The following is a 144,179-nucleotide window of genomic DNA, read 5'->3' on the forward strand; positions in this document are numbered from 1 at the left end:
GCCACAGGATTTCATCTGGAGAGAGAGGGGAGAAGGCATAGGGTAGTTCTGTGGCAGTGTAACCAGGGAGGAAGAGGCAGAATCAGGAAGGAAGGCGGGTTTAGCAGAAGGGAGAGATGATAGGATAGAAGAGGAGAGAGTAGTGGGAGAGAGAGAACAAAGATTGCGACAGCGCATGACCGTCTGGGTAGGGGCTGAGTGGCTAGGGTTGTAGGAAAGGGAGACAGAAAAGGAAACTAAGTAGTGATCAGAGACCTGGAGGGGGGTTGCAGTGAGATTAGTAGGCGAGCAGCCTCTAGTAAAGATGAGGTCAAGCGTATTGCCTGCCTTGTGATTTGGAGGGGATTGGGAAAGTGTGAGGTCAAAAGAGGCAAGGAGAGTTAAGAGAGAGTTGGAAATAAATTAATCGAAGGCAGACGTCATGATGAGCTCTCCAAGGGCACCTGGTGGGTGATAGATGACAACAATGTTAAGCTTGAGTGGATAAGTGACAGGGACAGCATGGAATTGAAAGGAGGAGATGGACAAGGTGAGAGAGGGAGAAAAGAGAAGAAGGTAAAATCTCCAGTTAGGAGAAATGAGTAGCCCTGTGCCACCACCACAACGACCAGATGCTCTTGGACTATGAGAGAAAACGTAGTCAGATGAGGAGAGCAGCTGGAGTAGCAGTGTTCTCTGTAGTGATCCATGTTTCCTTCAGGGCCAACAATTCCAGGGACTGAAGGGCAGCATAGGCTGATTGCAGATTGGCAGTTGCAAACGTTGCCAGAGACCCGAAATTCCACATGGGTTGTGCGTGCAGGGTACACTAAATTAGAAGGGTTGCAGCTAAGGGGTGGGGAGCATCTGTAAAGCCTACTGGAGAGGAAACACAGAGTTGCCAAAGCTACAAAAGAGTAAATGATATCATCAGAACATAACTAGGTAAGATACTTCAGTGAAAGAGTCGTGTGGAGCTTTGTTTTGGCAACGGTCTTGGTTTTGCCGACAAGACTGACACGTCCGCCGCTTACAGCTGCTGCTGAGAAACCAGGGGAGATTGAAGTACTAACACTAATTACCTAGCAGAGGTGAGGAGCACGCCGCCTTCTACTAATTGCTGATTGCCTAGGAGAGGAGAAACCACTCCCCCTCCAATACTGCCACTGATTATCAAAACTAGTTACAAATTGCCCTGCCCTTTAATCCTAGTTGATGTGTCAACAATCATCTGCAAATGATGAGCAGTCAACAGTTCACACACCAAGTAGGCTAATGGGAAGACAGGCAACACTTAAAGTAGATGGCCCTAGTGTAACCGATGTGAAATGGCTAGCTAGTTAGCGGTGGTGCGCGCTAATAGCGTTTCAATCGGTGACGCCACTCGCTTTGAGACCTTGAAGTAGTGGTTCCCCTTGGGCCAAGGGCCGTGGCTTTTGTGGAGCGATGGGTAACGATGCTTCGTGGGTGACTGTTGTTGATGTGTGCAGAGGGTCCCTGGTTCGCGCCCGGGTCGGGGCGAGGGGACGGACTAAAGTGATACTGTTACACTAGCGAGCAAAAAGACAGTACCAGACAACAGATAAAAACAAAAATGATACTTATCACTCTTGGAGATACCAGGAGTCCTCTAGCTATAGAATGAAGCACACGTTCTCCATCTCCTCGTCCACGTGGTGCTCGATACATCACCGGTGATGACTTCACTAGTCAATGTGTCGGTCCCAAATGGCATCCTATTCCCTACATAGTTTTGACCAGTGCCATGTGGGCCCTAGTTTGCCCATAGTGATTAAATATCTAGTTTGCACAATAGTCATTCATGTCCCCTTACTTTTTCTCCTGTCTGATATGACAGTTTCCTGTCTTTAGAAGGGTTAAAAAAACACACACAGAGCTGTACATCAGTGTAGAGAAACACACTGTAACACATATGACAGTGTTTGTCAGTGCAGGGGATTCTGAAATCCATGAGATTGAAACAAACCTTTCTGAGGAATGTAGGTCAATATGAAGTCCAACACGGCAAAAAACCTACATTGTCGTCCAAAAATCTGGTAAGAGAGAAGATTGTATTATGAACATTTCTGTATGTTAAGATTAAATATCCAATACACTGGTGTTGTGTTTTTTGTGAAGAACTGCTTATTCTGTATCCGGGAAACAAGACAGTTTTTGAAGTCATTAACTGCAATCCAGCCATGTTCAGTGGTTCTGGGGCTGTGCCGCAAATGGCACTGTAACGGCTGTCGTCTTCCTCCTCGTCTGAGGAGGAGAAGTTTGAAGGATCGGAGGACCAATGCGCAGCGTGGTAATTGTTCATCTTATTTAATGAAAGTGAACAGCTCAAAATACAAAAAACAACAAAGTGAAAACCGAAACAGTTCTATCTGGTGCAGACACACAAAGACTGAAAACAACCACCCACAAAACCCAACAGAAAACAGGCTACCTAAATATGGTTCCCAATCAGGGACAACGATTGACAGCTGCCTCTGATTGAGAACCATATCAGGCCAAACGCAGAAAACCAACACAGAAATAGAAAACATAGATTACCCACCCAACTCACGCCCTGACCACACTAAAACAAAGAAAATACAAAAGAACTATGGTCAGAACGTGACAGGCACACTATTCCCTATGTACTGCACTACTTTTGACCAGAGCCCTAGGGAATAGGGTGCCATTTGGGGCACAAGAGAGTAATGTGTAATGTGTGTGTTGTTCCTCAGGTCCTAAAGGTAGAAGACTCTACAGACTGGTGGCTCTCTGCTTTGGACTGCTGTGTGTTCACCAAGTCACTCTCGACACCTCCCTGCAAGTCTAAGGACTTCTATGTGTAGTGTGGTTTTTGAATTATACGTACCGTATAGCTAGGCAGCAAAATGAAGACAAATCTCTGGCACAAGGAAGAAAAATTATTAGTTAAAAGTGAAATAAACAACTTTTCTTTTTGAGGTTCTTAAATGATAAGCATGTTTTTCTTTCTGGTGGTGAGATAACCGACGAGCTTTAACCCCATTGGATAGCAGCACCAGGCCTATTGCAATCAACAGGACAGTTTGTGAGTTTTTAAAATAGGTTTTCATCACCTTTCTCTCATTTTAGTCTTGTCACATTCCACCCAATGTAGGCAGCATTTGATCATTATTGTTTAGGTATCGTCATGAGAAATCAGGTCATCGATGACAACTTTCTTCATAGTTATGGTTGACGAACTTTCTCAGCTGATCCACGGCTTCCTATCTTCTTCTGGACTACATTTTTGACGTTCTCAACTGATGTTTGTCTGTCCATCACTCCTCTGATATCAATGCAGTCAACGTCAGCTATTGCTGAATTAATCAACGGCGTCAGCTTGAGCAAGTACCATTACTTTAGAAGCGTTGGTGCTTTGTGGTGCCGAATTGAATTAAAATCAAATCAAATTGTATTTGTCACATGCGCCGAGTACAACAGGAACTTGCAAGCTCTTTCCCAACGATGCAGAGTTAAACAAGAAGATAAAATACAAGACAAATAAAACACACACGAATGAAGCTGTATACAGGGAGTACCAATACCATGTCAATTGAATTGAATATCTCAACCCAGGTAGTCTGGTCTCTTATAAGGCACTGACCAGAAGGGAGGTGAGCGAAGCCACATAACCAGGTTTGAGAGGGTAACTCTAGTGATGTCATAACCCAGGATTGAGTGGGTAACTCTAGTGATGTCATAACCAAGGATTGAGAGGGTAACTCTAGTGATGTCATAACCCAGGTTTGAGTGGGTAAGTCTAGTGATGTCATAACCCATGATTGAGTGGGTAACTCTAGTGATGTCATAACCCAGGATTGAGTGGGTAACTCTAGTGATGTCATAACCCGGGTTTGAGAGGGTAACTCTAGTGATGTCATAACCAAGGATTGAGTGGGTAACTCTAGTGATGTCATAACCCAGGATTGAGTGGGTAACTCTAGTGATGTCATAACCCAGGATTGAGTGGGTAACTCTAGTGATGTCATAACCCAGGATTGAGTGGGTAACTCTAGTGATGTCATAACCCGGGTTTGAGAGGGTAACTCTAGTGATGTCATAACCAAGGATTGAGTGGGTAACTCTAGTGATGTCATAACCCAGGGTTGAGTGGGTAACTCTAGTGATGTCATAACCCAGGTTTGAGAGGGTAACTCTAGTGATGTCATAACCAAGGGTTGAGTGGGTAACTCTAGTGATGTCATAACCCAGGATTGAGTGGGTAACTCTAGTGATGTCATAACCCAGGTTTGAGTGTGTAACTCTAGTGATGTCATAACCAAGAATTGAGTGGGTAACTCTAGTGATGTCATAACCCAGGTTTGAGAGGGTAACTCTAGTGATGTCATAACCAAGGATTGAGTGGGTAACTCTAGTGATGTCATAACCCAGGCTTGAGTGGGTAACTCTAGTGATGTCATAACCAAGGATTGAGTGGGTAACTCTAGTGATGTCATAACCCAGGTTTGAGAGGGTAACTCTAGTGATGTCATAACCAAGGGTTGAGTGGGTAACTCTAGTGATGTCATAACCCAGGTTTGAGTGGGTAACTCTAGTGATGTCATAACCCAGGTTTGAGTGTGTAACTCTAGTGATGTCATAACCAAGAATTGAGTGGGTAACTCTAGTGATGTCATAACCCAGGTTTGAGAGGGTAACTCTAGTGATGTCATAACCAAGGTTTGAGTGGGTAACTCTAGTGATGTCATAACCCAGGCTAGAGTGGGTAACTCTAGTGATGTCATAACCCAGGTTTGAGAGGGTAACTCTAGTGATGTCATAACCAAGGCTTGAGTGGGTAACTCTAGTGATGTCATAACCCAGGTTTGAGAGGGTAACTCTAGTGATGTCATAACCAAGGCTTGAGTGGGTAACTCTAGTGATGTCATAACCCAGGTTTGAGAGGGTAACTCTAGTGATGTCATAACCAAGGATTGAGTGGGTAACTCTAGTTATGTCATAACCCAGGTTTGAGAGGGTAACTCTAGTGATGTCATAACCAAGGATTGAGTGGGTAACTCTAGTGATGTCATAACCCAGGCTTGAGTGGGTAACTCTAGTGATGTCATAACCAAGGATTGAGTGGGTAACTCTAGTGATGTCATAACCCAGGTTTGAGAGGGTAACTCTAGTGATGTCATAACCAAGGGTTGAGTGGGTAACTCTAGTGATGTCATAACCCAGGTTTGAGTGGGTAACTCTAGTGATGTCATAACCCAGGTTTGAGTGTGTAACTCTAGTGATGTCATAACCAAGAATTGAGTGGGTAACTCTAGTGATGTCATAACCCAGGTTTGAGAGGGTAACTCTAGTGATGTCATAACCAAGGTTTGAGTGGGTAACTCTAGTGATGTCATAACCCAGGCTAGAGTGGGTAACTCTAGTGATGTCATAACCCAGGTTTGAGAGGGTAACTCTAGTGATGTCATAACCAAGGCTTGAGTGGGTAACTCTAGTGATGTCATAACCCAGGTTTGAGAGGGTAACTCTAGTGATGTCATAACCAAGGCTTGAGTGGGTAACTCTAGTGATGTCATAACCCAGGTTTGAGAGGGTAACTCTAGTGATGTCATAACCAAGGATTGAGTGGGTAACTCTAGTTATGTCATAACCCAGGTTTGAGAGGGTAACTCTAGTGATGTCATAACCAAGGATTGCGTGGGTAACTCTAGTGATGTCATAACCCAGGATTGAGTGGGTAACTCTAGTGATGTCATAACCCAGGATTGAGTGGGTAACTCTAGTGATGTCATAACCCAGGATTGAGTGGGTAAGTCTAGTGATGTCATAACCAAGGTTTGAGTGGGTAACTCTAGTGATGTCATAACCCAGGTTTGAGTGGGTAAGTCTAGTGATGTCATAACCCATGATTGAGTGGGTAACTCTAGTGATGTCATAACCCAGGATTGAGTGGGTAACTCTAGTGATGTCATAACCCAGGCTTGAGTGGGTAACTCTAGTGATGTCATAACCCAGGGTTAAGTGGGTAACTCTAGTGATGTCATAACCCAGGTTTGAGTGGGTAAGTCTAGTGATGTCATAACCCAGGATTGAGTGGGTAACTCTAGTGATGTCATAACCCAGGATTGAGTGGGTAACTCTAGTGATGTCATAACCCAGGGTTGAGTGGGTAACTCTAGTGATGTCATAACCCAGGATTGAGTGGGTAAGTCTAGTGATGTTTGGGCCGTCTGAAAGCTACAGTGTCCTGTGTGTGTTGACCCCTGGAGCTCCTTCCATCTGGTCAGACAACCTAACAGCTGCTGACCCCTACAGTACCTGTGTGTGCGTGTGCGTGTGCTTGCCCCGTCCCAGAGCAAGGTGCTGATCCATTCTGTTTTAAAATGCAGGGGAGATACAGATTTTTCACCTTGGGCTACCTTGAAGACGGGGCCATTCAACCATTCCATAACCACAACATGACGCCACATCCCTGATACGGAACCAGAGACTTAACCTTTACAGTACGTTTCTATTACATAGAAACAGTATTCCCGCAACACGGCTATAGGAGCCTGTGGCCTAACTGACGACTGCTCGAATATCCCCTTTCGATCTAAAGCGAAAAAAGGGGATATCCCCTTTAAAGTCATAAAGGGTTATTTTAAGAACATTTATGTAACGTCTCAAGCCGATCAACTGTCGTTATATCACCCTGGGGTGGTTACATGAAGCACACCTAGTATTGTTTGTGGTTATTGTGTTTCATTGTGTTATTGTGTGAATATAACTGTTTTTGTATTCCAACTGGCTCAACATATTATATCTAATGAGAGACAGAATAGTTGTATGTACTTTTGGAATCATTACATAGTACCAGCAGCAAGAGCTGAATTACTTTATTCAATTAACCATTTTCTGATTAAAAAGACAATGTTAGTTGCTCTCTTCAGTTAGAGGGCGCCCTCTATAGACTGGAGGACTGCATGCGGAAGAATGCCCAATCCCATATCAACCCGTCCCCTACCCCTCAGCATTTGTAGGTCATGATGGAGCATTTACCATATTCCTTATCCAATCCTCTCAGGTCTCCACAAGTGCATGAGAGTAGGGGTAAGGGATAGAAGCTAGTGGCTGTTTTTGGGATGAGCACCACATGAATGTTCAGTTACAATGACATCCCCTATTATATTGTACTCCCAGCTATCCCTGTGTCTAAAGGCCTGTTTGTGGTGCAGTCTTTTCAGTCAGAAAGAGAAATGCAAATGGGAACAGTGGAGCTTTTCGTTAAGATACGCTACTGGAAGCAAGGTGACATCCGACAGAACGAGGGCTTTACTGCGTACTCTACCATTACTCTACCATGAACACATGCAAACACACACACACACACATTCACACACAACAAACACACACCTACTGAAGCCTTTGATTTGATGAAATGAAAGGTTCCTAACAAGACTGAAGGGGACGGCGTGTAGGTGCGTGTGTCACAGGAGGCTGCTGAGGGAGGACGGCTCATAATAATGGCCGGAACGGAGTAAATGGAATAGCATCAAACCATGTGTTTGATGTATTTGATACCATTCCACCTATTCCACTCCATCTATTACCACGAGCCCGTCCTCCCTAATTAAGGTGCCACTGACCTCCTGTGGTGTGTGTGTGTATGCGTGTGTGCGTGCCTGCCTGCCTGCCTGCATTCGTGTGTGTGTATGTGTGTAGGTGTGCATGTGTGTGTGTACGGGTGTTTGGGTTCATGTGTGCGTATGCATGTGTGTGTCGTGTGTGCATGTGTGCGTGTGTGTGTGTGTACGTGCGCACCTGTGTGTGTGTGTGTGTGTGCGTTTACGTGTGTGCTTGCGTGCGAGTGTGTGTGTGTGTGTGGGAGGTTCTGACCAAACCTGATGCTACCCTGTGGTCTTATAAGGCCCGGCAACTTCAATAGTGTTCTTTATGTCCGTATCGACCGAGGTAGACGGTGTGTTTGCGAGCATGCCTGACACGCTCACTGTACACTGTGGCAAAGCTTTGATGTCCCCTTCCAAAAACACATACACACACACACGTGCCTGCTCCCAGCCCCAGCATGCAATACAATGTTGTTTGGTTTAAAGGGGAGAACAGAGGCGATTCTCTGCTTTTGAATGATTAGCTTCCTAAGTCGGACGTAATGATATAGTTTGACTGAAGTGTGCAGTTTATGAACTGCATAAAGACGATGTTATTAGTGCTGGGGAGAAGGCAATCGGCGGGCTTCGCCTTTCAGCTTAGCAGCGGGAGTCTGTGGCTCTTTGATCTGAATCATTGCTAAATGTCTTTGTGCGATAGAGGGAGCCGCTGGAACCAGCACCGGGACCGGGGCCACATCAATTATTCACTCTCCTCTGCTTTTCCTTCCCTTTCTTTCTTTCCCTTTCCCTCTCCCTCCCTTCTTTCCTTCCTTCTTCTCTCTTTCCCCCTCTCTCTCCAAAATGAAAGAGTTGCTTATCTCTTTTCGTGTGTGTTAGTTAGGCTAGTGGGGGACAACTCCTCCTCTTTCTGTGAGGCGGCTGTGTCCTTGTGGGTAGTCAGTGGTGCCCTTGGTCGTTTCCGTGTTATACCAGCTACGGCCAACGATATGAAAACTCAATAATTAGGGCCCTGAGTATTTCCTGGTCAGATCACAACATCCTGGCAGTAGCAGATAGTTAATGATATGGATCAGTCAGTGCCTGTGACTCCTTATAATGCATAGCGGTAAAGGATACATTGCACTGGAAACTGCAGCGCAGAAACTTGCACAGCATGAGAACAAATTCTACATGACTCATGTGAAAGCCACATGAAGGATATGGTCTACTCTCAGTCCTCTGGTTGTGTCTTACATTCGGGTTGCAGAAAGCCGCAGTTCATCTTCACCCTTTGTAAACCCAGTTTCTCCACTGTTGTCTAATGCCTATAGTCATTGTCTGCATTCATTGGTCACCTATTCCAATCAGTATTTTTTATCGTAATTTTGAAACAGTTACGTGACGTGATGTTATTAATATGGTGTGTATGAAATATTGATTCAAATAGACGGAATAACAATGTTAAGTTGCACACAGAAACTATGGTTGTTTACAATGAGTACACTTGTATAGAGATTGTAAGCAGTGTGAGAGTTCACCTCGTAGTGATACATTGGTGGTCCCCTCCAGGCCTGCATTAGTACGAGGTCTGGCCGCTCTAGAGAGTCAGTGTAATTCATATATCTACCACATAGTGGCACTGTTACCCAAATTATCTCCTTATACACGGATGGCAGGTAATATAGACCACTTTTAGCGTTGTAGATATTGAAGACCAGTCATACAACAGCACCTTCTTTACAAAGCTGCCAGAACGAGGGAAGTTCCATCACAATGCAGTCAGTTCAAGAAATGAATTAACATATCAATTATAAATTGAACTCATTGAAATCAATGGACAATTTCTACTTTGAAATTAAATTCCAGTTCATCTAATTAGAATTTAATAAATTCATCCCCAACCTTGAAGTTCTAAAGTCTCATACATTACTTCCATACAGCGAACTACAATGTACCTTGCATTTGGCCATTGGTAGGTGTTTCTGTTGTTTATCTGCTATTTTGTGTGTCTTTGTGGAATGTGTCTTCTCTTCTCACAAAGCCCCTTTTGAACTTGAGCAGTGTGACACATGGGAATTGAAGTATCCCGCGTCTATGTATAACACAGAAAGCAGGTTCACAACTGAAGTGACTGTGTGGGATCATGACAAGACAAAGACACACACACACGCACACATGAACAAACGGACGCACACGTGCACACACACACACACACATCATTAACAGAACACACCAGAGGTGGGACCAATTCACTATTATTCGAGTCACAAGAAAATCTCAAGTCACAAGGTCCGAGTCTTGAGCCGAGTCCCAAGTAGAAAGGGTCGAGAGAGAGCAAGTCGAGTCGAGTCACAAGTTTTTCCAAGTCAAGTCAAGTAAAAAAAAAAATCTATACATGCAATGACTTGTTCAACTACAAATCGAGAGCTTGGGACTATACGGTTCCATCTGACATGTCTATCAGAAATGAGTTAGTCACATTTCATAGATCTTTAGATGGTTCTTCATATGTCAGTGGAGTTAGATTGTAAGTGGGGAAAAAATGAAAAACTACAAAGATCTGCATAAAGCCACTTGAACTTGGCACTATAAGGTTCTATCTGCAGTCCAATCACAAGCCTGAACAATTAGAGATCTCCCAATCAGAACACATGTCTTTACCATCTCCCTCTAAGTATGGTTTAGGCTAGTCTAGACAGCAATAATGGCACCCAAGCAAAAAAAAGTCAATGATGTCACGTCGTTGTTGAGTGATGACAGTAATTCGTCTGATCATCATAATATATTTCTTAATGTATTTGATGATATGTTCTGTCTCTATTTTGGTAAAATAGAGTTATTCTATAATTTATGTCATCAAATAGCTACTCTTCTTAAAAACTGAATGTGTCTAATACGCATGCATACATCATGAACAGAATTCACGGACGCATACACACACACAGACAAATAAACCAATGTACACACACACTAACAAACGCATACACATAAACGTACAAACACACTCAGACCCACTTACTCACAAACACCCAAATAAGCACATGCATATGCAGAAAAACACATTATATACCGTTTGTACACACACACACACACACACACACACACACACACACACACACACACACACACACACACACACACACACACACACACACACACACACACACACACACACACACACACACACACACACACACACACACACACACACACACACACAGACACTCATGTCAATGCACACCTCAAGCACACATACGAGTGTTGTCAAATGAAAGAGCAACTGAGATATTCTTCTCCACCTCCGGTACCACTCCCCCGAGGACTGTGTAGAATCAAATGTTCCACATATAGCTCCTCTGAACAGCACTTCAGTCAAATGATCTACGACACCCTCCAATTGTCAATGGGCCTTGGCTTGCATTAGGAGTACCCAGCTGTAAATCCAGACCTGATACATAATACATAGAATCAAACACCATGTAAACAACATTCAGTTCACACTGACCGCATTTATGCCTCCATAAACGGGGCCAAAGGGATTGTGTGTGTGTGTGTGTGTGTGTGTGTGTGTGTTTGCGTGCATGCGTGCATATGTGTGTATTAGTAACACATTATTTACAATAACCAGACATTTATTGTTCGCCATAATTCTAGAAAAGGGAACAGCATGTCATGAGAACTGTGTCAGGGAAAACGATAGTGACGTTTGCGATGGCTTTATTGCGGTCACCTGCAGCTACCTACACCATGAGACTGAGAGTGCTGCAACCATAACAGGAAGTGAAGCCAGTAGAGTGAAGAATTGGGCGGATTTAGCGGGGTAGGGTGGCGGAGAGAGGTGGGTGGATACAGCCTGGTCTCAGAGTATTTCGTGTTATTCTCTATGTAAATCCAAGAACCTCCATTTAAAATCAAATTTTATTTGCCACATTTGCCGAATACAACAAGTGTAGACCTTACAGTGAAATGCTCACTTACAGGCCCTAACCAACAATGCAGGTTTGAGAAAAATACGTGTTAAGTAAAAAATAGGTACTTAAAAAAAGTATTTTTATTAAAGAGCAGCAGTAAAATAACAATAGTGAGGCTATATACAGGGGGTACCGGTACAGAGTCAATGTGCGGGGACACCGGTTAGTCAGGGTAATTGAGGTAATATGTATATATGTAGGTAGAGTTAAAGTGACTATGCATAGATAATAAACAGAGTAGCAGCAGCGTAAAAGGGGGAACGACAATGCAAATAGTCTGGGTAGCCATTTGATTAGCTGTTCAGGAGTCTTATGGCTTGGGGGTAGAAGCTGTTAAGAAGCCTTTTGGACCTAGACTTGGCGCTCTGGTACCGCTTGTCGTGCAGTAGCAGAGAGAACAGTCTATGACTAGGGTGGCTGGAGTCTTTGACAATTTCTTTGGGCCTTCCTCTGACACCGCCTGGTATAGAGGTCCTGGATGGCAGGAAGCTTGGCCCCAGTGATGTACTGGGCCGTACACACTACCCTCTGTAGTACCTTGTGGTCGGAGGCCGAGCAGTTGCAATACCAGGCAGTGATGGAACCAGTCAGGATGCTCTCGATAGTGCAGCTGTATAACTTTTTGAGGATCTGAGGACCCATGACAAATTTTTTCAGTCTCCTGAGGGGGAATAGGTTTTGTCGTTCCCTCTTCACAACTGTCTTGGTGTGCTTGGACCATGATAGTTTGTTGGTGATGTGGACACCAAGGATCTTGAAGCTCTCAACCTGCTCCACTACAGCCCTGTCGATGAGAATGGGGGCGTGCTCAGTCCTCCTTTTCCTGTAGTCCATAATCATCTCCTTTGTCTTGATCACATTGAGGGAGAGGTTGTTGTCCTGGCACCACACGGCCAGGTCTCTGACCTCCTCCCTATAGGCTGTCTCATCGTTGTCAGTGATCAGGCCTACCCCTATTGTCTCATCGGCAAACTTAATGATGGTGTTGGAGTCGTGCCTGGCCATGCAGTCATGAGTGAACATGGAGTACAGGAGGGACTGAGCATGCACCCCTGAGGGTCCCCCTTGTTGAGGATCAGTGTGGCGGATGTGTTGTTACCTGCCCTTACCACCTTGGGGCTGTCCGTCAGGAAGTCCAGGGTTTAGTATGATATGTTACGTTTCGTATGGTATGTATTAATTTGTGGATGTCCTTCAACCATTTCGTATGATATGTTACGAATTTAAATTTGTATCATAAGTTACTCATTTGCAAAACGTACAATATGTTACGAATTTGCAAAACTTATGCATGTTACGAATTCTAGTTATGTGGCTAGTTGCTCGGCTAGGGGTTAGGGTTAGGGATTAGGGTTAAGTATAGGAATTAGGTTAAAGGGTTAGGGAAAGGGTTAAAGTTAGGGTTAGGGTTAGCTAACATGATAAGTAGTTGCAAAGTAGCTAATTAGCTGAAATGCTAAAGCAGTCCATGATGAGATTTGAACTCACAACCTTTGGGTTGCTAGACATTCGTGTTATATGCCCACCCACCCTACTTTTGTTTTTTGCCTTATGTAACCTTACAAAACGTAATATATTATATTCATTTGAGTGTCCATGCTTTATGTTTACTATGTTACGTCTAGTCTATGAGACCAGGCTGGGGTGTAGGAAGCAAGGGATAGAAGAGTGGTGGTTTTAATCAGGTTTGCATTGTAAAAGTAATTGGTGGTATGGAACAGAGTGGAGATGACCGCTGGCTCATGCGCTGAACTGTCGGTTTATTTGATTTTTGGGGCCTTTTATTTTGGGCCCACCATATTCTAGTTCCGGAGGGTTCTTTCCTGGATTTGGAGTTAGCAGAAATGAGAAATGTACAAGGGGGTTTGTCATCTGACTGAAAGAGCTCAACAAGACGGCATTGTTCGATTTTTTTCTCAGTTGGTGGGGAAAAAATGTGTGAGTTGACTCTATCCTGGTGTAGTACATTGTCCTGGTTAAGGTTGTTGACACCCTTTTCGGAAGGTGGAAGCAAATTTCTGTTTTAACCTAAATAGACGTTACAACTTGAATTTGAACTTGTCCAAACTGAGGTTTGGATATTTATTAAAGGAAGCAACACACCTTTTTGTTGCTCTACAGCAAAGCCCGTTACAACATTATAAACCTCTGTCTACAGCCTTTTTGGACTTTCTGGTTTTGGACTTTGTTTGGGAACCACCACCATGCCTGTAATTGTACTGGAGGCCAGTGATCTGACCAGCCCTCTGTCGCTGGTGCGTATGTGGGCTCTCCTGTCCGGTTGCCTTACCCTCAGCCTGGTAGCCTCCCTGGTTCCCTCGGAGCTGATCTCTGACACCCACCAGCCCTCCTTCAGGATCCTCTGCATGTTCACCTGGTGCCTCTTCTTCATCCTCACCCTCCTAATCCACGTGGTCAACATCATCCAGTTCCACAGCCTGGTCCCCATCTCCTGGAAGAACCTGACAGTGACCGTGGCGGCTCTCGCCACCCTCATGACCCTCAGTGCCACAGTCACCTTCCCCTGGGCGGTCATGTGTCATGAAGGTGCCTGGCTCCGTCCTATCGCCGCCTCCTTGGCGTCGTGTCTCACCTTCCTGGCCTATGGAACCGAGGCCTATCTCATCCGCAACCAGACCCAGGACCAGAAGGGCTACATGGCCAGCGTGCCCGGCCTGCTCAAGGTGCTCCAGCTCTGGGGAGGATGTGAGATGATCGTCCTGGTGGTGGAGCAGGTCCGTGGAGCTTTGGTAAATGTAGGGTTGGCAGCTGTGGGTTGGCAGCTATGGGTGTCTGGGGCGTGGTATGCCATCTGTCTCCTAATGTCCCTGGGTACAGTGATGGTGGTTCTAGGGGACTGTGCTGGGCGATGCCCCCTGCCCTTTGACCGCCTGCTGGCCGGCTTCAGTCTGACAGGGGTGCTTCTCTATGTGGTCGCCACCATACTGTGTTTTACCAGAGTCCTGGAGCTACGGAAACGCGACCAAGACCTGACAGACAGGAAAACTGGGCCCACCCTTGTTGTCATGGAAGCGGTGATGGCCAGCATTACTCTGCTAGCTTACACAGTGGACCTGGCCTTCTCTATCAAACTGCTGCGGGATAGGAGTCATGCCTGAAGAAGACACACCTGGATAGTTGACCTTCAGAACACATAACATGTACATTATGGATATTAACGTAGTCATAGTTAATTATAGGGGAAGGGGACACATTTCCAAAGTCCATGAAATATTAACTTCTGTTGATGTCAATTGTATTTTGATTCTAATTAGGGGCACTGGAGCCTTGAAAAATGAAAAACAAATGTCATAGATATTTTCATGGACGTTATCATGTGCACAGTGTTGGGAAGTAGGTCCAGGACATGTAATTCCACTAGTAATTCAACTACATTTTTCAGTAGCTTGGTGGTAGTTTAACTAAATGCAAGTCTTTGTCGTGTTTTCAGTAGTCAGTGACTTGTTTGCCATGTAGTGGTGTAGCTATTAATACAACTTGGTGGTTCCACCAATTCGGTGCCTTTTGAGATTGTTTCACTTGGTGAAAAAACCCCTGTTTGATTTCAACAAATTGTAACATTCTGTCATAAAGAGCACATGTTCAACTTAATAAAAAACAAGTTTTCCTATCTGAAAAGGTTAAACAAATAGGAACGATTATAGTAAGTGCCTATTAAGTGCCAACTGAAGTAACAGGGTTGACAGTAACAGGGTTCATTTAATCTTAAATCAGCCATGAATCCCATTGTGAAAGGGGGAATAGAAGCTTGTTGTGTGCAACAAGTAGTGCAATTGAACACAACCGTCACTCAAAAAATGTAAGTGTAAAACATTTCTAGTCTATCTATGAGTAACTGGGTTGACGTTTTATGCTCGACCCACTCAGTTTTCCACCACAAAAAAACAGAAAGAGCTAAAAAGTGTAGAACCAGCCCACCTACATTTACAGAGGATTGAATAGGTTACTTTCTAAATGTAATCCGTTAGTTACTAGTTACCTGTGCAAAATTCTAATCAGTAACGTAATTTTTGGATTACCTTAACTTAGTAACATAATTTGATTACTTTCTGTTACTTTTGGATTACTTTCCCCTTAAGACGCATTAGAAGAAGACAAAATGAATCCATCAAATGTATTTTGTGTGTCATCATAGTGGTCTCAGACTTGTGGTCAGACTCAGGTGGAACGAAGTTATGCTGCATTTGCAACCAAGTGGGAAGTGCGAATTTACCACATACGACTGGGAAAAACCCACTTTAACGACCCTCCAACTGGTCATTACTAGAGGGAAACTCGTCTATCATCCCGAGCTGCCACTTCTTTCACATGCTGACTTCTAACATCACCTACTAAAGACATTACCTTGATAGCGGCATTTTTTGCAGTTAAATGCAACAAAACATTATTTATAAAAAGCAGTCTATTGATATGGCTTTGAACACTATAATTACTTTACAAGCATGATAGCTGTACTTTTCGTGTATTAGTATACGCAGCTTGTTGTCCTTTAGCCAATCAGGTCAAACTGGTCAATTCATACCTCCCACTTGGTTAGAAAAGCAGCATTAAACTTGCACCTTTTTTCAATGCTGAATTGAACGTCATTGAAAACACATAAAGGTGTCATAATGTATTTTTTTTCTGTAAACACCCTTTCTGAATTTAAAAGTAATCCAAAAAAGTATAATCTAGTCTTCCAAAAGTATCTGTAATCCGATTACAATGATTTTGCTGCAAGCATAACCGATTACAGTAAAAAAAATAAAAAAAATCAGATTACATGTTACTACCCAACCCTGCTTTACCACTATTATTTGACTGTTAGATGTTCAATGTTTCCTTAGTAAAATATATTTCAGCAGGAATAGTTTGACCATATTAAAACAAGAGTTCAGTTCATGTAACAGGGTTGACCTTAAAACGAGGCACAGATTCCTTAAAACGAATCACTAATAACATGAAATAAATAATCATCTTTAGAAATGACTGTCAAAACAACAAAATAACAAGGCTTTACAATGATGGTGAATAAATACTTGGATATATTTTGGGGTTGGAGTGATATTTGAAAATGCTGGATTTTGGCACTTTAGCAAATCTTTATTCAAATAAAAAAATTGGATTTATTGAATTCTCCATGTGGTCTATATCAAAGGGCACTTCATTGAAAATAAGGGGGTTTTAAAATGTAATATTGGTGCACAATTTCTTCTTAAAATATCAAAAGGGACTCATTTCATGGAACAACCTAACTACCAACTAGATTTCCTACATTAAAAAATATATATAGCAAAAAAAGGAAAAATTAATAACTCAATATTAGGATGGTGGTCCTAATGTTTTGTATACTCAGTGTATATTTGTATACTCAGTGTATATTTGTATACTCTGTATACTCTGTGTATATTTGTATACTCGGTGTAGCTTTACTCTAGCTCAACTTCTTCCAGTGTGAAGTAATTGGTAACTTGGTAAACTATTTTTATATTCTTAGATTTGTAAAATGAAGTTGAAATAATCAATAATTTTCATCTATTGAAACGGACATAATACAAATACATTTGACTGATCCTGAGACATACACATATACATAAGAAAACTACAGTTGAAGAGTGAAGTAATATTTCACTAACAGTGAGTGGGGCTTGACGGACTTGAGAGGCAGTGAGAGCTTATTAAGGGAATAAATAAAAACAAGACAAACATTACATTTATTCTGTGTCACAACTCATTACCATAACCCCACCGGGGGAGTTGGTAGGCAGACAAACGTCATCACACTGCAGATTTCAGATACTGTGCCAATTGCCATGTTTCTTTCTGGGCAGAATTCTCTTTCAGCTTGTCTGCATGCAAGGGGCTTAGTGATTTAATTTAGAACACTTTGAGTTTGTAACTTATCTTGCTTGTGGTTCTGTATTTGAGAGATGAAAGATACAGAGTTAGGAAGAGAGTGATTGAATTGATTAAAGACATCTTGAACAAGCAAGGTATGGTGCAGAGTTGTTTCTCAATTATCATTTTATATTTTTTTGGTATTGCCTAGTATTCTATAAGAGTTTGAATAGAGTCTGGGACTAATCTAAACATAGTCTAAATGTCATTTGTAATAGAGTAAAAATGTGCATTAAATGTAATGTAGCTAGATTCCTGAGATGATTTTCTGTAGTGGATACAAACATGTCCCAAATGTATTGGGAGAGTAGCAACAGTTATAAGTCATTAACACTAGATGGCGATGCTTTCATTACCATACAAGCCTTTATTCCAATCAGTGAAGTCCACTTAAATTGCACTTTTCTCAACCAAGGACAATCTCAAGCTGTGTGAAAGTCATAAAATGGGCACAGCTTTCAGGAGGTGGTGAAAAAAATCCAACTGTGATTTAAATTACATTATGATCTTGATTGTATTCAATACCGTATCAATGTCATGGTCATCAACAAAAAATGTTGAAGATAGAATCCCATTATATTATATGAGAACAAGCAATTCCCAGAAAAAGGTATGTTTATTTTTCCAATGGATTCAATGGCACAAATAATAATCTACTCTTTGAAATCAAGAGACGGACTGATGCATCATTTCAAGTGAATGCTGTGCATTTAGTGTGCGTGTTAGTGTATTTGATGGCTAGATAGTCAAGAACAATTATTTATTATTTGTGGTAGTATTATGAGACAATCCACAGCGGAAAGATCCAGAGACCAAAGTTTCAAAGTGTATCTGTGTGCTCTAACTGTGCTCCATTTATAACCTACAAATGCCTATGTCATTTTCATTTAACATTTTCCTAACCTTTTTAACTTTGACATGTATTTCAAGTCCATTTTATAGTCCTAAAATAAAAATATTGGGAAACAATCCCAACACGTCTGTATAATCAATCCCTGCACGGGTTCGGGTTGATGATCCTTCTTATCGACTTTGATTACTCTTGCCTTGGGAGACGTTATTGTTTTTTTTCACTCAGGAACTCTGTGCTTCCAGCAGTTAGATGTCAACAGGCTGGGCATGAAATGAGGCTCAGACAACGACGCAGTACTTGGAAGTGATAACAATACAACGTTTTGTTGCTGTCCGGTAAACTGTTCATATTAATTCAGTGGATTTTGTAATCCTGTTCGCTCGAGAGATTATGAACTCGGGACACGGTAAGCTCGCGCTTGTTTAAGGCAAAACACACCTCTTTATCGGAGTTTCAGTTTTGACACCTTTGGCTTTGTTGTCGTGAAATGTCACGTAGCCAGCGGTTTACAAAGATTGTTTTTCACAAACGACTTCGTTGTTATTTTGTAAAACAAACCATTTCAATCAGGAGTTTCACAAGAGTGAATGTTGAAATGTAAAAGCGAGAGTTGTTTTGAGACAATTAACGTTTGCTAACTAGCTAGCTACTAGTAACTAGCTAAATTAGCTAGTCATTAGGTTTAGCTGCGTCCAAAACTAAACTAGGGAGTTTGCTAGGGCTTTGTTTCACCCATAGCTAAACGCTAGCGAGCTACTGTTAGCTGTCAAAGCTAGCAGTGTATGCATAGTTTATTCAACATAAGCTTACTAATCGATTAAACATTGCCCGTGTTTCTTTATAGTTCATAACATCAGCAGGAAGTTGCTTTCATATGTTTTAAACTGTTCTTTGAAGCAACTAAAAAGCCAGATAGGTAACGTTAGTCATTGCATATGTACAGTAGCTAGTTATACTGTTGTGGCCAACAGTTATCTCAAATGCAGGCTATGGGCAAATTGGAATACATCTTTGGAAACATTTCTCACCTGAGCAAATGTTTGAGTGATGACATGATGAAAATCACATAGTTACATAACTTTTGACTAAAGGATTTGTGTGGCAAGTCCAATGTGACATTAAGTTAGTGTGTGTGTTGTGCAATTGCACACGTTTGATGTACAAACATCTATATGAATTGTTCTCTCTAGCAGATCATTGAACACTATGGACATGTGAGAGTCGACTCTACATGAATGCAGATGCTGAGACAATGCTGGATTGAATGGCACTGAGGATACGAGGTAAGCGCTTTGCCAGTAAATTTGAACTGACCATTGATCCATTCTCTGTGACACAACTGACCATTGAGAGAGAGAGGGGAAAGAAAATAAAAGATGAGGATAAAGAGACACTAATTTCTGTAACACACAGCTTTTATTCTATTGGAAAAGATTGAGATTGCAGCAGCAGTCAAGGAAAGGTTCTTGGCGAACCATAGTAAGACACACAGGGCTTGTGGTAATGGCTGGAGCAGAATGAGTGCAACGGTATCAAATATGTGTTTGATGCCATTCCATTCGCTCCTTTCCAGCCATTATTATGAGCCGTCCTCCCCTCAGCAGCCTCCACAGATCAGTATGTCTCTTTTCAGCCCAAACAAATACAAGGAGATAAACGTCATCACTGACATTCTCTGCTGCTGAGACGAGGGCAAAATGCCCTCTGCTGTTTATTCTTTTTGAGCAGACCTGATGTATTTGTCAGGTACCTTGAAATGGATTTGACTAATTGGCCAAGTGAAAAGTAAATGGCTGTCTGTGGCTGCCATTCAGCACTGTGATAAAATAAACTAGGCTTGTTTATTTCATATACAACAAGTATTTTTCCCCAGGGTGTTTCCTATAGGCCTATATGTAAGGGCTTATCTGTTTGTGCTATTGATCATTATGCGATGTCCTGATAGTGCGTGCGAAACCTGCTTAATGATCCACTGTTGGTTGCACCCTTTTTACACTGCCCTCTAGCATGAGTCATTTCAATGGGCCTCTTCATGTGTACTCAATACGATATTGTATGACTAGGCAAGCTACCGTTAGGGAAATTCTGAAATCAAATTCTACTAATTCCGTCTCTACGTGCTTTACTTCACTCTCGCAACACATCACCTAGCCTAACACTAAGGCTATTAATATAATTGCTGTGTGTTTTAGTCAAAAGCACTTTTCCTACATCTGAAAATGTCATCCACACAAGAGACATGGCCTTGAGTAGTGTGAAATCCTCTGGATTTGTGTGTCGGGTTAGAGTTAGACCGTGTAAAAGCCAGAGAATGGATAGAGTGCCTTAAGCACCTGTTTAAGACTCACTAAGCTTAGCCTAATTTGTGTAGCAGGTGCATCAGAAAGAGAAGTCACACCTGTCCATCAACAGCAAAACCGGAGGCATAGTGAAATGGATGTCTGCTATACAGTAGAAAGGGAAACAAAGCAAGCCTTCAGTTCCTGTCAGGCAAAAGCTGCCGTGAAACAAATCTGTTTGATTTTCCTCTGGTAGTTGTGGCGACTGTTCACTTTGACCACATTGGCACATGTGGTCGTGAGGTCGAAGTCTTAGAAGGTCTCATGTTCATTTTAGGCCAGATAGTGAGCCCCTACATAGCGAGTTAGCAGAACGCTAACTGATTTGTGTACAAGCTGAAATGTTATGTTTTTTGTTTTTTTTCAAGCCGAACACCTCATGCTTGTCGTTTAACTTTGGCGACTGACGGATCTCCATCTATCCTGTTTTGCAATGTCATAGAACAGGTGTGTGTAGTCTGTTCTCTTCACAGTGCAGAGGCCTCCCTGTAGATTGCTGGTAATACAACACTGCGTTATTGTGCGTGAGAGTGTCGTTAGACTGGGAAAATGTGCTGCTTATCACAGTTTTATGCTGGGCCTACGGATTACACTCTGTTGACTCGGCACCTGTTCATGGCATTGCCCCTGACTCACTACTTGGCTATCTGGCCACCTAAATATTTCGAAGATGTTGGTCTATTTTTATACTCGGGCTCATTTCTCCTCCATCAGTCACCAAATTAGCATTCATACCATTTTGTAATGTCTCTTTTATAGAGCAGAGCACTGAGTTGTTGAGTCAACTGTACTGTTGTGTCTTGTTGCGTCATGGTCCACATCACACGTTAGCCGTTCAGAGGTCGTAACAGGTGTGGCAGAAAGCTGAGCAATTGTGGAGGAACTTTCCCTTTTACACTAAGTCACAGAGGAGAAACTCACCACATTGCCCTGCCACAGCTGATCAAGTCCAACAGGCTCTTCCTATCAACCCGAGCATGTCTATGCAAATACAGGTCAACGCTGGTGACGTTTAACTCCATGGAATGGCATTATTGTTGGTTCTGATCTCGACAGGTTTGACTGGGATTAAGGCAGGAGGGCACACTGGTTCAATAAACAGGCATTTCTTTTGGCCTTGTTACCCATTTCCCTAGTAGTCATGAAATGCACTCTCTTATCAGATCAGACAGACATTTGTAGCATTAGGTGCTTAGGCTAACTGAACCTTCATCTGAAGTGCAACCCAAAAGAAATGATGTAAATCAATCCCCCTCATCAGTTTGTCTCTTATGAGGTAACATACTTATCGATGTTTCACAATGACTCATCGTTGTTGTGATTTGTGCTCTATGGAATGTGCTCTATGGAATGTGCTCTATGCAGTGCCCCATGTGAGAAATGGAGGCAGAAGTGCCAGTGCTTGAGTAATCTGTTTTGAAATATGCTTGATGCTAGTTGTCAGACGTTTCTATCACCATTATTCTCCTCTTGGCAAGACCGACATTCTTCCCGGGAGACTGGGCTTACCCAGATGAAAATGACGGACACGGTCTGGTACATTGACAGAGACGATGATCAACATTTCTCTAAAAGTCAGGCAGCTTATGGTGAACAACAGGGATTTATAGTCCTATTCATTTATTGAGAGGCGGTGAATAGTTGCACAGTTAGGCACACTGTTCTCACACGGGGCACCAATAGCTTCTGGAGGAGCCCCTATACTAAGATCAGTGTGTACCGATGGACGGACAGGCCGGACGGTGGATGTGGTGAGTCTAGAATGTCTCACTGGGGTGTCAAAATATTATTTTATAACAAATACGCTTTCTCCCACGTTGGATAGAGGTCGCTCTCTGCTATTCTGAAACATCAGTGTGCTGTTGAATTGACTTCTTTTCCGAGACCATGTTGCTGTGTGTGTAATAGCAAAGTTAGCCAGCATATTGGTGTTGAGAGCAATGCGGCGGAGGCAGCAGCAGAGTTAGGAGATGAGCAAACAGCCCTTGCCTTATTTGTCTAAGATTAGTGAGGAGAGAGGAAAATGTTCCCACATCTAGTGGAAAGCCTTCCCAGAAGAGTGGAGGATGTTATAGCAGCAAAGGCATGATTTTATTTGAAGAGCAGGTGTCACATACTTTTGGTCATGTAGTGCATGTCTAGCTACAGAAATAAGACAGATCCTGCATGTGTTGCCTGTTTGAGTGTTTGTTTAATAGCCTACTGATTCCGTGAGCACCAAGCCTCACGCAACCACATGTCAGAAACAATTTCACAAATTTGGCTGTTTTTAATATTTGCTGTAATAAAGGCTTTACACTTGTTTTCCGTTAGAACAGCCTCTCTGGTGTTTACACTGTTCCAAATTGTCAAAGAAATTATATTTATTATAATAATAATAGCCTAATAACATTCCTTTTTCTTGATCTCCTTTGTATTGTTATTATTACTATTATGATCATTATAATAAGTAGGCTAATGTCATTATCATTAGTATAGCAGCCTTGTATAACCACCATTGAGCTGTAACTTACTTTAGTTCTTTATTTCAATACTTACAGTGCATTTGGAAAGTATTCAGACCCCTTGACTTTTTCCACGATTTGTTACGTTACAGCCTTATTCTAAAATGGATTCATTCGTTTTTTCCCCCTCATCAATCTACACAATACTTCATAATGACAAAGCAAGAACAGGTTTTTAGACATTTTTGCAAATGTATTAAAATTAAAAAAGGATCACGTTTACATAAGTTTTCAGACCCTTTTCTTTGAGACGCGAAATTGAGCTCAGGTGCTCAACTTGATTGGAGTCCACCTGTGGTAAATTCAATTGATTGGACATGATTTGGAAAGACACACACTCGTCTATGTAGGGTCCCACAGTTTGTTATAACCAATTTATTCATGTGATACACTATATGTCAGGCCCTATTGGTCACGTGCATGCGATGCATTCATGTGTCACGTAACGAGAGCAAGGGTTGAGTGAATAGGGAATGTTTTTACTAAACAAATGACGGATTTCAGTAACAGTCAAAAATGTCTAATTACGTTGCAGCTTCAGCAACATGGACAGCGAGATTAACACGGTCGCTGCAGCACGGAGGAGAGAGAGAGACAAATGGTTTTTTTACACAACGCAGCAAGTCTGAGACTGACCTAGCACAATCAAATCAATTGCGGTCGGACTCCCTTTAGCCTTCTGTGTGTCTTAATTTTTTTATCAAACCGTGCGCTTAAAGCATCAGACAATCTCAGGAGATATAGTTGATTTGATTAAAACACGTCTATATACATCAACTGAAGACACCTGGCTGAGACTTCCAATCACAGCGGATCACATTGTCCATTCTGTTAACAGGCCCCTCCAACACCAATGAAGATTATTTCAATATGGCAGCTATTCATTTTGTCTTCATAGCTCAGTGATTCCTCGTACTCCTGAGAGCGCTCTTGTCTTTTCCGCAGGTCTCTGAAGACAGTTGTTTGTGCAGACAGGGTCAATGCCCTCGGAGTTCCCTCAGAAATAATGACCATTACAGAAACATGTCAACCTGTTAGCTATGAGCGATAACGGAGGTGGGTCAGGCATAGTCTCTGTACCTAGCAACATGCCCGTCCATCATCCCCTGCCTCCAGGATACAATTACTTGTTTACCAGGAGAAACAGTGCTGATACAAGGAGGGTGGGAGGGAAATAAATATAGACAAGCCAATGTCTGTCGCTTTTAAAAATGGAGATGGCGAGGCAAGCTGTGATTAGTTGCGTCAGGGCTTGAGTTCTGGTTCCGAGACGAAAGCAGACAGAAATAGAGATGTCTCATCCCAGAAAGCCGAAGCACAGACGGATGAACTGTCATTTTGGACCCGAGCTGTGCCATTCCAGATCCTCCAGTACACGAGGCCACTACCTAAGTGATTAGTCATGAATATTTCTTGGCAGCTCAGTCCATTTCAGACCACATTAGTCACTTTCACTATTGATCAAAGTACCAGAGATCATCATTAAGTCAGCTTAGAAATGCCTAGCCCCTTTGGTTTCTTCTATATACGGCGTTATTAGCAGTGCAGTATCACAAACTATTGATTGTTCTTCCATGTTGGTTTGTTCCTCATTTTCTACATTCTGTCTAGCTAGGTATCAGTTCTTCAGCACTGTTGTGTGCTGTAGCGTACGGTTGCCTTGGAAGTTGGCTGTTGTGGAACTGTGTCGAAGTGGCAGGAAAACCAAATTACTCCAGACAGATAAGCCAGTTAGGCTTTCACTCTCTTAGATGTGTGTCCGTGTTTGCACACTTTCACTTGTATGCGACTGTGCGTTCATGTGCTTGTGTATCTGGATGACTGAGTGTGTCCGTTAGCCAAGGGGGAGACAAAGTTGGAAGGATTAGAGTCAGTGTTGGTGAACACTGCAGCAGTAGACGGCTGGACAGAAAGGCCAAGAAGATCATCAAGGACCGCAGCCTCCCGAGCCACGGCCTGTTCACTCCGCCACCATCTAGAAGGTGGAGACGGTACAGGTGCATCAAAGCTGCATCTGCCCATACACCTGTTTTTTTGGCACACTGGTGCTCCTAAATTGAAAATTCCAGGTCGCACAGCAAAATATTTTTAGTTGCAAATGCGAGTAAAATGGTCGCACTTTAGAGCCCTGATACTGTGTATACACACCATATGGTAAAATACCAAGTCCATATTGTGGCAAGAACAGCTCAAATAAGAAAAGAGAAACGATAGTCCATCATTACTTTAAAACATGAAGGTCAGTCAATGCGGACAATTTCAAGAACTTTGAAAGTTTCTTCAAGTGCAGTCGCAAAAACCATCAAGCGCTATGATGAAACTGGCTCTCATGAGGACCGCCACAGGAAGGAAGACCCAGAGTTAGATCTGCTGCAGAGGATAAGTTCATTAAAGTTAACTGCACCTCAGATTGCAACCCAAATAAATGCTTCACAGAGTTCAAGTAACAGACATCTCAACATCAACTGTTCAGAGGAGACTGCGTGAATCAGACCTTCATGGTTGAATTGCTGCAAAGAAACCACTACTAAAGGACACCAATAAGAAGAGACTTGCTTGGGCCAAGAAGCACGAGCAATGGACATTAGACCAGTGGAAATCTGTCCTTTGGTCTCATGAGTCCAAATTTGAGATTTTTGGTTCCAACTGCTGTCTTTGTGAAACAGAGTAGGTGAATGGATGATCTCTGCATGTGTGGTTCCCACCGTGAAGCATGGAGGTGTGATGATGTGGGGGTGCTTTGCTGGTGACACGGTCTGTGATTTATTTAGAATTCAAGGCACACTTAACCAGCATGGCTACCACAGCAATACACCATCCCATCTGGTTTGGGCTTAGTGGGACTATCATTTGTTTTTGAATAGGACAAGGACCCAAAACACACCTCCAGGCTGTGTAAGTGCTATTTGACCAAGGAGAGTGATGGAGTGCTGCATCAGGTGACCTGGCCTCCACAATCACCCAACTTCAACCCAGTTGAGATGGTTTGGGATGAGTTGGACCGCAAAGTGAAGGAAGAGTAGCCAACAAGTGCTCAGCATATGTGGGAACTCTCAAGACTGTTGGAAAGTTATACCTCATGAAGCTGGTTGAGAGAATGCCAAGAGTGTGCAAAGCTGTCATCAAGGCAATGGGTGGCTACTTTGAAGAATCTCAAATATATTTTGATTTAACACTTTTTTGTGTTGTTGTTACTACATGATTCCATATGTGTTATTTCATAGTTTTGATGTCTTCACTATTATTCTATTATTATAAATAGAAAAACCCTTGAATTGAGATGGTTTGGGTGTGTCCACATGTTTGACTGGTACTGTGTATATATATTTATATTTCGGACTCTGGTCCGGAAGCTAATTTCCTGCAATTCTATCCATTTTGCAATGGGCTTTTGTACTGTGCATTTAAATACTGTAATGATATTTCTACGACTGTTCATTTCATTTTATTTACACGGTGAGTATAAACAGTTTTTATTTATATACTTGATTCTTGACATAGCTCACTCTAATATATCTACAACTGTACATATCATTCTTAGCATATCTTGTGTAAATTCATCCGGTCTGTGTGTTGTGTACACTGTATACAGTTGAAGTCGGAAGTTTACATACACCTTAGCCAATTACATTTAAACTTAGTTGTTCACAATTCCTGACATTTAATCCTAGTAAAAATTCCCTGTCTCAGGTCAGTTAGTATCACCACCTTATTTTAAGAATGTGAAATGTCAGAATAATAGTAGAGAATGATTTATTTCAGCTTTTATTTCTTTCATCACATTCCCAGTGGGTCAGAAGTTTACATACACTCAATTAATATTTGGTAGCATTGCCTTTAAATTGTTTAACTTGGGTCAAACGTTTCGGGTAGCCTTACACAAGCTTCCCACAATAAGTTGGGTGAATTCTGGCCCATTCCTCCTGACAGAGCTGGTGTAACTGAGTTAGGTTTGTAGGCCTCCTTGCTCGCACACGTTATTTCAGTTCTGCCCACACATTTTCTATAGGATTGAGGTCAGGGCTTTGTGATGGCCACTCCAATACCTTGACTTTGTTGTCCTTAAGCCATTTTGCCACAAATGTGGAAGTATGCTTGGGGTCATTGTCCATTTGGAAGACCCATTTGTGACCAAGCTTTAACTTCCTGACTGATGTCTTGACATGTTGCTTCAATATATCCACATAATTTTCCTGCCTCATAATGCCATCTACTTTGTGAAGTGCACCAGTCCCTCCTGCAACAAAGCACCCCCACGACGCTGCCACCTCCGTGCTTCACGGTTGGGACGATGTTCTTCATCTTGCAAGCCTTCCCTTTTTTCCTCCAAACATAATGATTGTCATTATGGCCAAACAGTTATATTTCTGTTTCATCAGACCAGAGGACATTTCTCCAAAAAGTATGATCTTTGTCCCCATGTGCAGTTGCAAACTGTAGTCTGGTTATTTTGGCCCAGTGGCTTCTTCCTTGCTGAGCGGCCTTTCAGGTTATGTCAATATAGGACTCGTTTTACTGTGGATATAGATAATTTTGTACCTGTTTCCTCCAGCATCTTCACAAGGTCCTTTGATGTTGTTCTGGAATTGATTTGCACTTTTCCCACCAAAGTACGTTCATCTCGAGGAGATAGAACCTTCCTGAGCGGTATGACGGCTGCGTGGTCCCATGGTGTTTATGCTTGTGTGCTATTGTTTGTACAGATGAATGTGGTACCTTCAGGCATTTGGAAATTGCTCCCAAGGATGAACGAGAGTTGTGAAGGTGTACCATTCTTTTTCTGAGGTCTTGACTGATTTATTTTGATTTTTCCATGATGTCAAGCAAAGGGGCACTGAGTTTGAAGGTAGGCCTTGAAAAACATCCACAGTTACACCTCCAATTGACTCAAATGATGTCAATTAGCCTATCAGAAGCTTCTTAAGCCACAACATAATTTTCTGGAATTTTCCAAGCTGTCAATATGGGGGCGCTGTTTCCCCATTGGAAAAAATAGTGCCCAAATTAAACTGCCTCGTACTCAATTCTTGCTCGTACAATATGCATATTATTATTACTATTGGATAGAAAACACTCTCTAGTTTCTAAAACCGTTTGAATTATGTCTGTGAGTGAAACAGAACTGGACTTAGAGCAATTTTCCTATGAGGATTTGAAAATGCTGAAATCTGCTCGCTGTTCCTAGAACAGTTTATTAATTTGCCTGTCCTCTATTGGTTGATATGCACTGCATACGCCTTCCCCTGGGTGTCAGCGAATAGAGGGACTTGAAATGGAGTCTCTAGGCAGATCTGAAAGTTTATAAATTGCTTGGAAACGAGGTGTCCCCTCTTTTGACTCTTCGCTCTGACGCAGGGAGGATCTTGGCATGTCGTGCTAGAAGCTCCTGTTTTAGCTCTTAGATATATCCGGCTCTGTTTTTATTCGATATAGGTGTTAAAGACATCATAATGTTGTTATTTTAAACCGAGTTATATCAGTTTATGTCAGTATATTGCGATTTTCGGGTATTTCATTTCCTGGCGTTCTAGGGGGTTTGGTATCTCTCTCTCATGCTAATGTTTACTGCTAATTGCAACGTGGAAGAGGACGTTCTCCAACCTAGCAACGATTCTTTTGGACAAAGGACACCTTTCCAAAGATTCTGATGAGTTCATCAAAAAGTAAGAACTATTTATGCTGATAATTCGTTGTTCTGTTGAAAAATGTCAAATAATAATTCCGCCATGAATTTCGGTGCGTCTCGCTTTAGCGCACGCTGTATGCTTGAAGTAACGTTAATTTAAAAAATGTAATTCAGCGATTGCATTAAGAACTAATTTGTCTTTCAATTGCTGTCCAACCTGTATTTTTTTAGTCAAGTTTATGAATAGTTTTCGATTAGAATAGGTGCCTCTCCAAGATGGCGCCGGACAGATTGCTTGAGGTTTTGGACACTATTCTCATTGTATAACCACGATTTGTGCCGCTAAATATGCACATTTTCGAACAAACTCTATATGCATTGTGTAATATGATGTTATAGGACTGTCATCTGAAGAATTCTGAGAAGGTTAGTGAAAAAATTAATATATTTTGGTGATTTATACGTTATCGCTATTTTTGCCTTGAATCAATGCTGTTGTGATGTTTGCTATTGTGGTAAGCTAATATAACGCTATATTGTGTTTTCGCTGTAAAACACTTAGAAAATCTGAAATATTGGCTGGATTCACAAGATCTGTGTCTTTCATGTGCTGTACGCTGTGTATTTTTAAGAAATGTTTTATGATGAGTAATTAGGTAATACACGATGGTCTCTGTAGTTATTCTAGTCGCTTTGGTGAGAGTTGTGATGGTGGCTGCAATGGTAAACTATGATTTATACCTGAAATATGCAAATTTTTCTAACAAAACATATGCTATACAATAAATATGTTATCAGACTGTCATCTGATGAAGTTGTTTCTTGGTTAGTGGCTATTTATATCTTTATTTGGTCGAATTTGTGATAGCTACTGATGGAGTAAAAAAGTGGTGTCTTTTGCTAACGTGGTTAGCTAATAGATTTACATATTGTGTCTTCCCTGTAAAACATTTTAAAAATCAGAAATGATGGCTGGATTCACAAGATGTGTATCTTTCATTTGGTGTCTTGGACTTGTGATTTCATGAACATTTTATTATCTGATATCCCTGTGGCTTTAGGCTAGGCTATGCTAGTCAGCTTTTTTGATGGGGGGGATCCCGGATCCGGGTTTGGGAGGTGTTAGAGGTTAAAGTCACAGTCAACTCGGTGTATGTAAACTTCTGACCCACTGGAATTGTGGTACAGTGAATTACAAGTGAAATAATCTGTCTGTAAACAATTGTTAAAAAAATTACTTGCGTCATGCACGAAGTAGATGTCCTAACCTACTTGCCAAAACTATAGTTTGTTAAAAAGAAATTTGTGGAGTGGTTGAAAAACGAGTTTTAATGACTCCAGCCTAAGTGTATGTAAACTTCCGACTTCAACTGTATGCACGTGTAGATTGCATTTCAATTACCGTAATTTCCGGACTATAAGCCGCTACTTTTTTCCCACGCTATGAACCTCGCGGTTTATACAATGACGCGGCTAATTTTTTTTATTTATTTTATTTATTTTTTCTCACAAGATTCACGCTGCCAAAAAACTGAGCACCGTCACATAATGTGATGTAAATCGAGCGCGCTCAAACTTGCCATCATTCTGATTACGGTAGTCATTTTGTCACCCTCATCATGGCAAAGACACGGAGAAATGCATATGATGCAGCTTTCAAGTTGAAGGCGATCGATCTGGCTGTTGGAAAAGGAAATAGAGCTGCTGCACGGGAGCTTGGCCTTAATGAGTCGATGATAAGACGTTGGAACTGTGCAGATCCGACTGAAAGCCAAAACAATCGCCACCGCAATGAAGTTTGACTTTCTTGGTAGGCTACTGTTTACTGCTATTTATTTTTTTTACAAGCCGTGTTTCGTTAAAGCCTCTTTATTTTTGTTACAAGCCGTGTTTCGTTTAAAAGCCTATTTATTTTTGTTACAAGCCGTGTTTCGTTTAAAGGCTGTGTAAAGTTCATTTGTTTCAATGTACCGGTAGGCACTTGCGGCTTATAGACATGTGCGGTTTATTTATGTACAAAATACATATTTGTAAAAAATTCAGTGGGTACGGCTTATATTCAGGTGCGCTTAATAGTCCAGCAATTACGGTACTGTTTCTGTAATTAAAATTTAAAAAAAATATTGTGTACTTGTTGGACATTTTACTGCATTGCTAGGAGCTCGTAGCATAAGCATTTTGCTGCACCCGCTATAACATCTGCTAAACTGTTTACACGACCAATCAACTTTGGTTTGATTTGAGATGGATACCCACAAATCTTAGACAGGAGGACTACTGCCGGAGCTGCTCATTTTAACTCCCCTAAACATAAACAAGGCTTATTATCACAGCCAGAAAGCTTGAAAACTCCTAGGTTTGCTTGAAGTAGACTAGTTGATAATGATCAACTTGAGTAGGTTTTCCTATGTGATACCTGGTGTAACATCTGGTGTCTGCATCCACAGCCAATTAGACACCTTATCAGAATCGAGTTGTTTTGGAATCAGTTTCAGTTAGTATCTGAATAACAGACGTATCAATATGTGTTTTATAACACTCAGGGAGTGATTCGTCCAAGAGTTGTAAAATACATTGTTTTACCGTGCCAAAACGAGTAAATCCAGTCAGTGTTATACGGATGTCTGATGAAGTTCATATTGTTCCACTTGGTTTTTATATGGTTGGATTTGAAACATGTCCACCTTTAATTTATTGCCTTTGCCAACAGTGTCAGAAAAACGCTGTACCCCATAAACTGTTGTACAATACCACTTTTCAGTGCGTAGTTCCCACCCTGGTACAGCAATTAAAACTGCTCCAAGTTTCTAAGTGGAAACGAAGCTCCCATATCACAATAATTAGCCTAGACTATGTAGACCATGCCCCCTCAAAGGAGAACTGCAACTGTTATGTCTGGAATTATGGCTTTAGTTCAAAGGAGCTCACCTGTGAGTGACCTTTTTGTTTTTAATAACAACAGCGTGAACCCTTTGTTCAACTTGGTAGTCCGTAGCAGACCCAAATGGCTCTGGGTGTCGGCTCAGCCATAGGGAGAAGAAATTAACATTGTCGCCTACCTGTAGCCGTAATGGCTGACTGTGCCAACAGCCAAGGTTGTGTAGCTGCGTCGGCCATGTAACCAGAGCAGTGGAACAAGATCCCTGTGTGTCGGGCAGCGTAGCAGTTCTGTCACTGTCAAGGCCGTGTAGCTCATTCAAAGATAATGAGGGCCTGTTTAGGAAGTTGAGTGGTGGTTAAGTGAGGAGTGCATTATTTAACATGGACGGCATGACGGGTCAATGAACCAATATAGCTCACATTGATTCAGCCTATGTTAAATCCTTTCCCCTACACTGGGGCCATGGAATTCTGTAAGTGACTTAGAATGACAATCAGGGTTCCCATTCTCTTTCATTTAATCAAATACATTTTTATTTGTCACATGCGCCGAATACAGCAGGTGTAGACCTTACTGTGAAATGCTTACTTACGAGCCATTAACTCTATTTATTGAACTGCATTGTTGGTTAAGAAAATATTTACTAAAAAAACTAAAGTAAAAAATGTAATTAAAAAGTAACACAATAAAATAAAGAGGCTATATACAGGGTGTAGTTTGTTAAGCCAGGTCAGCGGAGTCAATCACCACCTTCCGGAGACACCTGAAACCCCACCTCTTTAAGGAATACCTAGGATAGGATAAAGTAATCCTTCTAACCCCCCCCCCCCCCCCCTTAAAAGATTTAGATGCACTATTGTAAAGTGGTTGTTCCACTGGATATCATAAGGTGAATGCACCAATTTGTAAGTCGCTCTGGATAAGAGCGTCTGCTAAATTACTTAAATGTAAATGTTAACAAGAAATTGATGCAGTGGTTGAAAAACGAGTTTTAATGACTCCAACGTAAGTGTATGTAAACTTCTGACTTCAAATGTAGGTATTACAGAATCGGTCAGGGAGAGGTTGAAAATGTCAGTGAAGACACTTGCCAGTTGGTCCGCGCATGCTCTGAGTACACGTCCTGGTAATCCGTCTGGCCCCGCGGCCTTGTGAATGTTGACCTGTTTAAAGGTCTTGCTCACATTGGCTATGGAGAGCGTGATCACACCGTCATCCAGAACAGCCGGTGCTCTCATGCATGCTTCAGTATTGCTTGCCTCGAAGCGAGCATAAAAGGCATTTAGGCCGTCTGGTAGGCTTTGTTACTTACATATTGAAACCAATACGCTTGGCTTGCTGTAGAAATGTAGTGCCCTATAAAATCTGTTTTTATTTTTGTCCTCATTCCGTTTTGTTTTTCCAGGTTTAAGTTTTTCACTCTCAAAATAGAAAACTTTTATTTTATGTTTTTAGTCCAAAACAGTACTTAAACCACATCATTAGACTAGTTTTGAGTTCTGGGAAAAATCTATGAAAGTGATATCATTCTGCCAGGAAAGCATAGGCTTCTTTGTAGTTAGCATTTCAATTAGAATTTTTTGGGGAAAGCCTTTCCATCTACCAGCAAGACGGTTTTTGTTTATTTAGTAAAAAGAAAAATTTATACCAAAGAAAACAAGTGAAAGACAAAACAGTACAGATAACCTGTTTTTTTTATCATTAGCATTATCGCTAACGGCTACACAAAGTGTAGACTAGACACACACAACACACACTAACGGGCATTCCTGCGCCGTTGCAGGAAAATACGAAGCTGATGCATTTTGTTCAAGTCCTATGATTAACTTAAGCAAATTCAATGAATTGTCTAATAATTTCAATACATTTAAGGCTCTGTTCAATCAGATCCACTTCAGGCAACGTCTGCATAGCGGATGTTTTGGCGGTGTCGAGGTTGAACTGGATCAGAGCTGTCAAATCCACAAGCGGCTCCTGTCATTAGAGGACATTTGTCTTTGGCTGCACGTAGTCGTGTTATTTGAAATCCCATGCAGCCTTATTTACACGTTAGAACACTGGAATGTGAGATGTAATCTACACCTCCATTAGGCTGATAGAAATCCTCATTTTTTTCGTTCCGCAATTTTTTTCAATTAGAGCGTAATTATTTCTATATAGGCTACATTTTTGCGATTGGGTGATCACCGATTTTGACAGCTTCCATGCAGTTCCGACACCGCCAAAACATCTGCTATGCGGGTTGGTGTCTGCAATCGCCATGTAATGCTTGCCTACTAAGTTCAATAAAAAATATTAAATTGTTGAATTCCCTTTTAATGTCTGGATTCTGTGAATCAGTCTGCGTTTTCCACAATGTGGATTTTTATAGGGCCCTAGAAATGGTCTGAATTCACCTGCAACCTATATCTTTACCTTGAGACTCAGACTTCAGATCTATGTTGTGTTAGTACATATCCAACATTTCTAGATACACTGTGGACTTGGGATGGCAGCGATACGGATGTTTTGGAAGATACATGTGGAGGGACAAGCCAAGAGCATATTTTTGGGGTTGTTAACCTCGAGTGACAGCTTGTTTTATATTAGCATATGGTCAGGGTCGTCACGAAGGACCAGTGAACCGTGCCGGAGGCCGCTGGCGAGCGTGAAGGGACATGGAGGACCACCCTCCAGCTCTCTCTCTCTGTCGCTCTCTGCCGCTCTGCCTCTGTCTCTCTCTGTCGCTCTGCCTCTGTTTCTCTCTCTCTCTGTGTCTCTCTGTCTCGCTGATGGGCACGTCATGAGCACTCTCTCTTTGCCTCTCATAAGTTCTCACATCTGGCATCCTGCACTAGGCTAAGTGTCCTAAGTCTTAGTGGGCACTGGGCATGGTGTCACATATTGTACCCATGCCAGCCAGCCCCTTTCTCACTGAAAATAACAACTGAACCACAACAATACCAGAAATGTTGTTTGGAATGTATCGGAAATCTATTGAACCTTTTTAATCTGTGTTAATAATGTAGCCATTTGCAAAGAAATAGGCTACTGTTATGTAAGTAGCAGCTCAAACATGGGATAGGCTACCGTTAGGCCTGCAGCATGTTTGTTAATGCCTATGGGCTTTTGTATAGACCAGTGGGTAGGTCATATATAGTGTGCACAGTAGTGAATGTACGGTACAGTATCGGGCCTGGGGGAGAAGTATCAGGCCCTCACCCGGACTTTTCCTGTTTAAAGAGAGCAAGAGAGAACATCTCTAAACATCAGGTCAGTTTACATAATTTTTTATACAGACTTCTAACTATTTTGGGCAACTGAGCACGCTCCCCAATCAAGCCCTGGCCCAGAGCATTGCCCCTGGCAGCAGTGACACAGCTTTTCCCTGGAAGATGCCTCAGGAACACAGTCGGCTCCCTGTCTCTTTGAATTGGTAGTGAGGCTTGAAGAAACTTCCCGCAAGACTGCTATACCCCCACCACTACTACATCCTCATTCCAAAAATACTGTTTTAAGCCTGTGCACATGCACTCTTGACGTGGTATTTTCAGTATGAGGGAGTTCTGACTGCATTGACAGGCTGCCCTGTGGTGACCCTGTCTCATTGACTGGGGTATTTTTACCCAGCCTGTTAGCACTGGCCTGTGCATCAGAAAACACGCACACTGGTTTTAAACTGGCTTGTGTGTCAAAACGCTTTCTCTCTCTCTCGCTTTCACTCTCACACAAACATGTTTATTCATGCACACTAGTACACACTTACTGGTAAACACAACATATGCGAACAGTCAGGCCTCCAGCTCTCTGATCCTCTCATCTAGTGTTCTCTGTGGAGAGACATACACACATACACAGCCAGGCCTAAAGCAGGCAGCCAATGGCAGGTGTTTTAGCGTCTGTGTGGGAGTGTGTGTGGGAACTGTCAGGTGGTCTTGAGTTTTCTAAAAGTGTCAAACAACAATGTCCTTAGCGTGTGGGTGGTAGAGCAGCTTGTGTTCTGTCCCCTGTATTTACTGGCTGATGCTGTCATCGTTTTTTTTTTTAAGCAGTGTCCTAGTTTAATAGCTGGCGGTGCTCAAGCATTAGTCAATGAGGCTTTCACTTTTAGAGAAGTGCAATCCAGAGAAATGGAGTTGGAACACCTCTCTGAGTGTCTTATTCCCTTGTCAATCGACGCCGTGTATGTTAACACTGGCACACGGGTTGTACTCTCACAATCAAACACTTCGTATAAGGCAATGAATGTCAAATCAAATTGTATTTGTCACATGTGCCGAATACAACAGGTGTAGACCTTACAGTGAAATGCTTACTTACAAGCCCTTAACCAACAATGCAGGTTTAAGAAAATCCCTAGAAAGAGATAACAGATAATTAACAATAACAGATCATTAGAGAGCAGCAGTAAATAACAATAGCGGGGCTATATACAGGGGGTACCGGTACAATGTGTCAATGTGCGGGGGGCATCGGTGTCGAGGTAATTATGTACATGTAGGTAGAGTTATTAAAGTGGCTATGCTTAGATAATAACAGAGTAGCAGCAGCACGGGGGGCTTTGACAATTTCTTTGGGCCTTCCTCTGACGCCTGGTATAGAGGTCCTGGATGGCATGAAGCTTGGCCCCGGTGACGTACTGGGCCGTACGCTCTACCCTCTGTAGTGCCTTGCGGTCGGAGGCCGAGCAGTTGCCATACCAGGCAGTGATGCAACCCGTCAAGGTGCTCTCGATGGTGCAGCTGTAAAACCTTTTGAGGATCTGAGGACCCATGCCACATCTTTTCAGTCTCCTGAGTAGGTTTTGTCGTGCCCTCTTCACGACTGTCTTGGTATGCTTGGACCATGTTAGTTTGTTGGTGATGAGGACGCCAAGGAACTTGAAGCTCTCAACATGCCCCACTACAGCCATGTCAATGAGAATGGGGGTGTGCTCGGTCCTCCTTTTCCTGTAGTCCACAATCATCTCCTTTTGTCTTGATCCCGTTGAGGGAGAAGTTGTTGTCCTTGCACCACACGGTCAGGTCTCTGACCTCCTCCCTATAGGCTGTCTCATCATTGTCGGTGATCAGGCCTACCCCTGTTGTGTCATCAGCAAACTTAATGATGGTGTTGGAGTCGTGCCCGGCCGTGCAGTCATGAGTGAACAGGGAGTACAGGAGAGCACGCAACCCTGAGGGGCCCCGGTGTTGAGGATCAGCGGGGAAGATGTGTTGTTGCCTACCCTTACCACCTGGGGGCTGTCCGTCAGGAAGTCCAGGATCCAGTTGCAGAGGGAGGTGTTTAGTCCCAGAGTCCTTAGCTTAGTGATAAGCTTTGAGGGCACTATGGTGTTGAACGCTGAGCTGTAGTCAATGAATAACATTCTCACATAGGTGTTCCTTTTGTCCAGGTGGGAAATGGCAGTGTGCAGTGCAATAGAGATTGCATCATCAGTGGATCTGTTGGTGCGGTATGCAAATTGGAGTGGGTCTAGGGTTTCTGGGATAATGGTGTTGATGTGAGCCATGACCAGCCTTTCAAAGCATTTCATGGCTACAGAGGTGAGTGCTACGGGTCGGTAGTCTTTTAGGCAGGTTACCTTAAGTTTTCTTAGGCACAGGGACTATGGTGGTCTGCTTGAAACATGTTGGTATTAGACTCGGACAGGGTGAGGTTGAAAATGTTACTATTGGCACTAAAGAAGTAGCCTATCAGGAGTAGAGTGAAGGGGAGCGTAAGCTGATCCTAGATCTGTGCCAACTTCTACCCAGAGCATAGAAGGTTTCTATACTCCCCTTACTATAGCAAAATACAGACAATTGATAGCCATGATCTCATTTCACTGCCTGGCATTTCTCTCTATCCTTGACCACAGCAAGTCTGTTGGGTGAGGGAGGCTTGCTAGACTAAGATTGTCCAGACTCCAGACAGTGGCCAGGTGTAAGCACACTCACGGGCCTTTCTATCTTCCTTTACCTCACCTGTCTATTCCCCCTCTTCTTTCTCTCCTCTCTCTCCCTTCAACACCCTCCTTCACTATGCTCTCTCTCTCTCTTCGTTTCCCTCCCTCCAATCCCGTCCTCCCTCTCTCTCCCAGGTTCTCACCTTGTACTTCAAGAAGACACACACGTTGCTATCAGCTCAGTCAGTGTTAGCTAAGCTCCAGCATACTGCGCTGCTTACACCTATTCAGCCCGCCTCCCCTCTCTCCCGTAATCCCCTCTTTCTTATCCCCCGCCTGTGCTCTGTGTCAATGGCATTAGCACAAAGGCATTTTCATACCCGGCAGACTCGCACCCACCATTTCAATATAATTGGAAAAATGATTACGCCGTATGCTTTTATTCTACATTCTATCTCCACCCTGGTTGTAGAGGCCCGTCTTGCAGTTTATTGTGATTTTTCTCTGTATGACATCATGTAAGAGCACAAAAGCATCACTGAGAGAGAGCTACAAACATGTTTTTACTTCCCGTTTCCTCGTTTCAACACCTTTTAGGTAGTGTTATCTTAAATACCCTGGTAAATTGCCTTTTCAAAGGCGACGGCAACAGGAATTGTTCAGGACACATGGGGAGAGGATGCTTTCACCATTCACCAATAACCAGAGGCTTTGGCTTTGTGTTGGGTTGTGTGGGTTGTCATTGCTTTGGGGGTTTCAGTAAGGTAGTTTCTGTATTAGCAAAGAGGGGGAGAGGTTGAGTAAGTAAAGAGGGATAGTAGTGTGGGGGGATTATTGCTAAACCCTGCCTAGGAAACATGTGCTGGGATTACACAATCTCTCCAACAGGCCCTAGAAGTTGAGATATGTAGGCTTTATCGTTTTATGTGTGTCTCAAGCAAGTTTGGTTGGTGAGCTACAGTACCCATCAGTCCCTTTGGGATTGATATTGGAAGGTAGGTTTGACTCAAAGAACACTCAAACGCTTTGCTTTGGCCAATAGTGTCTGCCTCTGAGTTGCATATAGATTTCAATTCATTTGAATACATTTCTCAACATATCCTTGAGCCCTAGGATCTTGAGGACAACCGCCAAGCCCCTGTCAAGCCTCTGCAAAACAATGACTGCGCTGCACATTCTGACTTCATCTTGACTCCCCCCCCCCCCCCCCCCCCTCCTTCACACAGACTTATTCTCTCACCACTTTTTCCTAATGTCCCCTGAATGCTAGCTGCCAGAATTATCATGTTTATTCTGGATTGCCATTTGGAACACCAGTGTTTGACATTTGAGAAGGCCTCGGAGGGGGCTGGTGACGTGAGGCTATTGTGACATCCCTCACTCTAGCAGCCTGTTATTTCTGTCACATGGCAGACATAAGATGACTTGCAAAAATACCCCTCTCCTGAGGGTAAAACAAGCTACCATGGAAACAACATTATTTCAGAGGGTTATGGCTGTCAGACCCAAGGCAACATGCTATTAATGCTCAGAAAGGATGAGATTAACTCCTTGTCCATAGCCAGGGCAAATGTTCTATATTTACCCAAAGAGCAGTATCAACAGCCCTGGGCTGTTTTTTAACCCAGGATAATACTACTATCAACATGCAGTGTGAGCCTATAATGCTATCCCTAGTGGTTGAATCACAGGAAAGAACATCAAAATACTGGTGGTATTCCCTGCTCAGTCCCTCCTATGCCATCAAACCAAGTGAACCTTTTTCCCACTAGATACCAGCTCAGAGTGGTTTGATGTGGTTCGGTTTCAAGTGTGAACTAAGAGCAGGGCTGTTGAAATAGTGTCTGGTATTGTATATCGTTACTGACCTGAAATCATGTCTTTTTTCCCCCTTTTTTTTGTTGCATGGAGAATTTTTAGCACCAGCTCCCACACATTGTCAGTCTTGTCTTATTGTCTATCCCTATTTCTTTCTGACTGCAATTAGCAGTCCAGCTAGCATGACCAACAAAGACCTCAAACTCAGCAGGGCCCATTTGTCTTTCTGCTGGGCGAGCTAGCCACTAAATTGATGTGAAAGCTAAGCAGATACTAACATGCTAATTGGATTAAGGCTAACAAATGAGATATTGAGAGCTTGATGGTTTTCCTAATTTTCAAGTTAAAGCATAGACATATTTTTTCCCCCTCTGGTTCCAAGTGTTGTCGTGGTAGAAAACAACAACGTGTCACCTTAAGGTAATTCATTCCAGGAAAGGTTTGTTGGTAGCGGGAGTTGTAAGGAAGTTGTTAGTCGGCATGACGACTGGATATCAGATTTTTTTTTAAAGTAGCTTGATGCTTAAACTGCTGGTTGCGCAATCCTCCGTTAAGGAATATAGGATTATCCGTTGTTCTTGCTCCTTCGACACAGCCTTTCCTGTTGTGCATTATTTTAAGAAAGCATACGAAAGTTGCTATTGTACAGGTTATCGCCTATGCTGGTGAAAGGATGAGTAATATTGATACTATTGACATTACATTACCTTGTATAATTCTGATGGGTTCAAGAGAAGGGTCGTTTTGTTGTGTCAAGGCCAGAGAGAGACTGGATAGAGGTCACTGGTCCTGGAAAGCTTTACCAAGGAGGAAATTAGCTGCAGTAGGAGAGGTCAGTGCACCAGGCAGCTCATTGCCAAGCCTGTTCTGTGAAGTCGGACTAAATCCTCTCGTTTTCTCTCCCTATTGTTGTTTTTCTTAACAGGGGCAAGTTTACATTGTTAGGAAATGTTTTTTTAATACTGTTATCTTGAAAATAATTGCTTTTACCTAGGCCTATTTATGTTTTCCTAGTTTGTGCGCATGTCTGTGCATGTGGTCCATTCTTTGTAATGTGTGCGAGAAAGTGTCCCTGTTAGCAATTAGCTGAGCTTACAGCCTCTTCAGAGAATTATAGTAGGTTGTATACTTTTGTCACTTGTTTGCATTACATTTAATAAGACCTATATGGGCCCCAACTTGTTATAACAATGAACACCATCCTCAGGATATTTGGATAGAATTTCAAGAAAGTGTCCTTCGATTCTGAGAACTCAACTGACGTGTTTATCTGGTGAGTGTGTGACTATGAACACCTATGCCATTCATCACCTTTCCAGATGTCTCTTTAGGCCTGTATGGCAATTATGATGAGTCTCCTGTCATTCCCACTAGTGTTGTCACGATACCAGACTTATGACTTCGATACCAGATTTAGTATCACAATACTCGATACAAAAACGATACTCGATAACCAAAACGATACCACAGCAAAAAATATTGATTTTCCCCAGATTTCTCAGGTTTTCGGTCTTGAATTTTTTTCCCCCTACTGTTATTGACTTGTTTATTGTTTACTCCATGTGTAACTCTGTGTTGTTGTCTGTTCACACTGCTATGCTTTATCTTGGCCAGGTCGCAGTTGTAAATGAGAACTTGTTCTCAACTAGCCTACCTGGTTAAATAAAGTTGAAATAAAAAAAATAAAAACACACTTTTTACTAGAAAAACATTATTGGATGTTCAATCTCTACAAAGATGCTTAAACCACATCAGGGGACCACTTGTCTTGGAAAAATTCTAGAAAAGTAGGTTTTTGAGTGTGGTTACCCTTTCATTCAAGTGTGCAGGCGCTCAGCACTGCTGTTTGGTTAGCTGTTTTTCTGTAGCACACACGTGAGGGAGTTTATAAAACAAATGGCTATTGGATTAATGCGAAAGTGTATGATTCTGCCAGGTAGGCATAGGCTACTTTGTTTTTTGGAAAGCCTTTCCATCTTTTATTTATTTATTTTATTTAACCTTTTATTTAACTAGGCAAGTCCGTTAAGAATTCTTATTTACAATGACGGCCTACACCTACACTGGTGCCAATTGTGCGGACTCCCAATCACGTCCGGTTGTGATAAAGCCTGATTCGAACCAGGGTGTCGATAGTGACGCCTCTAGCACTGAGATGCAGTGCCTTAGACCGCTGCGCTACTCGGGAGCCCGAAGGCGGTCATTCATTAGCATCGTTAACGGCTAGACAAAGTGGCAGATGTATGCGCACCGCACACACCAGATGGGCCGTATCCTCTTCAGGAAGTTGCAGGGAATACGAATCACTGATGCCTTCTGTTCATGTCTTATCATAAACTTGGGCAAATGTAATACATTTAGAATAAGTTGCAAACATTTCATTGATTACCAAACGTGAGCCACGTTTGATAGAAGAACCGAAAGTGACACAATTCTAGTACCAAACCATTTTTCATGTTATAGTTTCAGTGTACCGTACAAACACTACTGCACTGTGTGACTCATCTGTTGGGAGTGAACCTGCGTGAACAGCTGTCTGAGCTCAGAGCCCAGTATCTAATGAGGTCCCGTCACTGCAGTAATTAGCCTCTCCCATTGCCTTGCAGCTGATGACTCCATTGCAGTCATACAGGCCTCCACTGGAACATCAGGGGAGGAGGGATTACTTCAGTGCTTGTATACACATTCACATTAGCACGTGTACAGTACACACACTTGTTGTCACATGTAACCACACAACTATAGGAGGGACTACTTCAGTTCACACACACACCAACACACAACGACACACACGCACACACAACCACTTGTTGTTTTATGTTGTCTAGTCATGATGATTTATGTCAGTAATATGGAACAAAGTAGTTCTGTGTTCATGAGTGAGAGAGAAATGGGGACAATTGAGGAAGAGACTGAGGACAAGTAACCTGTACAAGTGTGTGTGGTGTGAAATGGAAATGTTTTATTTGTATATCCCACTCCCCCTGAGACACCCCTGTGATTTCAAGAGAATAAGACCTAGTGGTGGAGAAAGGAAAATGGATTAAGGGCAGGTATTTAGACCGGCTTTAGTCTGATTTCTATGTCCCAAGTGGCACCCTATTTCTTATTTATTTTATTATTTAATATATATATATTTTTTACCTTTTATTTAACTAGGCAAGTCAGTTAAGAACAAATTCTTATTTTCAATGACGGCCTAGGAACAGTGGGTTAACTGCCTTGTTCAGGGGCATAACGACAGATTTTTACCTTGTCAGCTTGGGGATTCGATCTTGCAACCTTTCAGTTACTAGTCCAACGCTCTAACCACTAGGCTACCAGCCGCCCCATATATAGTGCACTACTTTTGATCAGAGCCATATGGGCGCTATATAGGGAATAAGGTGCCATTGGGATGCATCCCATGTGTTATAATTAAGCAATAAAGCCGAAGTGTGGTATATGGCCAATATACCACGGCTAAGGGCTGTTAACTTCTTGCCACTAGGGGGGTGCCATTTCGACATAGTACAAATTCGTTTCCAAATTAAACTGCCTCGTACTCAATTCTTGCTCGTACAATATGCATATTATTATTACTATTGGATAGAAAACACTCTCTAGTTTCTAAAACCGTTTGAATTATGTCTGTGGGTGAAACAGAACTGGACTTAGAGCAATTTCCCTATGTGGAGTTGAGAATGCAGAATTTTCCAACCTGTTCTCAGACCTGTTTATAAATCTGCCTGTCTTCTATTGGTTGAGATGCACTGCATACGCCTTCCTCTGGGTGTCAGCGAATAGAGGGCCTTGAAATGGAGTCTCTAGGCAGAGCTGAAAGTCTATAAATTGATTGGAAACGAGGTGTATCTTTCTTTTCCCCTTCGCTCTGACGCACTGAGGACCTTGGAACGTTCTTTTGGAAACATCGGTTATAGATCTTAGACATTTCCGGCTGTGTTTTTATTCGATATAGGCTTTAAAGACATCATAATCTTGTTATTTTGAACCGAATTATATCAGTTTATGTCAGTATATTGCGATTTTCGGATATTTATTTTCTTGGCGCTGTAGGAAGTTGGGTATCTCTCTCTCTCAAGCTAATGTTTACTGCTAATTGCAACGTGGAAGACGACGTTCTCCAACCTAGCAACGATTCTTTTGGACAAAGGACACCTATCCCAAGATTCTGATGAGAGTTCATCGAAAAGTAAGAACTATTTATGCTGATAATTCATTGTTCTGTTGAAAAATGTCAAATGCATAAGACGCCATTTCTTGCAGTGTAGCCTTGCGTTATCGCACCCTGTATTGCGCAGTAACGTTAATTTTAAAAATGTAATTCAGCGATTGCATTAAGAACTAATTTGTCTTTCAATTGCTGTCCAACCTGTATTTTTTTAGTCAAGTTTATGAATAGTTTTCGATAAGAATAGGTGTCTTTCCAAGATGGCGCCGGACAGATTGCTTGAGTATTTGGACACTATTTTCATTGTATAAGCACGATTTGTGCCGCTAAATATGCACATTTTCGAACAAACTCTATATCCATTGTGTAATATGATGTTACGGGACTGTCATCTGAAGAATTCTGAGAAGGTTAGTGAAAAAATTTATATATTTTGGTGGTTTATACGTTATCGCTCTTTTTGCCTTGAATCAATGCTGGGGTGATGTTTGCACATGTGGCAAGCTAATATAAAGCTATATTGTGTTTTCGCTGTAAAACACTTAGAAAATCTGAAAAATTGTCTGGATTCACAAGATCTGTGTCTTTCAATTGCTGTACGCTGTGTATTTTTAAGAAATGTTTTATGATGAGTAATTAGGTAATACACGTTGCTCTCTGTAGTTATTCTAGTCACTTTGGTGAGATTTGTGATGGTGGCTGCAATGGTAAACTATGATTTATACCTGAAATATGCAAATTTTTCTAACAAAACATATGCTATACAATAAATATGTTATCAGACTGTCATCTGATGAAGTTGTTTCTTGGTTAGTGGCTATTTATATCTTTATTTGGTCGAATTTGTGATAGCTACTGATGGAGTAAAAACCTTTGGAGTAAAAAAAGTGGTGTCTTTTGCTAACGTGGTTAGCTAATAGATTTACATATTGTGTCTTCCCTGTAAAACATTTTAAAAATCAGAAATGATGTCTGGATTCACAAGATGTGTATCTTTCATCTGGTGTCTTGGACTTGTGATTTAATGATATTTAGATGCTAGTATTTACTTGTGACGCTAGGCTATGCTAGTAGCTTTTCTACTGATGGGGGTGCTCCCGGATCCGGGTTTGGGAGGTGTTAGAGGTTTTTAAGTACGACGCAATGCAGAATACCTGGATATAGCCATTAGCCGTGGTATATTGGCCATATACCACAAACTTCCGTATTGCTATTATAAACTGGTTACCAACGAAATTAGAACAGCAAAAAGTACTTTTTTGTCACACCCGTGGTATACTGTCTGATATACCACGTCTTTTAGCCAATAAGCATTCATGGCTCGAACCATCCGGTTTATAATGACATCTGTTACTGTGGTTTACAGCAACACGGCTGTTGAATGTCCTCATTGTGCTGCTGCCTGCTGCTGACCCCGAGACCAGGCAGGGACGGGGGTGGTAAATGACTTGGCTTGGCTGGCTCACCCCTAACATGTGACTGTTGTCCAGTCTGAGTCTGCCCTGCTGTGTCTAGGTGAACCGGCTGGGGACTGACATCACTTCATTGTCCCCATGGCAAAGAAAGTATTTTTGGCAGCTCTTATTATCATCATTTTTTTAATGAATTGGTTATTATTGATCACGCTAAAAAAGTCAGTGGTACACTTTAGATTGCAAATATTTTTGGGGGGGTTTACAAGGTGGTTTGATTTTGACCAACTTTTTCTATAGAAAATCCCAAGTGTAACATCTACATTTTACATTTTGGTCATTTAGCAGACACTCATATCCAGAGCCACTTACAGTAAGTAGTGAGTGACATTTTCTTTCAACAGTTTTCCTACGTTTCCCCCGTGGGAATCGAACCGACCACCCTGGCGCTTGTGCCATGCTCTACCAACTGAGCTACACGGGGCTACATCTCCATGAAATAAAATGCAGTAGCCTCCATGGACAGACACAAGACACTGATTTACCGCTGTGCACTGACATGATGCAGCTGTTTCCTGATGGGAAAACTGTTAAAAAAAGATGACCCCTTTTGAAATGTCACAGCAGTAGGTGCCACATGTTGTCATTACTTAGGCTAGGGGACAACTTGGGGTCAGTATGGAGTCAAGGAATAGAAGTAGTTGGACATTCCTCCATTCTTTTCCATCATTAAACCACATTCTCCTGCAGAGGCACAGAGGCACAGAGAACAGCTTTTAGCAGCCAAGACCAATCCATAGCAATCTGGCAGTCTGCTGAAATCATGCATTATTTATTGAGGGAAGGAAGCTGATCTCAGATCAGCAGCTCTCTGTTTGTAACTGTGAGCGAGGGAACAACAGGGTAGAAATGATACTGACCTAAGAGCAGCACTTTGACCACACCTTGTGTGTAGCCGTCAGGTATATGCATGTTTGCCTGTGTCTGTGCTTGTATGTGTATTGTTAACTTGTGCGCATACAGTTGAAGTCGGCAGTTTGCATACACTTAGGTTGGAGTCATTAAAACTAGTTTTTCAGCCACTCCACAAATTTCTTGTAAACAAACTATAGTTTTGGCAAGTCGGTTAGGACATCTACTTTGTGCATGACACAAGTCATTTTTCCAACAATTGTTTAAAGACAGACTATTTCATTGTATCACATTTCCAGTGGGTCAGAAGTTTACATACACTAAGTTGACTGTGCCTTTAAACAGCTTGGAAAATTCCAGTAAATTGTGTCATGGCTTTAGAAGCTTCTGATAGGCTAATTGACATCATTTGAGTCAATTGGATGTGTACCTGTGGATGTATTTCAAGGCTTACCTTCAAAAATCAAAAGAGATCAGCCAAGACCTCAGAAATTTAATTGTAGACCTCCACAAGTCTGGTTCATCCTTGGGAGCAATATCCAAACGCCTGAAGGTACCATGTTCATCTGTACAAACAATAGTACGCAAGTATAAACACCTTGGACCACGCAGCCGTCATACCGCTCAGGAAGGAGACGCGTTCTGTCTCCTAGAGATGAATGTACTTTGGTGCGAAAAGTGCAAATCAATCCCAGAACAACAGCAAAGGACCTTGTGAAGATGCTGGAGGAAACGGGTACAAAAGTATCTATATCCACAGTAAAACGAGTCATATATCAACATAACCTGAAAGGCCACTCAGCAAGGAAGAAGCCACTGCTCAAAACTGCCATAAAAAAAGCCAGACTACTTTTTGCTACTGCACAAAGATCATACTTTTTGGAGAAATGGCCTCTGGTCTGAGGAAACAAAAATAGAACTGTTTGGCCATAATGACCATCGTTATGTTTGGAGGAAAAAGGGGGACGCTTGCAAGCCGAAGAACACCATCCCAACCATGAAGCACGGGGGTGAAAGCATCATGTTGTGGCGGGGCTTTGCTGCAGGAGGGACTGGTGCACTTCACAAAATAGATGCCATCATGAGGAAGGAACAATATGTGGATATATTGAAGCAACATCTCAAGACATCAGTCAGGAAGTTAAAGCTTGGTCGCAAATGGGTCTTCCAAATGGACAATGACCCCAAGCATACTTCCAAAGTTGTGGCAAAATGGCTTAAGGACAACAAATTCAAGTTATTGGAGTGGCCATCAAAAAGCCCCGACCTCAATCCTATAGAAAATTTGTTGGCAGAACTGAAAAAGCTTGTGCGAGCAAGGAGGCCTACAAACCTGACTCAGTTACACCAGCTCTGTCAGGAGGAATGGGCCAGAATTCACCCAACTTATTGTGGGAAGCTTGTGGAAGGCTACCCAAAACGTTTGACCCAAGTTAAACAATTTAAAGGCAATGCTACCGAATACGAATTGAGTGTATGTAAACTTCTGACCCACTGGGAATGTGATGAAAGAAATACAAGCTGAAATACATAATTCTCTACTATTATTCTGACATTTTACATTCTTAAAATAAAGTGGGGATCCTAACTGACCTAAGATAGGTAATTGTTACTATGATTGAATGTCAGGAATTGTGAAAAACTGAGTTTAAATGTATTTGGCTAAGATGTATGTAAACCTCCGACTTCAACTGTACACTGCATTCAGAAAATTCTCAGACCCCTTGACTTTTTCCACATTTTGTTAAGTTACAGCCTTATTCAAAAATGGATTAAATAGTTTTTTCCCCCTCACCAATCTACACACAATACCCTCATAATGACAAAGCAAAAACAGGTTTTTAGAAATTGTTGCTAATTTAAAAAATGGAAATTTCACATTTACATAAGTATTCAGACCCTTTACTTTGTTGAAGCAGCGATTTACAGCCTCGAGTCTTCTTGGGTATGACGCTACAAGGTTGGCACACCTGTATTTGGGGAGTTTCTCCCATTCTTCTCTGTAGATCCTCTCAAACTCTGTCAGTTTGGATGGAGAGCATCACTGCACAGCTATTTTCAAGTCTCTCCAGAGATGTTCGACCGGGTTCATGTCCGGGCTCTGGCTGGGCCACTCAAGGACATTCAGGGACTTGGCCCAAAGCCACTCCTGCGTTGTCTTGGCTGTGTGCTATGGGTCGTTGTCCTGTTGGAAGGTGAACCTTGGACCCAGTCTGAGGTCCTGAGTGCTAAGGAAGAAGGTTTTTTATCAAGGATCTCTCTCTACATTGCTCGGTTCATCTTTCCCTCGATCCTGACTAGTCTCACAGTACCTGCCACTGAAAAACATCCCCACAGCATGATGCCGCCACCACCATGCTTCACCGTAGAGATGGTGCCAGGTTTCCGCCAGACGTGACGCTTGGCATTTAGGCCAAATAGTTCAATCTTGGTTTCATCAGACCAAAGAATCTTGTTTCTCATGGTCTGAGAGTCTTTAGGTGCCCTTTGGCAAACTCCAAGCGGGCTGTCATGTGCCTTTTTACTGAGCAGTGGCTTCCGTCTGGCCGCTCTACCATAAAGGCCTGATTGGTGGAGTGCTGCAGAGATGGTTTTCCTTTTGGAAGGTTCTCCCGTCTCCACAGAGAAGCTCTGGAGCTCGTTCAGTGACCATCAGGTTCTTGGTCACTTCCAAGGCCCTTCTCCCCCGAATTCTCAGTTTGGCCGGACGGCCAGCTCTAAGAAGAGTCTTGGTGGTTCCAAACTTCTTCCATTTAAGAATGATGGAGGCCACTGTGTTCTTGGGGACCTGCAGAACTTGTTTGATACCCTTTCCCCAGATCTGTGCCTCAACACAATCCTGTCTGGGAGCTCTACGGACAATTCCATCGACCTCATGGCTTGGTGTTTTCTCTGACATGCAACGTCAACTGTGGGACCTTTTATAGACAGGTGTGTGCCTTTCCAAATCATGTCCAATCAGTTGAATTTACCACAGGTGGACTCCAATCCAGTTGTCATCTCAAGGATGATCAATGGAAACAGGATGAACCTGAGCTCAATTTTGAGTCTCATAGCAAAGGGTCTGAATAATGTAAATAAGGTATTTCTGTTTTTTTATCAATTAGAAAAAATGTCTATAACCTGTTTTCACTTTGTCATTATGGGGTATTGTGATTGATGAGGAAAATGTTTTATTTAATCCATTTTAGAATAAGGCTGTAATTTAACAAAATTATACTAATGAGCTAATGAAGAGGAATTTATCTTTCACGCAAACGCACACACAGCCAAGAGGATCAAGGTTGGATGGACCACACACACACACACACACACACACACACACACACACACACACACACACACACACACAATGATGATACAAATTTTGGGTTGCACCTCAACTCACACTGTGCCCTCCACTTCTTTCCTAATTACTTTTAGCAACATTTAATTTAAAGTGCTTTATTGGTGTGTGTGTGTGTTGCTTTTTATACAGTTCTAACGAAGAATAATGTACGACATCTGACCTCGTAAGAATATAGTTGAATAGACCTCCTAAATCTACAGGTTATTAAAGAAGTTTAAGAAAAGTTCCGATTGTCTCCCCTTCTTTCAAAACCAAATACAAATGTTCATTTTGGGTCAGTAACCGAGCCGACAAGGTGAAAAATCTGTCAATGTGCCCTTCTGACTAGTAACCGGAAGGTTGCAAAAACGAATCCCCGAGCTGACAAGGTAAAAATCTGTCGTTCTGCCCCTGAACAAGACAGTTAACCCACTGTTCCTAGGCCGTCATTGAAAATAAGAATGTGTTCTTAACTGACTTGCCTAGTTAAATAAAGGTGAAAAAATAAAAAATAAATAAAAACGATTGTTATGAAAACTTGAAATCGGCCCTAATTAATCGGCCATTCCGATTAATCGGTCGACCTCTAATCCTAACTGATCTCAGACAGGGCATTTTTACTAGGATAAATGTCAGGAATTGTGAAACTGAGTTTAAATGTATTTGGCTGAGGTGTATGTAAACTTCTGACTACAACTTTATATGTGCATGATAGTGCTGCACAATATGGGAAAATAATCAAATTGCAATGTTTTTGTTATCTAAATTTTGAGATTTGTGAATTTAGTTGCGATTTAGATCGATACACTTTGAGCTGTTGGAATCATAGAAATAAAATTAGTTTTCCGGTTCTATGGTTGGTGTTTGGCATGACAACTAATGAAAATAAAACAAGTATGGTAAAATTTGTGACAGGGTAGTAACCAAAGTGTTGATCAGTTTCTCAGGGGACCCTTACTACATTTGAATGTTTAAATTAATGGCGTAATAAAAAAAATTATTGTCAATATTGCAATTTTTAAAAGAATTAGATGAATTGTGTAGCCCTAGTGCACGGTATGCATGCAACGGTTAAACTGTGCTTGTGTGTGCACGCTGGAGGGTCAAGGTAGGTGTCCATTTCAATTGCAGAAGACTTGCTGTCTCCAAAATCATTGCTCGATGTCTGGAGGTGTCTAAATATGGCGCTTGCTCTGCACTGAACACTCTATCATGCACCCCCACTTCTCTATTTTTGAAACACTGGTTTTTAAATGTAAATCCAAATTTGCATTGATCCTAATGGCAAGGCTTTCCACCATCGTTGAAAAATGTTAATCAAGCGTTACACGAGAACAGATCCATTATGTCGCCTAGGCTACTGTCAGACAACCACTTTTGTAGTCAATTACAGTCGTAATGTAATCGTCAAACGGGTTTGAAGTGGTAATGGATTTCACTGTCATGTGGTAAAGGTCATGTTTCAACCGTGTCACTGTCTTATGGTTGAGTATTGAGGGTGTTGGGTTGGTTGCAGTTCTAGACTATCTCTTATACAGAATAAGTTAAACCGTGTTTTTGTCCTAGGCTCTGAGATAGGCCTATATCTTTAGGCTTAATACCCTTCTTCCCATAAGTGAGGCCTTAGGCCTACTACATCATCATTGTGCGACGTGTGATTGAGCTGCCCCTGCTCATCGACCCACTGGCTTCATTGGAGTAGGACCATTTGCCCCAAGGCCTACAGTATATGCTGACATGACGTCCGTTTTGCTTTCTCCCTCCTAAATGGTTAAGGCAATGAATAGAGGAGGGTAGGTTGATCTTAGATCTGTGTTTACACGTGACTTCTACTTTATTTGTATTTTTTATTTCACCTTTATTTAACCAGGTAGGCTAGTTGAGAACAAGTTCTCATTTGCAAATGTGACCTGGCCAAGATAAAGCATAGCAATTCGACACATACAACAACACTGAGTTACAAATGGAATAAACAAAACATACAGGCAATAATACAGTAGAAAAAAAGAACCAAAAAAGTATATTTACAGTGAGTGCGGTAAGATAAGGGAGTTAACTTCTCTGGGATATGTGGGACGCTAACGTCCCACTTGGCCAAAAGCCAGTAAAAATGCAGTGCGCCAAATTCAAATAAATTACTATAAAAATCTAACTTTCATTAAATCACACATGAAAGATACCAAATTAAAGCTACACTGGTTGTGAATCCAGCCAACATGTCAGAATTCAAATAGGCTTTTCGGCGAAAGCAAACGATGCTACTATCTGAGGATAGCACCATAGTAAAAAAGAGAGAAGCATATTTCAAGCCTGCAGGCGCGACACAACGCAGAAATAAAAATATAATTAATGCCTTACCTTTGACGAGCTTCTGTTGTTGGCACTCTAATATGTCCCATAAACATCACACATGGTCCTTTTGGTCGATTAATTTTGTCGATATATATCCAAAATGTCCATTTTTATTTGGCGCATTTGATCCAGAAAAACACCGGTTCCAATTTGTGAAACGTGACTACAAAATATCTCAAAAGTTACTTATAAACTTTGCCAAAACATTTCAAACTACTTTTGTATTTTTTTACGTAAATAATCGATAAAATTGAAGACGGGATGATCTGTGTTCAATACAGGATTAAAACAAACTGTAGCTAGCTTTCTGGTCACGCGCCTCTAACAAACAGTACACAACAAGTTACCCTCGTTCAAAATGGCCGTACTTCTTCATTACACAAAGGAAAAAACCTCAACCAATTTCTAAAGACTATTGACATCCCGTGGAAGCGGTAGGAACTGCAAGAAGGTAAATTAGAAATCTGGATTCCCAATGAAAATCCATTGAAAGAGTGACCTCAACAACAACAAAAAATCTGAATGGTTTGTCCTCGGGGTTTCGCCTGCTAAATAAGTTCTGTTATACTCACAGACATGATTTTAACAGTTTTAGAAACTTCAGAGTTTTCTATCCAAATCTACTAACAATATGCATATCTTATCTTCTGGGGATGAGTAGCTGGCAGTTGATTTTGGGTATGCTTTTCATCCAAACGTGAAAATGCTGCCCCCTATCCTAGAGAAGTTAAGGCAATAAATAGGCCATGGTGGCGAAGTAATTACAATATAGCAATTAAACACTGGAATGGTAGATATGCAGAAGATGAATGTGCAAGTAGAGATACTGTGGTGCAAAGGAGCAAGATAAATAAATACAGTATAGGGATGAGGTAGACAGCCCATCTATGTACAGGTGCAGTGATCTGTGAGCTGCTCTGACAGCTGGTGCTTAAAACCTCTCTAGGCTAGATGGGACGCTACCGTCCCACCTGATCAACATCCGTTGAAATGGCAGTGCGCCAAATTCAAATTAAATTACTATAAATATTAAACTTTCATGAAATCACACATGCAATACACCAAATTAAAGCTACACTTGTTGTTAATCCAGCCGCTGTGTCAGATTTCAAAAAGGCTTTACGGCGAAAGCAAACCATGCTATTATCTGAGGACAGCACCCCATCAAACAAACACAGACAATCATAATTCAACCCGCCAGGCGCGACACAAAATGCAGAAATAAAGATATAATTCATGCCTTACCTTTGAGCTTCTTCTGTTGGCACTCCAATATGTCCCATAAACATCACAAATGGTCCTTTTTGTTCGATTTAATTCCGTCGTTAAATATCCATTTATTTGGCGCATTTGATCCAGAAAAACACCGGTTCCAACTCGCGCAACATGACTACAAAAGTTACCTGTAATCTTTGTCCAAACATTTCAAACAACTTTCCTAATACAACTTTAGTTTTTCTTTTTTGTGGTAAATCATGGATAAAATTTAAGATGGGATAAACTGCGTTCAATACCAGAGGAACACAAAGTGTAGCGAGCTTTCAGGTCACGGGCCTCTATTAAACAATACACTTCCCTCGACCCTTTTCTTCATTTCTCAAAGGAAAAACATCAACCAATTTCTAAAGAGTGTTGACATCCAGTGGAAGCGATAGGAACTGCAAGCAACTGCCTTAGAATTCTAGATTCTCATTGAAAACCCATTGAAAAGAGTGACCTCAATTTTTTTTACCCCTGGATGGTTTGTCCTCGGGGCTTCGCCTGCCAAATAAGTTCTGTGAAACTCAGACATCATTCAGAGTGTTTTCTATCCAAATCTACTAATAATATGCATATCCTAGCTTCTGGGCCTGAGCAGCAGGCAGTTTACTTTGGGCACGCTTTTCATCCGGACGTGAAAATACTGCCCCCTATCCCAAAGAAGTTAAAGCTAGTGAGGGAGATATGAGTCTCCAGCTTCAGTGATTTTTTTTTTTTTGCAGTTCGTTCCAGTCATTGGCAGCAGAGAACTGGAAGGAAAGGCGACCAAAGGAGGAATTGGCTTTGGGGGTGACCAGTGAGATATACCTGCTGGAGCGCGTGCTACGAGTGGGTGTTGCGATGGTGACCAGTGAGCTGAGATAAGGCGGGGCTTTACCTAACAGAGACTTATAGATAACCTGTAGCCAGTGGGTTTGGTGACGAATTAGAAGCGAGGGCCAACCAACGAGAGTGTACAGGTCGCAGTGGTGGGTAGTGTATGGGGCTTTGGTGACAAAACGGATGGCACCGTGATAGACTGCATCCAATTTGTTGAGTAGAGTGTTGGAGGCTATTTTATAGATGACATCGCCGAAGTCGAGGATCGGTAGGATGGTCAGTTTTACGAGGGTATGTTTGGCAGCATGAGTGAAGGATGCTTTGTTGCGATATAGGAAGCCGATTCTAGATTTAATTTGGGATTGGAGATGCTTAATGTGAGTCTGGGAGGAGAATTTACAGTCTAACCAGACACCTAGATATTTGTAGTTGTCCACATATTCTAAGTCAGAACCGTCCAGAGAAGTGATGCTGGACGGCCGGGCAGGTGCAGGCAGTGATCGATTGAATGGCATGCATTTAGTTTTACTTGCATTTAAGAGCAGTTGGAGGCCACGGAAGGAGAGTTGTATGGCATTGAAGCTCGTCTGGAGGTTTGTTAACACAGTGTCCAAAGAGGGGCCAGAAGTATACAGAATGGTGTCGTCTGCGTAGAGGTGGATCACAGAATCACCAGCAGCAAGAGCGACATCATTGATGTTCCGTTGGTCACTTCCAGTCTCTCTAGTGAAACCAGAGATATCACCTGACAACTAGGGCAAAAAAGTGCAAGTGTCTAAACGGTACCTTGTTAATTAACCTAACTGCTTCCAAAGCCATTTCAATCCGTTTACTTTGTACCATAGACAAAACCCAGTCTAGTCTTATTAATTGGATGAGCAGTCTCTCTGACTTCTCTTCCACGCAGTCGTGGTGTCTTAACCCAGTGGAAACATCACCATTCGCCTTGTTACATCACTCGGAGACCATTGCCCAGGGTCACTTGCTATAATAATGGTTACATGATCATTGAACCACATAAAGGTATACAGTTAAATGATAAAGCCTAGGAAGCTTGAGATAAGGACGGACTATATTTGTTAAAGGATGGCATAAACAACAGTTATGTTTGTATGCCAAAGGTATGGTTGTCATTCCAGTATGACTATCCTACCTATAGGCAAAAGTAGCCTGTGTTTGGTCCATTCTACACAGTTGAATTCCCAGTATGCCTACCCCATCCATTGTTTTTATCACTTGCTTGCCATTTTTTCCTGAACAAAGTCTCTTGTTTACGGTCAATGACACAAGCAATCATAAGACAAGCCTGTATTGTGCGTTGTCATGTGTGGGCTGGATGATGACCTCACTGTTTGCTCTCTATCGCCATCCAGACCAAGGGTCATATGATGAACCAACAAGACATCAGTCCCAAATGTCACTCTGTTCCACACTGTTCAATCCATTCCTAGAATTACTGCTAGGGAATTAGGCCTAGATGGGACAATCTCATTATGTGGATATTTTGGTCCCTCATAGCTTGTTGTGAAGGTGTTTGTTCCCATTCTGTGGCAATCACAGAGAGTACAATCCATCCCACTTTGTTTCTATTTCCGTCCCCACGTCAACAAGCTTCAAACAAGCTCCACTTTCTCCTTTTTATAAAGGATTTATCTTCAAATAATTAGTCTGGCATTTTATGTATTGCTCTGAGGGGTGTGTGAGTGCATGTGAGAGAAAGACACAGAAAAGGAGGGAGAGTGTCAGACACAGTTTGAATGCTTGCATATGACGTGGGTTCTTAAATCAAGTGTGTGTGTGTGTGTGTGTACGTATGTGTATGCGTGCGCTCCTGCGTGCGTGCTAGTTGGGTGTTTGTCTGTGTCTCACCTGGTGGTGTCACAGTGGGGTTATAATCACTAGGTGTGGGTGGGATGATCGGCGATGCTGACGCAGAACAAGCACAGAGACTCAGCATGGCATTCTGTCAGCCTCTACCCACTCAACCCTTTCTCTCCTTCTCACTCCGTCTGGGAATGGGAAACAGTGGTGCATATTCAGATAACCATGCCGTCATCTATTCATCCATATAACCATGCATTCATGTGTACTTGGTAACTTCCAGGAAAGCCTGCATTGATTTTGACGAATCTACCATTCCCTGTCTTTGTTTATTAGGCTACCGTCTAACATCAAATCAAATGTTATTACTCACATGTGCCGAATGCAAATAGTCTGAGTAGCCATTTGATTAGATGTTCAGGAGTCTTATGGCTTGGGGGTAGAAGCTGTTGAGAAGCCTCTTGGACCTAGACTTGACGGTCTGGTACCGCCTGGTATAGACAATTTTTAGTGTATTGACAATTTTTAGTGCCTTCGTCTGACATCTCCTGGTATAGAGGTCCTGGATGGCAGGAAGCTTGGCCCCAGTGATGCACTGGGCCGTACGCACTACCCTCTGTAGCGCCTTGTGGTCGGAGGCCAAGCAGTTGCCATACCAGGCAGTGATGCAACCAGTCAGAATGCTCTCAACCTGCTCCACTACAGCCCTGTTGATGAGAATAGGGGCGTGCTCAGTCCTCCTTTTCCTGTAGTCCACAATCATCTCCTTTTTGTCTTGCTCACGTTGAGGGAGAGGTTGTTATCCTGGCACCCCTCGGCCAGGTCTCTGACCTCCCTATAGGCTGTCTCGTCGTTGTCGGTGATCAGCCCTACCACTGTTGTGTCATCGGCAAACTTAATGATGGTGTTGGAGTCGTGCCTGGCCGTGCAGTCATGAGTGAACAGGGACTACAGGAGGGGACTGAGCACGCACCCGAGGGGCCCCTGTGTTGAGGATCAGCGTGGCGGATGTGTTGTTACCTACCCTTACCACCTGGGGGCTGCCCGTCAGGAAGTCCAGGATCCAGTTGCAGAGGGAGGTGTTTAGTCCCAGGGTCCTTAGCTTATTGATGAGCTTTGAGGGCATTATGGTATTGAACGCTGAGCTGTAGTCAATGAATAACATTCTCACATAGGTGTTCCTTTTGTCCAGGTGGGAAAGGGCAATGGCGAGTGCAATAGAGATCGCATCATCTGTGGATCTGTTAGAGCGCTATACAACTAGGAATGGGTCTAGGGCACAGGCACTATGGTGGTCTGCTTGAAACATGTTGTTATTACAGACACAGACAGGGAGAGGTTGAAAATGTCAGTGAAGACACTTGCCAGTTGGTCAGCGCATACTCCGAGTACACGTCCTGGTAATCCGTCTGGCCCTGCGGCCTTGTGAATGTTCACCTGTTTTAAAGGTCTTACTCACATTGGCTGTGGAGAGCGTGATCACACAGTCGTCTGGAACAGCTGGTGCTCTCATGGATGTTTCAGTGTTATTTGCCTCGAAGCGAGCATAGAAGTAGTTTAGCTCGTCTGGTAGGCTCGTGTCACAGGGCAGCTCTCGGCTGTGCTTCCCTTTTGTAGTCTGTAATGGTTTGCAAGCCCTGTCACATCCGAGCGTCAGAACCGGTGTAGTACGATTCGATCTTAGTCCTGTATTGAAGCTTTGCCTGTTTGTTGGTTCGTCGGAGTACTTTGCGGGATTTCTTATAAGCTTCCGGGTTAGAGTCCCGCTTCTTGAAAGCGGCAGCTCTAGCCTTTTGCTCAGTGCGGCTGTTGCCTGTAATCCATGGCTTCTGTTTGGGGTATATACGTACGGTCACTGTGGGGATGACGTCATCGATGCACTTATTGATGAAGCCAGTGACTGATGTGGTGTACTCCTCAATGCTGTCTGAAGAATCCCGGAACATATTCCAGTCTCTGCTAGCAAAACAATCCTGTAGCTTAGCATCTGCTTCATCTGACCACTTTTTTATTGATTGAGTCACTGGTGCTTCCTGCTTTAGTTTTTGCTTGTAAGCAGGAATCAGGAGGATAGAATTATGGTGAAATTTACCAAATGGAGGGCGAGGGAGAACTTTGTATGCGTCTCTGTGTATGGAGAGACGCATACGTTTTTTTTTTTTTTTTTTTTTTTTTTTCTCTGGTTGCCCATTTAACATGCTGATAGAAATTAGGTCAAACATATTTAAGTTTCCCTGAATTTAAAGTCCCCGGCCACTAGGAGTGCCGCCTCTGGCTGAGCGTTTTCCTGTTTGCTTATGGTGGAATACAGTTCATTGAGTGCAGTCTTAGTGCCGGCCTCAGTCTGGTGGTGGTGTGTAGACAGCTACAAAAAATACAGATGTAAATTCTCTAGGTAGATAGTGTGGTCTACAGCTTATCATGAGATACTATACCTCAGGCGAGCAAAACCTTGAGACTTCCTTAGATATCGTGCACCAGCTGTTATTTACAAAAATAATCGCAGTTCTGATGTCCAGAAGTTATTTTTGGTTATAAGAGACGGTAGCAGCAACATGATGTACTAAATAAATTACAAAATAAGTTACAACGCAAAGAAACAAATGAAAAAACAATTGGATAGGAACACGTAAAATGTCTGCCTGTTTCTCCGGTGCCATCTTAAGACCATCAACCTTCCTTGCTGCTTTAGCTTCTTGCATTCTTGTGATATCGTAGACTGTCACTTACGATCGATTCAGTGCTATTTATAGGGATTGCCTTTGTGATTGCTCCCGTTAATCATTGCTATAGTAGCCATGATTTCAGTGTTAGCCACTCAACTAGGAAATAGTATCGGCCTCCAGGGTGGTATTTTAGGTTTCTTTCACCAGCCCTGCAAGCCAGCTGGTCCCTCAGTGTGGTGGCCATGCTTGTCAGGGGACTGTGGGTTTCCTGTAAGAGCTGTGTTGGACTCCATCCCCTATCAAAGGAAAGGGCTCAGCCAGGGGAAGTCTTTAAGGGCTTAATTACATTTCCCCTCATTGATTTGGTCCTGCTTTCAAGAAGGATATTATAGGGGCATCTCATAGGATTTGGCTGCTGTAACTCGGCTTGATTAACTTTTGTTAATTGCTAAGTAATATGCCTTCTAGCCCTGCTATTAGAGTAGGTTCCTCCTCCAAACCTCGATTTAACAGTCTAATGCCCGTTGTTGAAACCATTCTTTTGTTCTGGCTGAGTTGATGTTGTTTGATAATGACACATGGGGACGTCATGTACTATATAGCCTACATGTCTGACATTGCCCTCCTGTTTATGTAGGTTCATGTGTGTGTATTTGCATAGGGCTATGTGTATTTGCATAGGTCAATATTAATACCCATTTAACGCCATATACTCTGTAGTATGAGTTTGTTTGGTAATGATACAGTATGGGGACATGTGTGTAACCTTTGCCCTCTCCCTGTCTATCTCCCTAGGCTGTGACCCAGCAGGAGCACTGCGATGGCCAGCTGCCACAGTAGCCATGCAGACAACGCCAAAGCTCCTCCTCCTTCAGCCTCACGGCCGCCACCTGTGCCCAAGCTCCACGTCCAGGGCTCGCTGTCCCGGAAGTCCATCACCATCCACTTCTCGCCCCTGGGCGAGGAGGAGGAGGAAGAGGAGCTCTATGGGGCAGTTGTGTCCTCTCCTCATCCCTCTGCTGGACCCAAGGAGGACCCAGGCATTGTGAAGGCCCTGGAGGCCAGCGAGGATCTGGTCCTTGAAGGAGCCGGGTTCAACTCTGAGGCTCAGGCTGCAGTTCTGCCTATGTCGTCCTCAACTGGTCCTCAAAGCTCCATTACCTCCACATTACCCTCTGAACCGAAGAGCTCCTCTCCTTCCCCTGCCTCCAACTGCAAATCCACTTCCTCTCCCTCCAAGTCTAGCGGCAAACCTTTCTTCAGCCTGGTCAAGTCTCTATCCTCTGACATCGTTGAGCCTTCTGAGATTGTCTCCATCTCCCCCGCTGCCCCCACTTCCGTGCGCCACCGCCACCCGATGAAAACCCTGGTCAAGTCACTCTCCTCTGACACCTCCCAGGAATCCTCCTCCTCCTCCTCGCCCTACCGCCTCTCGGACTCCCGCCTCCACCTGCAACTGTTCAAGCAGTTCACCCAATCCCGTGTCCCGGTGGGCGTCGTTGCCGGGAGTGACTCCAAGACCGCTCCCTCCTCGACGCTCACCTCCCCAGACAGCCGCAACTTCTTTAAGGCATCTGTGGAGGCGAGCATCGAGGACACTAAGCGCCGTTTCTCCGAGGCCATCTACGAGCCTCTCCAGCTGTTCAATAAGATCATGGAGGACAAGAGCGGAGGCATTGGCAGCAGTGCCTTCCGGTCCAAAGCACTTTCGTCCAGTGCTTCGGAGCTCACCTGCCTGGCCTCCCTCAACAATGGCCAACCGGAGAGCAACAACAACTCTAGCATCAAGGAGGAGGAAACTGGGGATGACTGGGAGTCCGAGGGAACCGGAAACGGAGCCAGCTTGCCAAATCCCACCGCTGACACCAGTCACACCAGAAGTCCTAAGATGTCTTCCTCCGCTTCCGCCTCTCTCGGCCTGGACAAGTGCTCCATGTCGGCCCTGGCCAAGCTGGAGGACGAGGACTTCTGTATCCTGTCTAGTGAGGACTTTGAGGATACCGAGGGGGATTATGTTGACAGAACGGACAATACATGCAGCCAAGTCAGACTTCCCCCTAGTGGCAGTCCGGAACTATGCAGTGACGACAAGTCAGTAGGAGAAGATCCACCACCCAGCATTCCACATTACACCCTGATCATCATCACAGCGCTGGTCTACGGGTATTTCGTGTTGCCCCTGCCCACCTACGTTGGGGGTATGCTGCTGGGAGTGGGACTAGGGTTCATGTTAGCTATCGCTGTGGTGTGGTTGGCCGGACCCAAGCCTTCTGGCAATCGCACCAGACATCCCAGACACCAGGGGAGGCTGTGGAACATGGCTCAGCTGGGCATCAAAGAGCCAAACATCTTCAAGGTGAGGCACTCCATGGTCTTCTAACGTATTTCTTTTCTAACCCCTCTTCAGGGACCCCCAGATGTTTCATAATTGAGTTGTACCCTGGAACTACCACTCCGGATTCACTAATCAAGGGCTTAATGATTAGTTGAGAAGTGGGATCAGTAGTGCTAGCTCTGGAATAGAGCAAATTCTTTGGGCAGTCTGGGAATCCCCGAGGAGAGGTTTGAAATCACTGTAAAAACCAATTAACTGAAGATATGCAGAATCCATGGTCACACGAATAGGCAGTGGTGCTGAACACAGCCCCAGAAATGAAAGATTCATAAGACCATGTTATTATTGCCTAGCTAATGGCCAGATTTCTATTCGTTAACAATGAGAGACCTGCTGTGGTAAGGTATCACGTTGAACTTTCCCAATACTTGTGTTATATCAGAGCAAAGCTGCTTTAGACCGAACATTAGAGAGATCGATTTCTCAAGGTCGACCTGTAATTCACTAGCCTTGATCTCATTAGTGTTCATTGTAAATTTTAAGAAGAAGCTGGATGACCGTCTTGTAGCCTGGTCTTAATAGCGGCAAATTATTATTTTAGCTCCTGCTGTTGTCAATGTAATACTGTTTTCATAAAAGCAACTTAAAATACTTTCACATGAAACTTCTAATGTTCCCAGATTTTTCAGAAATCCTAGTTGGAGGAATCCTCCAACTGGGACTTCTTAAGAACCTGGGAATTTGGGAATTGTGCAAACCTTGTAGAGAATGAATCGTAAGAGCACCATGAAGTAGGCCTAGATCAGGTCTCTTTTTAGACTGACTGATCACCTACATGTAACTGACAAAATAAAGGCAACACCAACAAAGTGTCTTAATAGGGCGTTGGGCCAACGTGAGTTGCCAGATCAGCTTCAATGCACCGGGGCATAGATCCTAAAAGTGTCTGGAACTCTATTGGAGGGATGCGACACTATTCTTACATGAGAAATTCCATCATTTTGTGTTATTTTGTTGATGGTGGTTGAAAATAATGTCTCAGGTGCTGCTCCAGAGTCTCCCATAAGTGTTCAATTGGTTTGAGATCTGGTGACTGAGACGCACAGACACCCTACCCTTTGAGACCCCACTTTCAAAGTCACTGAGATCTCTCCTAGATATTGTAGCCAAAATAATGGGCAAAAGGGCACTAAGCATGATGGGACGATAATTTCTTAATTAACTCAGGAACCTCACCTGTGTGGCACCACCTGCTTTCAATATACTTTGTATCCCTCATTTACACAAGTTTCCTTTATTTTGGCAGTTACCTGTACACCGTTTCAGCACCCATCATGATCCTTGACTGGCTTAAAGGCATACTTCGGGATTTTAGCAATGAGGCGAATTATCTACTCCCCCAGAGTCAGATGAACTAGTGGATACCATTTCTATGTCTCGGTGTCCAGTGTGAAAAGTTAGAGGTAGTTTTGCGTACCAATGCTAACTAATATTAGCGCAATGACTGGAAGTCTATGGGTATCTGCTAGCATCCTGTCACAGCCTCTTCTATTATCCTCCTCTAGTCTACTGACTAGTCTCAAGACAAATGCAGATGCCTGTTGTGACAGACCACATTAAGTGCCATTCAGAGAAGAAATATGCCTATTTGAGCATCAAATGAGATTGTCTCTCTCACCACTTTGATGTCAGAGGGAGCAAAAGAGCGAGGCGCAGAGGCAAATATACCTCATCATCCATTGTTAGCGCTAATAGACAATAAATTACCTGAGGGAAGTTGTCTTAGCGCTAGCCAGCTGGCTCATTCAGCAGCATTAGCACTCAAATGGATCAGACAGACCATACCCACTGTGGCTATATATCATACTCAAAGCCTGTTAGCCTACTTCTCTTCACTGCTAATGCCCTCCATAGCTTTCCAGACAGTAATAGACTCTGTGGTAGAGTGGTCACCCCACGTCCCGTGGCCCTCTTCCAAATGATGTCACCTCTGGACTGGCTGTGAAGGCCAGTCGGTCAGTCACATAATATAATGGAGAGGGTTCACTGTCTTGTTTGACCCCCACATATTGGAAAGCTGATGATAACATCACCGGCAGACAGCATACACATTAACTGGTAGGCTTTATTGTCCTGGGCTTGGCCTTGTCAGTCAAAGGGACAGTGAATGGTGGTGTTATGGACACAAAAGGGATAGGCTTTGTTCAGGACTATAATATGAGAATTTGGCGACAACAGTGTCTTCTCTATTTCTGTGTCTCGCTCTCTTTCTCTCTTATTCTCTCACATGCCCCCTCTGTCTCCTTTTCTCTGTCTTTATTTCTGTCATTCTCTCTCTCTCTCGCTCTCCCTCCTCCCTCTCTTCATGTCTAGCTGTAGGAGCAATAGAACCAGCACATCTAGGCCTATATCAAGTTTCCTGCAGGAGACTTGTGTGTCTGTGATGGCAAAGCTCTAGGGGCCGTCTTGATCTCTGCGAAGAGGAAGGGGCGAGATGAGACTGGAAGGTTGCATCCTAAATTGCACCCTATTCCCTATATAGTGCACTACTTCAGACTCAGCTGACGAGGAGAAGAGGCAGCGAGTTACTAGATGACTGCTGTCGCGATTTTACTATCCTCTTCAATCTACTGCCGTTGGATGAGGATTGTGTTAGTGGTTCAAGGCCAAACCAGCGGTGAAATATTTCACATGGTGGAATGAAATAACGTGAACAATATGCACTGGTTGTAAAAGCGATGATAGCCACTAGGAGCAACCAGTCTCAATCGTCACTATACCTAACAGTGCAGACCATCAGGGTTGAGGTGAAGTCGTGGATTGTTGTGTTTGAGTCTGTGATGGCATCACCGTTGTTTGAAGGTTAAGCATTTTAGAAGTTACTGGTCCCGTCTGTGGCATGGGGCATGTCAAGGGGTTTACCTCTTAGATTTGATTAGGCCTAGTAGTTTATGTTGATAGCAGTGACATTAGAACATACACACACAGTGTGCAGTCTAAGCCAGCAGGAGTGATTTATGAGGGGAAAACCGCTAGATAAATCAACACAGTTCATTTTCTACCATAAAGTTTTATAATTGACCTCCACACCAAATATGTTTGGAAGCTATTTTTCAAAAAGAAATTATGACTTTTTGACCCTCCCACTACATCATTTTGGTCTAATGGGGCGCCCTAGCTCACAAAGGGACTAGCTTTTCATTTTAATACTTATTGCATGTTCATAAATTGAAATGAGAACGCAAACAAACCCAGGAAAGGAGCTGAAAGGCTATCTACTAAGCCAAAGAGACGATGAAATGATTGGCTCAGGTCTATTGACAAGACATGCTTCATATTTCTCAGCAGCCTACTTTGAGCATTACCAAGTCCATCTTATCTGTTCCAGAGCATTTTTACACACACACCGGAGTTGTGAACTCAATTTTGACACAACGATTGTGATTTAGTTTCTATACATAGACGGAATCGGATGTTCATGCATTTAACATGAATTTGCTTTGTCAGGTGCCTAAAATCATTGTGTCTTTCCGGAAGGGTTCAGCAGTACAGAAGGTTCATACAGTGCATTTTTTTCTCATTTTGTTACTTCACAGCCTTATTCTAAAATGGATGCAATTATACATTTTTCTCATCAGTCTACACACAATACCCAATAAAGACAAAGCGAAAACAGGTTTTTAGACATTTTTGTAAATGTATTCAAATTTTTTTTAAACATACCTTATTTACCCAAGTATTCAGACCCTTTGCTATGAGACTCAAAATTGAGCTCAGCTGCATCCTGTTTCCATTGATCATCCTTGATGTTTCCATTGATCATCCTTGATGTTTCTACAACTTGATTTGACGTCACCTGTGGTCAATTCAATTGATTGGACATGATTTGGAAAGGCACACACCTGTCTATATAAGGTCCCACAATTGACAGTGCATGTCAGAAAAAAAACCAAGCCATGTCGAAGGAATTGTCCTTAGAGCTCCGAGACAAGATTGTGTCGACGCACAGATCTGGGGAAGGGTACCAAAAAATTGCCTGACTCATTTCTCTATCTCACCCTGCAGGGCTGGATGAACGAGATAGTGAACTACGACCCGGAGACATACCACGCCACTCTGACCCACTCTGTGTATGTGAGACTGGAGGGCTCCATCCTGCGCCTGTCCAAACCCAACCGCAACATCGCCCGGCGGGCCACGCATAACGAATCCAAGCCCGACGTCAGCTACATCAGCCAGAAGATCTACGACCTCACTGATAGCAAGGTGGGTGCATTTCCGCCTAGGCACAGATCTAGGATCAGCTTCCCTTCCCCCAATCCTAACCGTAACCATTTTAAAGTGGAAAATGCAGATTGACCCAAGATCAGCTACGGGCGGGGGTGAGGAGGGGTTGTGGGTGTATGTGTCACCATCTGCTATATATTATATATAGTATACGTGGTGTGTGTCCTTGGCCTTTGGTCTTCGAGTCAATTTCAGTTTAAGTTCCCATTAGGCCACATACACCTAACTCAATCAATCCTTGTATTCCCTCTCTAGATCTTTCTGGTGCCCCAGAGTCTGGCCAGGAAGCGCGTGTGGAACAAGAAGTACCCTATCTGCATCGAGCTGGCCAAGCAGGACGACTTCATGTCCAAGGCAGAGGGCGACCACAGTGAAACCACACACGAGAGAACCACGACCACAGGAGAGGCCACCGCGGGGACGGAGGAGGCCAAAAGGTCCAGTGGTCCAGAGCTGACCCTGTACCTGTTTGGTCGGACAGGGAGAGAGAAGGAGGAGTGGCACCGGAGGATCCTGCTGGCCTCCAAGCCCCCCAAGACGGGGATGAAGAGAGCCACCAGTCTGCAGGGGATTAAGACTGGTGAGTGGATGGATCTATGTGACACACACACACTCACGGACCAACTTACACACACATTCTTCCATACTAGTTATTTACAGGAAGTTGTCGCTTGTTGAGTCTCTTGACTCAACACTCATGTCTGGCGCTAGCATGCTTGCCCATATATAGTGTGACAATGTGAATGCACCTGAGGAAAGTGCAAGACCACATTTGTATTTCATAATGCACATGAAATATTTTGATCCAGCTGCTTCTTTCTAATATCTTGTTCACCTTTGACCCCCCACCGTCAGCCTTGAACTCCCACAGCCGCAGCAGCAGCCGGAGCAGTCTGGACGAGGTGCTAGCGTCTCAGTCAAGGACCAAGGACTCAACAGCAGGCATAACAGCCAAGACCAAGTCCCTACTGGACTACAGTGTCTACATGGCCACCCTGGTGCCCCCCGAGACTGGCACTGCCACTGCCACCCCCATCGCTGCCACTAGTCCCGTAGTCCAGAGTCCACAGAGTAGCCCTGGGTTGGGCAAGAAGGTACACCATCAACACTCCCTTATTTCTTTCTCTTTTTGTGTCTTTAAAAAAAAAAAAAACTTTACTGTACTATACTCTATTATTAAATTAATAATTTGTTTTTATTATACATAATTTCAGTAAATAAATCAAATTACAGTGCTAAGTTAATGTTTATCACGCTTCCTTTTTTTCTCCTCTTGTGTCCCCGCCTCCCTACCAGTTGCCGAGCAGCAGCAGCTTTGGCCCTGTCTTGGTGCTGGGGGAGGAGGAGCCTGTTGCCTGGGTGAACTCTCTGATTGGCCGGGTGGCATGGGACTTCCTGGGCGAGCCCTACTGGGCCGATGTGGTCTCCAAGAAGATCCAGATGAAACTCAGCAAGATCCGGGTGAGTGAGTGGCCTTTGTTTGACCTCTTGCCTCTCACCTATGGCCCTGTTGTGACAGAGGGACAAAAGAGCATTCTTACACTGTTGTATCTGTACTGTATTCTGTTACCACTGAGCTCCAGAAGGGATGAAGAAGAGGGAGAGTGCAAGGTTTATTTGGCTCGGAAGAAGAGTAGAGAGCGAGAATGGGCCATGCATGCCTAATAAAGAAAAAACTAAATACAAATTGACCAGGGGACTTATGCCTCACAGTGGATCCTTACGACTCTGCAGGGACACACACAAACACACACACACTCTAAATGTCAGCCACTTCTGCTGTGCAGCCCCGCCACAGGACTGAGAGAGCCCCTCATTCCTCTCTCTCTCTCCATCCCTGTTTTGTATCCTGGTCCTTCGATTTATCCCCATTGTTTCATCTTTGGGGTTGTTACTAGCCCCACGATAGCCCTTCGTCTGGTCATATTCCCAATGTCATGTGGTGATGTTGGCTGTTAGTCTTGTTGTCTCAGCTAGCCGGTGTGAAGGAGTCGATAGGGGCCTTTGTGGCAGATGAGAATGACTAGTAGAATGTGGGAGATGTCGAGTGAGTGAGTGGCCTGTTACCATCAACCTCTAACTTGCACTTACTATACCCCTGCATCTGCAGACTGTGTGTGTGTAAAGACATCTGCTTGACTGTTTCTTTCTCCTCCAGCTCCCCTACTTCATGAACGAGCTGACCCTGACAGAGCTGGACATGGGCGTGGCCACTCCCAGAATCCTTGGCGCCTCCAAACCCTCAGTGGACCATCAAGGTAAGAACCCTGGAGGTGTGCTACTGTACTGTCCATCAACCAAATCCTGACCAGTGAAGAAAACTGCAATGCGTTGTATTTATACACGCACTCAAACACACGTACTCTGCCACTAACACACTCGCTCAGCCAGGCTCCCACTGTGCAATGTGCTATTAGCAGGTTTGAATTCCACTTCACACCGCCCCTGCGTTGCAATTGATCCCCTCCGCTGCGTGGTGACATTGTGGCAGAGGCAGCGCTGTCATTTGGAGCCTTGCTGTGCAATCTGTTTATTTGAATCACTGTTTCATTCAGGCAGGCCCTTTACGAGAAGGCATGAACTGTAGATTCAATCTCGCGCGGTTCGTGGGAATTATTGCAATCAAAAGGAGAGACCTTTTTACATTTCTTCAAAACAAATCAACTTTATTATTTAATTCCAGCAGTAAAGGAGCTTGTCAACGAGCACCCCCCCCCCCCCCCCCCCCCAGTTGATTCGTTGATAGCCCAACCAGCAGGACTAAAGCCACAGCGTTTTATAGCAACGTCCATCCTCCTGGATGCTCGTGACAAATCACAGATGAGAGAATTTATTCATAGGCACATTTTGCTCTCATGCAACAGACATCAAGATTTACATGGCGCCAAATACCTGTCCCTAGTTCATTTACTGCTTGCTTGTACAAAAATGCTAATGCAACCTAGAATACGAAATAATTTCTTTTAAATAAACTGGTGATTAGTTCTCCCTGTTACCGACAGACACACAGACACTAATCATGGAATGGCATGTTGTCTAATCGCCAATCCATTGTAAGTCCACTGTCCGTGTTAAAGAAGCCTGCTTTCAGCCCACACACACAGATGTGTGTTCTACAAATCCCCTATTCTGTTGCATAAAACAACCTTTTTATGCAATAACAGTATTATAACAATCTTGTCATTTCTGTTCTGACAGTTGATTTACATCCTCTGATTTATTCGGCACACGTCACTACTGTTTAACACGTGTACATTTTCTCTGTTTTCACACACGCTCCACACTCTGCTCTGTCCTAGTACGGACGTGTCGGTGTGTTTTTTGTGATGACTCCCCACCGCTCCCTTATCCAGCCCCTTTCTCTGATGAATAAGATTGTAATATTAGGGCTCTGTGTTGAGTTCATCGGCTCTGTCATAACCCCTGGACCAGGGGACAGCAACACCACTGAGAGACACAATGTAATGCTAGCTAACAACGCTAACAACAACCAAGCGACCACAATGACAGCAGCTATAACAATGCTAAGTGCTAACAAATACCCCACTGACAGAAACAATGTAGTGCTAGCTAACAACAACCAAGAGACCACAGTGACAGCGGAGATAACAATGCAAACAACAACAGTGGCAATGGTGATGGCCACAACGCCGACGCTAACAACGGCAGCAACAAGAACAAAAGACAAGTATCTTTTACATAGCCACTTAGCCAGTCATGCTAACAACAGCAACGATCACAACAGCAAGTTATAGGCTGGACATTCATTCAGCATTAGAAAAAGCAATGATGGCGAAGGAGGATAGATGTTTGGAAAGGGTTAAGGCTGCACACACACTCACACAAACTAGACCGTCATATGATCGATAAGTAATGGGAATAGGTTATTCATTGAATAAGACGCCGGACTGTTCCGTGTCGGTGATGACTTAATACTTCCATTCCATATTGTAAGACTAAGAATTGTAACATTTACGTTCATCAACAGGGGGAGCGTTTCCAATCCCAGTTGGGGCAATAGCTCAACTCAATATCACAAATTGACAACATTATCAATCAATATATCTAATGAGAAGAATTTGATCATTATGTTCCGCAGGAGTCAACCCAATCCTGATAGGCGTTTACTCACTCAATATCACTCATTGACAACATTATCGATGAGTACCATGCTATGTTCATTAAGCTCTTGTTTAGAATATGATGCTACTGTGATGGAATGAGTTTTGTGGGAAAATGCCTTGCTAAGTACAATGTTATCAAGTCCTGAGCTGTTGAGTGGGTCACATGGTTATCTGTTAGACTGAGTAAATAAAGGCCGAGGTACACTAGAGGGGCCGTAGACTTTGCTGTTAGTTGCACAATCAGCTTCTCAGTACAAACACACTGCAGTTTGTAAAGTACGGTTGAGCGGAAGTTTGGACAGTACATAATATGAATATTACTAGTAATAAATGCCTCAACTTTAGTAGAGTGACTATCGGTCGGTTGCTTTCTAGCAGATGCGGAGTGTCTCTCGTAACATCTAACCGTCCAGCACCTTACCTTCCGTATTTGCACAGTAGGTAATCATTATTGGGTGCGTACACAGCACATGTCATTTCTGGGTACATACACCCTTAATAATGAAGTTATGCCCCACAGTATAGATTTTCTTGCATCTTATTAGTGTGTGAATATTAGGAGAGATGGTTTCATATGACATGTAGATTAGGTACTTTACATTCTAGTAATGGCCAAAGATGACTGGCCCACTGAATGCCCCACTCCATTGGGGCATGGCCTCCATCCTATGGCCTCGCATTTTAATTGATGACGGCCTCGAATTTTAAATTGCATATTCAACAACTTACAAAAAAATTGAAGCTGAAATTGGGATTTTATTTTAGGAATAAGGCCTGTTTTTCTTTTGAAGCCAGAAGGAGGCTAGTATCAGCTACATTTTTGCCTTTACTAGACTATGGGGATATTTTATATATGAATGCTTCCGCTCAGTGTTTCAGATCAATTGACACCCTTTACCAAGGCACTTTGAGATTTATTTTAAACTGCAAAACCCTTACGCACCACTGCACTTTGTATACCAGGGTTGGCTGGCCTTATCTAGTCACTCGTAGGCTCAGTCACTGGTATACTTTTATTTACAAAGCCATTTTGGGTTTACTACCTTTTTTATTTGGGCATTTTTATTGTTCAGAAATGTGGTGGGTACTCTCTTCGTTCGCTGGACTTTATCCTGCTAACTGTTCCAAATGTCCGAACTGAATTTGGTAAAAGGGCTTTTATATACTCTGCACCATCTTCTTGGAACGCCTTACAAAATACTTTTAAACTGGAAAAACTTGTCCCGATTTGGTATTTTTAAATCACTGATGAATGATTTTGAGACTGATTCCCTGACCTGTCAATGTTTTTAATTAGCTGTTTTTGATTTTGTTATACTCTTGTCAATTCTATGGTTTTTACTAGATTACTTGTTGTTTGTCTGTAATTTTTGTAATGACTTGGTGCTGCCTATCTTGGCCAGGACGCTCTTGAAAAAGAGATTTTAAATCTCAATGAGCCCTTCCTGGTTAAATAAAAGTGAAATAAATAAATTAGCTAGGGCCCAGTCTTGAATCTGCTTCCCCCATGGGGCTGAGTTACAGACAGGAAGAGATGAACACTAGTGAAAGAATGTGTGTTTCTATGTCTGGCAGTTGGATTGTCGCTTCTCTGTCTTTCTACACTACCCATCTTTCATTCTACCAGTTTCTCTGTTCCCTCTCTCTGTTCCTCTCGTACTATTTATTCCTCTTTTTGCCAAACACTCTCTGTCTCTCGGTGTCTCCATGCTGTTCCTCTGTGTCACTGCCACCAGTGTTTTGTCATTTCTATTACCCGGCGCTCCGATGAGACTTAATGAGAGAGGAAATGGATTCCACCACAGGCTAAGAGGGGAACAGATTCTGTTGGATCAGAGTTGGAGGAATGCACTTCCACTCCACTCAGGGGGACTGGGTTATGTTCATTAGTCACCAAACAGTAAAGTATTGAGTGAAATGGGGAGGGGCTACTTACACTTTTCCAATAAGAACGAACACAACCCAGGCTTCCACAGACAACCATTTTTTTTGTGGGTTGTTAATTGTGTTTTTGTGCGAGTTGTTATGGGTTTAAAGAGTAATCAGCTTTCTGGGAAAATACTGTGTTGTTGCCTGATGTTTTGGTGTAAGATGTTGTCAATGATATGGTGGTTCGATCCAACTAGGTTACAGAGTCCCACTATCTCGCAACCGAATGTTACTTAGTAATGATCATATGCTGCAACCGTTTCGAAATAGGCCCCCAAGTAAGTAGGGATTGGGTCAATATTGAACTCTCACTAATAGTAGAATTTGCTGACGAATCTAGCTGGAAAACATCATTCATTTTACATCAACAAATAACATTTTCATCTTCTAAACATGTTTGTATATTGTTTTTATTTTGGCAACTCCACTGCAGTGCTAACCCCCCCCACCCTGACCACTGAATACCACTCTTCTAGACTGAGGCTAACACACAGCGTAACTGGCAATGTGCAGGTTAACAGACACATATTTGCTAGAATTCACCAACGTTTCAATCATTTGCATTGGAACAAGAGTATGCAACTAAAATGTTCCTTAAGGAAAATATTCCTCTAGATTACATTCTAAAGAAACGTTTATATAATCCAGGACTGTTAGAGAGGCCCAGTCTGTCCTCCAGGCAGCTCAAGGTCTCTGCCTTCTGCCCTTACTGGAAACTGCTGGGCAACCACGATCAATAAAACTCACTGGCAGTGGAATAGACGGTGGACCTAAGGACCCACATCTATCTATCTATCTGTCTGTCTGGTCCTGCTCTGCTCGTCTGACTCGTCACCAGGCCAGCTCACCCCAATTAGGACAGAGTTGGTCGTTCAATACATCTCTCGCAACTAGCGATTTGGTGCTCCTCTCCCCACGCTATCAGCCCTGCCCTCCCTTAACCTCTAACGCTGTCGGACATAGCCTTATTATCACCAGGGCCACACAGGGTTTGGCAAGGGCCACAAGTCCCCGGGCTTTCTCTCTCTCACACACCATGGGGATGTGGTCTGAGTGGACAGGGCTGGGGTGCGTTTGTGTACGTTTGCGTACGTTTGCGTTGTCTTGTGGTCACTTAGCACAGCTAGTGTTCAGGCTTGGCGAGGACGGTGTGGAGAAGGAAGCACAGCTTCTCCAACTCTCTGGGAGTGTTCACCCTGTAGGTGAATGGTGTCACTAGTTGGTTTTCATGCATAGTTCCTCGTTTTCTCACCTTGCTGTGTTTCTGTGAGAGCAACAGGAACAGTGAGGCTACATGTCAGCCTGGCACATTGATGGTTTATGAGCTTTCAACTCAAATGTTACTGTTTATGATTTTCCTCTCTTAAGCTTAAAGTCCTAGGTAAATTACCTTGGATGAAAGCCCACTAAAAAAACTGGCCAACAATACTTAAAAATGAATATAATACTCAATGCTAATTACGTTTGTACCAAAACTTTGTCTGTCTAGCTATCAAGTCTCTTCTAGCTGTAAGTAGGACTAACATCTGTCATTTCAAAGCAGTTTTGTGCCGTAAAGGAGACATACAGTTGTCTTTCTGTACCCAGTGTTCTAAGACACGCCATGATAAAGACCCTGTGATATAGAGGATGTGTGTTATTCAATTACAGACTCATACAGAGCTTCACTGTTCATTAAGGATCTCTTTACTTTGCTCCGTTTGTCTTTCCCTCGATCCTAGTCTCCCAGTCCCCGCCGCTGAAAAACATCTCCACAGCATGAATCTGCCACCACCATGCTTCACTATAGGGATGGTATTGGCCAGGTGATGAGCGGTGCCTGGTTTCCTCCAGACTTGAGGCTTGGCGTCAGGCTAAGGAGTTCAATCTTGGTTTCATCAGACCAGAGAATCTTTTCTCATGATCTGAGAGGCCTGTATAGGTGCCTTTTGGCAAACTCCAAGCGGGCTGTCATGTGCCTTTTTACTGTGGCTTCCGTCTGGCCACTCTACCATAAAGGCCTGATTGGTGGAGTGCTGCAGAGATGGTTGTCCTTCTGGAAGGTTCTCCGATCTCCACAGAGGATCTCTGGAGCTCTGTCAGAGTGACCATCAGGTTCTTGTTCACTTCCCTGTCCTTCTCCGATTGGTGTTTGGCCGGGCGGCCAGCTCTAGGAAGTATTGGTGGTTAAAATCTTCGGCCATCTAAGAACGATGGAGGCCACTGTGTTCTTGGGGACCTTCAATGCTGCAGACATTTTTTGGTACCCTTCCCCTGATCTGTGCCTCGACACAATCCTGTGTCGGAGCTCTACGGACAATTCCTTCGACCTCATGGCTTGGTTTTTGAATTTGAATTGAATTTACCACAGGTGGACTCCAATCAAGTTGTAGAAATATCTCAAGGATGATTAATGGAAACAGGATGCACCTGAGCTCAATTTCTCATAGCAAAGGGTCTGAATTCTTATCTAAATAAGGTATTTCTGTTTTCACTTTGTCTTTATGGGTTATTGAGTGTAGATTGATGAGGAAAGACATTTATTTAATACATTTTAGAGTAAGGCTTTAACTTAACAAAATGTGGAAAAAGTAAAGGGGTCTGAATACTTTCCGAATGCACTGTATGAGTCTGTGTGTCATCTATTGATTGACTGTCTGATTAAGCCGGTTTGAATTCCCATCATTCCTGCTGTGGGGGAGATACAATTGTTGTGTTAGTGTGAAGTCTTACTGTTGTTGCTAAGAGAAAGTGTATGGTCTCTCTCTGTCTTGCTCTCACTAACGCACACACACACCTGCATCATCTATCAACCCAGGAGTGCCCCCTAGTGGTGTAAAGTGGCTCTCTTCCAAAGTACAGTTCCATGATGTGTGTGTCTGTGTTCCCGTGCTGCTGTGTAATAGTGTGTGTGATGGGCCCCCTGTCGGAGAACCCAGGTCTGCCCCATGTGAGGGAGGCTTTGGGCCGGGGCCTTGATAGGGTATTTCTCTAACCCAGATTAACAGAGCTGGGGGTTTGAGAAGAGACGCATGTTTATGCAGCGAGCAGCACCCCGCTGACATCAAACGAGCCCTATGAGGGGTATCGCACGGTGTCCAACTGTTTCCCCTCTGTTCAAAGGGTCCTGTGATCTCGCTCTCTTTTTGTATCCCTCACTTCGGTTCTCTTCCACTGTCTGGCAATGAGAGAAGGATGGATGGAAAGAGGGAGATATGAACACGGGATGAACGTGGGGTTTCAAGATGCTAGGGGGAGGGGAAGAGGCAGGGGAGCGAGGAAGACTGGGCGGGAGAAGTCAATGACAGACTGAAGGCTAGTGTCCTGGAGCATTCGCCACAGACTGAGAACCTTTAGCCAGATCTACTCAACTTTTTGGCTCTGCAGATCTGGGAAGTTCATCACTTACTGTAGTTTCCAATGACTTTACCTGAAGCGCTGCTATTTGTCTTCATGCCTACGGTCAATGGTGGTAGGTTACTGTTCACAGCTGTGTCAAGTAGTTTGGTTTGTCATAATTATCATCTAATATGTGTTGCCATTTGTGATTCTTTCCAAAAACACATTGAGATGTGTAATTTCGACTGCACACACGGGGACACACGTCACGCAGACCTGTCATCCCCCGCCCTGCACACACACCAACCTACGTCTGTCTGTGATGTCTGTCTCCCCCAGGTCTGTGGTTTGACTTGGAGATTTCGTACAGCGGCTCCTTCCTGATGACCCTGGAGACCAAGATGAACCTGATCAGACTGGGGAAGGACGGAGATGGCGTGCGCATCAGAGATATCAGCAAGGATGGGTAAGGGGAAGGAACGGTCCTCACTAAACACAACACTGACTGGGTGTGTGACCTACTCTAATAATGATTGTAAACGTTCGTTCTAGGTTTACAGTGTAGGGTTAACAGTATTTTAACTATGAAACATTGAATGAACATAATTGCTCTCAAAGGTGGTTGCACAGGGTGGAATAACCTTCATTTTCCACAGTAAACATTTGTGTAGCCATATGGGAAGTATGAGACATTCTCTTCGCTATCCAGTGGCATATTAACCTTTTTAATAGCTGCTTTGTTGACAAATTTGCACTGACGTTTAGGTTTTCTTGAAACAACTGTTAAAGGTTTACACTGTTTTCCTCCTCTGAACACATAATGAGAGAATTAGCTTTCCACATGATCAGGGGTTTAGCTACAGTTCTCTTAACTCGTCTTCTGTACACTCTACCCTTTTCTCTGTCCTTCCTTCCGTTCCTGGACGCATCCTTACATGGATGTTTTCTTCACCTGGTGAGTGCTGAGTTTCTCTGGGGCCTTCTCGTTTCCATTTTTGTTCCATTTCAATCTGTTTTTGTGGTCATTTCATTACATATAGCTTCCATCCCATCTAACTGACATTGTGAATGGGATCATTTTGTCAGTGTTCAGACTCTGTGTCCTAATGTGAACGCTAAAACAAAGGGGATCTCAAGAGGATGCATCAATCCATACTCAGTGTTTTCCATTAGCGCCGGCTGATGCTGTCGGCTAATCAGCCAGTTAGACTCATTTTTAGCTTGCTACATTTTCCACTTCATATTAGCTAGGTTACTTTTCATTTTAAAAGGTTCAATTCGCTATTCCGTGGAGCCCTGTCCCGCTCGAATGAACGATATGATTCTTCTAAAGATCTATTGGTAGGATAGGTGCCTGTCAGTCACAAAGCGAGCGATGACAGGGAAACGCAGCAGAGAGGAAGAAGTGAAGCGAGAGGTTTCACTCTCACCAAAATCTTTCCAAAATAAGCCCAATGGGATTATTTTAGACCTAAGCTTGTCGCCTGTCTTCCCTTGTTTGGGACGACTCCCCCCATTGTTAGGGCGGAGACATGAGCATCTTGTCATTATATACAGATCTCTGGTTGCAGTCAAATTTCTTTACACGGAGTAGGTAGAGAGAGTGATGCTCGTGAAATCCACGACTTAGCCTATTTTAATTTCTGACACTTATTTTCTTTTGGGTGTTTCCACATAGCCAGCCACGCGGATTCGTGGAACGTTGTAGACTATTTACTGTGCATTGATTAATAACTGAACAGCAACTGTTTACTAGTTTATCATAGGTGTCGAACTGACTGAATATAGTCCTTCTCCTATATCCCTTTGCCATTCATAAATCATACAACGTGGTTATATGTCCATGGTATCACATCGGGGCAAGTAAACCAAAGGATTTCCTAGGCTTCCTTTCCTAGGATGTCGTTGTCTTGCCAGACAGTGACACTGAAGTGAGTGACTCATCTGTCAGTGTAGCCTACCGAATCGCATCGGTGAGAGAGTCGTTCACTTGTCTCCCGAATTTTGATAGGCTACTGGTAGGCCTAGGCTTTTTGGCGCTTACATGCAGACAAATTATGAAAACAATCGATGAAGATGGTGAATCATCATTGCAGAAACAATAGGTAGTGGAGAGCCTCATTCTGGTCCAAATATGATAATTAGGGCCCTCACAAAATGCAGGCATTAAAATGGAATTCAACAATATTAAAAAATAAAACAATTTTTTTTAACAATGTATTGAACTATAATTAATTTGCCCAAGTTTATCATAAGACATGAACAGAATCCGTCAATGCAACTTTCTGAAGAGGCAATGAAAATGCCTGTCTGTATGTGTGTAGTGCGCGGGTCTACCACTTTGTTTAAGTCATTAACGATTATGCTAAAGAAAACAGTCTTCTGGTAGATGGAAAAGCTTTCCCAACAACCTGCACAGTTAAATGTTAACTACAAACTACCCTATGCTTACCTGGCAAAATGATATCATGAGTGGGCATTTGTTTTGCAAACTCTAACATCACACTACTTGCTTGCTGTGCACTTGCACCTACACACAAAATTTCTCTTTTTATTTTTTATTTTTTCAGACCTGAAGTGGTCTCTTGATGTGGTTTAAGCGTTATTGTGGACTTTCACATTTGTTGTTTTTCTTATAAATTGTGAATTTGAAATGAAAAACCTGAAACAAATGGAATCCTCTTAAAAACAAAACTTTTTAATACATTTTTCTAGATCATGTGGGCTATTTCATATTTCTGTTTTAATTAACAACATAATTTGAAGAACAAGCATCATTGTGGCAATTCATATCTTGCAGTTAAACTGTAAAGAAGACTTTAATCTCAAAGGTTTAATGTTCTCTTAGTTAGTCCTGATCATATAAGCCTAGACTGAGACAATATCCAAAACAACTAACAATACACTGAACTCATACATTTTCAGTAACTTAAATTGTCATGTCTTTCTACACAATACCAAAACAAATGTTTCCATTCTGTGAGGAAAACTCGATAAAGTATTCAATAATTCAATGTGGGGGGGGGGGGCTGGCTGGCTGGCTGGCAGGCAGGCAGGCAATTTTTTTCTATTTGGCTTGCTACTCTATGTACTTGTGGAAAACACTGCTCAATCGTGGGTGGGTGGGTGCGTGTGTGCCCTCCAATGAATTGTGTGGGAACTCGGTGAGACTTCAAAGGGTCTAAATAACACTGAAAAACACTTGTATTTCCTCGTGTGAACAGGCTTTGTAGTTCTAAGAGGCACCTCTCCCTCTGAAAACAATGGGGATGAATCCATACTGAATCGTGTGTGTGTGTGTGTGTGTGCCAGGTACAGACCACGGACGTACTGCCTGGCGGACAGTGATGAGGAGTCATCCAGTGCAGGGTCCTCAGACGAAGAGGATAGTTCAGAGGTCACCAATGATGTCCCTGGAGCAGAGGGGTGAGACTAATTACAGTGTATTTACTTTTACCCTAATTATTTACCTTGTTTACCTTTTTAAAGTACCTTTCTGTACTACTTGTATGTAATCCAGACTTTAACTTAATTCAGACTTTTACATAAATCAAGGTAGATTTGCGTGACAAAGTAACACCCCTAAATCTCTCCTCTCCATTAGATACATGGGTGGCCGCCAGCCCAGTAAGATCATGCGCTTCGTGGACAAGATCGCCAAGTCCAAGTACTTCCAGAAGGCCACCGAGACAGAGTTCATCAAGAAGAAGATGGAGGAGGTGTCCAACACGCCCCTGCTGCTCACCGTGGAGGTACAGGAGCTCCGAGGAACGCTGGCCGTTAACATCCCACCTCCGCCCACTGACAGGATATGGTATGTTCTTAACAGCTTCATAAGTTATACATCATACCTCCGCCCACCGACAGGATATGCTACACCCCAACACATTCATACCACCACAATACATAATGAATACACTTTAATATAGTAGTATAGGGGTGCCGATCAAACACTTGTTGGCATACTGTTGTGCACTAGTTAGTGCCGTTCTGCAATGCACTTGTGCCCTCTGCTGGTGACTGATCACATCCCTGGAAAACTGACATTTTATGTACCTTATTATTGTGAGTAACCTTTACCATTAACTTGCCCACACAGTACAATAACCAATGACCCCAATGAGTGCTGCGTGATCTGTTATAGTTGACATCTACAGCCTGGAGTTTCTCTAGTGTGTTTGTTGACTCTGTTTTGAATCGCAGGTATGGCTTCAGGAGTCCACCCCACCTGGAGCTGAAGGCTCGGCCCAAACTGGGAGAGAGAGAGGTCACACTGGCCCACGTCACCGACTGGATCGAGAAGAAACTGGACCAGGAGTTTCAGGTATGCGTGTGTCTGCATGCGTGTGTCTGCATGCGTGTGTCTGCATGCGTGTGTCTGCATGCCTGTGTCTGCATGCCTGTGTCTGCATGCCTGTGTCTGCATGCCTGTGTCTGCATGCCTGTGTCTGCATGCCTGTGTCTGCATGCCTGTGTCTGCATGCCTGTGTCTGCATGCCTGTGTCTGCGTACTTTGTCCAAACTGTATGTCCGCATACTACATTCAAATGTAACACCTCTGAATCTCTCCCATCTTCTCTCCGACGTAGAAAATCTTTGTCATGCCAAACATGGACGACCTGTGGCTGCCCATCATGCACTCTGCCATGGACCCCCGCTCTTTTGGAACGCCCTCCACCTCCACAGCCGATACGACCCAGAGGGAAACGGAGCCCTCCGAAACAGAGGGGGGCGCCACTAGCGGCATATGAAGGATTGTTTACAGTATTTGCCTGAAACGTGTGAATTAGAATGGGAGCCAGGGGGCCTTGTAGTAGTATAAGGCTTATCGGTGTATAAGGACATACAAAAAGACATCCGTTATTACCACATAGACATTCCAATAGCTCCATACCCAAGGGTCTTTTTTGTTACTGGCAGAACAGGATGACCTCATCAGATGAACTTTGACCTTTAACAAGCTCACTGACGGAACGAGACAGAGGTCAGTCAACCAACCAGGAAGGACAAACACTAAAAATAAAAACTGTCACTTGCTGCTCTGTTTTAAAAAAATCTGTGTAGGATGAACAGACTTAGAAAATTTAATTTTTCAAAGAATGTCACATGTAACAGTGATACAACCTTTGACAGGGGCAGGTTAGAGGCTAGTGGTATAGGTGGAACGGTGTGGAGAGTTTTTGTGGGTTATAAGGTTACACAGTGTCCTATGAACACATGGTTATATCGCATTCACCGTTCACCTTACGTCCTAGATAGGAAACAACTTTTGTTTGGGGACCCAAATCAAGAGAATAAAGTGAAACGAAATAGTTGAATGAGACATGCAACCGCTAGATTATACTTTTGTTATTGTACAGGTGTGTCTGCATTTGTGTGTGTGTGAAGCTTGACACTAAAAGCAGGAGTGGATACTTTTGACAATGTCACATGTATTATTTGCCATATGATTTGAAGCATCAAATGTACCCTGTGCTTTGTGTCCTAATGCTCACGGTCTGTGTCCAGGTGAACACTAACATTATATACACTTGTGCTGTGACCCCACATATCTTACTGCTCGGGGTAGAAGTTCCCCTTTACTACAGGTCTAGAATCAGATTATTCTACCCCAAATTCTAACTGTTTTGGGGATGAGAATATGTCTGACCCTACTGTATATCAGTGGTAAGGGGGAAAGTAATACCTATTCCCTTAACTGTACACCACACCTATTTATATGCAAATGATCACTGTGTCCATATCTATATGGAAGCAGCAATATGAAGCCCCTCCCCTCGTTTTTCTCTGGATGCCAATGCTATAGGGTTAGCCGTCATTACCTAGGCAACACGTGTCTTTAATTCACTAATGCCTATGCAAATTCCTTGCTAACTATGGACATGAGGTGAACAATGAGAAAATAGTATATATATATATTCTTGTGAAGATATCTCATAGAAATGTATTTCTGAAAAGGTGTACATAAGGGGCCTAACACTTTTGTTGAATGTATGTATGACTATATTGACAGATTGTTGGACTGTTTTATTGTTTCTTGTATGGAAACTATTCCTAACCAATCACATGGATTATTTTGATTGGGGTATGCCAAGTATTGCACAACTTAAACAGAAGTTTTGATTTATTTTTTCCTTGTAAACACTAATGCAATAGTATCTACAGACATGTATTGCATATTTGCAGTGCTATTGTGTTATACTCTCTCTAGCATGTACAATACCCATGGCTTGTTGAGACCATTCCGGTTTTCATTTATTCTTTCAAATGATGTAGGAAATGTTTTTTTTGTGTGTTTTTTAAAAATGTATTTTCAAATGGCCATCATCAGTTGCCAATGCTTGGAAATGAGCCACCTTGCCAGATGTGCTAAATGACACTTGGTAGAGTTAAACTAAATGATGTAGTGTGCCCTTTGCCAAAACTATCATTAATACTGGGAAAATAAACTCCAAAAACAATTGTAATCTCAAAAATATTGAAGTCTGAATCACTTTCTATACTGTGCTGTTATGTTATCTTAATTTTGCAGTTAAGTTTTAAATGCACAGTATTAGTATTGGATTTGTTTACATGAATTCCTATTTGTTTTCATCCCTTTTATTTGTCAGGACACTAAAGCACTCTTGTAGAATGTCATTGATGAAGGAATATCTCGTATTCACTTTCCTTCTACAGTACTTCTAATTCGCTTTCTTAATTTTCGTTTTATTGATTATTTGGTTGGTAATATTATTATTATTATTGGAACCCTTGATAACGATGAGACAAAAAGACTATCAAATAAATTATACAAATACTGCGCTATATTGCAAGCCTTTTTTTTGTTGAAAATGTAATTTATTGTTTATTAACACAATTGCTCAGAGAAAGAGATTTGGTTTAAAAAGTAATAAAACGATTCTCCAAAAGGTAGGCGTCAAAGTAATCGGCACCCCTGTTTTCAGTACCCCAGCACCGTACCTTTGTGAGCATAATGACACTGAGCCTTTAAAGAAAATTTTTCAAAGATTGGAGAACACAGTGGGAGGGATCTGGGTGCTAAGAGAATTGAAAACGGGGTTGGCAATAATTTTGACCCCTCGTTTAAAAAATGAGCAATTGTATTCTCTGAGCAATTGTATTAGTATAAAATAATTACATTTTCAAATGTTTGGAGTATACAATCTAGCTCAGTATTTGTATTATTTATTTTATACAGTCTCTTTGCTTATCTTTATCAAGGGTGCCAATAATTATGGACCTGAATGTAGGCATAGTACCGGGTTGGAATTAGAATGTTTTGTTAAGCTTTGTCTGCTTTTCTGAAAGACAATGTACAATGACAGAATGATATGAATATCACATCAGATTTATACGATAAGAGTTGATGATTCTGCAAGTGGATGGATTATTTAGATTTTTAAGGACAAATTTGTTGAGCCTCATCCATGTCTCCTGCTTGGCTGGAAAATGTCTTAGTTGGGAGAGACAAAGTTTCCCTAAAGAAGTTCTCTAAAATGATGCCTTTTTATTTGTACAAATGTTGATTTAGCAGGCTTTGTTCTTTTCTGTTATCGATTTTGTACGACTATGAATTGCAATGGTATTGTGGTCCAAATGATTAAAAAATATCAGCTGGCTTTGTAATTATTCGCTCTTGATTGAAAGAAAGTTTTTTTTATTTTTTATGAACCTATTTGTTTTGTCATATACTGAAGTTATTTTAACTGCCACACACATGCTCAACATGCTCATGCATCAATATTTAAAATGTTCAAATTCATTCATTTCTGAAAATCCATGTACTGCAAAGCTTGAATTGTCCACAAATTTCAATCATGAATATTCATGAGGGGCGGCTCTATTCAATTACTAGGCTCTACCCCCTTATCCCTTCACGGAAGTTTATCGTTTCCTAGCAACACCTGACCAGCTGACAAACAGTGGTGAGTCTACTAGCTACAGGATTATTTGTTGTTGCTGAAGAGGTGATAAAGCAACCGTAAGGTTTAGTAATTAATGCATTCGAGAATATTTAAAACATTCTGGTATTTTAAGCTGTTAGCTGTCAAATGAAAGATGTGCTATTTAGTTAGCGTTAATAGCATATAACTTAACCGATAAGCACGCTAACTTCAAGACAAGTGGATAGCAGCATGCATTGAGAAACATTATGCGTGTAGTAGGCATAGGTATCTATCTTATTTCATTTTGAAGCAAAGGTATGAGGGCCTAATAAATGATTATGTCTTCAACTTCATAACGTTAGTGAATAAAATTATTTGTGTCTATTCTGTCATGTCTTCCCATGTGATGACAGGAGGCTTTGTCAGCCGACTTTTACATTTTCAGTATTGTTTCAATACATTATTTTCATTCTCTGACCTTTCTTTCTGCTCTGAAGAGACAACTCCTTAATAACTCAAGAAGCAGGTAAGGCTTTCAATGAAAGGGCGTTAAAAGAGCAGGTGACATTATTTAGCAGACACTCTAATCCAGAGCGATTTACAGGAGCAATTATGGTTAAGTGCCTTGCTCAAGGGCACATCAACTGATTTTTCTCCTGGTCGGCTGGGGGATTCAAACCAGCGACCTTTCGGTTACTGGCACCAAAGCTCTTAATCGGGAGACTCCCTGCCTATATGACTGCAATGAAATCCAATGTTGTTGTGACTTGGGTGTCACAAAGGCAACCTTCTTGTAGTGCTGACAGAGTCAACCATCTTGGTCCCCACCTCGTCCAGTGGAGGAAGTGAGGGAGGAGGGGAAGAGGAGAGGAGGGGAACCCCGCCACAGGAGGAGGCGATGAACAGCCAGGTGGTGCTGATGAGGCAGCAGAGGACTCTGGGGTTACTGTGCTACCTGTGCAGGAGGTTTGTGAAAGAGACTACTCTACAGCACAGAATACGTCCTTTCTCACCTTTCTCAAGTTAGGATTTGTGAGTCTCATGATATTGTATCATCGGCATTGTATTTGTAATCATTCAAAATCATGTAATTATTTCCAAAAGACGATTTAGACATGATTTAGACGATGGTCAATGCACAGAATTAAAAAGAACACTTTATTACTAGTATTATATTGTGTCTCTATGGATCAAAAAAGTGACTTCCTGAGTGTCCTCCTGTCTGTCCTCCATGCAGGGTGGATCAGCAGAGCAGGCTGAGGCGGGGGCTGATGACCCCGTGTCACAGTCAGGACACAGAGGTACAGGCGCAGCCTTCAACCCCACCAGCAACTCAGGTCAGCTGGGTTTCAATAAGAGGGCGGGATAGAACAATGGTGGAAATTTGAACTGATTTCTATCATCTTTGAAATTGAGTTGAGCACTGTGACTTGTCAAGCACGGTATCTGTTGAGGTTTGATCACGAAACATATTTTTTGGGGAGTTCCAGATAACGGAACGATGCCCTTGCCACCTCACCCCTCATTGCACCTCTCTGTCCCCCTCTCTGACAGCGATGGGGACGAGTTACGCAGGGCGGCGGAAGAGGATGCTGATGAAGATGAGCTAATCGTGCTGGACCCTAAACACGTAAAGCCGTTTCCCCGCTTAACATCCCTGCTAACATTGTTTTAATTACCTGAAGGTTTAAACCCTGTTATGCTTATCAGATGAAAGTCTTAGGAGAAACCATACTATCTGCCTGCAGCCGCTGATGAGAAGGTTCCGGACTGCACTGAAGAACCACCTCCATAAGCACCTGGAGAGACTCAACGTGGAGTTGCGAGAGAAGGTACACTAGGTCCCTTCTTCTGAAGCAAAGACTCTAAATCCTTAACAATGGTTTACAATCAAATCAACATGGACATCCACTTTACAGTATACATGCAGTACGATTCATACCATTTATGGGTCCCCGTTTTGAATTCACTCTTTTCCCAGGAGAGGGCGCCATTGACTTGTTTTGGCTCAATCTCGAAACATGACCCTGTGCTTTCATTTCAAAATAGAAAATAAACTAATCTGCAACTAGAAATGATCTATAAGCAACAACAATTGATTTACAAGGATTAATCACTATTGTTATAACATTAAGAAACATCCGTAGGTCTTGCAGTGCGTTTCTAATGCATTTGCCCGATGTAATTCTGATCCCAAGCTATCCTCTCTTTCCCTCCCCTCCTCCACCCATCTCCCTAAATGGCTATTTAGATGTCTGATAGCGAGGCGGCAGCGCAGACAGGCCCAGGATCAGCTAGAGGGGGTCCGAAGCCAGTACCGCACCAGTCAGGCCGGCAAGCAGAGGTCACACGGTGAGACCCATAGAGATATAACCACCGATCAAGCAACATTATGCACTTATTTTGCTGTGATAGTATAGGTCAAATTGAGATCCTATATCTGTACTATGGCTTGGGCCAGGAGTTTTTCTTGACCTAATTAAGGGAAAAATCAGGACCCTAACCTAGTTATAATAGTCCATAACGGTCACCTAAAGGTTTTCCTGGTCAGGTGACATAGTCAGGAAAAACTCCTGTCCCTAACTACGTATATTACCTCCTCCCTCAGTGTCCCAGCTGCAGAGTGAGGTAGCGAACCTGGCACTGCGTCTGTTCGACATGCAGGAGGTTAACGCTGACCTGCACTCTGACATCACGGCCATGAAGAACGCCTCGCGCAAGGCCCACTCCGAGAAGACCCAGGCAGAGGAGCAGAAACACAAACAGGCCAGGACACACGCCTTCCTTCTTTTACAACTGATTCAAGATCAGCCGAATGGCATGTTAGTTATAATGTTAACCTTTCTGAGCCAAACCGCAAAACTGGTCCTGGACCAGTTGCTAAGGGTCTATAAATAGAATTTAAAATAATTCTTATTACTATGGCTGAATCTTCTCAGGCAGTGTATTACAAGCGATTGCTAATATCACCCTCTCTCTCTTTCTACCCCCCTCTCAATTCAATTTCAATTCAATTTAAGGGCTTTATTGGCATGGGAAACATGTTAACATTGCCAAATCAAGTGAAGTAGATAATAAACAAACGTGAAATAAACAATAACAATTTTCAGTAAACATTACACTCACAGAAGTTCCAAAAGAATAAAGACATTTCAAATGTCATATTATGTCTATATACTGTACAGTGTTGTAACGATGTGCAAATAGTTAAAGTACAAAAGGGAAAATAAATAAACATAAACATGGGTTGTATTTACAATGGTGTACAACAGTTCTTCACTGGTTGCCCTTTTCTTATGGCAACAAGTCACAAATCTTGCTGTTGTGATGGCACACTGTGATATTTCACCCAGTAGATATCGGAGTTTTGTGGATCTGTGTAATCTGAGGGAAATATGTGTCTCTATTATGGTCATACATTTGGCAGGAGGTTAGGAAGTGCAGCTCAGTTTCCACCTCATTTTGTGGGCGGTGTACACACTGTCTTCTCTTGAGAGCCAGGTCTGCCTACGGCGGCCTTTCTCAATAGCAAGGCTATGCTCACTGAGTTTGTACATAGTCTAAGCTTTCCTTAAGTTTGGGTCTGTCACAGTGGTCAGGTATTCTGGCATTGTGTACTCTCTGTTTAGGGCCATGGACCATTCTAGTTTGCTCAGTTTTTTTGTTAATTCTTTCCAATGTGTCAAATACATTTTTTGTTTTCTCATGATTTGGTTGGGTCTAATTGTGTTGCTGTCCTGGGGCTCTGTGGGATCTGTTTGTGAACAGAGCCCCAGGACCAGCTTACTCAGGGGACTCTTCTCCAGGTTCATCTCTCTGAAGGTGATGGCTTTGTTATGGAAGGTTTGGGAATCGTTTCCTTTTAGGTGGTTGTAGAATTTAACGGACATTTCTGGATTTTGAGAATTAGCGGGTATCGACCTAATTCTCCTCTGCATGCATTATTTGGTGTTTTACGTTGTACACAGAGGATATTTTTGCAGAATTCTGCATGCAGGGTCTCAATTTGGTGTTTGTCCCATTTTGTGAGCTCTTGGTTGGTGAGCGGACCCCAGACCTCACAACCATGAAGGGCTATGGGTTCTATAACTGATTCTCCCTCTCTCTATCCCCCCCCCCTTCTTTCTCTCTCTCAGGACTTGTATGTGGAGTGGTTGACCAAAAACATGGAGCGGCTGACGGAGTAGATAGCTCTGTATGAAGTCCAGACCATCGCCCAGTCTGAGGAGACCCAGGCAGCCACGGAGGCCCTCTTTGAGGTACACCACTGTCCACTCCGGGTGGGTACAGGCTTCTGTTCCAGCCAAGCAGTAGCACACCTGATTCAACAATAAAAAATAAAAAATCATGAATCTGTTACTGCTTAGGCTGAGACAAAATCTGTACACACAGAAGGAATGGGGAACGGTGTGCATTTTGCCTGTGTGTCTCTCGATACAGGCCCAGATGGAGATGGACTCTTTGGTGATGGGGAGGAAGCAGCTGCTGCAGCAGTGGAACAGCAGCCTGGTGGGCATGAGGAGACGAGACGACGCCTACACCGCCATGCTGGAGGCTCTACGGTGAGGACACTTAAATGCCTAGCACTGTGTAGAGTCTACACACATCACAGGAGGCTGCTGAGGGGAGGACGGCTCATAGTAACGGCTGGAATGGAGTGAATGGAATGGTATCAAACACATTCCGTTCCAGCCGTTACTATGAGCCTGTCCTGCCCAATTAAGATGTCACCACCTACCTGTGACACACACACACCTCACCAAACAGTGTAGAACAGCAGCCTGGCGGGCATGACGAGACGAGGCCTACACCGCCATGCTAGACGTTCTACAGCGGGAGAGAATATGGCAACCCTATTCCCTATATAATGCACTACTTTTGGCAAGATGTACATTGGCCAGTCCAATGTCTATTTACAATACAATTTGTATTTGCTGTACATCAGTGCTGCTGGTCTGCTCTGGTCAAACGTTCTCCTTGAGACTGGACATGCTGTACACCTGTGTGATTCCACTGTGTACACGTCTGTCAATCTCTCTCCCTGCCTCCATCCAGCACGGCCACCCATCAGGTCCGCTCTTTAGACGCAGAGATCGAGGGCTTCAAGAAGTCCATCACGTGGGAAGAGGAGCGCAATGAGCTGCTGACAGTAGTACTGAACCGGACCCAGCTGGACAGCGCCACCTCCAGGAAGCTGATCTCCCACAGCCAGCGGGAGGCGCCGCAGGCCCAGTACAGCATCTACACGAGGACCCTGCAGGAGACCGAGCAGACGCGTCAACACAGTGAGTGAATGAATTGGTTTTATTTGACACATTTCATTGTGGTTTGTTTTCTTATGTTTTTTTCTCAAGTTCACAGTTTATTTGTTCTTGGTGTATCTTTTGTTCTTTCCCTATGCAGGCTTCTCTGAATGCAATATCCACTCAATATGAAGTGACTGGAAGGTTGTATTGTTGTTGTCGTGACTCATGTAAGTGGATGATAGTACGATGAAACACTTTTAATCCCTGTCCCTCTCCCTCCCATCTCCTTATCTCTCTTCTCCCCCCTCTCCTCTCTCCTCCCCCTCTCCAGGAGTGTGAGGTGCGCCAGATGGAGGTGTCCTCCCTGAGGAAGCAGACGGAGAAGGAGTGGGTGCGGCGCATCGAGCTGGAGGTCGGCATCATGTCCAAGATGCAGGAGCATCTCACCCATGACAAGGCCACCAAGTGCTCCCGACGCCTCACCGACAAGACGGCCGCCCACAAGAGGGAGAAGGTGAGCATTGGTCGCCGTATTTTTGGGGATCCTGACTGGCAGCGGTTTAAGGCACTGCATCGCAGTGCTAGAGGTGTCACTACAGACCCGGGTTCGATCCCTGGCTGTATCACAACCAGCCGTGATTGGGAGTCCCATAGAGTGGCGCACAATTGGCCCAGCGTCGTCCGGGGGAGGGTGGGGTAGACCTTCTTTGTAAATAAGAATTTGTTCTTAACTGACTTGTTAAATAAAGGTTCAATACAAACATTTGGGGCTCACATAACTTTTTTCCCATCAAGTTTATTTCGGGAGTTTTCAAGTAATTCATAACATTACAAAAACAATTTTGCAGTGTATTGTCAATAATATTGTGTTTATGTGTTAAGAATGGGAGACTTTGTAGAATTACAGCACAGAAGGAGTTTAATCTGGTTGTTATTTAATATGAACATTGGTGTAACTTGAGCTAGTTTTTCAATAACCTGTGTAGACAAAGAAAGGGTAAATTGATAACCACAATGCTACATATGAAACTTTGCTAGTGCAATGTATCTCTGTGTTTAAACCACTCTGTGTGTGCGTGTCTCTCTCTCTTCACCCTACCAGGAGACCCAGCTGCCCCGGCTAGAGAACGAAATGGCAGCGGTGACGCTGGAGAGCAGTGTCGTCACCCTGCGTCTGGAGGGTCTGGTCCGCACCCTCGCCTCGCTGGAGACGGAGATGAGCCGCCGCGACGAACTGCTCAGCGCCAGCGAGGCCAGGATCACCAAGCACGTCACCGTCATCGAGCACAAGCAGGCCACCATCAACGTTTACAACAAGAACATTGAGCAGCTCATCGCCAGCACTGGGGTGAGAGTTAACTTACAACCAAGCACTGACCCGTAACCAACTGAATTTTTGGGAGTTTATTGTCTAAGAATAAAGGACTATAGGTACTGAATCTAAAATAGGTGGCACCTACAGATCTAGAATGATATTATATTTTTATGGTAGCACCATCCTCTACAATAAGACTGGAGCTAGAATGGATTTGAAACATTTCAGCTTTGAAAAATGCACATTTTCCTGACTTTCTATGTTGTCTTGATCACGTCCCTACGTACGTCAACAGCACGAGGACCTGGGCCTGTTGGAGATCCAGGCCAGTACTCTGACCAAGCAGCTGGAGGGGGTGGGAGGAGAGATCAAGGAGCAGCAGCAGCTCTGGCTGCGGCAGCAGGGGGAACTAGTGAGACTGACCCAGGAGAAACAGGCTCGGAGCGCCGCCCTGCTCACACTGCAGACCCAATTCACCATCCTACAGCAGAGGAAAGTCCGCACCGAGAGTACGTAAACACACGCGGACCCGCACACACACTGACCCAGGAGAAACGTGCTCAGAGCACCACCCTGCTCACACTACGGACACAACTCTCCATCCGCAACAAGAGTAAAACACACACACAGTGGATATAGAGCGAAATATTATTTATTTAAGTGTCATACACCTACCCGTACCCAGTCCACATGGGCTTACAAGACACTACAGAATAAAATACAATTTTGCAAATTCTGCACATACAATAGTCATGGCCAGTATAGCTACCATCTAGCCAATCTACATAAACAGTATATGTATCCTCCTCCTCCAGGCATTGTGAACGAACGGAGCAATCTCAAACACGCCCTGTCTGAAATAAAATTCAAGACACTTCACCATTTTTTTTAACAAAAAAGAACATGTCTCACCCGTCACACAGAGCGAAATAATTACAATATAGCAATTAAACACTGGAGCGATAGATGTGCAGAAGATGAGTGTGCAGGTAGAGATACTGGGGTGCAAAGGAGCAAAATAAATTAAATAAATAACAGTATGGGGATGAGGTAGTTGGATGGGCTATTTACAGATGGGCTATGTACAGGTTCAGTGATCTGTGAGCTGCTCTGACAGCTGGTGCTTAAAGCTAGTGAGGGAGATATGAGTCTCCAGCTTCAGTGATTTTTGCAGTTCATTCCAGTCATTGGCAGCAGAGAACTGGAAGGAAAGGCGGCCGAAGGAGGAATTGGCTTTGGGGGTGACCAGTGAAATATACCTGCTGGAGTGCATGCTACGGGTGGGTGTTGCTATGGTGACCAGTGAGCTGAGATAAGGCGGGGCTTTACCTAGCAAAGACTTATAGATGACCTGGAGCCAGTGGGTTTGGCGACGAATATGAAGCAAGGGCCAGCCAACGAGAGCATACAGGTTGCAGTGGTGGTAGTATATGGGGCTTTGGTGACAAAACGGATGGCACTGTGATAGACTGCATCCAGTTTGCTGAGTAGAGTGTTGGAGGCTATTTTGTAAATTACATTGCCGAAGTCAAGGATCGGTAGGATAGTCAGTTTTACGAGGGTATGTTTGGCAGCATGAGTGAAGGATGCTTTGTTGCGAAATAGGAAGCCGATTCTAGATTTCATTTTGGATTGGAGATGCTTAATGTGAGTCTGGGAGGAAAATTTACAGTCTAACCAGACACCTAGGTATATGTAGTTGTCCACATATTCTAAGTCAGAACCGTCCAGAGTTGTGATGCTAGACAGCCGGGCAGGTGTGGGCAGCGATCGGTTGAAGAGCATGCATTTAGTTTTACTAGCATTTAAGAGCAGTTGGAGGCCACGGAAGGAGAGTTGTATGGCATTGAAGCTCGTCTGGAGGTTGGTTAACACAGTGTCCAAAGAAGGGCCAGAAGTATACAGAATGGTGTCGTCTGCATAGAGGCCGATCAGGGAATCAGTACACATACAAATATGTCTGTTTCAGTCCTTAACCACTGCATTCTATACTGCCCTACAAAGGCAAACGCAGTAACTACGGGTTTTTTTTCCTACAAAATCTGATTTCAAAGTATTTTTCTGTCTAGACAGACAGCAATTTCTGTACTCCGTAATACATTTTGTCCGGAAACTAAATACCACATTAATCAGATATACCTGGCCATTACAACAGATCAAAGACCTTTGACCAAATCGAAGGGCAGTACGCTAGCCATACTGTATATAGACTTAAATAGGACGTATAGAAATGCCTCCGCACCATTGTACTTCATGTATAACAGTGTATTTCTGTAATGTTGTGTGTTTCGGAGGCAGAGAGAGACTCCATTGAGATGCAGATGAAGCTAGAGAGGATCCAGGAGGAGAAGGACAGGCTGTTCAACAGTCTGCTGGAGTCAGAGTCAAACAGTAGCAAGTAGTCGGTCTAGAAACATGAGCCTCTGTCTGTCTGTATCTTGGCCTCATTCGAGTGTGCGTGCGTGTGTTTCTTTCACATGTTTGTGTTAGGTGTTTTTGATTATTTCACCCGTGCTTCTACATCTGCATTGCTTGCCGTTTGGGGTTTGAGGCTGGGTTTCTGTTTTGCACTTTGTGACATCTACTGATGTAAAAAGGGCTTAATTAATACATTTGAAAGTGGGTGGGTCGATGGGTGAGAAGTGGTTGGTGTGTTGGTGGGTGTGCGTTCCTGTGTGTGTGTGTGTGCAGTACGTATATGCTTAATATGTGTGTCTATGTTGCCTGTGTGTGTCCCCACCCCTAACAGCAAGCGGAGGAGTGTGACGGGGTCCTCAGAGAGCTGCAGCAGAGCCAGGCCAGTCTGAGCAGCAGTCTGAGGGACAAACAGCTGCAGCTGGGAGAGCTCCACAGCGCCAGAATTGTCCTCACCTCAGACATCCACTGTCTGCAGGACACCAAGGAGAGGGTACGTGATGTAGACACATTCACCCATTCAACTCTCAACATTATTCCTGCCCAGCTTATTGTTATCCATAGTTGAGAAGTGGTTTTCACTGTGCATAGCTGTTTGAATATCTCTTTTCATCTCATGCCATGTCTTTTTTAATCTCTTATCCGTCCTTCTTTTCCTTTCTCGGTCTGGTTCTCTCGCTCTGTCTCTCTCTTTCTCTCTCACACCTAATCTCTCTCTATCCTCCCTTTCTCCCTCTCTCTCTCTGTCTCTCTCTCCTCCCACCCCCGCTCTCCCGTCTCCTTCATCTCTCCTCTTTCCATTCCTCTAGAACCTGGCCCATCTGGTCTCCCTCCAGGGCCGGGCCAAGCAGCTCCAAGCGGTGCGTGAGGGTCGCTACAGCGCCCTGTCCACCGGCAAAGCCTTGGAGCCTGCGTTGCAGGAGGAGCGTCTGCACGCTGTGGCCACCATCCTGCACCATGTCCAGCAGGAGTTCCCCCAGCACCAAGGGGCGCTACGACGCCTCTCCCTAGCCCTGGCCGCGCGCTTGCTGACACCGCTTGGTCAGGAGACCCACTGACTATTACATGACTGAAAACCCCCATCATAGGATCACCCACGGAGTAGATTGGAGATAGAGATCCATTATAGTTGTAGGGTTTTACTGCTCTATGGTGTTCTATGTTACTCTGACTGTTAGGATTAGGGAGCTGGACTTGGGGTGGAAGCTCTCCTCCTGTCCTTGTTTGGGCAATTTAGGTTTTCAGAATATTTCAGTTTATTTTGTTTCAGTTTATTTTCAGTTGATAAAATGAAGAGTTGATTTAATATATACACGGATACATCCTGCCAGCGTGTGAAATGGATAAACTGAAGAACACGTACAGTATATAAACATTAAAAGCAACATTTGCTATTCTTTCTTTACTTAATATCTGCAAACTAGCTAAATCTTAAGTATGGAATCACTAAAGCCAGCCTCTGAATGATCATATGTCAAATCAAAGTTTATTTGTCACGTGCGCGGAATACAACAGGTGTAGGCTTTACAGTGAAATGCTTACTTACAGGCTCTAACCAACAGTGCAAAAAAGGTATTAGGTGAACAATAGGTAAGTAAAGAAATAAAACAACAGTAAAAATACAGTGAAAAATAACAGTAGCGAGGCTATATACAGTAGCGAGGCTATAACAGTAGCGAGGCTACATACATGCACTACGTGCTGATTGAGGTAGTATGTACATGTAGATATGGTTAAAGTGACTGCATATATGATAAACAGAGAGTAGCAGCAGCGTAAACGGGGGGGGGGGGGGGGGGGGGGGGGGCGGGCACACAATGTAAATAGTCTGGATAGCCATTTGATTACCTGTTCAGGAATCTTATGGCTTGGGGGTAAAAACTGTTGAGAAGCCTTTTTGTCCTAGACTTGGCACTCCGGTACCGCTTGCCATGCATTAGTAGAGAGAACAGTCTACGACTGGGGTCTTTGACAATTTTTAGGGCCTTCCTCTGACACCTGACACTAGAGGTCCTGGATGGCAGGCAGCTTATCCCCAGTGATTTACTGGGCCGTACGCACTACCCTCTGTAGTGCCTTGCGGTCAGAGGGCCGAGCAATTGCCGTACCAGGCAGTGATGCAACCAGTTAGGATGCTCTCGATGTTGCAGCAGTAGAACATTTTGAGGATCTGAGGACCCATGCCAAATCTTTTTCGTTTCCTGAGGGGGAATAGGCTTTGTCGTGCCCTCTTCATGACTGTCTTGGTGTGTTTGGACTATTCTAGTTTGTTGGTGATGTGGACACCAAGGAACTTGAAGCTCTCAACCTGCTCCACTACAGCCCAGTCGATGAGAATGGGGGCGTGCTCAGTCCTCATTTTCCTGTAGTCCACAATCACCTCCTTAGTCTTGGTTACGTTGAGGGATAGGTTGTTATTCTGGAACCACCCGGCCAGGTCTCTGACCTACTCCCTGTCTCGTCATTGTTGGTGATCAGGCCTACCACTGTTGTGTCATCTGCAAACTTAATGATGGTGTTGGAGTCGTGCCTGGCCATGCAGTCGTGGGTGAACAGGGAGTACAGGAGAGGACTGAGCACGCACCCCTGGGGGGCTCCAGTGTTGAGGATCAGCGTGGCAGATGTATTGCTACCTACCCTCACCACCTGGGGGCGGCCCGTCAGGAAGTCCAGGATCCAGTTGCAGAGGGAGGTGTTTAGTCCCAGGATCCTTAACTTAGTGATGAGCTTTGAGAGTACTATGGTGTTGAACGCTGAGCTGTAGTCAATGAATAGCATTCTCACATAGGTGTTCCTTTTGTCCAGGTGGGAAAGGGCAGTGTGGAGTGCAACAGAGATTGCATCATCTGTGAATCTGTTTGGGCGGTATGCAAATTGGAGTGGGTCTAGGGTTTCTGGGATAAGGGTGTTGATGTGAGCCAGTACCAACCTTTCAAAGCACATCATGGCTACGGACGTGAGTGCTACGGGTCTGTAGTAATTTAGGCAGGTTGCCTTCGTGTTCTTGGGCACAGGGACTATGGTGGTCTGCTTGAAACATGTTGGTATTACAGACTCAATCAAGGACATGTTGAAAATGTCAGTGAAGACACCTGCTCTACCCTTTAGCTCAGTGCGAATGTTGCCTGTAATCCATTGCTTCTGGTTGGGGTATGTACGTACAGTCACTGTGGGGACGACGTCCTCGATGCACTTATTGATAAAGCCAGTGACTGATGTGGTGTACTCCTCAATGCTATCGGAAGAATCCTGGAAAATGTTCCAGTCTGTGATAGCAAAACAGTCCTGTTGTTTAGCATCTGCTTCATCTAACCACTTTTTTATAGACCGAGTCACTGGTACTTTCTGCTTTAATTTTTGCTTGTAAGCAGGAATCAGGAGGATAGAATTGTGGTCGGATTTACCAAATGGTGGGCGAGGGAGAGATTTGTACTCGTCTCTGTGTGTGGAGTACAGGTGATCTATAATTTTTTTCTCTCTGGTTGCACATTTAACAGAAATTAGGTAGAGCTGATTTAAGTTTCCCAGCATTAAAGTCTCCGGCCACTAGGAGCGCCGCCTCTGGGTGAGCGGTTTCCTGTTTGCTTATTTCCTTATACAGCTGACTGAGTGCGGTCTTAGTGCCAGCATCTGTCTGTGGTGGTAAATAAACAGCCACGAAAAGTATAGTGTGGTCTGCAATTTATCACAAGATACTCTACTTCAGGCGAGCAAAATCTTGAGACTTCCTTAGATAATAACAAACAGAGAAACAACATCATGCAATGACATTTAGGGTCACTTAACATAAATTAAAGGATCTGTCCATCAAAGTCAAATATCAGATAATATTGGATAATAATCAGTCACAATTGTCTGGTTCCCCCACCCAATAAGCGGTCGCTGACATCATAGTCAGGAAGTTTTTCCCAAATGGTCCCCTCTCTCCAGGGGTTTCTTTGTGAATCAACACCAGGCCCCTTTGGAATTTATTCTCTATTCAACTCTGGATGTCTAATCCATTTATATAACTAGATTATCACCCTAATCTCATGCGTTCCTGAAGTGCCTTTTGTCACGGTTTGGGGCTCCAGCAAGGGAAGGGAGCTCCCAAACTGTTTTTAAATTATTTCTTTTTTTAACTAGACAGGTCAGTTACGAACAAAATCTTATTTACAATGACGGCCTAGGAACAGTGGGTTAACTGCCTTGTTCAGGGGCAGAACGACAGATTTTTACCTTGTCGGCTCAGGATTCGATCTAGCAACCTTTCGGTTACTGACCCAAAGCTCTGACCACTAGGCTACCTGCCGCTCCAAAACTGTCCCTAAATCAGTGATGATCTGGAACCAGGCCAGTCACCAATTACAATCCCCCTCTTTTCAACAACTTTTGCTGTCATTTATGTTTCACTGGTGGATCAAGAAGTAGTTTGTGTACTTACTGTCAGAGAAACCTTTGTTATAGGAATCTTTATTGTCAGTGATGGCTGTTATTTAGAGGCTTGGCCTCAATCTCTCACATAGCTTTGCCAGTGGCTTTGTTTGCCTGTTACATGACCGGTTAGGTGCTATTATAATACACACAATGAATTGAATTGGAAGGTTGAGAAGGCCAGGTTACACATTAGTGAGGCCACAGCCCTTCAGTTGGCACAGATCAATATCAGCCGGTGGACCACCCACTAACCTGTTATGTTTCGTCCTAGGATGCGTCTCAATAGTCTATAAAGGCTTCCTTTCCTCGCATCCTCTCGCTCATCTGCTCTGAGTTAAGGATGCATGATAGGTGAAAGCATATAGTGGATGCCTACTAGGAATTTGCTTTCAAATCAGTGAATTACAATTTTACAGCACAGGAACAGGAAATGTATTATTTTTCCATACTTTGGGTTTGATTGAATTTCTTTCAGTAACACTTGTGTTTGTGTATGACCTGTATTCGAAGGCCTATAGCTGCACTTGCCATCTGGTCTAACAGGTATTGTCAACATAAGTACTTGGAGGGGTGTACATTAAGGCAGTCCAATTCTGATCTTTTTTCCCTCTAGTTGATCTTATGACCAATCCCATCAGATCTTTTCACATCAGATCTTTTTCAGAGCTGATCTGATTGGTCAAAAGACCAATTAGGGGGGAAAAGATCAGAATTTGGCTGCCTGTGTAAACGCAGCCTTGGTGTCCGTGTCGACGGATGAAGGGACACATACTGAATTGTTAGTATGTTCTGCACTTTTCCACTGTGACACCAAATGACTTTATACCAGTCTAGTCAGTCTCATATATGGGCATCTGTCGGTGTTGATTGAGAAATCAGTCACAGTGGGGTGGATTCATATTGTTTCTCATAACTTAAACTTGTTGTTGATGGTTTCATTGGTTGTCACAAAAACAACATCCTAGTTCCATTGGTCTTTGGACTACTACACCCATGTATTGCACACACAGTGTCTAGGCTAATTTACATAAATACCTTTTATAAGACAGGCTATAATTCAAAGCAGCTCCAAGTAAATAGTAGGGCCGTAGGGAAGTAACTCAATGGAATGAATAATGTTTTGAAGGTGCAACTACTGATGTGTCATCTCAATGACCATTTGATTTTCCAGTCAAGTTATGACACCATTGCAAATGTAATATATTTAAATAGCAACCAGGATTCCACATTATTCAAATGTATTTTCCATGTGACATCTCATGAACTAAAAATTGATATGTGGACACCCCTTCAAATTAGTGGATTTGGTTATTTCAGCCACACCCGATGCTGACAGGTGTATAAAATCGAGCACGCAGCTATGCCATCTCCATAGACAAACATTGGCAGTAGAATGACCTTACTGAAGAGCTCAGTGACTTTCAACGTGGCACCGTCATAGGATGCCACTTTTCCAACAAAAAAGGTCAACTGTAAGGTCAACTGTAAGTGTGAAGTGGAAGTGGAAACGTCTAGAAGCAACAACGGCTCAGCCGCGAAGTGGTAGGCCACACAAACTCACAGAACGGTACCGCAGAGTGCTGAAGTGCGTATCGTGTAAAAATCGCCTGTCCTCGGTTGCAACACTCACTACCAAGTTCCAAACTGCCTCTGGAAGCAACATCAGGAAGCTTCATGAAATGGGTTTCCTTGGCCGAGCAGCAGTTTTTCATGGTTAGGGCTAGGCCCCTTAGTTCCAGTGAAGGGAAATCTTAACGCTACAGCATACAATGACATTCTAAACGATTCTGTGCTTCCAACTTTGTGGCAACAGTTTGGGGAAGGCCCTTTCCTGTTTCAGCATGACAATGTCCACGTGCACAAAGCGAGGTCCTTACAGAAATGGTTTGTCGAGATCGATGTGGAAAAACTTGACTGGCCTGCACATAGCCCTGACCTCAACCCCATCGGACACCTTTGAGATGTACCCAGGCCTAATTGCATAACATCAGTGCTCCACCTCACTATTGCGAAAGCCTTCCCAGAAGAGTGGAGGCTGTTATAGCAGTAAAGGGGGGACCAACTCAATATTAATGCCCATGATTTCGGAATGAGTTGGTCGACGAGCAGGTGTCCACATACCTTTGGTCATGTAGTGTAAGTTCCAACCACAGCGTTTTTATATTCACTTTCCAAAGGAATAACCCAATGGCCCTAGGAATGTTACCAGGAACAAGCTTCATGTTTTTTGTTTGTTTATTTTTTTAGGCTATAGTCCATCAGTAATAATCCAAATTAGTTATTTTTTGATTGGTTGGTTAGTAACTGTGTACGATTAGTCGGTTTAGTTGTCCTCCTCGCCCATGCGCTGTCATTGGCGGGAGGAGCGCTGCTCGCACGAGTTGGGTAGTCATGGTGATTATACATAGGCTACACCTGCAACTCCAAAGAAATGGTAAATGGTTTTGTACATATTATAAGAAGTCATTTTACGCTTTAAGTAGGCCTGTGTGTATTTTGCTATAAATATATGCGTGTGAATTGTATTCAATTCCTGAAATCCCTCATGGTTATTCAATAATATCTCTGTGTATTCCTGTTTCTCAGTATTTCCTCCATGCATTTGCCAGTTTTGTAGCCAACTTGAATACATGCTATCGTGTACAGACCAAAGTCAAATAAGATGTAGCCTATCCTTTGTATCTAGCGTTTTGTTATTATAGACAAACGTTGGCATAGTGTTAGTTTACTAGGCTACATGTGGTAATAACAGTCACATATGGTAACAACACAATACCAAGCATGTATACAGGTGGTACATTTCCAGTGAATATCCCCTCTCTTGATCTATTGTTGATGTTGTCCCCCAAGATAAAATCTTGTCAGTTTGTTTAGTCACACGCAATATCTCACGGCACTGAAGAAGATACTATTTGACGAAACTTGGGTGAACTATGCGTCTTGCTAGAGATCCGGCATTTACAAAATGACACTGGCGGCCCAAGGCGGGAGCTATAGAAATTGGCATGAATTAAAGAATGAATGAATGAATGTGAGGTTAATTCTGTAACTTTATGACAGTGGTTGTGAATCATAAAGATACAGAAGTATTCATTCATTCATGTGACGTGGCCCCATTCAACAAATATGTCTTCAGTAATAAAGAGCATGGAGGAAGGCAAGTAGCTTTGCGTTGTAGCTGCCGATATTGAATCAGTGCCATGTAGTGCAAACAAAAGGTACAATAGGCCTACATCAGTGAAGCACAGGAGGTAAGGCACAATATGATGTTTACTGTGAAGTGTACACATCTTCAGGTTATTGTGTGCATGCATGGGCTCGGCGTGGGCACTGATTCACTGGGGTGTATGTTTCTTGTCTTTCAGGTTATCTCCCACACACACACACCCTAGCATGCATTGACGCCTACACCAGCCGGGCGTGGAGTCCCTGTGTCTCTGACAGTTAGCTTTTTTCCCCAGCATATCGGACAGTGATAATACTAGGTGTGTGTGATTAAGTGTGTGTGTCTTCGGTGACTGCGTCTGCCTGCGACACTCACTCGAAGTGTGTCGCCTCACACACACGCCGGCACTCACCATGGCAGCGGAATGTGTTCCGGAGGGGCCCCCCGACCTTAAGGAGATGGGTGAGGAAGATGTGTGGGAGCTGATCAACGACAACCGTCATCGTATCTCCCTGGGTGTGAAACCATGTATGTTGATCCCCTACCTGCGCCAGGCCAGGGTCCTCACAGAGATGGATGAAGATGAGATCCTCTCCTGCCTCAAGCTCAACAACAGCTCCATGAGGACCAGTAAGACATCTATTCGTTTCTATGATTTCCTATTGTATTACTTTAGATTTTCTTCTGTTGAATGCTTTCTGTATTTTTTTTCTATTCTGTTTAATTCTATTCCATTCTATCAGTGTTGATTTTTTTTCACTTGGTTTTGTTTATACATTTCTTTGGAGGAGTAAGTAGAGCCAGAACGGCCCGTATGGGCAGGAGCCTATGTCCTGTTTCTGTAGCATGAGGGAGCCTGATGTACAAGTACACCCCCTGGGCAGGACACTAGTGGCACAGGGCCTTACCAGCAATCCATCTCCTTAATGCTGAGTCCCAAGCAGTGAGGCATCAGGTCCCATATGTAGAGTCTTTGGTATGAATTGACCAGGAACCGACCATCCAACCTTGCAATCTCAAGGTGGACACTTTAACCACAAGGCCACTGTATAGGGTGTCCACCTACTATGCCCAGCTTTGGTGAGGAACTTTTACTTCCTTATGTTATAAAATACATTTTACCAAGACAAATATGATTATTTATGTTCTGAATCATTCTTTCTCTAACATGTCATTAGCATAACATTTTATTTTTTTTTAAGTTGGATTTCGTAACCTAATACATCCGTTAGTAAGCACCGAGCTCTGTTGACATAGCGGTGCAGGTTTGTAACAACCATTGAGGATTTTACATTTTGCGGTCGTCATCTTCAAAGTTGTTTCCGCGGGTCGGAAAAAGTAAAATTAGCATAACACAAGCTGAATTAAATGTAAAAGGATTTGAAAATAAAAATCTTTGTATACGCTCAGTGTTCCGTTGACATTTCACAAGGATACGCATGTTTTTTTTTTTTATCTTCGTGAAAGGACAGTAATTTCGAATTAATATGAAAAGTGTATACAAAAATACTATAGTACATGTCATGTCTCAAAATCGATATCCATCTTATCTATTGTTTTATTTGCTGCAGATTTAAGGAGAAAGGTGACGAGTGAACCTGTCAGGTAGCCAGTACCCTTAATTCTTGCACAGAATCCAGTTTAGCTGACATGATGCAATTTTCCAGATTTTTGACCACTTTTTTTCTGGCCTCCATTGATTTAGTCATCCTAACTCTGGCCATCCTACAAGGGAAAAACTCCAATAACGTTTAAACGGATTGTGTATATGTTAGAGGTCGACCGATTAGGATTTTTCAACGACGATACCGATTATTGGATACCGATAGCCGATACCGATTAATCGGCCGATTTTTTAAATTTATTTTTAATAATGACAATTACAACAATACTGAATGAACACTTATTTTAACTTAATATATACATCAATAAAATCAATTTAGCCTCAAATAAATAATGAAACATGTTCAATTTGGTTTAAATAATGCAAAAACCAAGGCCTCCCGGGTGGCGCAGTGGTCTAGAGCGCTAGCTGCGCCACCAGAGTCTCTGGGTTCGCGCCCAGGCTCTGTCGCAGCCGGCCGCGACCGGAGGTCCGTGGGGCGACGCACAATTGGCTTAGCGTCGTCCGGGTTAGGGAGGGTTTGGCCGGTAGGGATATCCTTGTCTCATCGCGCTCCAGCGACTCCTGTGGCGGGCCGGGCGCAGTGCGCGCTAACCGAGGGGGGCGGGTGCACGGTGTTTCCTCCGACACATTGGTGCGGCTGGCTTCCGGGTTGGAGGCGCGCTGTGTTAAGAAGCAGTGCGGCTTGGTTGGGTTGTGCTTCGGAGGACGCATGGCTTTCGATCTTCGTCTCTCCCGAGCCCGTACGGGAGTTGTAGCGATGAGACAAGATAGTAATTACTAGCAATTGGATACCACGAAAATTGGGGAGAAAAGGGGATAATTTTTTTTATTTTTATTAAATAAATAAATAAATAAATAATGCAAAAACCAAGTGTTGGAGAAAAAAGTAAAAGGGCAATATGTGCCATGTAAGAAAGTGTCACGAATCCCGCCGAAAAAAGTGCCTCTTCGTGTTCGAGCGGCGCTCGGGGGTCGTCGTCGCCGGCCTACTAGCTGCCACCAATCCCCTTTTCTGTTTCATTTAGTTGTGTCTGATTTGTTGTACCTGTTTCGTGTTTAGGTTTGGTTGTGGGCTATTTAAACCCAGTTGGCCCGCTGGCTTTTGTGGAGGCTTGTTTTTCTGTTTGTGGTGTTCGTTTATTCTTGTGGTGTCTGTTCCTGCTCAGTTTCGTCCTGTTTGTTGGACTGGGACTTTACGTGCCCTTGTGTGTGTGGCGTGATCGTCTCTCTGGTTATTTGGAACATTAAAAATCCACGTCTTTTGGAACTACCCTGCTCTCTGCGCCTGACTCCTTCACTCACGACTTTTGAAGTCCTGACAGAAAGCTAACGTTTAAGTTCCTTGCTCAGAACATGAGAACATATGAAAGCTGGTGGTTCCTTTTAACATGAGTCTTCAATATTCCCAGGTAAGAAGTTTTAGGTTGTAGTTATTATAGGAATTATAGGACTATTTCTCTCTATACGATTTGTATTTCATATACCTTTGACTATTGGATGTTCTTATAGGCACTTTAGTATTGCCAGTGTAACAGTACAGCTTCCATCCCTCTCCTCGCCGCTACCTGGGCTCGAACCAGGAACACATCGACAACAGCCACCCTCGAAGCAGCGTTACCCATGCAGAGCAAGGGGAACAACTACTCCAAGTCTCAGAGCGAGTGACGTTTGAAACGCTATTAGCGCGCACCCCACTAACTAGCTAGCCATTTCACATCGGTTACACCAGCCTAATCTCGGGAGTTGATAGGCTTGAAGTCATAAACAGTGCAATGCTTGAAGCATTGCGAAGAGCTGCTGGCAAAACGCACAAAAGTGCTGTTTGAATGAATGCTTACGAGCCTGCTGGTGCCTACCATCGCTCAGTCAGACTGCTCTATCAAATCATAGACTTAATTATAACATAATAACACACAGAAATACGAGCCTTAATATGGTCGAATCCGGAAACTATCATCTCGAAAACAAAACGTTTATTCTTTCAGTGAAATACGGAACCGTTCCGTATTTTATCTAACGGGTGGCATCCATAAGTCTAAATATTCCTGTTACATTGCACAACCTTCAATGTTATGTCATAATTACGTAAAATTCTGGCAAATTAGTTCGCAATGAGCCAGGCGGCCCAACCTGTTGCATATACCCTGACTCTGCGTGCAATGAACGCAAGAGAAGTGACACAATTTCACATAGTTAATATTGCCTGCTAACCTGGATTTCTTTTAGCTAAATATGCAGGTTTAAAAATATATACTTCTGTGTATTGATTTTAAGAAAGGCATTGATGTTTATGGTTAGGTACACGTTGCAGCAATGACAGTCCTTTTTCGCGAATGCGCACTGCATCGATTATATGCAACGCAGGACATGCTAGATAAACTAGTAATATCATCAACCATGTGTAGTTATAACTAGTGATTATGATTGATTGATTGATTGTTTTTTATAAGATAAGTTTAATGCTAGCTAGCAACTTACCTTGGCTTCTTACTGCATTCGCGTAACAGGCGGGCTCCTCGTGAGGCAGGTGGTTAGAGCGTTGGACTAGTTAACCGTAAGTTTGCAAGATTGAATCCCTGAGCTGACAAGGTAAAAATCTGTCGTTCTGCCCCTGAACAAGGCAGTTAACCCACCGTTCCTAGGCCGTCGTTGAAAATAAGAATGTGTTCTTAACTGACTTGCCTAGTTAAATAAAGGTGTAAAAAAAAAATCAAAAATTACCGATTTCCGATTATTATGAAAACTTGAAATCGGCCCTAATTAATCGGCCATTACGATTTATCGGTCGACCTCTAGTATATGTACCATTCAGAGGGTGACTGGGCAAGACAACAGATTTGGTACAAACAGGTGCACTGGTTTGTGTTAAGAACTGCACCCCGCTGGGTTTTTCACGTTCAGCAGTTCCCTGTGTGTATCAAGAATTGTCCACCACCCAAAGGACATCCAGCCAACTTGACACAACTGTGGGAAGCATTGGAGTCAACATGGGCCAGCATCCCTGTCGAACGCTTTTGACACCTCAATTTGTCAGGGCATGGACTCTAGAAGACAAAAAGAGGGTGCAACGCAATATTAGGTGTTCCTAATGTTTTGTACACTCAATGTATATCTACGCACTTGAGCATGTCTTATAACTGGTAATGAAAATTAGTTATGCGATTCATAAATGTTTATAACTCAACATGTCCATATTTTAATATTGTCTGTCCCTATAAAACTACTAAATTAATAAGGAAATACAACAGTCAATTTTTATGAAAAAGTCCATAAAACAGTCCATCTTCGTGTTTGATTTATGTTGTGCACTTTGTCCTATTTAACCCTTTGTCTTCTTTAGGTCACATGCTGGACCTGCTGCGTATCCAGGGGAGGAACGGTGCAATGGCCCTGCTGGAGAGCCTGATGATCCACTACCCCACCATCTACACCCAGGTCACAGGCCGCAAGCCCAGCACCGAGCCCTCTGGCTTCAGTGGTGAGTAGCACGCAACACATGACCTGTTTCCCATATGGCTCATTAAGGCCATGTGTTATGGAGAGGGGCGGGTTACCTTGTGTGAAGAATGATGGCTCTTTTTTAATTTGTCCTGTCTGCTTGAAAACCAGTACAATGTGTTCATTCAGTAAACCGTATTCTAAATTTAAAGTATTCATATAATCCCCATTGGAGTAAATCATATTTGGTGGGAAATTATACATAGTCCAATCAGTTGTCCTGGGTTAGCAGAAGGCTGTAGTGTGTCCATCCTAATCTGATTTCCTCCCAGGCCTGATTAAGTACTCGGACTTGACGGAGTACCTGGTCAAAGCCTTGACAGGGATGCAGAAGGAGCTGAAGGAGGCTCGGCAGGAGGCCAGTCAGCTGGGGTCACGTTGCACCTCCCTGGAGGCGCAGCTAGGTCAGACTCTGGAGCGGCAGGAGGAGTCTCGCCGTCTTAAGGCCGACCACGGCCGCATGAGGAAGCACTTGGCTGCCGCGCACCACGACATCTTGAAGCTGAAGGACGAGAAGTGTGGCCTGTACGCGCGGTACACGGCCGCCATCGAGGAGAGGTCGGCCGCCAACATCCACTGTAGCGACCTCAACCTGCAGGTCAGGGTAAAAGGGTTAGCTGTGTGATATTCCGTAGTGGTGTTGACTGCACTGCGTTACATGAAGTGATAAATTACGGTATTTACAGGGTTGACCAAAAGTATGGTAAAGTTGATTGAATTAATAACAGCATTATTTTGGTGTAGAAACGTGTTAAAGCTCCTTCGGCATCCTTGTCCACATTGTACATTTTGTTGTATTTGTCTGTTACTCAAAATACAGTCAATTCAAAAAGCTGGAATCCTTAATGGTGAAAGAGCCACGTCCGTTTGCGATATTACAACAACAAACAACGTTTTTTTTCCCCCTCTGACATCATTGCATATGTACCACACTTTTTATTTATTTATTACACGATGCTCCCCAGCTCTGTTTCGTCAACAAAACAATAACAACAGCCATGGGGCGGACAGTGGCACTGTTTCCCCTACTGCGGATTCCATCTTTAAGAGATACATTTCATTCACTGTAAGAAACAACAAGGGACAACAGAAAACATGTTGAAGCAACTGTGGTCAAATACAGCGGTCACAGTATTTGTGACAGTAGTCTTCTGTTTTTCTATGATGGGCAGGTATATCAGCTTCAGTTTGAGCTGCGCAAAGCCCAGACAGAGACGGACATTGAGAGGCAGCGCTTGCCCAAGTCCCCCAACCCCAGCGAGACGCAACAACTGCAGGACGAGATTAGCGCTCTGCGCAGGCAGCTACTGGTGGCCGAGAAATTCACCCCGGTGAGTGAGGACACAAGCTCAGACTTGTACAAAGAAACTAGAATTTCTCAGACACACTGTGGTTCTGACAATTATCACTTCCTCTTGTCTTTCTGTTTCTCTCACTATCCCTCTACCCTTTGTTTTTCTCAAATGTTCTATCCCCCATTCTCTGTATCCCTACACCTCCCTCTCTCTCTCCAGGCGCGTGATGGTATCCTGGCCCAAGACCTGGTTGAGGCGAGGGATGGCCATATGGAGCTTGCTGAGCAGCTCAGGTGCTACAGAGAGGAGAATGAGCAGCTGACCCGCGAGAGGCGGGAGGTGTGTGTGTCCAGGAGATTGTGAACAACCCTTCTGAGTTGGTCATTTTATTCAACAGCAAATATCTGCTGAATGGCAATATGTGTCCAAACTCGAAATACTGCGTGGGTGTGTTTGCTCTTAGATGGTGGAACATAAGGAGTGTCTGGCGCTGCAGGTTCAGAAGCTGTCTCTGGACTGTGAGATGTACCAGCAGAAGGGTACTGTCAAACAGAGCCAACTGAGGGAGCTACAGGCAGAGAGAGACCATGTAAGGAGCTATTACCTTATGGCATCATTGCTCATCCAGAAATCAATTATTGGAATGCCATACCTGTCTGTGTGTCCGCCTGCCTGTCAGTCTGTCTGCCTATATCCACCTATTTGCATACTGACCTGCCTGCATGTCTGTCTTTGCTTGTCACTCCACATACACTGAGTGTACAAAACATTAGGAACACCTGCTCTTTCCATGACATACACTGAGCAAGTGAATCCAGGTAAAAGCTATCCCTTGTTGAGGTCACTTGTTAACCGGTCTCCTCCCCTTCATCTACACCGATTAAAGTGGATTTAAAGAAGGTTTTTGACGCCTTGAGACAACGGAGACATGCGTGTGTGTGCCATTCGGAGGGTGAATGGGAAAGACAAAAGATTTCAGTGCCTTTGAACAGAGTGTGGTAGTAGGTGCCAGGAGCAAAGGTTTGTGTCAAGAACTGCAACACTGCTGGGGGGTTGCAACTCAATATCAGGAAGGTGTCCTTAATGTTTTGAGAACTCATTGTATGCATGTCTGTCTTATTGCCGCCCTATCTGTCTGTCTGTCCATCCCTCCAGGCGTGCCTGTCCAGGGGCAAGGCCCAGGCCCAGATAGCCAGGAGCCTGGCTGAGAAGGACACGCTGCGCAGCGCACACACTGTATACATACGCACACACAAATCCACATTGTATACACACATTAACATACAGAGCAGATTCTAAATGAGATACTAACGACTAACGTGTCTGTCTGTCTCCAGGAATGGAAGTTTAGCTGGGAGAGCCAGGGCTCCAGCAGTGACAGCCTCCCCTCCAGCCCCTCACCTCGTCCCCGCCTCCGCCGCATGCATGCAATTTGCCCCGATTCCATGAAGGTGTGTGTGCATGCAGGACACAGGATTTGCATGCAGGATTTAAATCAGTCATGTCAGCTGTTTATATCATCTGATTTGTCTTTAATGATTTGCATCATAAACTTGACTTCTGGTAATTGTGTTTGTCTGTGTGTAGAGTAACGATATCACTCCAAGTAGTGTCCCGTCCCAAAACGTGGAGCCTCCATGCCCAGACTCACTGCGGAGACAAGAAAAGACCCTATGGTACAATCGAGACAGGTAAGGTGTGTGTGTTTTAGACTCTGTATATGTTTAAGACACAGTCTGACTCCTCATTCAGAACCAGTTGGACACTTACACACTAGTACAATTGGCATGCTTCCTTCTATATTCTGAGTGATGTCCAAAGTCCGCTTTTTTACCAGGAAGGCCATGTGTTTACTGTGTTGCCGGGAAGAGCTTCATTTCAAGGCTTTTTTCCCCCCAGCGTCCTTAGCCCTTCTTTCTGTTCTAGTAAGATGAGATCATTTCATTATAAAGGTAGATTTGATCTTCCTATAAACTATGTGGGGTCTCTGTCTGTGTCCCAAATGGCATTATATTCCCTATATAGTACAGTAGTTTTGACCAGAGCCAAATGGGTCCTGGTCAAAAGTAGTGCACTGTATAGGGATTAGGGTGCCATTGGAAACGCACCCTTTGTGGTCATATTTGATCGAGGATTCAGGTGTTATTTTTGGAACTAATTATAGGTTGTTTTCACAGATGAACGGCTGCCCGTGTTCATGTTTGTTGTCGTAGTTTTGTGTTTACAGTGAAGACAGTCTGTCCAAGTGCCATGATGGCAATTCTGGATTTCTGCAGTCCAACTCACCCAACCAGTTTATATGTCGCAGCATACATGATACCTAGAGAGGGAGGGAAGGAGAGGTTCGAGAGAGAGAGAGAGAGAGAGAGAAAATAAGAACACAGCATTTTTGGAAACAAGTGTTATTCCCTCTTCTTGTCCCTAGCTCGGAGACGGCTGAATGTGACGTCTTACTTGACAATGACTTTGTGTTCATCCCCAGTGGTACGTAACTGAATGACCTCTAACCTTTAACAACCTCTCACCTTACTGGGACTTAACAGCTTCTGTGTGTGTGCGTGTGCACTTTCAAGTGTGTTTGTGTGTGTGCTTACATACATGGGTATAAGCGTGTGCTTGCGTGTTTGTCTTTGAGGGGAACACCCAGATGAGACTTCCTGAAAACAAATGGATATGTTTTGGTTGGCCACTTACCGAGACGAAATTAGCCTTGGGTGAAGTTTGGATCCTGGCCTGGTAGCCTAGGTAACACATTAACTGTCGGGCGTTCTCTCTGTGTACACATTCTTGAACAGTCTCTTTTGTTTTATTCGATTTACAGGCAATGAGGTTGAGCAATCTGTTATGTCACCCACACCTTCCTGCCAAAGCAACAACAGTGATGGGTGAGGAACTTGAATGTACCTTGATAGTACTGAAATCTATGGGATGTGCTCACTCACATTCCCTACCTTGAATTGTTGCTGATGAGTGGAGGGAAGGCTGAAGCAAGCATAAGTACAGAGGAACAAAGCCATTTAGCCTACATATTGCAAGGAGATGGTATTATGATGATGACACATGAAAATGATTTGCTCCTATAGGGCGCCATTACCAAACTCAAAGTACCTTACGTACATCGTATGCATTTAACAATCATCTTGGTTAACCCGAAACTAAAATCACACGCATTTTGGTCAGATGCTCGATTGTTTATGAACTTTCCGTAGTCTGTCCAGGATAGATTCATGTGACAATGAAATACTCTCATCTCCTCTCCATCTCAACCCATGTCTCTTCAGGGCATCAGCACCCCCGTTCCTGCTGCGCTCCCGGCCCCGGGCCATGCGCATCACGGGCCGAGTCCTGACCATCTCCTTCCAGGGGGAGGCGCTGCTGAGCCAGCTGCAGGTGGTGGGGGGTAACAAGACGGGCGTGTTCGTCCACCAGGTCACTGAGGGCTCCGCCGCCAACACAGTGGGCATTAGTTCGGGGGCACAAATACTGGAGGTGTGTGTGTGTGTGTTTGTGTCTGTGTCTCCACAACTCCAGTCTCCTATCTAGCACGCACCTGACAGATCGATTCATGGCAGCCATTTTGTGTCATAACTCCCCGCTCTTCTTTATAGTTTCTGTGAAGGCACTATAATTCTAATGGGTGTTTGTGTTACTGGGTTCCAGGTGAAGTATGAGCAGGCTCAGCAGGCTCTAAGGATGGTTCTGGAGGACTCCACCCTGGAAGAAGCCATGTGGGCTCTGGGGCAGGTCCAAGGCTTCTGCCACCTCTCCCTGAGGCCCAACCAAGATGGTGAGACCCTGGCCCTGTTAAAATTATATGAATATGTTATCATTACGTTCAAATACAGTCTGGTTAAAATAATTTATACGTCATCACATTCAAATACCCTGCCCAGTGCAAATACTTGTAAAATGCATCCTTTCTTTCTCCCTTGCTTGACGTTATCCTTCTGATGTGACAGAATTGTATAAGCAAGGAGGTTCTTCAAAATGTTAACGTGACTTTAATGGAGTGTCAAATCGCCCAGATCAGGCACTAGAGAGAGAAAAAATGTGTTCTTAGCTGATGTTGTTTGACTAGTGTGTGTCTCTGGATCTCGTCACAAAAGTGCCTCATTCTCATGATTTAGGTTGAAAGTCGAGGGTTATCCGTTTCATGTTTCATAGGTATTTAGGTTGACTGTTTGTTTTGAGGTAACATCGCAACATAGGGGTGAAAAACAGTGACATGCTGGGGACACTTAACCCATGACAACTTCAAAGTAGTCCATTTCAGCACCTGGCTAATATTCACAACAACAACAAAGAGTGCTCTCTTTTTTACTCACTGGAAAGCTATTGGCATGCTACGATAGCGTTGCATAAGTACCGTTCTCTGTGTAATGTGTATCACTAAGAATAATCACATGAAACAGGTGAAGTTATGCTTCCACTTGATATTTCATAAATATGCTATTTTAATGTTTCTGCATTCATGTTGGTTGGTCGTGCGTGTGTATATATCACACCTGTAACATTGGTGCCGTGACCCAAATCTGTCACAGTCATAATCCTCTATGGTTCCTCCCCTTTTCTCTCTCTCTCAGCCTATGAGAAGCTCCTGCTGCAGAGTGGCGAGGCCATGTCAGGTGACTCCTTCTACGTGCGCGTCAACATGTCGTTACCCGGGGGCTCGCAGGACACTCTGAACGTTTCCTGTAACGACATCCTCCACGTCACATGCACCCTCCCAGCGGGCGCTGACCGCTCCTGGAGGGCCAGCCACGTCCACCCTTGCCAACTGCTGGACCTCAAGACGGGCAACTTGCCCAACTACTACAGGTAGTAGGCCCAGTACCCACCGTGGGGGATTGGATTGTTGACATGGAATATTTCTAGCCCAGCCTGGTTCCAGATCTGTTTGTGCATTCTTACCAACTCCTATGAGCACTATAGTACAGACAGATCTGGGACTAGGCTATATCTATCCCCCTTGGAGAATTAACATCTACTACATCTAATCTATGTTTGATACAATGACGTACAAATAAGAATTACTGTAGGATTTGAATTGGCCAATACATAAATGACATACTGATCAGAATTACTGTAGGATTTGAATTGGCCAATACATAAATGACATACTGATCAGAATTACTGTAGGATTTGAATTGGCCAATACATAAATGACATACTGTATAGATTATATTCGTGAAGATGTGTTCATTGTCATTGCAGAGCCCAACGCCTGCTGATCAGAGCTATCGAGGACATGAGCATTCAACCCATGGCACTTAGAAAGGTAACATCATTCACTAGTTTCATCGTTTGCAGAACTACTCTGACCAAAATCCAACTTGCTTTAGGGTTCTGAGTTACAGTCAAGTGACACTCCTTTCCCGCGAACGTGTTCCAAAAATGTTTGTTTTTGACGTTTTGACTAGAATGTGTTAACCGAATATTCATGAGGAAAATGTTGTGGTCATGTGAATATCCCTCCGAACCGCTGTCAAACGTTCGGGTTAACACGTTGTTGGCTGGGTCCTCAGGCCCGGGACAAGCAGAAGACTGTGAGGATCGTCAGTACGGGGAGACAGGGGAGGAATCCTCTGTGGGTCTGTGTAGAAGACAGCAAGGACAAGAGCACTGGGCCAGGTATATATCAGATACAGTCAAAGCTGGATAGGAAGTCATTTTTGTACACAAGAATATACAAAACATAACAGAGCCAGAACCATAGAGGCCATATCATAAGACTTTCCTCCATGTTGGAGCCAAAACACTCCATTGAAATGTCAACATGGCACCCATTAAAGTTCTGCATCAAACCATGTTTGCTAAACTGTGGATAAACATTGCTAAAGCAGGTTGGATTAACTCCAGCCCTATGATATTACCATACCTATTAGGGCTGGGATGATACGGGTATCGCGGCAAGTATTGTGTTACTGGTATCGTCACAGCTCATATACCTGTAATAATGTCGCCTTGGTTATTGACCTGAACCCGGTGTGTCCTAATATTGACCTCTGCTCTAGGGGATGCCTCTGCGCCCAGAGGCTGTTTGTCCCTCATGCCCTACACCCTGGTCACGGCCCACTACCCACCCGTCTGTCGTCCGGTCCTCCTGCTACCCACAATCCTCGGCCGTGTCCTGAATCAGAAGCTGGCCAAGTGGCAGGGCTTTCAGTTGTGTGAGCCAGGTTAGGGAGGAGCTCTCTTTTTGTCTTTTTCTGATGTTCTCTCTCTTTTCTTTCTTTCGTCCATCACCTGCCCAATGCCCAGAGCAGAATTCCAATGAGATGATCTAATATTTGCACTGTAGCGGAAGGTGATGTTAATGAAGATGCCAATTTTTGTTTTCCTCGCACCTGCTGTCTCACCTTATCCTATACCCATCTCTCCCCCTCTCTCTCTCCCTCCCTCCCCCTATCCCCAGAGTTATTGAGTTCCAGCGAGCACGCTGCCAGGCTGCAGAGGTCTGAGGTGCTGGAGGAGTGTGAACAGGGGGGTCAGCGGTGTTACACCCTGCAGAGTGTTGAGAGGGTCATGAAGCAGGTGGGATAGACGAAATGACAACACCGTATTTGACATACTGATATTAGAAGAAAAAAAGAATGGTTTATGACTTACTTGAACCGTTTTCCACAAACGTCACAAAAAGAACCGATAATACCTCCCTTATTTTCAGTGGTCCTGTTATTTGATGTACCCTGTGTTCCAGAAGAATCTTTGCAGCTGCAGTATTGACCGTACCGAAACTCCTCTCCTGTCTCTACTCTCAGGGTACCCACTGTGTGCTGCCTCTAGGTCTGGACTGTGTACGCCGCCTCCACAGGGCAGAGATCTTCCCCATCATCATCTTCATCGCCCAGTCCAAGTCCAGAGCAGCACGCAAACTCAGGTAGGCCATTGTGTGACTTTTGATATGAAATATGAATGGTAGCAATATTGTTCCATTGCCCCTCCTACATGGTGTGTCTTTGTGCTTATTTATCTTGTTCTCTCTCCCTCCATCTCGCCTTCTACCCTATTTGTCTTTATCTTCGCTCTCTTTCTATCGCTCTATTCATTCATCGCTCTTGTTCCCCCCCCCCCCCCCCCCCCCCCCCCTGCCTCCTCCCCCTCTCGCCCAGGTCTAAGGTGCAGAGTCAGGGCTGGTCCGAGGAGCAGCTGCTGGAGTGTTCTCGCAGCGAGGAGTCCCTGCTGGACAAGCTGCCCTGCCTCTACCGCATCGTCAGCCCTGACTCGTGGGACGACAAAACCACCCTGCTCACCACCTTGCACTCCATCATCTTGGAGGAGCAGAAGAAGATTGTGTGGGTGGAGCCTGATTTGTGGTGATTTTAAGGCATCAGAAGCATCAATGTGAAGTTTGTTGATGAGGTACTCGTGGCCAAATTGGATGTCTTTGAATTCCATATTTGTAAAATAAGTTATTTGGAATATTTGTAAATGGATAAAACGGAGAAGAGTTCCAATAGGCATTACATACCTGAGCATTATGGGACAAGGGAAATGGATTGTGTATGAATGTGTAACTATGATAGCAACCTATACATATGAATTCTGTAATCAAGGTAGTAGTATGAGTATGAAGGTAGCATGATGAGATGTACCAGCACTTTGGTTTAACTTCATTAAGTTCTTGTTTTATCCAACCTATATTTACTTGTATTGTTTTTGGGAATAGTTTTTCAATTATCTTTATCATAAAGATATGATAGTGTTATATACTGTGTATTGTATTATATACAGGATTTCAACAAACCTGTGAAACCATAGTCGTACCCAAGTCACACCTGAAATGTAATGTAGGAATTCTAGTCAGACTATGTTGACTAACTGTCAGACAGTTTTAAAGTTTCCATACAATGAGGGATTTAATGACATATTCTGAAGTGTGCAACTTCTGAAGTAGGGTTAAAGTGTAATGATATTAGGCATTATATGGATTTAGGTTGGAACTTGTTTTTAAAGCAGTGGTATTCAAAGTCTGGGTTCAGGACCCCTATTGGGGTCGCGGGGGAACTGCAGTGGGGTCGCCAAAATAAAATGTATAATAAAATATAAAAATGAAGAGTACAGATTATTTTATTCGACAATATACAAAGGTTTTTGAGAAAGATCATTTGAAAAATGTAATTGAGTAAATGTATTTATTGATTTATTTTCATTTTGATAAAGAGATTTAATAAATTGACGGTTATTTGATTTACAGATTTGAAGGACAAATGGGGTCCTCAGAAATGTTTTGAATACCACTTTTTTTAAAGGGTGACAAAAAAGTAACTGATATTACATGATATGATAACTTGTATTTTACGATATATAAGATGACTGTACACAGAGCTCAGGTATCATTGACCCTTAGTCACTCACTCTAGGAATGAGAACCAAGCTCAACTTCCTGTGCAACGCTTAGGCCTACTTGATTTATGTCCAACCCCTCCCTCTCTCTTCCACCTACATCCTCTCTTTATGATCTTTCCCTGCCCTCCTAAATAACCACCAGGTGCAGTATTAGGCACTGTCCCTGAGCCAGCTGTCTAAAACCTGCTTATTGTGTTATGAGATGTATATACATGTGTTATGTCAGCTGTGCCATCATTTCTGGTACGAATGTCTATGATAATTGTCATCGTAGATGTAGGCTATGGAATGAATTAACAGATGCTGGTGGATTATATATGATATGGCAATACTTTTTTATTTTGTGTAATTAAATGTTTTTAAGATGTGTTTGTCTTGTCATCCGATTGTTGCAAAATGTGTTTACAGGTGCATGACAATCTTTTGGACACTGAAAGGAAATACTACTATAAAATATGTAATTATTTTGTAACTAAATACATTTGATCATATTCCTTTCGTATTTGCACATTTATGTCAAAGCAAAGTCCTTAAGACGAATATATGGTTTGGTTTCTTCCAAATGCCATTAATTTTGTTAACACTTGCAATTAATTAGCATTTAAGCTTGAAGTGTATGCAGGTACATTTTAACGGTTGATGCTCCAATGTAACCAGCAGAGGGGGCAAGAATAAAAGGTGAACGTAAGCAACCCGCAACATTTGTTTCTCCAATTTGTCAAACATACTGTATTTTGTAAATAATGTTATAGCCTATTACTTATCCAACGTTTAGGTAAAGCAACAATTACGCTTAACGTAGGAGCGTAGATAATTAGCGTCTTTAGGAATTGTTGACAACGTTACAACCCGTGCCTGAAAACACAGGTAAGTTATTAACAAGAAAATTACTGTACCGTTATTTTAAACTAGGTCATAGCAATAGACACCAACAACATGGACGTTCATAGCAAGATTTGTATCGACATACTTTGAGTTTGGCTGAATAAAGTGTCTACAGTAGTATTTGCAATGCAAATACTTCCTAATAGGTTTTATTTGGGGTGTCTTTGATTTGCCAAAATATCTATAGAGCAATGATGAAACTGAATGGAACAAGTGATATTTTTACAGACCTTTGGCTGCATTTAGACAGGCAGCCAAATTCTGAACGGTAGGCCTCAAAGGCTGCATTTAGACAGGCAGCCCAGTTCGGATAATTTTTCACTAATTGGTCTTTTGGCCAATCACATCAGATCTTTCAGCATCAGATTTTTTTCATAGCTGATCTGATTGGTCAAAAGACCAATTAGTGAAAAAAAAGATCACTCTTTCTCTCAAGGTGGGAGAGTGTGTAGGATCTTAATTAGATCACCCTGTTGCAGGAGAACCATCATGCAATGCAGGAAATGTAAAACTTGTATTTGAGGTTTAAAAAGTTTGTAATCTCCAGTAAGAAATGTCAGACTTGTTCTTCCCTTACGAAAAATGTAGAAACCCCTACAAAAATGTACATAAATTATTATCCACATAATAATCATTTCGCTGCAGGATAATTTTCCTGCTGTAGAAAACTCTCAAATTAAGCTCTGACACCTGCAGCATAAAATTGGAAATTCATTTTTCTACCAAAATATATTAGATGTGTGCTAAATGACTTTATAATGATATAAAATAGTAAATTAAAGTATTTTACAATTAACAGACCTCATGACCACAACCTCTGGTGTATCACTCACATTTTATGGGGTTTCTCACAATATAAACATGTGATATGACATCATACTCTTAACTTTGGAGTTGGGAATTATGAGTTTTCACCACTTTCAAATTTTGCCTCAAATTAAAACTCAACTGTCAAATGTTGGTTTGGGTTTCGGGTGCATTGACTGCATTCCTGCCTATAAATGTCAACGGCCACACGGGGGAGACAGAAAGAAATGAATAACAGTTTGTGGGAGTGGTTGAAAGAGAAAAAAAGATGGTGAGAGAGGGAAGAAGGAAGATTAAGAGTGAGTGGGAAATAGATTTGGGGATTTCAGCACAATGTGAAAACAGCACGTCTTTCCTATCTGACGTGCATGTGGCAGACTGGGCAGTCGTTTCTCTGGCCGTATGTCAGAGTTGACTTCTCTGATATCCGTCTACTGGCAGGAAAACAGAAGACTGAATCAACGTCCTCCTTTAGCTCTTGTGGTGGTTATTGACTTGGCTGTTTATCTGTGAAGACTTCCACTGAATCAAATTCCCCACTGGAAGACGGTTTTGGCTCCACCGGGGTCCAAAATCCCCTCCGGTTGCCGAGAAACCACTCCAGTGATTTGTGTGATGTCAGAGTTTGTTAAAGACAGTGACATGCCTGCACTGTGAACGCAGCCAAGACCCTGCTATGGAGGGGAGAGGAGGAGGGGTTTGGCCACAGCCCACACACCCTATCCCCCACGCCTCTCACACACACACTGTCTCCCTCGCTCACACATACACATACACACACCATGCCTCACACACAGACACACACACATACTGTCTTCCCCCCAACACCCCTGCACCATAGGGCTACTTTAACATGCTTTGATTGTTTTCTGTCTCCACGCTAGCTTGGGAACTGGGCTGGGTTTCAGCATTGAAGATTAAAGCAATGAAGAACGGGTTTGGCAGGGGAAACTATGGTGGAGGATCAGGATTTGATGTTTAATTGATCGAGTTTGGATGTCGGAGCTGCAGGCATGTCACTTGCAATCACTCCAGATTTATTTCAGTGTGTCTGCACGCTCCCCCGTGCCTCATGTGCCTTTTCTATACTGGTTTCCTCTCATTTAGCAGTGCAGTCTATCAAAGTAAGTAGTTTCACAGCCAAGCATTGCATATTTTTGAACAAGGGAGGGAAACCGTGGCTCTAATTGAAAACAACAGCCCACTCATAACTCTGAACTCAAACTTTAAAATGTGCTCTTCACTTCAGTCATTACAAACCGAAACGCATCGAAAACAAACGCTCTCTCATTTCAACTCTTGCCTTTCGTTTCCTTTGGTACTGTGCCATGGCTCCTGCTGCTATGTGCTGTACAAGAAATTAATGCTTGATCTTTCGCTCTCTCTCTCTCTCTCTCTGCTTCTCTCTCTCTCTCTCTGCTTCTCTCTCTCTCTCTCTCTCTCGCTCTCTCTCTACTTCTCTCTCTCGCTCTCTCTGCTTCTCGTCCTCTCTCTGCTTCTCTCTTTCTGTCTCTCTCTGTTTCTCGTTCTCTCTCTGTACAGGCTCACTTCTTCACATGTTTTCTCTCTCATCTACACTCAGGGTCCTGTCATTCTCTCTCTCTGTCGCTCTGTCTCTCTCTCTTCCTTGCTTAGTGCTGACCCACTGCTGACCTGGCATGGTGTGAAGCAAGTGACCGAGGAGTGGCAGCTCCCTCGTGTGAATCTGTCCAGAAATATGTCATACACACATTTATTCTCTCTCTCACTCACTCACTCACTCACACACACACACACACACACACACACACACACACACACACACACACACACACACACACACACACACACACACACACACACACACACACACACACACGCACACACGCACACACACACAAAAACCAGCATGGAGCTAGCCCTCATGTTCTGCCCCATCAATATTTTCTGTACACACAGTTAGAAATATAATTGGTGGTGATTTTTTAAATCCATTACAGCTCAGACCATTGCACTGCTCCAGCAAGATCTTATCATTTGTAGCCACCGATTTCCATGGGGCACACTTTTGGTTCACTGTGCACACCTGTAGTAGGTTACAATAAATAGTACAGTCTCTCTCTTTCTGTCTCTCCCTCTACCTCTCTCTCCCTCTGTTTCTCTGTCCCTCCCTCTCTCTCTGTATCTCACCCTCTCCCTGTGTTTCTCCAAGTGAATACCGAGGGTGCAGTGAGGCCGGTGGCAGTGTGTGAAGCACCATTGTGTGAGGGGTCGAGGAGAGTCAGGGTCAGAGAACTCACGGGACTGAGCGGCCATCCACAGAGCAGTCAGCCAACACACAGAGAGGGAGGGAGGGAGAGAGAGAGAGAGAGAGAGACTGAAAGAGAGAGAGAGACTGAAAGAGAGCGGAGTGAAGTAACAGAAAAAGCGCAAATGGGGAAGAGAAAGAGGAGGGATAGATAGAATGGGGTAGAGAGAGAGACAGAAATAATGAGAAAGAGAAAGAAAGGGGGATTTAGGGGCTTCCATAGGCTGTGTAGGAGGACTAAAGGACGTTGTGATAACAGAAACAGACGGATGACAAAGAGAAGTAGTTGGTCAGCAGAGCGAACCAGCTTGGTCTGCAGAGTTCGCCAGGTGGACTAGTAAGGCCCAGGCAGTCAGTCTCACTATTATCCTTTTCTCACTGCTGAGCCAAGCTGAACTGGTCTTGCCTGGTTACTCATCCACTTTAGTGGCAGCTTATATTTGTCCTATTTCACACATGTACACTTGTGTATGAATACAAATGTGAATTGGAAATGTGTTTATCCCACTTTCCCTGAGACACCCTGGGAGAGTGGGGTCACAGCCAGGGTCAGCCATTATTAACGGGAGACCCTGGAGCAATTAAGGTTAAGTGCCTTGCTCAAGGGCACATCGATGGATCGTTCACCTTGGGGATTCAAACTAGCGACCTTTCGGTTGCTATCCCAACACCCTCAGCACTAGGCTACCTGCCGCCCTATAAAGCTGTTGGAAGCATGCTGGTACAGGGTGAGCATACTATACCAGCGCCAGCAGTCTGTGGTTGGGGTCGGCACGTTAGAGTGAAAATGGTATATGAGTGGACAGGTCCCAGTCACCATGGAGATAGATACTCTGACCAGCACGGTCCTTGTGGCTCTACGATGACCATGTATTAGCTGACCTGCTGAGCACTGCTGAGACCCTGAGAGAAAATACCAATACCTTTTAATTATGACATCATTTCCTCTCAAGCAATCCCTGGATAGCGATGAGTTTCTGTCTCTTGATACTGCTTCTTTTGGTGTGTATTACTTAGGTCGGTCACAGTGTTTGGGATATTTGGTTATGCAATTGATTGCAATTTATGTAAATGTATGTAGATTATTCAAATGAATCTAAATCGCCTCCTTAAATTGCTTTCAGTGGTATTTGTTTCATGCGTGGTTGTTACATGAAAGAAAACTTTATTTTGAAAGAAAGAGTATTGGTCAGTCTATCCTTGAAGAAGTGTGTGTGTGTGTGTGTGTGTGTGTGTGTGTGTGTGTGTGTGTGTGTGTGTGTGTGTGTGTGTGTGTGTGTGTGTGTGTGTGTGTGTGTGTGTGTGTGTGTGTGTGTGCGTGTTGACTTGAGGGGAGCCTTCATCCCTTGGTTGATCTGTGCTCCATCTGACACGGAGCAAGGGGGGATTCTGAATATCTGCCCACAGCTAACTGACCCCCCTCCCAACACACACACACACACGCACACACATAGGCACACGCACCCACAGACACACCCAGACACACACACATCCCTCCTCCTCAGGTTACCACCACATCCCACCCCCTCCTCCAGCAGTCTGAATTGGATGTCAGAGGGAATTAGATGGAAGACAATTTGATTTCTCTGTCTACCCTGCTGCCTTCTTTCCTCTCCTCCACGGAGATGGAGATGGAGAGCGAGAGAGAGAGAGGCAGGCAGGCAGGCATCGGTGTCAGCCGAGAAGTTGATGCTCGCAGACAGCAGACAGTTACCGAGAGAGAGAGAGAGAGAGAGAGAGGGGGAGAGAGAAAGGAGACAGACAGACAGAAAGAGAAGTAGGAAGCAGCAGCCCATCCAGTCATTTAATAGTCCTCCCACTCTGAGTCCAAATGGAGAGATTGACACGTGCTAGCAGGAGCTTTAATAGCCATTGTAATGGTCCGCAGTGCAGGTGGGCGGAGAGACCAGGCCTGAACCATCTTACCCACCCAAAGTAACTCAATTCTCCCACTCACACCCATTTTAGAAACCCTTTAGAAAATGGCAGGAGTGTCGAGTTAGTTACCTTCCAATTCCATGTTGCTGGTGCTCTTAACCACTCTAGGAAAGTGAACACATTGATTGGGTCCCAAATGGCACCCTACTCCCTATACAGTGCACTAGCTTTGACCAGGGCCCATAGAACATTAAACAGGGAATAGGGTACCATTTGAGACACAGAAATAGATTTCCTACAAACCACTGAGGAGGAGGCAGGGGAGGGGGATTAGGGTGAGAGTGGCCACTCTGTGGTAATGTGTTGGGGGGTTTGGAGGGTTGGGGGTTGGAGTCCCTGGTGGGTTGTGGGAGAAAAGCTGTGGTAAGGCAGGTGGTAGTGGGGCTGGATGGAGCCTTCTAGGACTAGGATAAGGGGAGTAAAATTGTTAGCCTCGATTAGCCATGCCAACCAAATACCTCCCACACACACTGGAAACAAGGTTCTCCGGTTATTTTAGTATTTATACAGCAGTGTGGTGACTGTTGAGTTGTTGCACTTGTATTTCACCATAGCTTCGAGTTGCCAGATTCCAGCAGTGCGCTGCAGATCCCCCTCGCTGGGTTCCCAACACCCTTCGGCTATGGGGCTTCCTGCAGGGGGTGCAATCTCTACCGCAGACCTCCGAGGTTGCCAGATCCTTGAAACTCTCCATCCGAAGGTTGCCAGATCCCAGTAACCCCTTATTACGGTCCCTCACTGCTCCCCAACCCTGCGTCTATGGGGCTGACTGCAGTAGTGCATGAGTTGCTATCCTCCTCAGCCTCAGGTTGCCAGATCTTTTCCCAGTAAGCCGATGCACGGCAGAGAGGAGGGAGGCGTAGCGCTGGCTGTGGTCTGGTGCCACGCTGGGCCTGGTTATTATCTCCAGATGACATCAGCATGAGCAGCAGATGCCTTTTTGGCCACAGGGGCCGGAGAGAGAGAGAAAGGGGAGAGAGAGAGAAAAGGCTGTTCACGCCTGGATTGGGCTATTTATTACCTCTACTTATCATGCCATCTCTGACTCCGCAGGGAAACACTGCCTGGTTCATCCCAGAATGGCCTTGCTAACTCGTAATAATGTCATCAAGATAAATGTGTATTTAGAAAATATGTATACATTTACAGTATATGAGCAACTCTACTTACAACAATATTTTTTACTAATACAATTGAAGTCTGTCGCGACTTCCGCCAAAGTCGGCGCCTCTCCTTGATCGGGCGACGTTCGGCGATTGACGTCACCGGCTTTCTAGCCATCGCCGCTCCATTTCTCATATGTCCATTTGTTTTGTCTTGTTCCATAAACACCTGGTTTTCATTCCATAATCACACTGCATGTATTTAGTCCTCTGTTCCCCTCCATGTCTTTGTGTGTAATTGTTGATTGTTATGTGGATATTGTCAGGTGCCATACTTTTGTTATGTTCCGTGTTTTTGGCACGTTTATGTTTTCATGTGCTGTCGTTTTTGGACCGGAATTAAAGTGCACCTGTTTACTACACTCTCCTGCACCTGACTTCGCCTCCCATACAGACCCCTAACAAAGTCGGAAGTTTACATACACCTTAGCCAAATACATTTAAACTCAGTTTTTCACAATTCCTGACATTTAATCCAAGTAAAAAAAATCCCTGTTTTAGGTCAGTTAGGATAACCACTTTATTTTAAGAATGTGAAATGTCATAATAATAGTAGAGAGATTTATTTATTTCAGCTTTTATTTCTTTCATTACATTCCCAGTGAGTCAGAAGTTTACATACACTCAATTTGTTTTTGGTAGCATTGCCTTTAAATTGTTTAACTTGGGTCAAACGTTTCGGGTAGCCTTACACAAGCTTCCCACAATAAGTTGGGTGAATTTTGGCCCACTCCTCCTGACAGAGTTGATGTAACTGAGTCAGGTTTGTAGGCCTCCTTGCTCGCAAAAGCTTTTTCAGTTCTGCCAACAAATGTTCTATGGGATTGAGGTCAGGGCTTTTTCATGGCCACTCCAATACCTTGACTTTGTTGTTCTTAAGCCATTTTGCCACAACTTTGGAAGTATGCTTGGGATCATTGTTCATTTGAAAGACCCATTTGCGACCAAGCTTTAACTTCCTGACTGATGTCTTGACATGTTGCTTCAATATATCCACATACTTTTCCTACCTCATGATGCCATCTATTTTGTGAAGTGCACCAGTCCCTCCTGCAGCAAAGCACCCCCACAACATGATGCTGCCACCCCTGTGCTTCGCGGTTGGGATGGTGTTCTTCGGCTTGAGAGCCTCCCCCTTTTTCCTCCAAACATAACGATGGTCATTATGGCCAAACAGTTCTATTTTTGTTTCATCAGACGAGAGGACATTTCTCCAAAAAGTACGATCTTTGTCCCCATGTGCAGTTGCAAAACGTCGTCTGGCTCTTTTATGGCGGTTTTGGAGCAGTGGCTTCTTCCTTGCCGAGCGGCCTTTCAGGTTATGTTGATATAGGACTGTGGATATAGATACTTCTGTACCTGTTTCCTCCAGCATCTTCACAAGGTCCTTTGCTGTTGTTCTGGGATTGATTTGCACGTTTCGCACCGAAGTACGTTCATCTCTAGGCGACAGAACGCGTCTCCTTCCGTAGTGGTATGACAGCTGCGTGGTCCCATGGTGTTTATACTTGCGTACTATTGTTTGTGCAGATGAACTTGGTACCTTCAGGCGTTTGGAAATTGCTCACAAGGATGAACTAAACTTGTGGAGGTCTACAATTATTTTTCTGAGGTCTTGGCTTATTTCTTTTGATTTTACCATGATGTCAAGCAAAGAGGCACTGAGTTTGAAGATAGGCCTTGAAATACATCCACAGGTACACCTCCAATTGACTCAAATTATGTCAATTAGCCTATCAGAAGCTTTTAAAGCCATGACATCATTTTCTGGAATTTTCCAAGCTGTTTAAAGGCACTGTCAACTTAGTGTATGTAAACTTCTGACCCACTGGAATTGTGATACAGTGAATTATAAGTGAAATATTCTGTCTGTAAACAATTACTCGTGTCATGCACAAAATTAGACGTTCTAACCGACTTGCCAAAACTATAGTTTGTTAACAAGAAATTTGTGGAGTGGTTGAAAAACGAGTTTTAATGACCCCAACCTAAGTGTATGTAAACTTCCGAATTCAACTGTACATTTGTAGTAGTGGTATCTAGCACTAACATTCATATTATTATCAAATGCTATTAAAACCTCTACTTCATCACCCTCCCGGATCCGGGATCCTCCTCATCAAAAAAGCTGACTAGCATAGCCTAGCCTAACGGGACAGGGATATCATATAATACAATTTTCATGAAATCACAAGTCCAATACAGCAAATGAAAGATAAACATCATGTGAATCCAGCCATCGTTTCCGATTTTTAAAATGTTTTACAGCGAAAACACAATATGTATTTCTATTAGCTAACCACAATAGCCAAATACACAAGCGCATATTTTCACCATGTTTCCACCGCATAGGTAGCTTTCACAAAACCGACAAAATAGAGATAAAATTAGTCACTAACCTTGAACAACTTCATCAGATGACAGTCTTATAACATGTTATACAATACATTTATGTTTTGTTCAAAAATGTGCATATTTGAGGTATAAATCATAGTTTTACATTGCAGCCACCATCAAAAATAGCACCAAAGCAGCCAGAATAATTACAGAGAGCAACGTGAAATACATAAATACTCATCATAAAACATTTATGAAAAATACATGGTGTACAGCAAATGAAAGATAAACATCTTGTGAATCCAGCCAATATTTCCGATTTTTTTAAGTGTTTTACAGCGAAAACACAATATAGAATTATATTAGCTTACCACAATAGCCAAACACACAAACGCATTTATTCACCGCAAAGGTAGCTTTCGCAAAAACCAGCAAAAGATAAAATTAATCACTAACCTTTGGACAACTTCATCAGATGACAGTCTTATAACATCATGTTATACAATACATTTATGTTTTGTTCGAAAATGTGCATATTTAGAGCTGCAAATCCTGGTTATACATTGTGAATATGTAGCAACATTTCCCCAGAATGTCCGGAGATATTTTGGACACTCACCTAATCTGACTAAAGAACTCATCATAAACTTTACATAAAAATACTTGTTGTATGGCAAATGAAAGATACACTGGTTCTTAATGCAACCGCTGTGTTAGATTTTTTTAAATAACTTTACCATAACATACAGCTTGCGTTATTGTGAGACAGCGCTCACCAACACGGCGGAGAATAGGAGTCAACATTTTACACAGAAATACGAAATAACATCATAAATGTTTTCTTACTTTTGCTGAGCTTCCATCAGAATGTTGTACAAGGAGTCCTTGGTCCATAATAAATCGTTGTTTGGTTTTAGAATGTCCATTTCTTCTGTCGAATTCGCGCCACAATGCTAGCCAAGGTTGCTAACATTCCTATCCTCTCTAGGCGCAAAGAACGGAAAACTCCAAAAGTCCCAATAAACGTTGAATAAACTGATAAAACTCGGTTGAAAAAACCTACTTTATGATGTTATTATCATATGTATCAAATAAAATCAGAGCCGGAGATATTCGCCGTGTATACCGAACACTTTTCAGAAGACAATGTCGAGCTCCCCCGCGCGCCGTCGAAGACAAAGAAAATACCGGACCTGTCACTCCAAAAGCTCTTGTTCGGCCTCAGATCAAGCTAGACACCCCATTCCACCTTCCACTGCCTGTTGACATCTAGTGGAAGGCGTATGAAGTGCATGCATATCGATAAATAAAAGCCAGTTGAATAGGCAGGCCCTGAAACAGAACCTCGTTTTCTGATTTTTCACTTCCTGTATGGAAGTTTGCTGCCAAATGAGTTCTGTTTACTCACATATATAATTCAAACAGTTTTAGAAACTTGAGAGTGTTTTCTATCCAATAGTAATAATAATATGCATATTGTATGATCTAGAACAGAGTACGAGGCCGTTTCATTTGGGCACGATTTTTTCCAAAGTGAAAACAGCGCCCCCGTATTGACAAGAATTAAGGCGAATTAATAATTATAATTACGCGACTGTTAAAAATAGTAATTAGTAATGCCAATAATGATGTAATATAAACGTTAATTACTGCATGGATGTATAGGCCTGACAGCAGTGGTAGAATCTTTAAAAGAAATAGGTAGCGACCATGGCGTTAGAAAATATAGTGGGTGTTTGTGTACCTGGCTGGTCTCACAGTAAAGCTGCTGGTTTATTTATGCCTGGGTTTTATTTGAGGGACAGAAGAGACCGGCGAGATTAAACTACCGTGGAAACAAATCTCAGCGGCGAGGGCACTTAGATTTAAGCGCCTGTGCCACGTGCCCGCCATCAGGTTTTAGCTAGCGTTTTGTCAATGTGTGTGTGTGTGTGTGTGTGTGTGTGTGTGTGTGTGTGTGTGTGTGTGTGTGTGTGTGTGTGTGTGTGTGTGTGTGTGTGTGTGCGAGTGATTGATTGAGTGAGAATTCACTCTCTGTCTATCACCCCTCTGTTATTGTACACCCCTCTCCAGGTTATTATATATATCCCAGGCCTACATCGCCCAATTTAATGAGAAAAAGAAGCAAGAGTCAGGAAATTATATTTCTAATCAGTCTCCTGCAAAAGGCCTCTTTTATTAACGCGGAGATGCTGCTCTCTCGCTTCTTCCCCCTCTCCTCCCCTCTCTTGTTCTATCTCTCTCTCTGTTAATGGCCTAGTAGCCAGCTAGACTACTCATCATATTAAAGCTCTCAGCTCTGAAATACACACTCCTTCCACTCTATCTCTCTCTGTTTCTCACCTTCCCTTCCTTTCTCTCTCTCTCTGACCCACCTGCTCCACCTCTCCTACAATAATTATTATTGAAAGAAAATGTTATTTCGTTGAAAGAAAAACCCCAGCATACTGGTGATCTCGATGCTTCAAAAAATTGTAATGGATTGTATTTCGCTAATGTTTCGTTCTCAATAGAAGTTGTGCCGTTATGAAAAAGTGCCAATATGTTATTTCTTCAGGGAAATACTATAATAGACAGATTTGCACCACGGCCGAGGTTTGCATCAGAGCTCTAAAAGGCCTCGTGAATTGTATAGCAATAACGTTACCCTGAGCCCATGTGCAGTAGATGATATGGCGCAAACACTCTGCATTAACCACCAATTTGTCTTACCGTTACGCAGATCAGTTCATCAGAATGTGATGGATAGGATGATGTTACATCTTTTGTTGTTTCAATTCAATTGAAGAGACAAGAACAGGTTAGTTTGACCTTGTTAGAAGTAATGAAAGACAATAGAATTGCTATATTTATCTTTACTTCTAATGTATTTTCTTTACTCTATTTGAAAATTACAGTTATTTCAGCCACAGTGTGTGTGTGTGTGTGTGTGTGTGTGTGTGTGTGTGTGTGTGTGTGTGTGTGTGTGTGTGTGTGTGTGTGTCTGTGTGTGTGTGTGTGTGTGTGTGTGTGTGTGTGTGTGTGTGTGTGTGTGTGTGTGTGTGTGTGTGTGTGTGTGTGTGTGTTAGCAGTCAGAACAAAAACACTCTCACCACCATTACACATACTAAACAGTTGCGTAGAGCTGCATCAGTTTGGGAGTCACACCCCCTTTGAGAGTCCTGGCTCTGGCCTGGTGAGTTGTGTGGTATGTATGTGGTGTTGACCCGACAAGGGTGGATTCATTACTAAAGAAAAACACTAAGGCTAATTATGAATTAAAATTCAAAATAGATAAAACAAATGGAGGGAAAAAGGCAAGAAATACTTAAACAATAAGATCATAACCAAAGTTTATTCTTAACTTTTTTCAATTGATATCATAACATTCTTTAAAAGGGAAATCTGCAATTGCTATATACATCTTTAGACTTATAAATGAATGACTATATGTGACCGACTGGCTCGATTCGGTCTTATGTAGCAAAACTTGAAATTGTGTTTTTTACATTGAATAAAAGTAGAGACTCAGAGCTAGAAAATGGTATATCATACACTACAGTTAAGGAACAATGGGAAAGTAATTCTGCTTTGAAAGTTGATAAACTTGTAACCTCACTTTTGAGAAAATGGCCCTTGAATGTTTTGGTAAACCTACTGGAGAGCACTTCTTTGTCTACACCCCACCCATCCATTTAAGGATTCACATGTGAGGCCATGTACTAAACAACCAAGGATTTCAAGACGAAAGGCTGGTTTATACTACGTCTATCGACAGTTGTCGTAGTGACGTCATGAACATTCTATTGTTGTCCAACATCAAACTTGTCGTTGTCGTTATGAAAAAGCAGTGGCGATTTTAGCATGTAAATCTTGGTGGGGCAAAATAAAAAAATAAGTGGGATGCATGCTAGCAAAGCCACAACACAACACTAAACAATACATTCATTGCACTATAACGGTGACAAAGGGTGCCCATAAACGGCCTACATAAAGCTGTCCCAACCTGGCTATCAGCGGAGCCTCTGGCAGCGAAACAGTTCATTCAGCCTCATTTACTGCCTTTTAAAAACATAGCTGGTATGGCTGACTTGCTTAAACAAATATGGCATATCCTTGCTTCAGTGCCTGAGCTACAGGCAGTTAGATTTGGGTATGTCATTTTAGGCGAAAATTTAAAAAAAGGGGCCAATCCTTAAGAGGTTTTAACAATTGTATTGGTATTTACAGATGGCATACAAGTTTGTTGTTAAGGCACATGAAAGTTCACATGTTCCAGAAGGCATTTTTGCCCCTCCAAAAAGTTTACGTTCAAATGGCTCTCCTGTGAAGTAGTGACGTGCGACATACGCCTAGTTTCCTGAAATGAGTCACATATAGCCATTGATTCTTGAGGAAAACAACGTATAAATGCCTCATGTGCTTACTTCAATTGTCGTACCCCGTCAGAACCCAAATTATAAGCTTTTTTTACACCGTTGTTTGTAAACAATATACGTGTAAACAAACACAGCATAGCCTTCAAACAAGGTTAAAACTATGCTTTCGATATCATGGATGGTCAGTATTTGCATCCGTAGCTCTGTCTATGAATTTGAGAGTGGTTACATACCTCCAGCACCATCCCTCAGCTCTTTACGGTATCAGTGGCGGGGTATCCTCTTTGTTATTGTTTGTAACTTCAGATTGCCTCTTTAAATCACTGTGTTAAGTTTAATTAAAGTAAACAACTGAAAACACCGGCATTAACGTGGGCCCTCGACTTTGAATCATTGAATTTGGCTTAACAGCATATTTAAAAGTAACCCATGTCATTATATCAAGATATTGGGAATCTCCTAGATATCTGATTATCACAACAGTCTATTGACAACTGTGATACACAACTAATTTTAACATAAATATATGCTCCTGTTTAATAACAGAGTTTAACAGAAAATGTGCATAATATAAATCTTAGCTAGTTACCCATGAAGTGTGTAGATAGAACCCCCGCATAGATGAAGGCCCTCTGGAAAATATCATACCATTCAATAACCCAATGGGTAACACTTCCCTCACCATCATCATGTTTCTCCCAAAAATGCATTGGACAGGAAGACACACATTTTGGCTGCCATTTTGTGTTTTCAAACACTTGTCTCCAGATATTCCTTTTTGCGATGCTCCCTCACCATTTTCTGCATGGTTGTGTCTGACTTGAGGTCAGTTCGTCTTAGAAGTTTCTTTGTTTTTGGATCAGTCCTTTGCCTGTAAAAGGGTAAGAGTGTAGACCATTCTCATAAAAATGGGGTCAATTCATTAATTCATTTAGCTATTTCATTGTAATGTTTATAGACATAACGGACTACACAAGATTCTCCCAGTCCTGGCAAATACTTGTTTATACTTCTTGTTTGGAGAATTTTGAGAGGAAAAACTCAATCAGGTTTCATAGCCTTTAACTACGGGACAACACATTATTGTTGCTGTCAATGTGTTGCTTCAGTTCTACAGTTGTTCACATAAGGAATGACAAACAATTGATTCCGTCATGACAGAAGGACCATAGATTTACTTGTTGTAATAACTTGAGTGCACTATTAGTAGTAGTACATGAATGTATCATTCTAATCAATATTCAGAATCCAGCAACACACTTACATTTTTAGATGTTTCTCAATGGCTTTTCTCTCATAAACCGTTCCATCCTGGTTTTTCACTGGATCAATGAACATCTTCTTGGTCAGCGGACAAACTAGATGTGAGGGTGTGAACTTCTTCGTCAACTCTTCACCAACCAATTTCTGTAAGCCAAAAATTAAGTATTATCTCACCATGTATGCTGTTAAACAAAAGTAATTGCTGTTCAAACAAATGTAGAACCTGACAAACCTGGAAACCAAGAAAGTGTGCTGCTTATATACATATTAGTATACTACACACAACAGTGGTATGGTGTTTCAGCATTTTATACTTATTGATAATGAGGATTAGTCTGACGCCATGCTTCAAATTCCTTGTGTGTGTGTGTGTGTGTGTTTGTGTGTGTGTCTCAGGATGGGTTAAAAGCAAAAAAGTCACATTTCTGTTAACCTGTTTACATTTCAAATTTCTTGTGACAATACATTTAAGAGGTGAATTGGGCATTACATTTGATAACATGTTAAACAGGGGAGATTAGTTTACAATTGCTAGTATATGAAAACCAGAGTGTGGAATGCAGTCACTCGTTGTCCTTAGACTGCTTTAAGGAAACACATACAGTGGGGAGACAAGTATTAGTATTATTACACTGCCGATTTTGCAGGTTTTCCTACTTACAAAGCATGTAGAGGTCTGTAATTTTTATCATAGGTACACTTCAACTGTGAGAGACGGAATCTAAAACAAAAATCCAGAAAATCACATTGTATGATTTTTAAGTAATTAATTTGCATTTTATTGCATGACATAAGTATTTGATCACCTACCAACCAGTAAGAATTCCGGCTCTCACAGACCTGTTAGTTTTTCTTTAAGAAGCCCTCCTGTTCTCCACTCATTACCTGTATTAACTGCACCTGTTTGAACTCGTTACCTGTATAAAAGACACCTGTCCACACACTCAATCAAACAGACTCCAACCTCTCCACAATGGCCAAGACCAGAGAGCTGTGTAAGGACATCAGGGATAAAATTGTAGACCTGCACAAGGCTGGGATGGGCTACAGGACAATAGGCAAGCAGCTTGGTGAGAAGGCAACAACTGTTGGCGCAATTATTAGAAAATGGAAGAAGTTCAAGATGACGGTCAATCACCCTCAGTCTGGGGCTCCATGCAAGATCTCACCTCGTTGGGCATCAATGATCATGAGGAAGGTGAGGGATCAGCCCAGAACTACACGGCAGAACCTGGTCAATAACCTGAAGAGAGCTGGAACCACAGTCTCAAAGAAAACCATTAGTAACACACTACGCCGTCATGGATTAAAATCCTGCAGCGCACGCAAGGTCCCCCTACTCAAGCCAGCGCATGTCCAGGCCCGTCTGAAGTTTGCCAATGACCATCTGGATGATCCAGAGGAGGAATGGGAGAAGGTCATGTGGTCTGATGAGACAAAAATAGAGCTTTTTGGTCTAAACTCCACTCGCCTTGTTTGGAGGAAGAAGAAGGATGAGTACAACCCCAAGAACACCATCCCAACCGTGAAGCATGGAGGTGGAAACATCATTCTTTGGGGATGCTTTTCTGCAAAGGGGACAGGACGACTGCACCGTATTGAGGGGATGACGGATGGGGCCATGTATCGCGAGATCTTGGCCAACAACCTCCTTCCCTCAGTAAGAGCATTGAAGATGGGTCGTGGCTGGGTCTTCCAGCATGACAACGACCCGAAACACACAGCCAGGGCAACTAAGGAGTGGCTCCGTAAGAAGCATCTCAAGGTCCTGGAGTGGCCTAGCCAGTCTCCAGACCTGAACCCAATAGAAAATCTTTGGAGGGAGCTGAAAGTCCGTATTGCCCAGCGACAGCTCCGGCCCCGAAACCTGAAGGATCTGGAGAAGGGCTGTATGGAGGAGTGGGCCAAAATCCCTGCTGCAGTGTGTGCAAACCTGGTCAAGAACTACAGGAAACGTATGATCTCTGTAATTGCAAACAAAGGTTTCTGTACCAAATATTAAGTTCTGCTTTTCTGATGTATCAAATACTTATGTCATGCAATAAAATGCAAATTAATTACTTAAAAATCATACAATGTGATTTTCTGGATTTTTGTTTTAGATTCCGTCTCACAGTTGAATTGTACCTATGATAAAAATGACAGACCTCTACATGCTTTGTAAGTAGGAAAACCTGCAAAATCAGCAGTGTATCAAATACTTGTTCTCCCCACTGTATCTAAATATGAAAATTGCTGAACTATAAAAAAAATATTTTTGAAATAAATAGGGGGTCGGGGGGAATATGTGCATTCACCTGTTCCATGTCATCCATTGAATTGCTTGCAGTTTCCTCCGTGTTTTTCTTGGCCTCTTGTTCATATTTTTCTCTGCTGGTTAGGAATTCCTCTGCCAAAATACTTTTACAAAACATTTTCATTTAGATAATATTAATGTAGGCATGAATTCAACATATTCAATATAATATATACAATATACCATTTGGAAACTAAGATGGATTTGAAATGACATCCAAATAATTAGAATTACTGTTGTATAGTGTCAAATAATTGTTCAAGTCAACCTGTCCAGTGGATCTTCAGGTTCAGGGACGATGAGCAGTCCATACACAGCATCCAAGATCTCTCTCATGGTTATGTGAGCCGAGTAGTTGCGGTCAAATATGTTGTGGCAGATACGGCCCACACTGTTTACGTTGCAGTGGTACACCTTTGTCCACATTAAGGATATTTCATAATGGTTCATATGAAAGCATTTAACAAACATGACATTTCAGCCTGAAATCACACCAGAAACATCAATAGAGCTATTTTTGTGGTCCATTTTAGTCTGATCTTCTGAGAGTGGCGGCATTTCTAATCCAGGCGTGTTTTTGTTATGAGGTGTTTTCGTTTTTTAACCTTACCCTAACCCTTAAATCACTCACTAGCCTGCCTAAATTTAACCTCTTGCACTTGCATGTAAATATAGGTCGTTTTGCAAATCAGAAAGTGTAAATATTGTGAATGTTGAGATTTATCGTTTCTCGTGAGTTGGGATAATTATGATGTTGTGGAAGCTAATCAATTGCTTTCACATGCAGCTAAATTCCACCACCTTTGAAAATCTAGGAGTACATTGTACATTGTAACAGCAGTAAGCAGTCACAGAATACAAAATACACTGTCTTCATGTATTCATTTGTGTAAAAGGATACAGGCGTGACAAAGCGCACAAGTGGAGGTTTGACAGGGTACTCAGCACCAAACTGACAGTACAGCTCAAAGGCTCCATTCTCATATGGTGTGTCAGGGGGGCCTTGCATGAGAATCTTCCAAAACGCTGAAAAGGTATGGAATGAGATACAGGGATTAAATGTTTGAGACAACATAAACAACGATATTATTGTTTGTGGGAGCAGGAATCCTGTTAGCATACGGGCTCCTGAGTGGCGCAGCGGTCTAAGGTATTGCATCTCAGTGCTTGAGGCGTCACTACAGACACCCTGGTTCGATTCCAGGTTGTATCACAGCTTGTCCCATAGGGGGATGCACAATTGGCCTAGTGTCGTCCGGGTTTGGCCGTCATTGTAAATAAGAATTTGAGTGAAGTAAGCATACCCATATCTTGGGGTTGTGACTACTTTGTAACACTTCCTAGGAATTCCCATCATTAAGCATAATAGGCATACTTGTAACACTTTATTTCATAAGGAATTATTATACCTGCTCATAATCAAATCAAATCACATTTTATTGGTCACATACACATATTTACCAGATGTTATTGGTCACATACACATATTTACCAGATGTTATTGGTCACATACACATATTTACCAGATGTTATTGGTCACATACACATATTTACCAGATGTTATTGGTCACATACACATATTTACCAGATGTTATTGGTCACATACACATATTTACCAGATGTTATTGGTCACATACACATATTTACCAGATGTTATTGGTCACATACACATATTTACCAGATGTTATTGGTCACATACACATATTTACCAGATGTTATTGGTCACATACACATATTTACCAGATGTTATTGGTCACATACACATATTTACCAGATGTTATTGGTCATATACACATATTTACCAGATGTTATTGGTCACATACACATATTTACCAGATGTTATTGGTCACATACACATATTTACCAGATGTTACTGGTCACATACACATATTTACCAGATGTTATTGGTCACATACACATATTTACCAGATGTTATTGGTCACATACACATATTTACCAGATGTTATTGGTCACATACACATATTTACCAGATGTTATTGGTCACATACACATATTTACCAGATGTTATTGGTCACATACACATATTTACCAGATGTTATTGGTCACATACACATATTTACCAGATGTTATTGGTCACATACACATATTTACCAGATGTTATTGGTCACATACACATATTTACCAGATGTTACTGGTCACATACACATATTTACCAGATGTTATTGGTCACATACACATATTTACCAGATGTTATTGGTCACATACACATATTTACCAGATGTTATTGGTCACATACACATATTTACCAGATGTTATTGGTCACATACACATATTTACCAGATGTTATTGGTCACATACACATATTTACCAGATGTTATTGGTCACATACACATATTTACCAGATGTTATTGGTCACATACACATATTTACCAGATGTTATTGGTCACATACACATATTTACCAGATGTTATTGGTCACATACACATATTTACCAGATGTTATTGGTCACATACACATATTTACCAGATGTTATTGGTCACATACACATATTTACCAGATGTTATTGGTCACATACACATATTTACCAGATGTTATTGGTCATATACACATATTTACCAGATGTTATTGGTCACATACACATATTTACCAGATGTTATTGGTCACATACACATATTTACCAGATGTTACTGGTCACATACACATATTTACCAGATGTTATTGGTCACATACACATATTTACCAGATGTTATTGGTCACATACACATATTTACCAGATGTTATTGGTCACATACACATATTTACCAGATGTTATTGGTCACATACACATATTTACCAGATGTTATTGGTCACATACACATATTTACCAGATGTTATTGGTCACATACACATATTTACCAGATGTTATTGGTCACATACACATATTTACCAGATGTTATTGGTCACATACACATATTTACCAGATGTTATTGGTCACATACACATATTTACCAGATGTTACTGGTCACATACACATATTTACCAGATGTTATTGGTCACATACACATATTTACCAGATGTTATTGGTCACATACACATATTTACCAGATGTTATTGGTCACATACACATATTTACCAGATGTTATTGGTCACATACACATATTTACCAGATGTTATTGGTCACATACACATATTTACCAGATGTTATTGGTCACATACACATATTTACCAGATGTTATTGGTCACATACACATATTTACCAGATGTTACTGGTCACATACACATATTTACCAGATGTTATTGGTCACATACACATATTTACCAGATGTTATTGGTCACATACACATATTTACCAGATGTTATTGGTCACATACACATATTTACCAGATGTTATTGGTCACATACACATATTTAGCAGATGTTATTGGTCACATACACATATTTAGCAGATGTTATTGGTCACATACACATATTTACCAGATGTTATTGGTCACATACACATATTTAGCAGATGTTATTGGTCACATACACATATTTACCAGATGTTATTGGTCACATACACATATTTACCAGATGTTATTGGTCACATACACATATTTACCAGATGTTATTGGTCACATACACATATTTACCAGATGTTATTGGTCACATACACATATTTACCAGATGTTATTGGTCACATACACATATTTACCAGATGTTATTGGTCACATACACATATTTACCAGATGTTATTGGTCACATACACATATTTACCAGATGTTACTGGTCACATACACATATTTACCAGATGTTATTGGTCACATACACATATTTACCAGATGTTATTGGTCACATACACATATTTACCAGATGTTATTGGTCACATACACATATTTACCAGATGTTATTGGTCACATACACATATTTAGCAGATGTTATTGGTCACATACACATATTTAGCAGATGTTATTGGTCACATACACATATTTACCAGATGTTATTGGTCACATACACATATTTAGCAGATGTTATTGGTCACATACACATATTTACCAGATGTTATTGGTCACATACACATATTTACCAGATGTTATTGGTCACATACACATATTTACCAGATGTTATTGGTCACATACACATATTTAGCAGATGTTATTGGTCACATACACATATTTACCAGATGTTATTGGTCACATACACATATTTACCAGATGTTATTGGTCACATACACATATTTAGCAGATGTTATTGGTCACATACACATATTTACCAGATGTTATTGGTCACATACACATATTTACCAGATGTTATTGCGGGTGTAGAGAAATGCTTGTGTTCCTGGCTCCAACAGTGCAGTAATATCTAACAATTCACAATGATTTATTCATTCAGTTATAGATGTATTGTAACGGCAGCCTTCCCTCTCTTCATGAGAAGAGAGGGTGTAACAGGGATCGGACCAAGACGCAGCGTAGTTTGTGCTCAACATATTTAATTACGAAAATACTGTGAACACTAAACAAATACAAAATAACAAATGTGGCAAACCGATACAGTCCTAGCTGGTGCAGAGAAAACACAAAGACAGGAAACAACCACCCACAAAATCCCAACACAAAACAAGCCACCTATATATGATTCCCAATCAGAGACAACACAAAACATCTGCCTCTGATTGAGAACCATATTAGGCCAAACATAGAAACAGACAAACTAGACACACAACATAGAATGCCCACCCAGCTCACGTCCTGACCAACACTAAAACAAGCAAAACACACAAGATCTATGGTCAGAACGTGACAGTACCCCCCTCCTGAGGTGCGGACTCCGAACGCACCCCCTAAAACTCAAGGGGAGGGTCTGGGTGGGCATCTGTCCGCGGTGGCGGCTCCGGCGCAGGACGAGGCCACCACTCCACCATTGTCTTTGTCCCTCTCCTTAGCGTCCTTTGAGTGGCGACCCTCGCCCCCGACCTTGGCCTATGAATCTTCACCAAGGTCCCCACTAGATTGAGGAGACAGCTCAGGACAGAGAGGTAGCTCAGGACAGAGAGGTAGCTCAGGACAGAGAGGTAGCTCAGGACAGAGAGGTAGCTCAGGACAGAGGGGCAGCTCAGGACAGAGGGGCAGCTCAGGACAGAGGGGCAGCTCAGGACAGAGGGGCATCTCAGGACAGAGGGGCAGCTCCGGACTGAAGGGCAGCTCCGGACAGAGGCAGCTCTGGACTGAAGGGCAGCTCCGGGCTGAGGGGCAGCTCCAGGCTGAGGGGCAGCTCCGGGCTGAGGGGCAGCTCATGACTGAAGGGCAGCTCATGACTGAAGGGCAGCTCATGACTGAAGAGCAGCTCATGACTGAAGGGCAGCTCATGACTGGAGGGCAGCTCATGACTGGAGGGCAGCTCATGACTGAAGGGCAGCTTATGACTGGAAGGCAGCTCATGACTGGAAGGCAGCTCATGACTGAAGGAGCTCATGACTGGAGGGCAGCTCTGGCAGCTCCTGACTGGAGGGCGGCTCTGGCGGCTCCTGACTGGCGGGCGGCTCTGGCGGCTCCTGACTGGCGGGCGGCTCTGGCGGCTCCTGACTGCCGGGCGGCTCTGGCGGCTCCTGACTGGCGGGCGGCTCTGGCGGCTCCTGACTGGCGGGCGGCTCTGGCGGCTCCTGACTGGCGGGCGGCTCTGGCGGCTCCTGACTGGCGGGCGGCTCTGGCGACTCCTGACTGGCTGGCGGCTCTGGCGACTCCTGACTGGCTGGCGGCTCTGGCGGCTCCTGACTGACGGACGGCTCTAGCGGCTCCTGACTGACGGACGGCTCTAATGGCTCGGGACAGACGGGCGGCTCTGACGGCTCGGGACAGACGGGCGGCTCAGATGGCGCTGGGCAGACGGATGGCTCAGATGGCGCTGGGCAGACGGATGGCTCAGATGGCGCTGGGCAGACGGATGGCTCAGATGGCGCTGGGCAGGCAGGCAGCTCAGACGGCGCTGGGCAGACGAGCAGTGCAGGCGGCGTTGGGCAGACGGCCGACTCTGACCTGCTGAGGCGCACAGTAGGCCTGGTGCGTGGTGCCGGAACTGGTGGTACCGGACTGGAGACACGCACCTCAAGGCTAGTGCGGGGAGCAGGAACAGGGCACACTGGACTCTCGAGGCGCACTATAGGCCTGGTAGGTGGTGCCGGCACAGGTGGTACCGGGCTGAGGGCACGCACCTCAGGGCGAGTGCGGGGAGAAGGAACAGTGCGTACAGGGCTCTGGAGACGCACAGGAGGCTTGGTGCGTGGTGCCGGAACTGGAGGTACTGGGCTGGAGACACGCACCACAGGGAGAGTGCGTGGAGGAGGAACAGGGCTCTGGAGACGCACTGGAAGCCTGGTGCGTGGTGTAGGCACTGGTGGTACTGGGCTGGGGCGGGGAGGTGGCGCCGGATAGACCGGACCGTGAAGGCGTACTGGCTCCCTTGAGCACCGAGCCTGCCCAACCTTACCTGGTTGAATGCTCCCCGTAGCCCGACCAGTGCGGGGAGGTGGAATAACCCGCACTGGGCTGTGATGGCGAACCGGGGACACCATGCGTAAGGCTGGTGCCATGTACACCGGCCCGAGGAGACGCACTGGAGACCAGATGTGTTGAGCCGGCTTCATGGCACCTGGCTCAATGCTCAATCTAGCCCGGCCGATACGTGGAGCTGGGATGTACCGCACCGGGCTATGCACCCATACAGGAGACACCGTGCGCTCTTCTGCATAACACGGTGTCTGTCCGTACTCTCGCTCTCCACGGTAAGCCCGGGAAGTTGGCGCAGGTCTCCTACCTGACTTCACCACACTCCCCTTTAGCCACACTCCCCTTTAGCCCCCTCCCCCCAAGAAATGTTTGGAGTTTCTTCTCGGGCTTCCTTGCTAGCCGCGTACCTTCATAACGCCGGTTCCCTTTCGCAGCTGCCTCCGCTCTCCTAGCTGCCTCCACCTGTTCCCATGGAAGGCGATCCCTTCCAGCCAGGATCTCCTCCCATGTGTAGCAACCTTTTCCGTCCAACACATCCTCCCAAGTCCATTCCTCCTGACATCGCTGGTTCTGCTGCTGTCGCTGCTGCCCGTAGCCACGCTGCTTGGTCCGAGTTTGGTGGGTGGTTCTGTAACGGCAGCCTTCCTCCTCTTCGTCTGAAGAGGAGGTGTAGCAGGGATCGGACCAAGACGCAGAGTAGTTTGTGCTCAACATATTTAATTACGAAAATACTGTGAACACTAAACAAATACAAAATAACAAATGTGGCAAACCGATACAGTCCTAGCTGGTGCAGAGAAAACACAAAGACAGGAAACAACCACCCACAAAATCCCAACACAAAACAAGCCACCTATATATGATTCCCAATCAGAGACAACACAAAACATCTGCCTCTGATTGAGAACCATATTAGGCCAAACATAGAAACAGACAAACTAGACACACAACATAGAATGCCCACCCAGCTCACGTCCTGACCAACACTAAAACAAGCAAAACACACAAGATCTATGGTCAGAACGTGACAGTACCCCCCTCCTGAGGTGCGGACTCCGAACGCACCCCCTAAAACTCAAGGGGAGGGTCTGGGTGGGCATCTGTCCGCGGTGGCGGCTCCGGCGCAGGACGAGGCCACCACTCCACCATTGTCTTTGTCCCCCTCCTTAGCGTCCTTTGAGTGGCGACCCTCGCCCCCGACCTTGGCCTATGAATCTTCACCAAGGTCCCCACTAGATTGAGGAGACAGCTCAGGACAGAGAGGTAGCTCAGGACAGAGAGGTAGCTCAGGACAGAGAGGTAGCTCAGGACAGAGAGGTAGCTCAGGACAGAGGGGTAGCTCAGGACAGAGGGGCAGCTCAGGACAGAGGGGCAGCTCAGGACAGAGGGGCAGCTCAGGACAGAGGGGCAGCTCCGGACTGAAGGGCAGCTCCGGACAGAGAGGCAGCTCTGGACTGAAGGACAGCTCCGGGCTGAGGGGCAGCTCCGGGCTGAGGGGCAGCTCCGGGCTGAGGGGCAGCTCATGACTGAAGGGCAGCTCATGACTGAAGGGCAGCTCATGACTGAAGGGCAGCTCATGACTGAAGAGCAGCTCATGACTGAAGGGCAGCTCATGACTGGAGGGCAGCTCATGACTGGAGGGCAGCTCATGACTGAAGGGCAGCTTATGACTGGAAGGCAGCTCATGACTGGAAGGCAGCTCATGACTGAAGGGCAGCTCATGACTGGAGGGCAGCTCTGGCAGCTCCTGACTGGAGGGCGGCTCTGGCGGCTCCTGACTGGCGGGCGGCTCCTGACTGGCGGGCGGCTCTGGCGGCTCCTGACTGGCGGGCGGCTCTGGCGGCTCCTGACTGGCGGGCGGCTCTGGCGGCTCCTGACTGGCGGGCGGCTCTGGCGGCTCCTGACTGGCGGGCGGCTCTGGCGGCTCCTGACTGGCGGGCGGCTCTGGCGACTCCTGACTGGCTGGCGGCTCTGGCGACTCCTGACTGGCTGGCGGCTCTGGCGGCTCCTGACTGACGGACGGCTCTAGCGGCTCCTGACTGACGGACGGCTCTAATGGCTCGGGACAGACGGGCGGCTCTGACGGCTCGGGACAGACGGGCGGCTCATATTATTGTTTGTGGGAGCAGGAATCCTGTTAGCATACGGGCTCCTGAGTGGCGCAGCGGTCTAAGGTATTGCATCTCAGTGCATCTCACCCACAAAATCAGAGACAACACAAAACATCTGCCTCTGATTGAGAACCATATTAGGCCAAACATAGAAACAGACAAACTAGACACACAACATAGAATGCCCACCCAGCTCACGTCCTGACCAACACTAAAACAAGCAAAACACACAAGAACTATGGTCAGAACGTGACATGTATAGGCAGTTATGTCTATAAACATCTGTGCCGTGAATTATAAGGCATTATCCTGAGCATATTAAGCATTACGAATAATAAAGCAAAAGTGTATTCACAGCAAGTGTTATCAAATCAATAACACTAAAAACATTACCCCAATACTGCTTACTTACTGAAGTCTGACTCTAATGGCAAAACTGTGCAGAATGGATGTGGGTCACAATGCAGACTCTTCAGCTCTTCCAGAATGCGTTTGTCCTTCTCCAAAAACCGACTGCTCTTGGATTCCTTGATGTTCTTTTTCAATGAACTATTTTGGGAGATGTTTATTTTGTTAAAGAAATACAGTAATTTACCTAAATTGCAAAGTTATATACAAGACTTGCTTTTTGACATTTTGTGATTGAGAGACAGCAATCCATATTTTGAGACTTTTACTAAACCCACTGCCAAAGAACAATGGGCTTGAACAGGTAGTGATACTGTGCATGCAGAAATCACCCCAGAATGAAATATGACATTTTGGTAATGGAACATCACTTACTTCTCTGTCACAGTGACTTTACTGTTTAATTCACTTGGTAGAGAAACCTCTGGCTGCTCATCATAGCCATGGTTGGCGAAGAGAGTAGTTAAAACACTCTGTAAAGAATTAATAACACATTAGCATTATTCGTTACAATCCGTATAATATCAGTGGTACTAATTTCCCTTATAAAGGGACACTTCACCATTTTTTTACCTTATACGGTACATTCTGAAAGTATTCAGAAGCCTTGACTTTTTCCACATTCTGTTACGTTACAGCCTTATTCTAAAATGTATTAAATCGTTTTTTTCCCCTCATCAATCTACACACAATACCCCATAATGACAAAGCAAAAACAGGTTTTTACCATTTATAAGAAATAAAAAACTTTTACATAAGTATTCAGACCCTTTACTCAGTACTTTGTTGAAGCACCTTTGGCAGCGATTACAGCCTTGAGTCTTCTTGGGCATGACGCTACAAGCTTGGCACACCTGTATTTGGGGAGTTTCTCCCATTCTTCTCTGCAGATCCTCTCAAGCTCTGTCAGGTTGGATGGGGAGTGTCGCTGCACAGCTATTTTCACGTCTCTCCAGAGATGTTCGATCGGGTTCAAGTCCGGGCTCTGGCTGGGCCACTCAAGGACATTCAGAGACTTGTGTTGTCTTGGCTGTGTGCTTCGGGTCGTTGTCCTGTTGGAAGGTGAACCTTCATCCCAGTCTGAGGTCCTGAGCAGGTTTTCATCAAGGATCTCTCTGTACTTTGCTCCGTTCATCTTTCCCTCGATCCTGACTAGTCTCCAAGTCCCTGCTGCTGAAAAACATCCACAGAGCATGATGCTGCCACCACCATGCTTCACCGTAGGGATGGTGCCAGGTTTCCTCCAGACGTGACGCTTGGCATTCAGGCCAAAGAGTTGAATAATGGTTTAATCAGACCAAAGAATCTTGTTTCTCATGGTCTGAGATTGCTGCAGAGATGGTTGTCCTTCTGGAAGGTTCTCTCATCTCCACAGAAGAACTCAGATCACCTCCCTGACCAAGACCCTTCTCCCCCGATTGCTCAGTTTGGCCGGGCGGCCAGCTCTAGGAAGAGTCTTGGTGGTTCCAAACTTCTTCCATTTAAGAATGATGGAGGCCACTTTGTTCTTGGGGACCTTCAATGCTGCAGAATTATTTTTAAAAAATTGGTACCCTTCCCCAGATCTGTGCCTCGACTCAACCCTGTCTCGGAGCTCTACGGACAATTCCTTTGACCTCATGGCCTGGTTCTTGCTCTGAAAACTGTGGGACCTTATATAGACAGGTGTGTGTATTTCCAAATCATGTCCAATCAATTGAATTTACCACAGGTGGACTCCAGTCAAGTTGTAGAAACATCTCAAGGATGATCAATGGAAACAGAATGCACCTGAGCTCAATTTTCGAGTCTCACAGCAAAGGGTCTGAATACTAACGTAAATAAGGTATTTCTGTTTTTAAACTCAAACTCTGAAAAGCTGTTTTCGCTTTGTCATTATGGGTTATTGTGTGTAGGTTGATGAGGAAAATTGTTTATTTAATCCATTTTAGAATAAAGCTGTAATGTAACAAAATGTGGAAAAAGTCAAGGGGTCTGAATACTTTCCGAATTCAGTGTACATCATTGTTCAGTGTACATTACATTTGTATGGCACGTTTCTACGTTCTGTAGTCAAAAAGACAAGAAAAGGTCCCGAGAAAAAACGTTCTGTGATTTTACAAAACGACAAGAAGTTTCAAGCTAAGTCTCCGTGCCACAATAGACTTGTGGCCTTTGAAAATCACTGTTCAGATTTTTAAAATCCTCTGGAGTAATTTTATTAGGACCTTTTCTTCTTATCTATAGAGAATGTATAAACGCGTCATTTCCCCATACGTAGACACTACCATGGTGCTGGGGTAAAAAAAGTGGTGAAGTGTCCCTTTAACTTATTTCATATCAAATACATGGAAACAAACATTAGTATCCCGTTTGAATAGATTTGACTTGATAAGTCCTACCTCGCTCGTAATGGAGGATGGGTTCATTTTTTCCTTAGGCTTCCTCATCTCCAAAGATAGAACTGTTTCCATTTCAAAGAGCTTCAGACCAGCTGTACCTGTCTCTGGTTTGAAACAGCAGCCTCCTACAAGGCACGGACGAAGTGGAATTAGTTGCATCACATCACTTTATTACTTGATGCAATTATGCAGGAAACAAATAGGGCATCTGTTGAGCCCCAAAAACACACCAGATGGCTACAACATATTTCAATAGACTCTAGTCTAGTCTGATGTGTCCTCTGAATTGATCCAAATGCAATTTAAGCTTTCAAAGAGATGCACACTGGTTGTAAAAGAATGCATCACAATGACAGTCAGACAATTTAGACCAGAAAAGTGATTTAGAAGCTAAGTCATTGTTTAAAAACAAACTAATTGTAAACCCTTTACAAACCCTTTCTAAGGTATACTTCAAGTGTTACTACTACGTTATACTGTAGTATTACAGTGAAATTGGGGGCGAAAGGTTGCAGAATGCGGTCTGAATGTGTGAAGGGAAAAACGACTCTGGCATGTGTAGTAATAGGAAGTATTATTGGAATAGGCACTTAGGTAGTTTATTAGCAGAATCGCTAGCTACTGTAGTTCGAGTTGAGGGGCACATTTTCAGGTTAGAATTTGTCCCAATAATTGTGATGAAATTGCCTACCTGTAAATATTATCACACCCTGCATCTTGACTAGTTTCTGAAAGGCGTTGCATGTGTAATGATTTCTGTCACATTTCGTTACTGACTGTAATATTGAATAATGACACCAAACACTGACACAAAGATTTTATAAATGCCATGTTGAAACATTTGGAATGTTGCCTCTCTTCCATTTGCTTAGGCCTTCTTGTGTAAACTTTTGAGACATGCAAAAAATAATGAGAAAGTATTAGCACAAAAAAATGCTGTCATTCTGACCATCCAGATTTGAACCACAAGGAAACCATCCTTATGATGTCCTATGCCCACTGGGATGAGCTAGAATCTCCTTAGACATTAGATATTATACCTGTTGCATTGCTGATTCCATGGAGCATGTGGTTATCCACCTTTCCGACAACGATGGCATCAACAATAATGTTAAAGCGTATCAACTTGGTTGTGACGTCATGTGGTTTTGTCTTTGACCTATGAACACAATTCTTAATAAATACAATCCCAAATGGAACACTACCCTTTATGTTATTGCATTGCATGTAAAACAATCGAAAATGTCAAAATATCCACAAACAGATTGAAGTCACTGTTTTCCACACTGAAAAAAGTCTAAAGATAAATAAATATTTTTTTACCCCACATCATTCCCATCTGTGAGACATATGATGCGAAGTCTGCAGTCTGGAAATTGCTTTCCAACTTTTTCCAGTTCAGATATGCCATGATTCAAGGCATCATACAGGACAGTGCGTCCATTTGCCATAAGATTGTGTATGTGTTCCTGTAAGTGCCAAAATTGTTTATGTAAATCGATTGTTAGTTTTTTTAAAGATAAATAAGCACACTCCGTATACTCCCAAACATCTAATGGGGATAGCCAACGTTCTTTGTTTTACATGTATTAAGATGTCACGTTAGCTGATATAACATACCAGATTAGATTTTACCTCACTTGAAAAAGGTTAAATAATGATACCATGAATCCCACGAAATCCCATGTTTGAGGGGAGTATGAGTATATGATCTCAGTACACCAAGGTCTGTATTTTTTTTTTTTTTTTTTTTTCCATTTTATGGAACTGCTTTGCTATTTTGCATTCAGAAAATAGACATTATGAGAAAAATATATTTACCTTAAAGGTCTCCAGAGTCTCTGTAAATGTGTGGAGAGTCTTAACTGATGAGTTAAACTTCACCAAGCCAATGACATGATGGAAATCGTAAGCCGTGCTTCTAGTTGTGAAGTTATCAAACAGCTGTTTGACTGCATCCAACCGTGTCATTTTGTCATCTGAATCAAAGCATGTCTCGTTCATGGAGGAGCTCGAATCCACTAGCACCTTAAGAATGTTGGATGGAGAAAACAGCAAACGAGGAGCTAACTTAACTGTTATAATGTATAATGTTGTTACACCAACATACGTATCATTCTAAGGTGAAGACCTTGGGTTGCTCCTTGGTCTTTGCCAACATCTCATTATTTGAGCCATAGCAGTGGCTCATACCTGATGTGTCAAAACTGACCTTAGATGCAAAAAGATATTGAAATATAATCTATCATAAATTACCAATATTG

General features: G+C 43.3%; 3 protein-coding genes, 1 long non-coding RNA gene and 1 pseudogene across 5 annotated transcripts; 4 read left to right on the forward strand and 1 right to left on the reverse strand.

Annotated features, from left to right (window-relative positions):
* The first annotated feature begins 13,728 nt into the window (after positions 1–13,728).
* On the forward strand, positions 13,729–14,643 carry LOC120022603 (myeloid-associated differentiation marker-like). Its single transcript, XM_038966578.1, has one exon. It carries the CDS (start codon positions 13,729–13,731, stop codon positions 14,641–14,643), a length of 915 nt encoding a protein of 304 aa, XP_038822506.1.
* Positions 14,644–18,503: 3,860 nt separating this feature from the next.
* Positions 18,504–81,669, forward strand: LOC120065682 (testis-expressed protein 2-like). 2 transcript variants are annotated; one of them, XM_039016762.1, is made up of 13 exons: positions 18,504–18,681; positions 19,466–19,558; positions 58,843–60,403; positions 64,448–64,648; positions 64,925–65,249; positions 65,525–65,763; positions 65,966–66,130; positions 66,828–66,927; positions 74,380–74,506; positions 77,353–77,466; positions 77,645–77,854; positions 78,244–78,364; positions 78,630–81,669. In XM_039016762.1, exons 3-13 carry the CDS (start codon positions 58,868–58,870, stop codon positions 78,789–78,791), a joined length of 3,300 nt encoding a protein of 1,099 aa, XP_038872690.1. In that variant the 5' UTR covers positions 18,504–18,681; positions 19,466–19,558; positions 58,843–58,867; the 3' UTR covers positions 78,792–81,669. The 2 variants fall into 2 exon arrangements, with proteins under 2 accessions (XP_038872690.1, XP_038872682.1); XM_039016754.1 differs by having other exon boundaries at positions 19,469–19,558.
* A 1,158-nt stretch (positions 81,670–82,827) lies between these two features.
* On the forward strand, positions 82,828–90,892 carry LOC120022613 (annotated as a pseudogene).
* An 8,008-nt stretch (positions 90,893–98,900) lies between these two features.
* LOC120022620 (caspase recruitment domain-containing protein 14-like) lies at positions 98,901–113,918 on the forward strand. Its single transcript, XM_038966599.1, has 19 exons — positions 98,901–99,117; positions 103,455–103,592; positions 103,885–104,210; positions 104,785–104,943; positions 105,127–105,246; positions 105,371–105,496; positions 106,063–106,143; positions 106,245–106,358; positions 106,495–106,598; positions 107,333–107,391; positions 108,107–108,396; positions 108,568–108,694; positions 109,491–109,725; positions 110,122–110,185; positions 110,433–110,538; positions 110,922–111,086; positions 111,323–111,441; positions 111,669–111,787; positions 112,020–113,918. Exons 1-19 carry the CDS (start codon positions 98,901–98,903, stop codon positions 112,225–112,227), a joined length of 2,877 nt encoding a protein of 958 aa, XP_038822527.1. The 3' UTR covers positions 112,228–113,918.
* Positions 113,919–139,583: 25,665 nt separating this feature from the next.
* LOC120028226 lies at positions 139,584–142,033 on the reverse strand. Its single transcript, XR_005473411.1, has 3 exons — positions 141,916–142,033; positions 139,910–140,007; positions 139,584–139,675 (listed from the first exon to the last, which is right to left on the reverse strand). It is a non-coding gene; the product is annotated as an uncharacterized LOC120028226 (long non-coding RNA).
* Positions 142,034–144,179: the final 2,146 nt, after the last annotated feature.

Source organism: Salvelinus namaycush, chromosome 2 (assembly GCF_016432855.1).
Source record: "Salvelinus namaycush isolate Seneca chromosome 2, SaNama_1.0, whole genome shotgun sequence".
NCBI lineage: Eukaryota > Metazoa > Chordata > Actinopteri > Salmoniformes > Salmonidae > Salvelinus > Salvelinus namaycush.

What these genes read in the sequence shown, in the direction of transcription:
- LOC120022603 (XM_038966578.1), top strand. Translation starts at nt 13,729, where the DNA reads ATGCCTGTAATTGTACTGGAGGCCAGTGATCTGACCAGCCCTCTGTCG.
- LOC120065682 (XM_039016762.1), top strand. Translation starts at nt 58,868, where the DNA reads ATGGCCAGCTGCCACAGTAGCCATGCAGACAACGCCAAAGCTCCTCCT. An exon ending in GATGTCCCTGGAGCAGAGGG is followed by an intron (nt 77,467 to 77,644) that starts GTGAGACTAATT and finishes CCTCTCCATTAG; the next exon opens with ATACATGGGTGGCCGCCAGC. An exon ending in AACTGGACCAGGAGTTTCAG is followed by an intron (nt 78,365 to 78,629) that starts GTATGCGTGTGT and finishes TCTCCGACGTAG; the next exon opens with AAAATCTTTGTCATGCCAAA.
- LOC120022620 (XM_038966599.1), top strand. Translation starts at nt 98,901, where the DNA reads ATGGCAGCGGAATGTGTTCCGGAGGGGCCCCCCGACCTTAAGGAGATG. An exon ending in TGACCCGCGAGAGGCGGGAG is followed by an intron (nt 105,247 to 105,370) that starts GTGTGTGTGTCC and finishes GTTTGCTCTTAG; the next exon opens with ATGGTGGAACATAAGGAGTG. An exon ending in CGCTGCGCAGCGCACACACT is followed by an intron (nt 106,144 to 106,244) that starts GTATACATACGC and finishes GTCTGTCTCCAG; the next exon opens with GAATGGAAGTTTAGCTGGGA.